At 43.8% G+C, this 135,241-nt stretch overlaps 2 protein-coding genes across 7 annotated transcripts in view; one reads left to right on the forward strand and one right to left on the reverse strand.

The window, feature by feature from the left end:
• Nucleotides 1-1,678, forward strand: part of mb (myoglobin) — a 14,737-nt gene extending 13,059 nt beyond the window's left edge. Inside the window, exon 3 of the mRNA XM_067974721.1 lies at nucleotides 1-1,678. This exon is cut by the window's left edge and continues 1,694 nt beyond it. The gene's annotated coding sequence lies outside the window, so the exon portion shown is untranslated.
• A 27,468-nt stretch (nucleotides 1,679-29,146) lies between these two features.
• LOC137305772 (putative RNA-binding protein Luc7-like 2) lies at nucleotides 29,147-118,932 on the reverse strand. Of its 6 annotated transcripts, XM_067974726.1 has the most exons (12): nucleotides 118,691-118,932; nucleotides 113,890-113,978; nucleotides 85,119-85,213; nucleotides 74,043-74,141; nucleotides 70,027-70,137; nucleotides 63,409-63,552; nucleotides 60,628-60,666; nucleotides 49,450-49,626; nucleotides 40,333-40,418; nucleotides 37,979-38,008; nucleotides 34,403-34,615; nucleotides 29,147-31,319 (listed from the first exon to the last, which is right to left on the reverse strand). In XM_067974726.1, exons 4-12 carry the CDS (start codon nucleotides 74,136-74,138, stop codon nucleotides 31,178-31,180), a joined length of 1,038 nt encoding a protein of 345 aa, XP_067830827.1. In that variant the 5' UTR covers nucleotides 74,139-74,141; nucleotides 85,119-85,213; nucleotides 113,890-113,978; nucleotides 118,691-118,932; the 3' UTR covers nucleotides 29,147-31,177. The 6 variants fall into 6 exon arrangements, with proteins under 6 accessions (XP_067830827.1, XP_067830823.1, XP_067830828.1 ...); XM_067974722.1 differs by lacking the exon at nucleotides 113,890-113,978; XM_067974727.1 differs by lacking the exons at nucleotides 113,890-113,978; nucleotides 118,691-118,932 and adding an exon at nucleotides 92,158-92,224.
• Between the last annotated feature and the right edge of the window lie 16,309 nt (nucleotides 118,933-135,241).

Raw genomic sequence — 135,241 nt, forward strand, 5'->3', positions numbered from 1 at the left:
CCAGGAAATGTAGGAATCCCTCCTAGTTGTTACTCAGGTTTTCAGGCCCGAGTGTAATACTTTGCTCTTGTGGCTGCCGGCCAGCAATTCGTTGTATTTAAAATAAAATCAAGGAACTAACAGAAGGAGATGCTCTGCTCAACCTTCGAAATACTTTCTCAGGCCCAACCATCGTCTTGAAAATACCCAAACTCCATTTAGAAGAGAATGAGGAAGAGCAGGTCACTAGTAAGTAACAGTGCTCCATTTACACACACCCGTGTCATTCCCAAAGTGTTAACTGTACGGGTTCACTAGGACTGAACACAATGAGTCCACCAGCATCTGCTTGAACTTTGCCAAATGAATCCATCCCCTAACGATCCAAATTCTTGTAAATCAGGAAATATTTGGGCCTTATTTCCCACAGCTGGGATGCTGCCAGCACATCTGCACAAAACTGTCCCTGTCTAGGAACAAAAGATCAAATGTAGCAAAATAAGCAGCTCAATTTTCCAGGTTTACAGAATAGACCTGAACTGCTGAGAGTGATTGCTGCTCACGCAGGTCTCCAGTGCTTAGCAAAGAAAGTGTTATATTGTGATATCACCAATGTTAAAGGTATTTTAGGCCCTGCTTTTTAAGTATTAATTACAGAAGGAGTTTTAATTACCTAAATCGTTGTAAGTCAGAAGCTGCCGATCTTTCAGCATTTTCAGAAGAAAGTTAATTTAAATCTTAAAACATGTTAGGAAAATGCACAAACTGGATGGACTGGACAATTTAAAAATTGGCAGCGTGTGTATTGCCTGAAGATAATAGTTCAGAGATTATGTAAAACGGCTCAGAGATTCACACTGCTGCTGTGATTACAGGGACGGTGATTTATATGCTACAAGTAAGCAGAATCAGTTCATCATAACCAAGGCCCTGGGCTACAGTGATTGAGAACAGTCACATTCTGATTTGATTACATGGGAGTCTTTAGCAGTGTTAGCAGTGTTTTGGGGTTTGAATTCTGTGATCCTGCTTGTTTTTTGCATGAAAACTGAGTTATGCACAACTGATTAGTGATAGGGCACCAGCCAGAGATGGAAATCCAAGGGTGATTCCCATTTTACATCCTGCATTTATGGAAATGCATATTCACTTTGCCTGGGCTGTGAAGGTAGTGTTTGTTCACTCCTGTCTAAAGCTTGTCGGTCACAGGGAAAAGAAGCCTCACCTTGTACAACAGCCAACAGTTAGTCTACTGCTTGCCCACTCACTGTTTACAGGGACTCCATCCCAGGTAAAAGTGCTCCAGGCAATAAATTTCAAATGGTGGGAAGAGTGGGGATTGCAGGCGGCCTCCGTGTGGGGCAATGTACTGGTTAAAGTGGAAATCAACAGGTGCACATTGTGTAGAAACTGGTGATGGAGGAGGAGAGAGGCACTGGAATAGTTTTGGTAAATTGCTAACTCGTGTGTTCTTTGATATATTGTGTCTTGCATAGAATTGTATAACGGAGTATCGCTACCCAGACAGAGTGGGAACAGGAAAGGTCGATTTGCCTCAGTGTCCGTGACTGACGGGAAATGAACCTTTGAGAGACTGGCCTGGCTCTGATTTGGAGAGTCGGGATCTCACTGCAGAAAAATAAATCATTGATCAATCTGCACATGAAACACTCAGAAATAAAGATTGCCTTCTGCTGCACTGTGTGATGTAGTTTATTTAAAGCCAGACACACCTCAAAATGCATCACTTTTATTGCAGACCTTTAATCTCAACATAGGTTTTAAATATTATTTCAGTTCGGCTAGTAACACATGACATTCTGTAGCCCACCCAATAGGTCAATATGAGTGAATTTGGTGACTTTTATTTTCCATGGCCCTTGTACCTCAACACTGCTCTCCAGGCCCTTGTATCTCCACCCTGCTCTCCACGGCCCTTGTATCTCTACCCTGCTCTCCACGGCCCTTGTAGCTCTACACTGCTCTCCACGGCCCTTGTACCTCGACACTGCTCTCCATGGCCCTTGTACCTCTACACTGCTCTCCATGGCCCTTGTATCTCTACCCTGCTCTCCATGGCCCTTGTACCTCTACCCTGCTCTCCATGGCCCTTGTACCTCTACACTGCTCTCCATGGCCCTTGTACCTCTACACTGCTCTCCATGGCCCTTGTACCTCTACACTGCTCTCCATGGCCCTTGTACCTCTACACTGCTCTCCATGGCCCTTGTATCTCTACCCTGCTCTCCATGGCCCTTGTACCTCTACACTGCTCTCCATGGCCCTTGTATCTCTACCCTGCTCTCCATGGTCCTTGTATCTCTACCCTGCTCTCCATGGTCCTTGTATCTCTAACCCTGCTCTCCAGGCCCTTGTATCTCTACCCTGCTCTCCATGGTCCTTGTACCTCCACCCTGCTCTCCAGGCCCTTGTATCTCTACCCTGCTCTCCAGGCCCTTGTATCTCTACCCTGCTCTCCATGGCCCTTGTACATCTACCCTGCTCTCCAGGCCCTTGTATCTCTACCCTGCTCTCCAGGCCCTTGTATCTCTACACTGCTCTCCATGGTCCTTGTACCTCTACACTGCTCTCCAGGCCCTTGTATCTCTACACTGCTCTCCATGGCCCTTGTATCTCTACACTGCTCTCCATGGCCCTTGTACCTCTACACTGCTCTCCATGGCCCTTGTATCTCTACCCTGCTCTCCATGGTCCTTGTATCTCTACGCTGCTCTCCATGGTCCTTGTATCTCTACCCTGCTCTCCAGGCCCTTGTATCTCTACCCTGCTCTCCATGGCCCTTGTACCTCTACACTGCTCTTCATGGCCCTTGTATCTCGACCCTGCTCTCCAGGCCCTTGTATCTCTACCCTGCTCTCCATGGCCCTTGTACCTCTACACTGCTCTTCATGGCCCTTGTATCTCGACCCTGCTCTCCAGGCGCTTGTATCTCTACACTGCTCTCCATGGCCCTTGTACATCTACCCTGCTCTCCAGGCCCTTGTACATCTACCCTGCTCTCCAGGCCCTTGTACATCTACCCTGCTCTCCAGGCCCTTGTATCTCTACCCTGCTCTCCATGGCCCTTGTATCTCTACCCTGCTCTCCAGGCCCTTGTATCTCTACCCTGCTCTCCATGGCGCTTGTACCTCTACACTGCTCTTCATGGCCCTTGTATCTCGACCCTGCTCTCCAGGCCCTTGTATCTCTACCCTGCTCTCCAGGCCCTTGTATCTCTACACTGCTCTCCACGGCCCTTGTATCTCGAACCTGCTCTCCAGGCCCTTGTATCTCTACCCTGCTCTCCATGGCCCTTGTACCTCTACACTGCTCTTCATGGCCCTTGTATCTCGACCCTGCTCTCCAGGCCCTTGTATCTCTACCCTGCTCTCCACGGCCCTTGTGGCTCTACACTGCTCTCCACGGCCCTTGTAGCTCTACACTGCTCTCCATGGCCCTTGTACGTCTGCACTGCTCTCCATGGCCCTTGTAGCTCTACACTGCTCTCCATGGCCCTTGTACATCTACCCTGCTCTCCATGGCCCTTGTATCTCTACCCTGCTCTCCATGGCCCGTGAACCTCTACCCTGCTCTCCACAGCCCTTGTAGCTCTACCCTGCTCTTCATGGCCCTTGTACCTCCACACTGCTCTCCATGGCCCTTGTACCTCCACCCCTGCTCTCCATGGCCCTTGTATCTCTACCCTGCTCTTCATGGCCCTTGTATCTCTACCCTGCTCTCCATGGCCCTTGTATCTCTACCCTGCTCTCCAGGCCCTTGTATCTCTACCCTGCTCTCCAGGCCCTTGTATCTCTACCCTGCTCTCCATGGCCCTTGTACATCCACCCTGCTCTCCAGGCCCTTGTATCTCTACACTGCTCTCCATGGTCCTTGTACCTCTACACTGCTCTCCAGGCCCTTGTATCTCTACACTGCTCTCCATGGCCCTTGTACCTCAACACTGCTCTCCATGGCCCTTGTACCTCTACCCTGCTCTCCATGGCCCTTGTACCTCTACACTGCTCTCCATGGCCCTTGTATCTCTACCCTGCTCTCCATGGTCCTTGTATCTCTACCCTGCTCTCCATGGTCCTTGTATCTCTACCCTGCTCTCCAGGCCCTTGTATCTCTACCCTGCTCTCCATGGCCCTTGTATCTCTACCCTGCTCTCCATGGCCCTTGTATCTCTACCCTGCTCTCCATGGCCCTTGTACCTCTACACTGCTCTTCATGGCCCTTGTATCTCGACCCTGCTCTCCAGGCCCTTGTATCTCTACCCTGCTCTCCAGGCCCTTGTATCTCTACACTGCTCTCCATGGCCCTTGTACATCTACCCTGCTCTCCAGGCCCTTGTACATCTACCCTGCTCTCCAGGCCCTTGTATCTCTACCCTGCTCTCCATGGCCCTTGTATCTCTACCCTGCTCTCCAGGCCCTTGTATCTCTACCCTGCTCTCCATGGCCCTTGTACCTCTACACTGCTCTTCATGGCCCTTGTATCTCGACCCTGCTCTCCAGGCCCTTGTATCTCTACCCTGCTCTCCAGGCCCTTGTATCTCTACACTGCTCTCCACGGCCCTTGTATCTCGACCCTGCTCTCCAGGCCCTTGTATCTCGACCCTGCTCTCCAGGCCCTTGTATCTCTACCCTGCTCTCCATGGCCCTTGTAGCTCTACACTGCTCTCCACGGCCCTTGCAGCTCTACACTGCTCTCCATGGCCCTTGTACGTCTGCACTGCTCTCCATGGCCCTTGTAGCTCTACACTGCTCTCCATGGCCCTTGTACCTCTACCCTGCTCTCCATGGCCCTTGTATCTCTACCCTGCTCTCCATGGCCCGTGAACCTCTACCCTGCTCTCCATGGCCCTTGTAGCTCTACCCTGCTCTTCATGGCCCTTGTACCTCCACACTGCTCTCCATGGCCCTTGTACCTCCACCCCTGCTCTCCATGGCCCTTGTATCTCTACCCAGCTCTTCATGGCCCTTGTACCTCTACCCTGCTCTTCATGGCCCTTGTACCTCTACCCTGCTCTCCATGGCCCTTGTACCTCCACCCCTGCTCTCCATGGCCCTTGTATCTCTACCCTGCTCTCCAGGCCCTTGTATCTCTACCCTGCTCTCCATGGCCCTTGTACCTCTACACTGCTCTTCATGGCCCTTGTATCTCGACCCTGCTCTCCAGGCCCTTGTATCTCTACCCTGCTCTGCATGGCCCTTGTACATCTACCCTGCTCTCCAGGCCCTTGTATCTCTACCCTGCTCTCCAGGCCCTTGTATCTCTACACTGCTCTCCATGGCCCTTGTACCTCTACACTGCTCTCCATGGCCCTTGTATCTCTACACTGCTCTCCATGGTCCTTGTACCTCTACACTGCTCTCCATGGTCCTTGTATCTCTACACTGCTCTCCATGGCCCTTGTATCTCTACCCTGCTCTCCAGGCCCTTGTATCTCTACCCTGCTCTCCAGGCCCTTGTATCTCTACCCTGCTCTCCATGGCCCTTGTATCTCTACCCTGCTCTCCAGGCCCTTGTATCTCTACCCTGCTCTCCATGTCCCTTGTACCTCTACACTGCTCTTCATGGCCCTTGTATCTCGACCCTGCTCTCCAGGCCCTTGTATCTCTACCCTGCTCTCCAGGCCCTTGTATCTCTACACTGCTCTCCACGGCCCTTGTATCTCGACCCTGCTCTCCAGGCCCTTGTATCTCGACCCTGTTCTCCAGGCCCTTGTATCTCTACCCTGCTCTCCACGGCCCTTGTAGCTCTACACTGCTCTCCATGGCCCTTGTACGTCTGCACTGCTCTCCATGGCCCTTGTAGCTCTACACTGCTCTCCATGGCCCTTGTACCTCTACCCTGCTCTCCATGGCCCTTGTATCTCTACCCTGCTCTCCATGGCCCGTGAACCTCTACCCTGCTCTCCACAGCCCTTGTAGCTCTACCCTGCTCTTCATGGCCCTTGTACCTCCACCCCTGCTCTCCACAGCCCTTGTAGCTCTACCCTGCTCTTCATGGCCCTTGTACCTCCACACTGCTCTCCATGGCCCTTGTACCTCCACCCCTGCTCTCCAGGCCCTTGTATCTCTACCCTGCTCTCCATGGCCCTTGTACCTCTACCCTGCTCTCCATGGCCCTTGTACCTCTACACTGCTCTTCATGGCCCTTGTATCTCTACCCTGCTCTCCATGGCCCTTGTACCTCTACACTGCTCTTCATGGCCCTTGTATCTCGACCCTGCTCTCCAGGCCCTTGTATCTCTACCCTGCTCTCCAGGCCCTTGTATCTCTACACTGCTCTCCATGGCCCTTGTACATCTACCCTGCTCTCCAGGCCCTTGTACATCTACCCTGCTCTCCAGGCCCTTGTATCTCTACCCTGCTCTCCATGGCCCTTGTATCTCTACCCTGCTCTCCAGGCCCTTGTATCTCTACCCTGCTCTCCATGGCCCTTGTACCTCTACACTGCTCTTCATGGCCCTTGTATCTCGACCCTGCTCTCCAGGCCCTTGTATCTCTACCCTGCTCTCCAGGCCCTTGTATCTCTACACTGCTCTCCATGGCCCTTGTATCTCGACCCTGCTCTCCAGGCCCTTGTATCTCGACCCTGCTCTCCAGGCCCTTGTATCTCTACCCTGCTCTCCACGGCTCTTGTAGCTCTACACTGCTCTCCACGGCCCTTGTAGCTCTACACTGCTCTCCATGGCCCTTGTACGTCTGCACTGCTCTCCATGGCCCTTGTAGCTCTACACTGCTCTCCATGGCCCTTGTACCTCTACCCTGCTCTCCATGGCCCTTGTATCTCTACCCTGCTCTCCATGGCCCGTGAACCTCTACCCTGCTCTCCATGGCCCTTGTAGCTCTACCCTGCTCTTCATGGCCCTTGTACCTCCACACTGCTCTCCATGGCCCTTGTACCTCCACCCCTGCTCTCCATGGCCCTTGTATCTCTACCCAGCTCTTCATGGCCCTTGTACCTCTACCCTGCTCTTCATGGCCCTTGTACCTCTACCCTGCTCTCCATGGCCCTTGTACCTCCACCCCTGCTCTCCATGGCCCTTGTATCTCTACCCTGCTCTCCAGGCCCTTGTATCTCTACCCTGCTCTCCATGGCCCTTGTACCTCTACACTGCTCTTCATGGCCCTTGTATCTCGACCCTGCTCTCCAGGCCCTTGTATCTCTACCCTGCTCTGCATGGCCCTTGTACATCTACCCTGCTCTCCAGGCCCTTGTATCTCTACCCTGCTCTCCAGGCCCTTGTATCTCTACACTGCTCTCCATGGTCCTTGTACCTCTACACTGCTCTCCAGGCCCTTGTATCTCTACACTGCTCTCCATGGTCCTTGTACCTCTACACTGCTCTCCAGGCCCTTGTATCTCTACACTGCTCTCCATGGCCCTTGTACCTCTACACTGCTCTCCATGGCCCTTGTATCTCTACACTGCTCTCCATGGTCCTTGTACCTCTACACTGCTCTCCATGGTCCTTGTATCTCTACACTGCACTCCATGGCCCTTGTATCTCTACACTGCTCTCCAGTCCCTTGTATCTCTACCCTGCTCTCCAGGCCCTTGTATCTCTACCCTGCTCTCCATGTCCCTTGTACCTCTACACTGCTCTTCATGGCCCTTGTATCTCGACCCTGCTCTCCAGGCCCTTGTATCTCTACCCTGCTCTCCAGGCCCTTGTATCTCTACACTGCTCTCCACGGCCCTTGTATCTCGACCCTGCTCTCCAGGCCCTTGTATCTCGACCCTGCTCTCCAGGCCCTTGTATCTCTACCCTGCTCTCCACGGCCCTTGTAGCTCTACACTGCTCTCCATGGCCCTTGTACATCTGCACTGCTCTCCATGGCCCTTGTAGCTCTACACTGCTCTCCATGGCCCTTGTACCTCTACCCTGCTCTCCATGGCCCTTGTATCTCTACCCTGCTCTCCATGGCCCGTGAACCTCTACCCTGCTCTCCACAGCCCTTGTAGCTCTACCCTGCTCTTCATGGCCCTTGTACCTCCACCCCTGCTCTCCACAGCCCTTGTAGCTCTACCCTGCTCTTCATGGCCCTTGTACCTCCACACTGCTCTCCATGGCCCTTGTACCTCCACCCCTGCTCTCCAGGCCCTTGTATCTCTACCCTGCTCTCCATGGCCCTTGTACCTCTACCCTGCTCTCCATGGCCCTTGTACCTCTACACTGCTCTTCATGGCCCTCGTACCTCTACCCTGCTCTTCATGGCCCTTGTACCTCTACCCTGCTCTCCATGGCCCTTGTATCTCTACCCTGCTCTTCATGGCCCTTGTACCTCCACACTGCTCTCCATGGCCCTTGTACCTCCACCCCTGCTCTCCATGGCCCTTGTACCTCCACACTGCTCTCCATGGCCCTTGTACCTCCACCCCTGCTCTCCATGGCCTTTGTATCTCTACCCTGCTCTTCATGGCCCTTGTACCTCTACCCTGCTCTCCATGGCCCTTGTATCTCTACCCTGCTCTCCATGGCCCTCGTACCTCTGCACTGCTCTCCATGGCCCTTGTATCTCTACACTGCTCTCCATGGCCCTTGTACCTCTGCACTGCTCTCCATGGCCCTTGTATCTCTACACTGCTCTCCATGGCCCTCGTACCTCTGCACTGCTCTCCATGGCCCTTGTATCTCTACACTGCTCTCCATGGCCCTTGTATCTCTATGTGCAATAACAGTAATAGAGAGTATTGAACCCAACACAGATTTAATCCCATTACCCCTCTTTCAATGACATTCAGTCACCATCCACCAACTGGTGCAGGAGAGCAGCCCGTGTTGACTGGCTGTATAATTTTTTCTCTCCAAAGAGCAACATCTGGTCACTGATTCCTGGAATCGATGTTCTTCAGCAGAACAGGCCAGTTTTGGTCGAATTTTTAAAAAAAATGAATGCCAGAAATAAAACAAACAGAAAATGCTGGAAATACACAATCGAGCCAGCAACATCTGGGAGAGAAGGCAGGGTTCCATTTGGGATGGAGGCGCTTTGTCAGTTTATGATGAAGCATCTCCACCTCGAAATTGAGCCTTTTCAGCCCTCCCTGCACCTGGGGCTCGGTTGATGAATTCTCGGTGTCAGTAAGTTATGTCAAGTGGAATGGCACCCGTTTGATTCCTGGTGTGTTCTGAATGAGCTTCCGTCAATTGCAGATTCAGGGTGGGAGTGACAATTGGCCCCAGCCTCCCTGCGATGGGGGTAAACATTAGTGAGGATTCCCACTCCTAATGACTATTCAGGGCCCTCTGTTGGTAAGTGTGTGTGTGCCTAGACATCAGTTGAAGCCCCCCCCCGACAACCTTAAATAGCCTGGTGACACTGCATGGGATCTGATATGAAGAATTGCTGCTTGGGCTGGGGTAGCAGAGAGTGCCCGAAACCCATGGGACTGGACCCCAACAAGAGTCAGCATGCTCAGCAGGAAATTGGGGGAGAAAAACCTTTGAGATGCTGATGGACCAGACCCGCTGCATATGTCCAACATTGTCTGTGTCTAATTTTGGTTGGCCAACAGCTCCATCTTCAGGCAGCCTAGGATTCATGACTAAACACTGACCCCAGTTATTTCAAAAGTGGGTGGATATCACAGGCTACCCAAGAAAAGGAGCCTTTAATGCAGAACCATTTGTTAAAGGCAAATCGTATTTAACTAACCTGATTGAGTTGTTTGATGAGGTAACAGAGAGGGTCGATGAGGGTAGTGTGGTGGATGTGGTGTATATGGACTTTCAAAAGGCGTTTGATAAAGTGCCACATAATGGGCTTGTCATCAAAGTTGAAGCCCATGGAATAAAAGGGGCAGTGGCAGCATGGATACAGAATTAGCGAAGTAACAGGAAACAGAGAGTAGTGGTGAACGGTTGTTTTTCGGACTGGAGGGAGGTGTACAGTAGTGTTCCCCAGGGGTCAGTGCTGGGACCACTGCTTTTCTTGATATATATTAATGACTTGGACTTGGGTGTACAGGGCACAATTTCAAAATTTGCAGACAACACAAAACTTGGAAATGTAGTGAACAGTGAGGAGGATAGTGATAGACTTCAAGAGGATATAGACAGGCTGGTGGAATGGGCGGACACGTGACAGATGAAATTTAACGCAGAAAAATGCAAAGTGATACATTTTGGCAGGAAGAATGAGGAGAGGCAATATAAACTAGAGGGCACAATTCTAAAAGGGGTACAGGAACTGGCAGGGAGCAGAACTGGGAGGAGCACCAGAGCAGCGGCAAGTTTAAAAGCGACAAGGCAGCGGCGAGGCCCACACTGAGACCCTCACTGAGACCAGCAGCGGAGAGGCCCACACTGAGACCCTCACTGAGACCCTCGGCGGAGAGGCCCACACTGAGACCCTCACTGAGACCAGCAGCGGAGAGGCCCACACTGAGACCCTCACTGAGACCAGCAGCGGAGAGGCCCACACTGAGACCCTCACTGAGACCCTCGGCGGAGAGGCCCACACTGAGACCCTGACTGAGACCCTCACTGAGACCCTCGGCGGAGAGGCCCACACTGAGACCCTGACTGAGACCCTCACTGAGACCCTCGGTGGAGAGGCCGACACTGAGGCCCTCACTGAGACCAGCAGCGGAGAGGCCCACACTGAGGCCCTCACTGAGACCAGCGGCGGAGAGGCCCACACTGAGACCCTGACTGAGACCCTCGGCGGAGAGGCCCACACTGAGACCCTGACTGAGACCAGCGGCGGAGAGGCCCACACTGAGACCCTCACTGAGACCCTCGGCGGAGAGGCCCACACTGAGACCCTGACTGAGACCCTTGGCGGAGAGGCCCACACTGAGACCCTGACTGAGACCCTCGGCGGAGAGGCCCACACTGAGACCCTGACTGAGACCCTCGGCGGAGAGGCCCACACTGAGACCCTGACTGAGACCCTCGGCGGAGAGGCCCACACTGAGACCCTGACTGAGACCCTCGGCGGAGAGGCCCACACTGAGACCCTGACTGAGACCCTCGGCGGAGAGGCCCACACTGAGACACTCACTGAGACCAGTGGCGGAATTCCAAAGGTGACGTCACCAGTGAAAAACTGGCGCGGAGCAGGGGAGGCAGCTGATTGGTGAGTAGGTTCAGGTGAGTATTTCTACTATTCTACAGTGCATCAACTAAAGTAAACAGAAAGGGAAGGTCTGCAGGTCTTATAGCAAGTAGTGTTTTTTAGTGAATCAAGGTCCATAGTGCAGTTAACAATCTCTCAATTAAGAGTAATTTAAAGGAATAAACTCCTTAAAGGGAGTAACTAATGAGCTTAATCTAAACTGTACGCAGTACTCAAGCTGTGGTCTAACCAATGTTTTATACAGTTCTAACATAACCTCCCTGCTCCAAGAGGTGAGCACAGTATAAAAGGAGAGACCAAGAGCGGGATGAGAGTCTGAGAGTCTAAGGCAAGTCATGGCAGCACAGCTCGCACCCGTGATATGCTCCTCCTGCACTATGCGGGAAGTCATGGACGCTACAGGTGTCCCTGGCGACCATGTGTGCAGGAAGTGTGTCCAGCTGCAGCTACTGGCTAACCGCATTTCGGAGCTGGAGCTGCGGGTGGATTCACTGTGGAGCATCCGCGATGCTGAGACTATCGTGGATAGCACGTTCAGTGAGGTGGTCACACCGCAGGTAAAGATTACGCAGGCAGAAAGGAAATGGGTGACCGCCAGGCAGAGTAAAAGGACTAGGCAGGTAGAGCAGGAGTCCCCTGGGGCCATCTCCCTCTCAAACAGATATACCGCTTTGGATACTGTTGGGGGAGATGGCTTATCAGGGGAAAGCAGCAAGAGCCAAGACCGTGGCACCACGAGTGACTCAGCTGCACAGGAGGGGAGGAAGAAGAATGGGAGAGAAATAGTGATAGGGGATTCCATTGTAAGGGGATCAGATAGGCATTTCTGCAGCCGCAGACGTGACTCCAGGATGGTATGTTGCCTCCCTGGTGCTAGGGTCAAGGATGTCACGGAGTGACTGCAGGACATTCTGAAGGGGCCAGAGGTCGTGGTCCAACGACATCGGTAAAAAAAGGGATGAGGTCCTGCAAGCAGAATATAGGGAGTTAGGAAATAAATTAAAAAGCAGGACATCTAAGGTAGTAATCTCAGGATTACTCCCAGTGCCACGTGCTAGCGAGAGCAGAAATAGGAGAATAGACCAGATGAATGCGTGGCTTGAGAGATGGTGTAGGAGGGAGGGGTTTAAATTCCTGAGGCATTGGGACCGATTCTGGGAAAGGCGGGACCTGTACAAGCTGGACGGGTTGCACCCAAGCAGAACTGGGACCAATATCCTCGCGGGGGCATTTGCTAGTTCTGTTGGGGGGGGGTTTAAACTAATATGGCAGGGGGATGGGAACCAAAGGGCAGGTACAGATAGGACAAATTCAGACCAGGAAACGGGAAGTAGAAAAGCAGTTAGTGACGTAGTTAGTGACTCAGAAAGGCTAAAAAAGCAAAGGTTAAATGGTGTTCAGCACAGGAATTTGATGGGGTTAAAGGGTATACACTTCAATGCAAGGAGAATTACAAACAAAGCAGATGAGCTAAGGGCACAGACAGACACATGGCAGCATGATATCATTGCTATAACGGAAACCTGGCTTAAAGAGGGGGATAATTGGCAGCTCAATATCCCTGGATATAGAGTTTTCAGGCAGGATAGAGTGGGTGATAAAAAAGGAGGGGGTTAGCATTATTGGCTAAAGAATCAATTCCAGTTGTGAGAAGGGATGATATGCTAAATGGATCATCAATCGAGGCCATATGGGTTGAGCTAAGAAATAAAAAAGGGGCAGTCACACTACTAGGAGTGAACTATAGACCCCCGAATAGCAAAAGGGAGATAGAAGAACAAATATGTAGGCAAATTTCTGAGTGCAAAAATAAGAGGGCAATAATAGTCGGGGACTTCAACTACCCGAACATCAACTGGGATTCAAACAGTGTGAGGGGCACAGAGGGCACAAAATTCTTGATCAGTGTCCAGGAGACCTTTTTTAACCAGTACGTGACAAGCCCAACAAGAGGGGAGGCAATTCTAGATTTAGTCCTGGGAAATGAAGATGGGCAAGTGGGTGAAGTGACAGTGGGTGACCATATTGGGGATAGTGACCACAATTCAGTTAGTTTTAGCATTATTATGGAAAAGGACGGAGTTAAATCAGGAGTAAACGTTTTAAATTGGGGGAAGGCAAATTTTACAGAATTAAGAGGTGATTTGGCAGAAGTGGACTGGACACAACTACTTGAGGAGAAATCAGTGGCAAGCCAGTGGGAGGCACTAAAAAGTGAAATTCTACGGGTACTGCTTCTGGAATGTTCCTTTGCAAAGAAGGTCTGGAGAGAGATGCAGTGGTATCTGTCCAGGTTCGTCCCGAGCAGTTCCGTAACACAGGATTCTGAGCTCTACGGGCTGTTCCCGGGGACACACACCGAGACAGACATCAACTGCTGCTGGAAGACCATCAACTCAGTGAAAGACGCCCTTTGGTCTGCCCGAAACTTGCTGGTCTTCCAGTGCAAGGAGCTGTCCTCGACCGAGTGTTGCAGACTGGCACATTCCAAGGTCCAGGACTACGTGCTGAGGGACGCACTGAGGACGGGTGCGGCCGCCGCAAAGGCCCTGTGGGGAAAGGAAACCGTTTAGAGCCTTCCCGCCATTGTATACCGAGGGGCTGGAATCAGGGAAAAAACCCCCTCGGGCAGAATGTAAAATTCAAATTGATGTAATGTACCTGTAATGAATCAGTAATGTACCTGTAATGAATCTGTAATCAATAATCTGTATTGACTGTAATGCAATGAGACACCCCAGAGTGTGGTGAACTGTAATTCTGTCCAATGTGTTCATTGAACTGTACTTGATGTAACCTGCAAATTGTATAATCTGTATTGTGTATGTTTGGAATGTGATATGACGACTGTATTGTATGTATTGCTGCAAATTTTATGAATAAAGTATATTTTTTGAAAAAAAATTCTACGGGTACAATGCAGACACATCCCCTCAAAGAAAAAGGGTGGCACTGCCAAATTTAGAGCCCTCTGGCTGTCTAGAAGTATACGGGGCAAGATAAAGCAGAAAAAGAAAGCTTATGACTGTCACAGAAAACTAAATACTGCAGAAAGCCTGAAGGAGTATAGAAAGTACAGGGATGACGTAAAAAAGGAAATAAGGAAAGCAAAGAGAGGGCATGAAAAAATATTAGCTAGTAAGAGATGTTTTATCAGTACATTAAGAACAAGAGGATAGCTAAGGAAAAGGTGGGACCTATCAGGGATGATAAGGGTAACTTGTGTGTAGAAGCAGAGGATGTGGGGAGGGTTTTAAATGAATATTTTGTCTCCGTATTCACAAAGGAAAGGGATGATCCGGACGTAGTAGTTAAAGAGGAGAGGTTTGAAATATTGGATAAGGTAAACATAATGAGAGAGGAAGTACGAGAGGGACTGGAATCCTTGAAAGTTGATAAGTCACCAGGGCCGGATGGATTGTTTCCTGGGCTATTGAAGGAAGCCAGGGAGGAAATAGCGGATGGTCTGAGGATCATTTTCCAATCCTCACTGGATACAGGGGAGGTACCGGAGGACTGGAAGACTGCAAACATAGTACCGTTGTTTAAAAAGGGTACGAGGGAAAGGCCGAACAATTATAGGCCGGTCAGTCTTACCTCGGTGGTGGGCAAACTATTAGAATCAATACTGAGAGATAGGATAAACTGTCACTTGGAAAGGCATGGTTTAATCAGGGATAGTCAGCATGGATTTGTTCAGGGAAGGTCATGCCTTACAAATCTGATTGAATTCTTTGAGGAAGTGACCAGGAGGATTGATGAGGATAGTGCAGTGGATGTTGTCTACATGGATTTTAGTAAGACATTTGACAAGGTCCCACATGGCAGACTGGTCAGAAAGGTAAAAGCCCATGGGATCCAGGGAAATGTGGTGAATTGGAACCAAAATTGGCTCAGTAACAGGAAACAAAGGGTAAAAGTCGATGGATGTCTTTGCGAATGGAAATCCGTTTCCAGTGGTGGGCCACAGGGCTCAGTGTTGGGTCCCTTGCTGTTTGTGGTATATATTAATGATTTGGACTTGAATGTAGGGGGCATGATTGGCAAATTTGCAAATGACACAAAAATTGGCCGTGTAGTTGATAGTGAAGAGGATAGGTGTAGACTCCAAGAAGATATCAATGGGTTGGTGGAGTGGGCAGAAAAGTGGCAAATGGAGTTCAACCCGGAGAAGTGTGAGGTAATGCACTTAGGGAGGACAAACAGTAAAAGGGAATACGCAGTAAATGGGAATATACTGAGAGGGGTAGAGGAAGTGAGAGACCTTGGAGTGCATGTGCACAGGTCCCTGAAGGTGGCAGTACAGGTAGATAAGGTTGTGAAGAAGGCAAACGGAATGCTCTCCGTTATTAGCCGAGGTATAGAATACAAAAGCAGGGATGTAATGATGGAACTGTATAAAACCCTGGTAAGGCCACAGCTGGAGTATTGTGCGCAGTTCTGGTCACCACATTACAGGAAGGATGTAATTGCTCTGGAGAGAGTGCAGAGAAGATTTACAAGAATGTTTCCAGGGCTTGAAAATTGCAGCTACGAGGAGAGATTGGATAGGCTGGGGTTGTTTTCCTTGGAGCAGAGGAGGCTGAGGAGAGACTTGATTGAGGTGTACAAAATTATGAGGGGCCCAGATAGAGCAGACAGGAAGTACCTGTTTCCCCTAGCGGAGAGTTCAAGAACGACAGGACAGAGATTTAAGCTGATTGGTGGAAGGATTAGAGGGGACATGAGGAAAAACTTTTTTACCCAGAGGGTGGTGGGTGTATGGAATTCACTGCCCGAATTGGTGGTAGAGGCAGGGACCCTCAACTCGCTTAAAAAGTACCTGGACCTGCACCTGAAGTGCTGTAAGCTGCTGGGCTACGGACCGGGTGCTGGAAGGTGGGATTAGAATGGGCACCTGGTTGTTCTTCGAGCCGGCGCGGACACGATGGGCCGAATGGCCCCCTTCTGTGCTGTATCTTTTCTACGGTTCTATAGGAACAGAGAAATCACAAATTGTTGAAAGTGGCAGGGCAGGTTGAGAAAGCAGTCAAAAAAGCATATGGGATCCTGGGCTTTATACATCACCATGTATTGTTCTGTGATTTATAAATGCTTGGCTTCGAGGAGTTCCTGACATTTACCTGAGGAAGGAGGAAGCCTCCGAAAGCTTGTAAATTTCAAATAAAATCGTTGGACTATAACTTGGTGTTGTAAAATTGTTTACAATTTATAAATAGAGGCACAGAGTACAAAAGTAAGGAAGTCATGATGAACCTTTATAAAACACTGGTTCGACCACAACTGGAGTATTGTGTCCAATTCTGGGCACCGCACTTTAGGAAGGATGTGAAGGCCTTAGAGAGGGTTCAGAAGAGATTTACTAGAATGGTTCCAGGGATAGAATCATAGAATCATAGAAGTTTACAACATGGAAATAGGCCCTTCAGCCCAACATGTCCGTGTCGCCCAGTTTATACCACTAAGCTCGTCCCAATTGCCTGCATTTGGCCCATATCCCTCTATACCCATCTTACCCATGTAACTGTCCAAATGCTTTTTAAAAGACAAAATTGTACCCGCCTCTACTACTGCCTCTGGCAGCTCGTTCCAGACACTCACCACCCTTTGAGTGAAAAAATTGCCCCTCTGTACCCTTTTGTATCTCTCCCCTCTCACCTTAAATCTATGCCCCCTCGTTATAGACTCCCCTACCTTTGGGAAAAGATTTTGACTATCTACCTTATCCATGCCCATCATTATTTTATAGACTTCTATAAGATCACCCCTTAACCTCCTACTCTCCAGGGAAAAAAGAAGGCATATGGGATACTTTCCTCTATTAGCCGAGGCATAGAATATAAGAGCAGGGAGGTTATGCTGGAACTGTATAAAACACTGGTTAGACCACAGCTTGAGTACTGTGTACAGTCCTGGTCACCACATTACAGGAAGGATGTGATTGCACTCGAGAGGGTACAGAGGAGATTTACGAGGATATTGCCAGGACTGGAGAATTTTAGCTATGAGGAAAGATTGGATTGGCTGGGGTTGTTTTCCTTGGAACAGAGGAGGCTGAGGGATGATTTGATTGAGGGATGAGGGACTTCAGTTATGTGGATAAACTGGAGAAGCTGGGGTTATTCTCCTTAGAGCAGATTGAGAGGAGATTTGATCGAGGTGTTCAAAATCATGACGGGTTTAGATAAAGTAAATGGAGAGAAACTTTCCATTGGCAGAAGGGTCGAGAACCAGGAGAACCAGAGGACACAGATTTAAAGTGATTGGCAAATGAACCAAAGGTGACATGAGGAGAAACATTTTAACGCAGCGAGTAGTTATGATCTGGAATGCACTGCCCGAGGGGGAGGTGGAAACAGATTAAATCAGAAAATCATAGAAAATCTACGGCACAGAAGGAGGCCATTCGGCCCATCGTGTCCGCGCCGGCTGAGAAACGAGCCCCCCAGCCTAATCCCACTTTCCAGCACTTGGTCCGTAGCCCTGCAGGTCACGGCTCTTCAGGTGCACATCCAGGTATTTTTTTAATGAGTTGAGGGTTTCTGCCTCTACCACCCTCTCAGGCGGTGAGTTCCAGACCCACACCACCCTCTGGGTGAAAAAAATTCTCCTCAGCTCCCCTCTAATCCTTCTACCAATTACTTTAAATCTATGCCCCCTGGTCACTGACCCCTCTGCTAAGGGAAATAGGTCCTCCCTATGCACTCTATCTTGGCCCCTCATAATTTTGTACACCTCAATCAAATCTCCCCTCAGCCTCCTCTGTTCCAAGGAAAACAACCCCAGCCTATCCAATCTTTCCTCATAGCTAAAATTCTCCAGCCCTGGCAACATCCTCGTAAATCTCCTCTGCACCCTCTCTAGTGCAATCACATCTTTCCTGTAATGTGGTGACCAGAACTGTACACAGTACTCAAGCTGTGGCCTAACTAGTGTTTTATACAGTTCCAGCATAACATTCCTGCTTTTATATTCTATGCCTCGGCTAATAAAGGAAAGTATCCCGTATGCCTCCTTAACCACCTTATCTACCTGTCCTGCTACCTTCAGGGATCTGTGGACATGCTCTCCAAGGTCCCTCACTTCCTCTACACCTCTCAGTATCCTCCCATTTATTGTGTATTCCCTTGCCTTGTTTGCTCTCCCCAAATGCATTACCTCACACTTTTCCGGATTGAATTCCATTTGCCACTTTTCTGCTCATCTGACCAGTCCATTGATATCTTCCTGCAGTCTACAACTTTCCTCCTCACTATCAACCACAAGGCCTATCTTTGTGTCATCCACAAATTTCTTAATTCTGCCCCCTACGTTTAAATTCAAATCGCTAATTTATGCCACATAAAGCAAGGGACCAAGTACCGAGCCCTGCGGAACCCCACTGGAAACAGCCTTCCAGTCACAAAAACACCCGTCGACCATTACCCTTTGCTTCCTGCCACTGAGCCAATTTTGGATCCAATTTGCCACATTCCCTTGGATCCCATGGGCCTTTACTTTTTTGACCAGTCTGCCATGTGGGACCTCATCAAAAGCCTTGCTAAAATCCATGTAGACTACATCAATTGCGCTACTCTCATCGATCCACCTTGTCACCTTCTCGAAAAATTCAATCAAGTTTATCAGACACGACCTCCCCTTTAGAAATCCATGCTGACTGTCCTTGATCAGTCTGTGCCTTTCTAAGTGACAGTTTATTTTGTCCCTCAGAATTGATTCCAATAATTTGCCCACCACCGAGGTTAGACTGACTGGCCTGTAATTACTCGGTCTATCCTTCACTCCCTTTTTAAACAACGGTACAACGTTAGCAGTCCTCCAATCCTCCGGCACCACGCCTGTATCCAGTGAGGATTGGAAAATGATGGTCAGCACCTCCGCTATTTCCTCCCTTGCTTCTTTTAACAGCCTGGGATACATTTCATCCGGTCCTGGTGATTTATCCACTTTCAAAGATGCTAATCCCCTTAATACTTCCTCTCTCACTATGTTTATGGGATTAGAGACAGGGCTGATGGCCGGCGCGGACACGATGGGCCGAAGGGCCTCTATCCTTGCTGTATAACTCTAACTCTATGTTTATCCCATCCAATATTTCACACTCCTCCTCCTTAACTACAATCTCTGCATCGTCCCCCCTCTCGTTTGTGAAGACAGACACAAAGTATTCATTAAGAACCAAACCCACATCTTCCACCTCCACACACAGGTTACCTTTTTGGTCTCTAATAGGCCCTACTCTTTCCTTAGTTACCCTCTTGCTCTTTAGGTATTTATAAAACATCTTTGGGTTTTCTTTGATTTTACTTGCTAATATTTTTTCATGCCCTCTCTTTGCTTTCTTAATTTCCTTTTTAATTTCACCCCTGCACTTTGTAAACTCCTCGAAGCTTTCCGTAGTATTGAGTTCCCGGTGTCTATCATCGGCTTTCTTCTTCTGCCTTATCTTACCCTGAATGCTTCTTGAAACCCAGAGGGTTCTAGATTTGGCAGCTCCTCCCTTTTTCTTTGTGGGAACATGTTTACTCTGAACCCCCTCAATCACCCCTTTGAATGTCTCCCACTGCTCTGACACTGATTTACCTTCAAGTAGCTGTTTCCAGTTTACTTTTGCTAAATCACTTCTCAGTTTAGTAAAATTGGCCTTTCCCCAATTCAAAACTTCAACTTCTTTCAATTGTGCCGTTCAAAAAGGAATTGGATAAATACTTGAAAGGAAAAGATTTGCAGGGCTACGGGGAAAGAGGAGGGAGTGGGACTAACTGGATTGCTCTTACAAAGAGCTGGCACAGGCTCAATGGGCTGAGTGGCCTCCTTCTGTGAGACCCCTACATCAAAATATGTTAATGCTTTCCATGGCTCTTGTATGATCTTTCTCAACAGAACAGTGCCAAGGTTAACCCTTTCTCTAGCAGTATGTGGAGGATGCAGAGAATGAGAACTATCTCCTTTTATTACAATATGGAAACAGGCTGCTCGACCCAACCAGCCCGTTGATGTTTATCCTCCACAGAAGCAGCAATGCCAAACCCTGTGACAACTTCCCTTTATTCCCATTTTCATTCAATCACCTATCTTATTCTTAATTACTGACGTGGTGTCTGCTTCAATCACTAACTCCGACTGTGCATTCCACAGCTTCACGACCTTCTGTAAAAAAGTTTCTCCCACTCTCTGTCCTAATCTTATATTTAATTTTATATCTATGTCCAATCATTTTAGACCCCTCTGTCTGTTTCTATTACTGTCCCATCCCTTCATGATTTTAAATTAGCTCCTAATCTCCTTTGTTCGACTGAAAGCAGCCCACTTTTGTAAGTCTTTCTCTATATTTATATTTCTTCATATCAGGCAACACCCTAGAGAAGCTGCTCCTTTTGACATGGATAAGGAATTGGTTCGGAGGTAGGAGACACAGAGTAGGGACAATGGGTATTTACTCCAATTGGCAGGGTGTGACCAGTGTCCCCCAGGGATCTGTACTGGGGCCTCAGCTTTTCACTATATTTATAAATGACTTGGAATAGGGAGCAATATAACCAAGTTTCCTGATGATATCAAGTTAGATGGAACAGTAAGTAGTGTAGATGAGAGCAGAAAGTTGCAAAGAGACATCGACAGATTAAGTGAGCGGGAAAAATCTGTGGTAGATGGAGTTCAATGTGGGGAAGTGTGAGGTCATCCACTTTGGATCCAAGAGAAATCAGAGTGTTTTCGAAATGGTGAGAAGTCAGGATCTGTGGAGCAGAGAGATTTAGGGGTCTATGTACAGAAATCACTAAAAACTAGTGGACAGGTACAAAAAATAATTTAAATGGCTATTTTGGGCCTTTAACTTGAGGGCTGGAATACAAAGGGGTGGAAGTGATGTACAGTTGTACAGAGCTCTGGTTAGACCCCATCTGGAGACTGGGTTCAGTTCTGGGCACCGCACCTCAGGAAGGAGATATTGGCTTTGGAGGGGGTGCAGTGCAGATTCACCAGAATCATCGGGGCTAAAAGGGTTAAATTATGAGGACAGGTTACACAGACTGGGCTTGTATTCCCTCGACTATGGAAGATTAACGGATGATCTAATTGAGGTGTTTAAAATGATTAAAGGATTTGATAGGGTAGATAGAGAGAAATTATTTCCTCTGGTGGGAGAGTCCAGAACAAGGGGGCATAACCTTAAAATTAGAGCCAGGCTGTTCAGGGGTGATGTCAGGAAGCACTTCTTGGGGAGTGAAAGTAATGAACTCTCTCCCCCAAAAAGAGTTAAGACTGGGGGTCAATTGAAAATGTCAAAACTGAGATTGATAGATTTTTGTTAGGTGAGGGGATTAAGGGACTTGGAACCAAGGCAGATAAATTGAGTTAAGATACAAATCAGCTATGATCTAACTGAATGGCAGAACAGGCTCAAGGGGCTGAATGGCCTTTTCCTGTACCCTCTCTATTGCCTCAACATCCTTCCTATACTGTGGAGACCAAAACTGCACACGGTACTCCAACTGTGGTTGACGGTACTCCAACTGTGGTTGTATGATTTACCATTATACCTTGACTTTTATACTGCATTCTATTCTTCTTGCCATAAAACCCAATATTGCATTAGCTTTTTTAAAAATAACCGTAAGCACTTATTGCTTCTAATGTCGTGAACCTCAACCACCCCCCCACACAAAACCCTCTGCTCTTCCACATCACCCAGCTTTCCCCTGAAGTATAATAACTTTTTAAAACTAAAATGTACCACCTCACATTTAGTGACATTGAATTCCAGTATTATCAATAGAGGCACAAAAAGTAACTACCTAAGTGATTCATGAAGGAATAACCAAGACTTGGGGATCTGCTAATATTGGGTCATTACTGGGGAAAGAGTACCAGATCATGTGAAAACTTAATAGGACATTACACCCAAGAATGACTTTATCCTTCAGGGTTGGAAGGAATTCCCAATCTGTATAGAGGTTGGATGAATGAAGAATGTGCTTGTTTCATCTGAAATCTTGTTTGGCGGGGTGAAATGTGGACTATCTGATATCCAATTATCAACAAGTTGTATGGACGTGTTTTGCAGTGGATTAGACATTTCAGCTCTGGGTCCTGCCCAGTTGAGATGGAAGTCTCCTCTAGCTCAGCAGGTCCTATGTGAAATGAGTATTGCGCAGTTCAATTGCCACTTGACATGGACCCACAGCAGAAAACTATCCCCAACTATGATTCTATTAAATACTTGAAGGGAAAAAATGGGACTAATTGGATTGCTCTTACAAAGAGCCGGCATGGGCTCGATGGGCCGAATGGCCTCCTCCTGTGCTGTAACCATTCTATGATTCTACTTCAGCACCATCAATCTGAATTAAGAGGTCTGTGAATTGGGAAAATCTCATACTGGTGCAGTACAGTCTAGTCTACAGAGCATAGCAGCTGAAGCTTTAACCCCATCCAAGATTGTCCGATGCCTACCCAGTACCCAAAATGGGAAATGTTTCATTCTCCAACATCCCTTAGCTTGAACACAAAGTTCAGTAAAAAAAAGTTTTGATGTTATTCTGGCACTGAAAAATCACCCAGGTGATCTGTCCTGTGTGCATAAGCCCCCGCCCCAGGCTTCATTTTGTTCTTCCCTGCATGAAAAATGTTCTGACCTTGCACTGTCCAATGCAGGACCTTATCATCAGGACAGGTGGAGCTCCTTATGATTTCAGTGAAACATGTCTGGAATCTTCAAGCACTGCATTAGGGTGCAGTAAGGTAGTTATGATCACAATCACAATTGCTGTTTTTTGTTACCTCTTCAACCAGAATGACTGCAAAACATGCCTGGGTTCTTCCCATAGGAATAGCCAGGACTGCTTGCAGACACTGGAGACCACATTCAGAACAATTCAAGCAGCAGCAAGGCACCATCCATGACCTCGAGCCAGCGTGCTATCTATCCTCACTAATAGCAAGGTTGGTATGAGGTATCCAGGGATATACTCGAACCCTCAAATCATTGGCTTTAATCAGGATAGATCAGGTGCAACCTTTGCTTCTCAAACTGGTACTGACAATTGCTGAAGTCTCATACAAGAAAAATAATTCCCTCTCAACTGGTGCCAAGTAGTGTGAACAGTCTTTCAAATTCCAAAGGCATGAGTTGAGCAACTCACATCCAGTAAGCAAGGCATGGACTGCAGCAGAATCTACATGATGCATCACAGGTTTGAATGTCAGGCATTACCGTTGGCCTTATTGGTAGTTGGCCCAAGTTTACTTTTAGGCTCCGATTCAGGGCAAGTGTATTGAAAAGACACAGTCGTCAGGTTTATCCAGGAAGGATGTAATTGCACTAGAGAGGGTGCAGAGGAGATTTATGAGGATGTTGCCAGGACTGGAGAACATAAGAACATAAGAACATAAGAAATTGGAGCAGGAGTAGGCCAATCGGCCCCTCGAGCCTGCTCCGCCATTCAATAAGATCATGGCTGATCTGATCCCAACCACAAATCTAAAGAACACAAGAAGTCGGAGCAGGACCCGGCCACATAGCCCCTGGGCCCTCTCCGCCACCCACAGGGCATCGACCGATCCGAACTCAGCTTCATGTCCAATTTCCTGCCCGCTCCCCATAACCCCTAATTCCCTTTACTTCTAGGAAACTGTCTATTTCTGTTTTAAATTTATCTAATGATGTAGCTTCCACAGCTTCCTGGGGCAGCAAATTCCACAGACCTACCACCCTCTGAGTGAAGAAGTTTCTCCTCATCTCAGTTTTGAAAGAGCAGCCCCTTATTCTAAGATTATGCCCCCTAGTTCTAGTTTCACCCATCTTTGGGAACATCCTTACTGCATCCACCCGATCAAGCCCCTTCACAATCTTATATGTTTCAATAAGATCGCCTCTCATTCTTCTGAACTCCAATGAGTAGAGTCCCAATCTACTCAACCTCTCCTCATATGTCCGCCCCCTCATCCCCGGGATTAACCGAGTGAACCTTCTTTGTACTGCCTCGAGAGCAAGTATGTCTTTTCTTAAGTATGGAGACCAAAACTGTATGCAGTATTCCAGGTGCGGTCTCACCAATACCTTATATAACTGCAGCAATACCTCCTTGTTTTTATATTCTATCCCCCTAGCAATAAAAGCCAACATTCCGTTGGCTTTCTTGATCACCTGCTGCACCTGCATACCAACTTTTTGATTTTCTTGCACTAGGACCCCCAGATCCCTTTGTACTGCAGTACTTTCCAGTCTCTCGCCATTAAGAAAATAACTTGCTCTCTGATTTTTCCTGCCAAAGTGCATAACCTCACATTTTCCAATATTATATTGCATCTGCCAAATCTCCGCCCACTCACCCAGCCTGTCTATATCCCCTTGCAGGTTTTTTATGTCCTCCTCACTCTCTACTTTCCCTCCCATCTTTGTATCATCTGCAAATTTTGATATGTTGCACTCGGTCCCCTCCTCCAAATCGTTAATATAGATTGTAAAGAGTTGGGGACCCAGCACCGACCCCTGTGGAACACCACTGGTTACTGGTTGCCAGTCCGAAAATGAACCATTTATCCCAACTCTCTGCTTCCTGTTCGATAACCAATCCTCCACCCATGCCAGAATATTACCCCCAATCCCGTGATTTTTTATCTTAAGTAATAATCTTTTATGTGGCACCTTGTCGAATGCCTTCTGGAAGTCTAAATACACTACGTCCACTGGTTCCCCTTTATCCACCCTATACGTTATATCCTCGAAGAACTCAAGCAAATTTGTCAGACATGACTTCCCCTTCATAAAGCCATGCTGACTTTGTCCTATTAAATTATGCTTATCTAAATGTTCCGTTACTGTCTCCTTAATAATAGACTCCAAAATTTTACCCACCACAGATGTTAAGCTAACTGGCCTATAATTTCCAGCCTTCTGCCTACTACCCTTTTTAAATAACGGTGTTACATTAGCAGTTTTCCAATCTGCCGGGACCTCTCCTGAGTCCAGGGAATTTTGGAAAACTATCACCAAAGCATCCACAATCCCTACAGCCACTTCCCTCAAGACCCTAGGATGGAAGCCATCAGGTCCAGGGGATTTATCCGCCTTGAGTCCCATTATTTTACTGAGTACCATCTCCTGAGTGATTTTAATCGTATTTAGCTCCTCCCCCCCGAGAGTCCCCTGTTTGTCCAGTGTTGGGATATTCTTAGTGTCCTCTACTGTAAAGACTGAAACAAAATATTTGTTCAGCATTTTTGCCATCTCCATGTTTCCCACCATTAATTTCCCGGTCTCATCCTCTAAGGGACCTATGTTTGCCTTAGCCACCCTTTTTCTTTTTATATAACTATAGAAACTCTTGCTATCTGTTTTTATATTTTTTGCTAATTTCTTTTCATAATCTAACTTCCCTTTCTTAATCAATCCTTTAGTTACTTTTTGCTGTCTTTTGAAGAATTCCCAATCTTCTATCTTCCCACTAAGTTTGGCTACCTTATATGTCCTTGTTTTTAGTCGGATACTATCCTTGATTTCTTTACTTAGCCACGGGTGGCTGTCATTTCTTTTACACCCTTTTTTCCTCAGTGGAATATATTTATTTTGAAAGTTGTAAAATAACTCCCTAAATGAACACCACTGCTCATGTACCGTCTTACCCTTTAATCTATTTTCCCAGTCCACTTTAATCAATTCCGCTCTCATACCATCATAGTCTCCTTTATTCAAGCTCAGTACGCTTGTTTGAGAATCAACCTTCTCACCCTCTAATTGGATATGGAATTCAACCATGTTGTGGTCGCTCGTTCCAAGGGGATCCTTAACTAGGACATTATTAATTAATCCTGACTCATTACACAGGACCAGGTCCAAGGTTGCCTGCCCCCTTGTGGGATCAGTTACATACTGCTCAAGAAATCCATCCCTGATGCACTCAATGAACTCGTCCTCAAGGCTGCTCTGCCCAATTTGATTTGTCCAGTTAATATGATAATTAAAATCCCCCATAATTATGGCTGTTCCCTTATTACATGCCCCGACTATCTCCTGATTAATACTTCTTCCAGCAGAGTTGCAACTATTAGGAGGCCTATATACTACGCCCACTAATGTTTTTTTCCCTTATTATTCCTTATCTCCACCCAAACTGTTTCATTATCTTGATGCTTTGTCCCAATATCATTTCTCTGTATTACAGTGATTCCTTCCTTTATTAACATAGCCACCCCACCTCCCCTTCCTTCCTGCCTGTCCTTCCTGATTGTTAAATACCCTGGCATATTTAATTCCCAGTCGTTGTCACCCTGCAGCCATGTTTCTGTAATGGCCACAAGATCATACCCATACGTAGTTATTTGTGCCGTTAACTCGTCCATTTTATTACGAATGCTACGTGCATTCAGATAAAGAACTTTCAAATCTGTTTTGTGACGCTTAGTTCCTGCTTTTTCCTTTTTTAACACTTTACCTATTACTCCATACCTTCTGTCCCTTCCTGTTACGCTTTCCTCTCCCTCCCTGCTCAGGTTCCCAACCCCCTGCCACTTTAGTTTAAACCCTCCCCAACAGCACTCGCAAGCACTCCTCCTAGGACAGCGGTCCCGGCCCTGCCCAGGTGCAGACCGTCTGGTTTGTACTGGTCCCACCTCCCCCAGAACCGTTTCCAGTGTCCCAGGAATTTGAATCCCTCCCCCTTGCACCATTCCTCTAGCCACGTATTCATTTGAAATATCCTCCTATTTCTACTCTGACTAGCACGTGGCACTGGCAGCAATCCTGAGATTACTACCTTTGAGGTCCTATTTTTTAATTTACCTCCTAACTCCCTATATTCTGCTTTTAGGACCTCATCCCTTTTTTTTAACCTATATCGTTGGTGCCTATGTGCACCACGACAGCTGGCTGTTCGCCCTCCCCCTCCAAAATGTTCTGTAGCCGCTCCGAGACATCCTTGATCCTTGCACCAGGGAGGCAACACACCATCCTGGAGTCTCGGTTGCGGCCGCAGAAACGCCTGTCTATTCCCCTTACAATTGAGTCCCCTATCACTATAGCTCTGCCACTCTTTTTCCTCCCAGCCTGTGCAGCAGAGCTACCCGTGGTGCCAGGAAGTTGGCTGCTGCTGCCTTCCCCTGATAAGTCATCCCCCCCAACAGCATCCAAAGTGGCATATCTGTTTGAGAGGGGGATGGCCACAGGGGACCCCTGCACTACCTGCCTGCATCTCTTACTCTTCCTGGTGGTCACCCATTCACTTCCTGCCTGTATACCCTTTACCTGCGGTGTGACCAACTCGCTAAACGTGCTATCCATGAGTTTCTCTGCATCGCGGATGCTCCACAGTGAGTCCACCCGCAGCTCCAGCTCCGAGATACGATCGGTCAGTAGCTGCAGGTGGACACACTTCCCGCACACATGGTCGGCAGGGACACTGGTAGTGTCCATGACTTCCCACATCTTGCAGGAGGAGCATATCACGGGTGCGAGGTCTGCTGCCATGACTTGCCTTAGCTGAGTTACCCCTTTTAAATTACGTTGAAATTAGAAAATGTTAACTATACTAGGGACCTAGGTTCACTAAAAAAAAAACACGACCTGCTATAAAACCTGCAGATCTTCCCTTTCTTATTACTTTACTTACAGTAAAATGGTAGAAATACTCACCTGAACCTACTCACCAATCAGCTGCCTCCCCTGTGCCGCGTCACTTTCTGACTGATGACGTCACCCCGAACTGCCGCTGGTCTCAGAGTCTCGCTCTCAGAGTTCGCTCTGGTCTCGCTCTCTCCCGCCGCTCACCGACTGAACTCTCGCTCTCTCCGCGCTGTTTTTATCCCCGCTCTGGTCTCACTCTCTCCCGCCGTTCACCGACTGAACTCTCGCTCTCTCCGCGCTGTTTTTATCCCCGCTCTGGTCTCACTCTCTCCCGCCGTTCACCGACTGAACTCTCGCTCTCTCCGCGCTGTTTTTATCCCCGCTCTGGTCTCACTCTCTCCCGCCGCTCACCGACTGGACTCTCGCTCTCTCCGCGCTGTTTTTATCCCCGCTCTGGTCTCACTCTCTCCCGCTGCTCACCGAGAGTTTTAGCTAAGATGACAGATTGGATAGGCTGGGGTTGTTTACCTTGGAACAGAGAAGGCTGAGGGGTGATTTGATTGAGTATAAAATTATGAGAGGCCTAGATAGAGTGGATAGGAAGGACCCATTTCCCTTAGCAGAGGGGTCAATAACCAGGGGGCATAGATTTAAAGTGATTGGTAGAAGGATTAGAGGGGAGCTGAGGAGAAAATTTTTCACCCAAAGGGTGGTGGGGGTCTGGAACTCACTGCCTGAAAGGGTGGTAGAAGCAGAAACCCTCAACTCATTTAAAAAAATACCTGGATGTGCACCTGAAGAGCCGTGACCTGCAGGGCTACGGATCAAATGCGGGAAAGTGGGATTAGGTTGGGTGGCTCGTTTCTCGGCCAGCGCGGACACAATGGGCCGAATGGCCTCCTTCTGTGCCGTAAATTTTCTACGATTCTATGAACAAAGGTGGCAGAAGCCACCCTTAGTATGTCTGTCAGATGTAATACCAACTGCCCATGGGGAGGAGCAGGAAGCATGAGGCAGGGAAGTTCTCTTTCCCAGAAAATCCTCAGCTTCAGCTAATTTGATGCACATTTCTTTCAAGGGCTACAGTGATTACATCATGACCCGATTTAATGATAAGCTGTGCTCACTGGTTGTAAGACAGCCAGTTTTAGTTTCCAGAACTGCGTTAATATGTTGGACCCTCACATAGTAAGCTGGTGTTAACAATGCAGCCTTTGTACCACATGGGTCCTGAGGTGGCCATTCTTCACTAATTAAAGTGGTCTACTTTGACCACAGTATGATAAATGTGAACCATTTCAAGTTGATTTTCAAACCGTATGGAAATCACAATAAAGCATCACTGTTGCAGTGCTGGGTGCACATCTTAATTCTGCAAGAAATGAGTCTACCACTTGTAAATGAGTGGAGGTGAACAGTGGAACCAGTGTGGCTCCTCTTTAGTGGAATGGGAACAAGGCACAAGTGGCCAAGGGTTCCAAGAGACACACAAAGCGAGCAGAGGAAGACATAATATTGGTTCATTTTAATTGCAAAGTAGCAAACAAGTATCCATCACAATTTCATACAACACAGGAAAACTTAAATTGTTTGTAAATCTTATTAAATGGTTTTCAGAAAATGTATTTCAATTGTTTTCAATTAACAGTACAAGTATAGACAAGAAGTCATGTAAGGAAAAAAAGATTTCAAGGGGGAATAAAATAAAACCTTGTTATCTGGGTCTTAAAAAAAATTGTAAACTCAGGAATTTGACTGACCAAATGACCATGAAGAACTGAGTGAATGATGGGGGCAAGCAGTGTAACATCTAGTAACCAAAGTATCTAGTGCACAAATATGATGCTACTGTGGCTACTAAGGAACATCACACTGGGATATTCTGATAGCACAAAAGTCAGTTTGTCAAGTAAAGCTGACCACTTAAAAAAAATAAAATCACAGCAATTGTGGGATTACCACAATTGGCCAACAAAAACGAGCGATATAACCATCATGGAATACATTGGTATATTTTAGAACTGTGCCACCCTGGTGCCCACCAGACACCACCCAGAGCTGCCTGGAGTGTGCCATGTATGCCACAAGCATGTGGAAAACCCAGGGATCCCTCAAATCCAACAAAACAGTTTCCGTAACTTATTTTTAATATGTGGAAAATCCTGTTCTGTTCCTTGGGTAAATAATGGATCAATTTTTGTGAATAATAAACACTAAACTTTATTTTATGGGCATGATTTCACTGTCAAAAAAATAAAAGTTCATGAGTAAAGATCCAAAATAATAGTGATGTGTATTGTGTTCCAGAAATATTCTGAAGACATGCTAAGGTTTTATGAGGATTACATGCACACAAAGCCAATAAGGTCTTTCCTTGGTGACTGTTTTTGGACAAACACATAGTCCTGAAAAGCTGCTGAAATCACATTAACTCATCACCTCCAGTATTGGACCATTTCTATCTGAACTTCTACTGCAATTGCAAGAATAAAACCAAGACCTCTTAATTATATTAAAAAGTACACGTACGGACAAAATATAAACTCGGCAATTTAGGATTCTGGTTTCCAAAAATGTCTCAGTGCATTTCCAGACTTGCACTCAGAGGAAACTCTTCCAAATCAAAGCTGTTTTTTTTAAATGGGGAGGGGGAATAAAGGTTTATTTGTAGCAGTTGCATTTTCTCCTGATGAATCCTATGTGGTGGTTTAGCAAGAAATGGGCAGTAAATTGTTCCACCATATAAGTTAATTAAAAATAACACTTTTTCTCAAACCAAACCAAGGGGGCTCCTGCAGGCATAACTGAATACAGCAGTCAAGGCTCTTCTGGAACGAACATTTAATAAAAACAAAACAAATGTCAACCTTGTGGGAAGAGGAGAGTTCCTTTCGATGTGAGAAGGGGAACTTATTCTACTGTGAGAAACAAACTCCAAGTTACCTTTGGAGTGTTTCTCTGATCTAGCTACAAAAAATTCTCAGCGATTTTGCCAAATGGTTGCTAGTCAAAAATAATGACACTATGACAAGGACAAACGTTACAATTTTAGGGCAACTTCTGCAGTAAACACTATCATTGACATGGGGGTCAAAGACTGCAAGCCAATGCAGCATACAAGTCGACATGAGACTGCCTGCTAACAAAGCCAGATCCACTTCCTTTTATTTAGGCTCCAGTAAAATTTACCATGGACTTCAGATTCCACATTTTTAAAAAATGCAACAAAACAAATAACTCAGTATTCAAAACAAAATAGTGCCCTTGTTTGAGTGGAAGGAGGAACCCTAATGTTAGTGGCATAACAGCACCAGTACATGCACACACAGTACATTCCAGGCACCTTCAGCTGCTTCCTTCAAAACCAGCTGGTTAAACTGACAAAATGTCCTCAACATCTTCAACTATCTAATATTTTTAAGTTATCGGTCACCTAGCCGCTGGAATTTTTTTCTAAGTCCAAAAACAAAACAAGAGCTTCCCTAGTCGAGTTAAACAATCAGAAAGACATCCTCTGCCCTGTTTCCAAGTGTTTTGTCCGTTAGATTTCTCCTGCTTCTCGTTCTTCAGAGCTGTGTTCCGATTTGCCATTAGCACTCTCATAGGAACGCTTTTTGTCCTTGCGATCTTTCTCCCTCGATTTTTCTCTGTCTCGATCTCTGGATCTGTCTCTGTCTCTAGACCTAGAAAAATGGGATAATTTTAGCTATGGCATATTATCAAAGCAACTGTACAAGAACAAATCCATTACCCATCAGCAGTACCTTAATTCCACAATCTGGGGGGTGAAAGCACTGGGCCTCCATAATCAATTCATTCGGTGCTTGTCCTGCAAACCTACTGATGGAGCCATCCCAGACTAAGTTTCACTTTACCAACAAACCTGGAACCCAAACGAGCCATGATTTGGTTCCTCTACCCTAGAATAACAGCTCCAAGACTTTCATTAACATAGCAATAAGCTGAAAACACAAATACTGTAAGACAAAGTAATCTGATAAGAAGAATGCATAATTGAGAAACTTACACAGAAAGGTGAGAAGGAGAAGCTCCTGCTCCTCTCCTAAATCTGTTCTTTGGAAAAGGAGCAGTTTACCATTTTACAATTGCCTATAACAGTTTATCCAACAAATTTCCAAATTAATGAAAAAGCAGATCAAAAAGCATTCCCCCCTCATACCTTAGAAGGTATGTGCCCGCCCACTATTTGTAATACCAGTGCTCAGAGTTACATAGCTTTTAATCTTGTTTGGGGGAGGGGTAGCCAATTCCCACCACTGGTGCACCACACTCCAGGACACTGTTGATGACTGACCAGCCAGGGTAGCTCATGAATGGAAGCTGGGGTGGGGGGGGGGGGGGGGGGGGAGGGCTAAACCTGTCAACAGGGGCTGAGATTCTTCCTAATCGATCCTGATGCGCCTGGAGGCCAATGTCCAACAATAGCTTGTCCCAGCTGGACAAATAGTGGGAAGCTTACCCTTGTTGCTAGGCTGCCCTGTTTTAGGCAATTAAATTCCAGCAGTACACTTGGGAGTCCCTAAGCTTTGGCTCTGCCAATCCGCACCTAAGCTCTCTGGACTTAAGCAAGTGGGGTACCCCATGGGGAGAGACTATGTACTTCATATCAGGCAAAAAGAAACAAAGTCTATGCATTTCTCAGTAGCTTGGTGTGTAGACCCTTAAACATTGTGACAGGTTTCAACTCGCCAGACACCCGGCTGACCAAAGTAAAAAAAAAATGAATAAAGTGGTGGCTGCACGCAGAAAGAACCAGCTACAAAGTTTCAGAACTTTGCTGAAGCCTTGGAAGAACATGTCTATCATTCAAAACAATCCAAAGATGCTCCACAATACCAGACACATTCTGACAGTGTGTGTATTGTGTTTATCTGTCAGCAGTTTCAACCAGAAATTTCTATTGAGCAATGTTTTGCAGAATGTAGACACATCATTACAAAATCATGATAGCCAATAAATTTAATCTTGGTATCAGGATGTCATCTAACTGTGTTTTTTACTGATTACATGCTGTCAGTGGCAGGTGCACGGTCCTGCCACCTCATCAATATAAAGGAGGGGACTTAGTGCCCTATGCAGCATCCAGGACCCAACTTGTGATCCCGACAGCTGCCAACGGAGGCAGCAAATAAGTGGCCCTCCAACAACCCAAGGACAGATGGCACACTGTAAAAATTGGGGGGGAACCAATCTCCACCCGGGTGTTGCTTTCCCAGTTCCCTCTCATCAAAATCAATACACCGTAGGTGGTCAGTTCGTCTGCTTATAAGAAAGGTGGAGTTTGGACCAGGAGAAATGAGGTTACAAATAAGCAGCTTGTGCTGAGATTTGGCTGTACTGTTCCCAGACCACATCACATGCTCCACAAAGATATGCTAGTTAAATGGAAACATACTGTGGGTTTACATTTCAGAATCCTTTCAATCAGCTGTAACAAGACAAAGATCCAATATATCAGTGTGGTTACTTTTACTTGGCACAAGAATTGAAAGTTTATGGTATGAAGGTTACCCAGTTGAGTATCAATATCAAGGACGATTCCACTGTTAAGCTGTTACTATAATAGATTTTACTCAAATTAAATTCTCATTCTGTTTTTTTGGTCTTTTAGACCAGGCTAACATTAGATTTATACTAGTAAATCTGCAGTGGCATTGCACATGGGTACAAAGAACAAGCTTGTAAATGCAGAAGGGTATAGAAATGTTTTCAAAAGATAAAGATAATTAAAAGCCAATATTTAATGGAAATGAACAAAAATGAAATAAGATGTAGAATTATTTGACCAATCCCCTATTTGTCCTTAACAGCTTACTGCATATCCAGTAGCAGCTCTGACTGTGAGTCATTCATTTCCATTTGGGATCACTGTCAGAACATTTTTCAGAAGGCTCTTAGCAGCTTGAAAAGAATCCTACAAGCCTGGTGCAGAGGCTTGAACAGTACAAGACTGGAATAATTGGGAGCACAATACAATAGCATACAAGGCTACGGACCAAATGCTGGAATATGGGATTAGAGTAGACAGGGCTGATGGCCGGCGCGGACACGATGGGCCGAAGGGCCTCTATCCGTGCTGTATAACTCTATGACTCTAATACTGGGGGATGGATGGGGAGGTGCACAAGCTCAGGAGCTTTAGAGAGGCTGGACCCAATAGTCCTGAAAACAACTGCACTTTGAATGGGCAGTTAGGGAAAGGAAATACAGACACTCTGAGTGGACAAGGAGTGAGAAGAATAGGGTTCTCGACAACACATGCACGATTTGGTGCACTGTCAGAGAAATAAAACGGGAAAGAGACCAAATGAAGAAATGAAGTAGAGGGAAGGTGAAAGAGTGAGTCTAAGACACAGGTAGGCCTCAGGAAAGAAATGCTTCTGTACCAACATGGAACACGATACAGGGAATTTGTGAGTCAATTCAATGATTTTAGGAGAATTATTTAATCCATTATGACTTACATTATGTTATTTAAATAAAAAACAGTAACTAGAACTGGTTTGAAAAAGTGAATTTGACAATGTGGCTGGTTTCTCTGAAGGCATTGCTTTTCTGTGGGATCGACATTCAGTATGGCTAAGTTGTTTATTTCAGCTAATGGAAAAGAATGGCATGATCTTTTCTGCTTCGGATGTTTAATTGCGACCCACATTCACATGCGAGACACTGATGCCAGATTTTTATTCTATTAATAGATGTCCATCACATTGACAGTGTAATCTGCAAACATTAAGCTACGTACTTTCTTTTGGAGCTTTTCTCTCTGCTCCGATCTCTCTCTCGCTCTCTGTCCTTTGAGCTATGCCTGCTGCGCTGATGACTGCGGCTCCTGCTTCTACTTCCGGATCGGGACTTGCGCCGGCGACGACGGTCCCGAGACCTGGAGCGGGAACGTTTGCGCCGGTCATGGGATGCAGATCTGGATCGATGTCGGCGGCGCTCCCTTGATCTTGATCTGTAAAAATTATTCCCAATTATTCTCTCTTTCATCAGTCCTTCTTCAGATAGTTTTTGATAAAGTACCACATAATAGACTTGTTAGCAAAATTAAAGCCCATGGGATTAAAAGGGACAGTGGCAGCATGGATACAAAATTGGCGAAGAGACAGAAAGCAGAGAGTAGTGGTGAACGGTTGTTTTTCAGACTGGAGGGAAGTATACAGTGGTGTTCCCCTGGAGTCAGTATTAGGACCACTGCTTTTTTTGATATATATTAATGACCTGGACTTGGGTATAAAGGGTATAATTTCAAAGTTTGCAGATGACACGAAACTCCGAAATGTAGTAAACAATGTGGAGGATAGTAACAAACTTCAGGAGGACAGAGACAGACTGGTGAAATGGGCAGACACATGGCAGGTAAAATTTAACAAGACAAGTGTGAAGTGATACATTTCGGTAGGAAGAACGAGGAGAAGCAATATAAACTAAATGGTACAATATTAAGGGGGATTCAGGAACCGAGACACCTGGGGGTGTGTGTACACAAATCTTTGAAGGCGGCAGAACAAGTTGAGAAGGCTGTTAAAAAAGCATATGGGATCCCGGGCTTTATTAGTAGAGGCATTGAGTACAAAAGCAAGGAAGTTATGCTAAACCTTTATAAATCACTGGTTAGGCTTCAGCTGGAATACTGTGTTCAATTCTGGGCACCACACTTTAGGAAGGATGTCAGTCTTAGAGAGGGTGCAGAAAAAAATTCGTAGAATGGTGCCAGGGATGAGGGATTTCAGTTATGTGGAGAGACTGGAGAAGCTGGGATTGTTCTCCTTAGAACAGAGAAGGTTAAGGGGAGATTTGATAGAGGTGTTCAAAATCATGAACGGTTTTGACATGAGTGAATAAGGAGAAACTGTTTCCAGTGGCAGAAGGGACAGTAACCAGAGGACACAGATTTAAGGCGATCAGCAAACGAGCCAGAAACAACATGAGGAAACGTTTTTTTAACGCAGCGAGTTGTTATGATCTGGAATGCGCTGCCTGAAAGGGCGGTGGAAGCAGATTCAATAGTAACTTTCAAAAGGGAATTGGATAAATACTTGAAGCCACCTGTGCTGTACCTACTATGATACTTCTGAGAGAATGGCCAACAGGAAGTAGCCTAATCTTCTCTCCCGCCCTATGCACTACAATGCTCATGAACTATGTCATCCTTTGACTGTCAGTGCCAGTCCATAGGCTATGTGTACATTGGGAGGAAAAAAAGGCTGAATCAGAACTCAGGAACCCAGTGCAGAAACCACCCATAAAACAAATGTGAACATTGGTTTACAGGTAAAAGCACTTCACTATTCTTCTATGGTTGAATAACTGTCCTAAGGATAGGCAAAAGCGTTGCACTTCTTGTGACAAGTTTGCAGTTAGACGAAATGGAATACCTTCAACAGGCATAGTAAGGAACACGCAGGACAAATGCATGGCCAAGATTAGCCAAAAAAAGGACCCTAAATGGATTATTAGGTAAAATAAAGAAATATGAGCTTTACAAAGGTTGCATTGAGAAGGCCAAGGGGACCCACTGGGAAGAACACACAGAATGCAAAAGCAAGAAAATCTGCCAGCACTATAATTGTGAGAAAAGAAGTGACATTTAAAAAAAACTCTACATGGATCAACTAAGATGGGCTCAATAGACTCCTTCATCTGTACTTATCTTGTGATCTGGTGTGACACATAGCTCGTTGCAGTGCAGAATGGAAATGCAATAAAAAGAAATGACAAAATAGCTTTCCTCACTCAATTTCTTTAAAACAGTACACAATTACAATATAAAGTATCCTACATTTGAGTATATTGATTTTTTTGTTAAAAAGGTGCAGCAGATCTGTCAAAGCTAGAAAATTTCATCTCCCTCCTCCTTTCCTTCTAGATTTGTACTTAACCCATCTTTATAATAAAGTGTGATATTCCCGCAAGCCAATGTTGTTAGCTCACTATTACCCATTAATGGTAAAAATGTCACTGTAAACCTACCCAGAACCCAGTTAAACAGCAGGAAAACAGTATCTTAAAGGGCAACCATTTTGTACAGATTAGACTTTTAAAAAATATATTTGCGCCCATTGTGAATGGAGCGGAACACTGTAGAATCAGCAGTGAGGTCGTCATTGATGAAGCAGCTAACGATGGTTGGGCCAAGGACCTGCAGACTCTAGACAGTGATGTCTTGAGATTGCAGTGATCGGACTCTAAGAAGCACAGCCACCTTCCCGTGTGTCAGGTTTGAGTCCAACGACTGCTCCCCATTGATCTCAGTTTTGTTCAGGCTCCTTGGTGCCAGACTCAGTTGAAAGCTGCCTTGATGTCGAGGGCAGATACTCTCACCTCTGACATTCAACCTGTGTCCATGTCTTGATCAAAATGTGATGAGGAGAATCTGAACAGAGTGTCGGCAAACAGGTTACTGGTGAGGAAGTGTTGCTTTGATGGCCCTACTGAATACCTCTTTCATCTTTTGATGCTGATTTTAATTCATCAGGTTAGAAATGTCCTGCTTTTGTGGATAGCTGAGCAGTCTTCCATATAGTCCAGTAGATACTAGTGTCATAGTCAAACTGAAATAGCTTGTCTAGGGGGCTGGTTAGTTCTGACGTGTTACAACTGAGCGGTTATACCCTTTGCTGTGTCAAATGTACTTAGTTGTTTGGATAATGTCACATGAAGTGAACCAAATTGGCTATGCAGCGGCATCTATGATTGAAGGTACCTTAGGAGGAGACAAAGTAGGATCATCCACTTGGCACTTTTGGCTGAAGGTGCTTACAAACATTTCAGCCTGCCTCTTGCATTCACATGCTGGGCTCCGCCATATACACACAGGAGTTCTTCATATGTTTAGGCACTGATTCGGGTCATACAGTACATTATTTCATTGTTCCAATTTGTGATGGGCAACTAGACATTCAATCTCACTAAGGATATCCTAACCTGATCACAATAGCACAAGGTTGTAATGATTGAACTCAGCAGTAGAGGACTGTATAAACATTGAAGAAAAGTCTAAAATGTAGAGAACTTTATGGTGTGACTAAATGGCAGTAATAGATCTTCAGGTGTAATGTGCTGAAGATGGATAGGTACTACCTTCACTTGTCCAGCCCAATCCACCCTGGTTAAACAGTGTCAGTTATAGCTAATGTGTACAGGACTGAAGATGATATTGGTGGATGCTTGTACATCATTGGCTGCAAAGTGTTTTGGAACATCTCAAGATTGTGAATGGTGCTATATAAATGCAAGTTCTTTCTTTTCTTCTCATTCCCTCAGCCCCAGTAGTTAGGAGTATAACTATACTAGCTAGGATATTAAACAAACCTACCTCTTGCGATCCCTGCTGCGAGACCTGGTCCTGCAATATTAAGGGAAGACTATTAACACTGAACACAAATGGAGCTAATGAACCTTGTTGCCTGTATCTAAGATTCAAATGCTGTATCATAAAATGTGTTCCACTTCCCATGTAGAGCATGGGAATTTTTCCTCAAATGTGCCCACTCAAGACACGGAACGTACTTAATTTTAGTATTTTACACAATATAACAAAGTCTATTAAATTGTTGTATGAATTAAAATGAGCGCGCAGACTGGTGATAAAACAGCAATGGTGAAAACTGCCTGTGTAAATTTGTAATAGTGCTTTCAGACATTTCATGGACATGTTTCAAGATGCAATAAATTCACATCTTTCTTTCATGACAAGGATATAATGTCAAACATTGGGATCGTTGGACCCTACAGCTCAAGTCTGCTATAAAAAAAAATTGTATGCAGCGCTTCCATTCTGATAAAAGTATCTCAGTGGTGGGTGCAGAGTGTTGCCTTGAATTTGGTTGGCATGTGAAGGAGACTGAAATGACTACCAGGTGGAATTTTATCTTTCAGATGAGACTTTAAACTGAGGCCCTTTCTGCCCTCTCAAATGGATATAAAAGATCCCATGGCAATATGAGCAGGGGAGTTCTCCCCTGTGTCCTGCCCAATATTTATCCCTCAACCAACATCACTAACACACAGAATGTCTGGTCACCTGGCTGATGTTTGTGTGATCTTGCTGTGAGTAAATTAGCTGCCACATTTCCTTACATTACAACAGTGACTACACTTCAAAAGTACTTCATTGGCTGTAAAGCGATTTGGGATGTCCTGAGGTTGTGAAAGGTGCTATATAAATGCAAATCTTTTCCTTTTTCTCTGTCTCATTCCCACATGATAATCAACACTATGTGTTTACACCAGTGTAAAAATTAGACATAAAAAGATATTTCTAACTGGAAAGCACCCCTAGGTGACAATAAGGGATATGAACTCTTTGTCTTGGGTGTTCGTAAATTTTGAATCCTTGGTTTAGCATTAGAGATTTAAATAAAGAGCATAATGTTTAGAAACTCAATTATCAAAAAGGCTAACGGAATGTTGGCCTTTATCACGAGGAAGTTTGAATACAAAAGTGAGGAAGTGATGCTTCAGTTGTATAGAGCCTTGGTCAGACCCTATCTGGAGTACTGCCTTTATGATTACTTTTTGTATCTGTGCATTAACATAGTGATTTTAGTGGACACCCAAATCCCATTGCTCCGCCACAGCTCCTAGTCTGTTGCCATTTAGAAAATATTCCGATTTGTCTTTCTTGGATCCACACCTCACTTTCCCACACTGAACTCCATCTGTCAGTTTTGTCCACACACCTAATCTTTCTATGCCCCTTTGCAACTTCCTGCTCCTTTCTACACAACTTATCGTGCTTCCCAACTTGGTGTCATCTGCAAACTTGGACCTACAACGCTCTATTACTTCATCCAAGTCATTGATATATATGATGAAAAGCTGAGGCCCCAGCAGAGATCCCTGGGAACACCACTTGTCATATTCCACCAATTAGAGTACATTCCCTTCATCCCTATTCCCGGTCTCCTACCTCCCAACCAATCACCAATCCATATCACAAGGTTATCTTCAATTCCTCCTACCTCCCAACCAATTACCAACTTGTGTGACAAGGTCACCTCCAATTGCGTGCACCTTCATTTTTTCTAATAATCTCCTGTGTGGAACCCTATCTAATGCCTTCCGGAAGTCCTAACAGACAACATCCATAGGCGCTCCCCTATAGACCATTAGTGGCCTCCTTAAAAAATTCAACTAGATTAGTCAGACATGACCTACTCATCACAAATCCACACTGACTGATAAAAAAAATGTAGACTGGGAGTAAAAGAGACTGAAGTGATGGTGTAAGACAGGAATTAAGTTAGGAGGCACACATCGAAAGAAGAACAGGAGGGATGCCATCAGGATCAAAGACCTTATTAGATTCTAAAGAGCAGGGAATTATCAGACATTGGAGGGATAAAATTTGTTAGTCATAAATATAGAACATAATGGTACTGGAAAATGAGAATCAGACTTGGATGAAAGACATTGCCACGAGAGAGGCAGAAAACAGTCGATCATCAGGAGGAAAGAGGAGGTAGCAGGGCTAAACTGACAGGTGGACAAGATACTATATAGCCATGTTGGCAATATAGTCCTCCAGTCATATTTTAATGCAGTCTAAAAAATAACAAAGGGATACCAACATTTTTGGAGCAAACTGAAGCGATGATTCTTCGCACAGAAATAGTCCACATCTATGTCGTTCATCTCTGAAGTATTTAAAAGACATGAGCCACTAACCTTTTCATTCGTTCCTCCTTTTCCCTCTCCTCCCTTCTTTTCAGACGTTCCTGAGTCCTTTTCTCCTGTTTCTCAGCAACAAGTTTCTGCAGCAAAAAAAAAATAGGATTACGCTTCAGTAACCAAGTTACTTAACAGGTGGACTAAATCAAGGAAATCCTTAAGGGATGTGCAGATGTGCCAAGGATATGCCTCTGTAACAGGACATCACCGATTCTCGAGTTAGCAAGCATCACTGCAAGTTTCAAACATTTAATTAAAAAGTGCATCAACTGATGGCATAACCTGGACAACATGCAAAGAAAAAAAATGATCATCCAAACGGACTCTTTGGATATTTGCCTAACCCAGCTTTGGTTGTAGCCATACAAGAAAGGACATTTTCAGATTTGGTAAATGAAAGTTTTACCTCGTATAGGTCTCCCACATTTGAAGGTGTCACACACGCAGAGCGTATATCACACTTACCCAACTTGCGCAAGTCTACTCAGAAAACACATTACAACTGAACAGGTATGGAACCTATCAATGTACAATTAGCATGATATGAAAATTACCTATCAAAAATCAATGACCAATCAGCAAATTTTTAAAAAAACTAGCAAGGAGTAAGGGAACCAATGGAATCACGATGTTTTTTTCTCAAAATCCTGTAAGCCCCCATGTGGTTTTCTCAGCCAGCCAACTATATACGCAGGTAAAAATTTATAGCTTATTGGAAAAAATATTTAGACTTACCCAATTGCTCAAGACATGTGGGAAATGCACCAAATGGGTTTTGCCCTCCCACCCCACAAGATCAAATCTTTCAGGGCATTGAATGTTGCTCCTTTCACAGACCTTGTACAGTTGCTCATGGAATGGCCGCTATCTATCATGCTATTGCACTTGCAATCCTTGTAAATGCTTCCTGAGATGCTATTGTTTGAGCTGCTCCACTGTGTTCTCCCCATGAGCTGTCCCTGAACCCCAGGGTTCCTTCCTCAGTGTTGACAACCCCTTCAAATGCTTCCAAACTTTGTGATGCCCCTCCCCTTTAAGCACAGCCAAACCGAGGATCTCGCCCTTCATTGTTTCTAAACCCCACAATGCACTGACTAGTGGAAATAGCTTTTCATGATTCACATCAGCAAAACCTCTCAATTTTGAAGACCTCGAGATCACCTCTTAATCTTCTTCTTTCCAACGAAAAGAGCACCAGTTTCACTCATCCTTGGTGTCATCTTAATGGATCTATTCTGCACTCCCCATGGCCTTCACAGCCTACGACCCCCAATATTCTAACTACGGCCCAGTCAATAATTTTTTGCTTTCATTACTCTATAACTCTATTTATAAAACCTAGGATCCATTGCATCATTTTCAGCTTTATCAACTTGCCCTCCTACTTTTAAGGATTTATTATTATGAAGCTTTATGTCTCTTTTTAGAGTTTTACCATTCAGTGAATATGGCCTCCTCTTGTTCTTCTTCCTAAAATCTATTACCTCACATTTCTCCACATTAAATTTCATTGACATCTATCTGCCCAATCCACTAACCTGTGGTCCTCTTCACAGTCCCTATTTTTGTGTGGACTGCAAATTTTGATACTGTGCCCCTGTACCCAAGTCCAGATTATTTACATTTATATATAAGCACTGACCCCCAGGGGAACACCACTGTTTACATCACTCCAGTTCAAAAACACATCCATTAACTACTACTCTACCTTTATTTTCTGTCCTTTAACCAATCCATGCTTGTACACGCCCTTAAATACTGTGTAACTTAATTTCATCAATAAGCTTCCTATGTGGCACCTCATTAAATGCCTTTTGCAAATCCATATACACAATGTCTACAGTATTTCCTTTAATAGTACTCTAATTGGTCAGTAATGACCAATCTCAGTATGTTGCACATGGTTTATTCCTTTCTCCCTTTTTGAACAAGATGTTATGTTGGCAACCTGCCAGCCCTCAGGCACAACTTCCATATTTAAGTATGTTTGAAAGACAGTGTCACAGCCAGAGATGACATGAGGAAACATTTTTAACGCAGCAAGTTGTAATGATCTGGAATGCGCTGCCTGAAAGGGTGGTGGAAGCAGATTCAATAGTAACTTTGAAAAGGGAATTGGATAAATACTTCAAGGGAAAAAATTTACAGGCCTATGGGAAGGAGCAGGGGAATGGGACTAATTGGATAGCTCTTTCAAAGAGCCGGCTCAGGCCCGATTGGCCTCCTCCTGTGCTGTACACTACTATGATCCACATGCTGCCCCTCAGCGACATCATCCGAAAGCACGATGTCAGGTTCCACGTGTGCTGACGACACCCAGCTCTACCTCACCACCCCTCCGATTTGTCAAACTGCTTGTCTAATTGGATGAGCAAAAATTTCCTCCAACTAAATATTGGGAAGACCGACGCCAATGTCTTCAGTCCCTCCGTTCCCTCACCACCGACTCCATCCCTCTCAGTCTACTGTCTGAGGCTGAACCAGACCGTTTGCAATCTCAGCGTCCTATTTGACCCTGAGCTGAGCTTCTGACCACGTATCTGATCCATCACCAAGATTGCCTACTTCCGCCTCCGTACATCGCCTGTCTCAGCTCATCTGCTGCTGAAACCTGTATCCATGGTTTTGTTACCTCTAGATTTGCCTATTCCAATGCCCTCCTGGCCAGCCTCCCATCTTCTACCCTCCATAGACTTGAACTTATCTAAAACTCTGCTGCCCGTATTCTAACTCACACCAAGTCCCATTCACCCATCACCCGTGCTTGCTGACCTACATCGGCTCCCTGTCCGGGAACGCCTGGATTTTAAAATTCTCATCTGTTTTCAAATCCCTCCATGGCTTCGTCCCTCCCTATCTCTGTAACCTTCTCTAGCCCTACAACCCTCCGAGATCTCTGCACTCCTCCAATTCTTGCCTCTTGTGTATTCCCAATTTTAATCGCTCCACCATTAATGGCTGTGCCTTCAGCTGCCTAAGCCCTAACACTGGAATTCCCTCCCTAAACCTCACCGCCTCTCTCTCCTCTTTGAAGACGCTCCTTAAAACCTCTCTCTTTGATCAAGCTTTTGGTCACCTGTCCTAATATATCCTTACACGGCTCAGAGTCAAATTTTGTTTGATAACGCTCCTGTGACTGCGCTATACAAATGCAAGTTGGTGTTGCTGTCAGTCTTCACAGTAGAAGACGAGGATAACATATCTGACATTCCAGGGAAACAAATAATGAACTACGGACCGGAACTCACTAAAATTTATGTAAGCAAGAAAACAGAATTTGAAAAAATAATAGCACTAAAGACTGACAAATCCCCAGGACCTGATGGTTTCCACCCCAGGGTTTTAGAGGAAGTAGGTGAGGAAATTGCAGATGTTTTAGCCATAATCTTCCAAAGCTCTCTCGATTCTGAAATTGTCCCTTTAGATTGGAAAATTGCAAATGTAACTTCATTATTTAAGAAAGGTGAGAGAGAGAAACCAGGAAATCATCAACCTGTCATCTGTTGTGGGGAAGTTATTGGACTCAATAATTAAGGACACAGAGTGACTGAGCACATAGAGAAATCTGAGCTGATTAGAGAAAGCCAACATGGATTTATAACGGGTAGGTCATGTCTAACGAACCTAATTGAATTTTTTGAGGAAGTAACTAAAGTAGTAGACAGGGGAATGTCTATGGATGTAGTTTATATGGACTTCCAGAAGGCATTCGATAAGATTCCACGTAAGAGACTGTTAGCTAAAATTAAAGCTCATGGAATTGAAGGCAAATTACTGACCTGGTTAGGAGATTGGTTAGACAGTAGAAGACAGGGAGTAGGGATAATTGGGTATGTACTCCAATTGGAAGGAAGTGATTAGTGGTGTCGCACAAGGATCTGTGCTGGGGCCTCAACTATTCACTATATTTCAACTATTCACTATGATTTAGATAACACAATAGGAGAGCCATATAGCCAAGCTTTCCGATGACACAAAGATTGGTGGCATAGTAAGTAGTGTCGATGGGAGCATCAAATTACAAAGAACCACTGATAGATTAAGTGAGTGGGCAAAACTGTGGCAGATGGATTTCAACGCAGGTGAGTGTGAAGTCATCCATTTTGGACCAAAAAAGGATCGATCCAAGTATTTTTTAAATGGTGAAAAGCTCAGAACAGTGGAGGTCCAAAGGGATTTAGGGGTCCATGTAAACAGATCACTAAAATGCAGTAGTCAGGTACAAAAAATAATCAAAAACATTTTATAAAGAGCAAGAGGGATAACTAAGGAAAGAATAGGGCCTATCAAAGATCAAAAAGGTAACCTACGTGTGGAGGTGGAAGATGTGGGTACAGTTCTTAAAGATTACTTGGTGTCTGTCTTCACAAAAGAGAGCGACGATGCAGACATTGTAGTTAAGGAGGAGGAGTGTGAAATATTGGATGGGACAAACACAGTGAGAGAGGAAGTATTAAAGGGACTGGCATCTTTGAAAGTAGATAAATCGCCAGGCCCTGATGAAATATATCCCAGGCTGTTAAGAGAAGCAAGGGAGGAAATAGCGGAGGCTCTGACCAACATTTTCCAATCATCTCTGGCTACAGGCATGGTGCCGGAGGATTGAAGGACTGGAGGACTGCTAACATCGTACCGCTGTTTAAAAAGGGAGAAAGAAATAGACCGAGTAGTTATAGGCCAGTCAGTTCAACTTTGGTGGTGGGCAAATTATTGGAATCGATTCTGAGGGACAGCATAAATCGTCATTTAGAAAGGCATGGGTTAATCAAGGACAGTCAGCATGGATTTGTTAAGGGAAGGTCGTGTCTGACTAACCTAACTGAATTTTTTGAGCAAGTAACAAGGAGGGTCGATGAGGGTAAGGCATTTGATGTAGTGTACATGGATTTTAGCAAGGCTTTTGACAAGGTCCCACATGGCAGGCTGGTCAAAAAAGTAAAAGCCCATGGGATCCAAGGGAAAGTGGCTCAGTGGCAGGAAGCAAAGAGTAATGGTTGACGGGTATTTTTGCGACTGGAAGGCTGTTTCCAGTGGGGTCCCGCAAGGCTCAGTACAAAGTCCCTTGCTTTTTGTGGTATATATTAATGATTTGGACTTGAATGTGGGGGGCTTGATCAAAAGTTTGCAGATGATACAAAAATTGGCCGTGTAGTTAATAATGAGGAGGGAAGCTGTAGACTGCAGGAAGGTATCAATGGACAGGTGAAGTGGGCAGAAAAGTGGCAAATGGAATTCAATCCAGAAAAGTGAGGAGTAATGCATTTGGGGAGGGCAAACAAGGCAAGAAAGTACTCAATAAATGGGAGGACACTGAGAGGTATGAGGAACAAAGGGGCCCTTGGAGTGCATGTCCACGGATCCCTGGAGGTAGCAGGACAGGTGGATAAGGTGGTTAAAAAGGCATACATGATACTTTCCTTTATTAGCCGAGGTATAGAATATAAGAGCAGGGAGGTTATGCTCGAACTGTATAAAACATTGGTTAGACCACAGCTTCAGTACTGCATACAGTTCTGGACGACATGATTGCACTAGAGGGTGTGCAGAGGAGATTTATGAGGATGTTGCCAGGGCTGGAGAATTTTAACTATGAGGAAAGATTGGATAGGCTGGGGTTGTTCTCTTTGGAACAGAGGAGACTGAGGGGTGATTTAATTGAGGTGTATAAAATTATGACAGGACTAGATAGGGTGGACCTATTTCTCTTAGCAGAGTATTCAGTAACCAGGGGGCATAGATTTAAAGTAATTGGTAAAAAGATTAGAGGGGAGCTGAGGAGAAATTTTTTTCACCCAGAGGGTGGTGGGGGTCTGGAACTCTCTGCCTGAGAGGGTGGTGGAGGCAGATACCCTCAACTCATTTAAAAAGTGCTTGGATGTGCACTTGAAGTGCCGTAACCTACAGGGCTACAGACCAAGTGGGATTAAGCTGGATGGCTCTTGTTCGGCTGGCACGGACACGATGGGCCGAATGGCCTTCCTTCTGTTCCGTAACTTTCTATGATTCTATGAAAAAGGCTAATGGAATGTTAGCCTTTATAACTAGAGGGCTAGAATATAAAGGGGAGGAAATTTTGTTACAGCTATACAAAGCCCTGGTTAGACCACATCTGGAGTACTGCATACAGTTCTGGGCACCGCATCTTAGAAAGGATATAATGGCTTTGGAAGGAGTGCAGCGCAGATTCAACAGAGCCAAGGGTTAGATTATGAGACGACACAAAACTAGGTGGGATCGTGAGTTGTGAGGAGGATGCAAAGAGGCTTCAAGGCAATTTAGACAAGTTGAGTGAGTGGGCAAATACATGGCAGATGCTGTATAATGTGGATAAATGTGAAGTTATCCACTTCGGAAGGAAAAACAGAAAGGCAGTTTTATTTAAATGGCGATAGATTGCGGAATGTTGATGTACAAAGGGACCTGATTGTCCTTGTACACCAGTCACTGAAAGCAAACGTGCAGGTGCAGCAAGCATTAGGAAGGCAAATGGTATGTTGGCCTTCATTGCAAGAGGATTTGAGTATAGGAGCAAGGATATCTTACTGCAGTTATACAGGGCCTTGGTGAGACCACACCTGGAGTATTGTGTGCAGTTTTGGTCTCCTTGTCTAAGAAAAGATATACTTGCCATAGAGGGAGTGCAGTGAAGACTGATTCCTGGGATGGCAGGACTGTCGTATGAGGAGAGATTGGGTCGACTCGGCCTGTATTCACTCAAATTTAGAAGAAAGAGAGGGGATCTCAATTGAAACATATAAAATTCTGACAGGGCTAGACAGACTGGATGCAGGGAGAATGTTTCCCCTGGCTGGGGGGGTTCAGAACGAGGGGTCACAGTTTCAGGATATGGGGTCGGACATTTAGGACTTAGATGAACATAGGAACAGGAGTAGGCCATTCAGTCCCTCGTGCCTGCTCCGCCGTTTGATAAGATCATGGCTGATCTGTGATCTAACTCCATATACCTACCTTTGGTTGCCAAAAAGTTATGTATCTCAGATTTAAATTTAGCAATTGAGCTAGTATCAATTGCTGTTTGCGGAAGAGAGTTCCAAACTTCCCTTTTTGTGTAGAAATGTTTTCTAATCTCGCTCCTGAAAGGTCTGGCTCTAATTTTTAGACTGTGCCCCCTACTCCTAAAATCCCCAACCAGCGGAAATAGTTTCTCTCTATCCACCCTATCTGTTCCCCTTAATATCTTATAAACTTCGATCAGATCACCCCATTACCTTCTAAACTCTAGAGAATACAACCCCAATTTGTGTAATCTCTCCTCGTAACTTAACCCTTGAAGTCCGGGTATCATTCTAGTAAACCTACGCTGCACTCCCTCCAAGGCCAATATGTCCTTCCGAAGGTGCGGTGCCCAGAACTGCTCACAGTACTCCAGGTGCAGTCTAACCAGGGTTTTGTATAGCTGCAGCATAACTTCTGCCCCCTTGTACTCTAGTCCTCTAGATATAAAGGCCAGCATTCCGTTAGCCTTATTGATTATTTTCTGCACCTATTCATGACACTTCAATGATCTATGTACCTGAACCCCTAAGTCCCTTTGGACATCTACTGTTTTTAAACTTTTTACCATTTAGAAAGTACCCTGTTCTATCCTTTTTTGATCCAAAGTGGATGACCTCACATTTATCTACAATGAATTCCATTTGCCACAGTTTTGCCCATTCACCTAATCTATGAATATCGCTTTGTAATTTTATGTTTTCATCTACACTGCTTACAATGCCACCAATCTTTGTGACATCGGCAAACTTAGATATGAGACTTTCTATGCCTTCATCTAAGGATGAGGAGAAATTTCTTCATTCAGAGGGTGGTGAACCTGTGAAGGCTATGAAGGCCAAGTCACTGAATATATTTAAGAAGGAGCTAGATAGATTTTTAGACACAAAAGGCATCAAGGGGTATGGGGAAAGAGCAGGAATAGGATCAGCCATGATCATATTGAATGGCGAAAGGCCGAATGGCCTCCTCCTGTTCCTATGTTCCCATCACCTACTTGCCCCACTTCATTCCACCGAACTAAATCCAGTACTTACCTCTATGTATAACATAGGCTCAACTTATATTCTCTCACATATATCTATATCTTTAGACTATTAAAATCCTGAGTGTTTTTTTTGTTGAGTTGTCACGATTGTAGCACCATGGAATGTACAGCACAGAATCAGGCCATTCGGCTCCACATGACCTCCCTACTTCATCTCACCCTTCTATTCCTTTCTCCCTCATGTGTTTATCTAGTCTCCCTGTAGCGATTTCCTACCCATTATGCAGCGAATACCGGAGGTATTCACTCTCCTCTGCTGTCTGAAGGAGGATAGTGGAAAGGAAAAAGATTTGAAAAGGGGAGGTGGGGAAATAAAGAGAGTAGAAAATTAGCAAAAACTGGCAGCTTCAATAAAGCAAACAGTCCCTAACAAGCTGACAACTCAAAAAACAGTCCTAAATATAAGTGCTTATGACATATTAAAACAAGTAATTACATTGAAAGTGCAATGGGATACAGGCTTGTAACTTAAACTGTAGGTATACCCAACATTCCTTCACGAGAAAGCCTGAAAGGGAATACAAGTGTTGAAGGCACAAGATTTATTTTCTAGGAAGACATGCCTCTTACTGAAAATTTTGATTTTTGACAACTTCATTTGGAGAATTTTCCAGTATCTTGGAATCTACAGTGAACATGAGCATTGCATTTTTTCCATCTAAAATGGGATATTTACTCAATTTTATTGAAAACTACTATATTTTTTTATTTGGGAATTAATTATGTTTCTTTATATTTTAAAACTTTTTTCCATTCAAGCAGCAGCAGATAATCTTAACTGAGAGAAACAACATTTTTAATTATTGCGCTGATTTTTGCCACGAACTGACTGCAGGCGTCACAAGCGGGCAGTTGGCTGTATGAGAAATATTGCTCCAAGTTTGCCTCCATATAATCCTATTGTGATGGACCAATTACAGACCAAGTCTCTGGCTCAATTATCTATATGTTTTTGAATTATATCCTACAGTGACCATTAAAGTAGGCTGGAGTGAACTTACAAAAAGGTCTGACTAGCTTCCCACGGTTTTGCAAATGGTAAAATTCCTCACCTGTAACTCTTCCAGTTTCTCTCTAATTTCGATGAATCCAAGGTGAAGTTTGCCACCAAAGTGGTCTGCAAGGCGTCGATCATTGTCATGAAGACCCAAGTATGCTGAGCACACCTCACAGACTCGCAGCTTCTGCTGCTGGAAGCTGGAGGCTGGCATGGAATTCCGATAAACTTCCTGAGAACGGGAACAGAAACAAGCCATGTAACATTCTCTACTTCAGTTGATTTGCTGTCAGTATAAAAGACTGGTCCTGACAAAGCAAAATTGCCTAGCCTGATTTAAGTTTCCTTTCAAAAGCGAGCATTTTTAGTCATGCTGCTTTAAAAATATTCTTTTAAATCTCCGCAAGTGAAAAATTGCTCACAAAGATATGCAGAAATGCAACAACACTGAACATCTGAGCACCATGCTGGAGTCTATTTACCTACAGCAGTACTACCATCATGGCAGCAGAATTGTAGAATAGTTTATCTCACCGCATGCTCAATTTTCTTTACCCTTTTTGATCAAATAGCTAATGACATCCTAAAAATATAAACTTCTGGCATAAAAAAAACTGAAGACACAGAGTGCGCCAGCCAGGTTAAAAGAATTATAAAGTGGCAACCATGTCACTGCTTTGATCACCAGCTACCTTGGTTTAGCAATGGTCTGATGGACACTGCCAAGTTTTCCAGTCGGTTAGTGGGGAATGTGCTAATAGTCAACAGATATTGCATGTCAATACAGAAGGCTCAAATTTCCGAATAATAACTGTCCTAATCATAAAACATGACAAAGTCTGAAAGGAAAAGCAAAATACTGCGGATGCTGGAGATCTGAAATAAAAACAGAAAATGCTGGAGAAGCTCAGCAAATGAGGCAGCATCCTCACGATGGGTCGATGACCCTTTGTCAGAACTGACGAAAGTTCTTCGACCTGAAATGTTAACTCTGTTTCTTTCTCCTCAGATGCTGCCTGACTTGCTGAGCTTCTCCAGCATTTTCTGTTTTTATCACAAAGTATGAAAGGGTTCAGTGGTATTTTTCTGCATATTTTGATTAACATTTCTACAGTAGAGAATAAAAAGATTGCTGCAGCACGGATGCTCTATTGTAACCCTCTCCCATTCAGAACGGCCCAAACATTTCCCAAAGTGGCCAACACATACATTTTCTTGTTATAACAATTAAGCAATTTAAACCTTACATTACATAATCCAGTTTATTAAATAAACATTTACCTTGTATCAAGTCTATTTATTTTTGCATTTCCTAGCTCAAGCAACACAGTAAGACTAGATAGGGCCTTGGGAAAAAAAATAGCTAGTCTCAATCGATTATTGTTGTGCAAATACTGTCTGCAACAAGAGAATTTTTTTCCTACTAAAAACAGTATTCCCCCAATTCAGTTGCAGGCATGTATTGTTTTACTGAAAACTGCGACTTGTAAACATTGCATCCTACTTTTTACAAAGTTTGTGCGGTATAGCAAATCAAGCTGCCACAAGAACAAAAACGTACGTCATCTGGTACAGAACCTATACCGTAGGAAAAATATTATTAATCTTGAGAGGCAACACCTTACGGCAAGAAAATGAAACCAAGTTTCAGGCTCAAGTTATGAGAAAAGGTTACGGTTAGGTTTGTTCTCTTTGGGGATAAAATGACAAGTTCTGAATACTGATGAGGGAGAGGGTTCCTCTGGGGAGTGCAGCCAGAGCCAAGTCCACAGCATCATGGATGGCTCAGCTATACGGGGCAGGGGGGGGGGGGGGGGGTGGGGAGAAGGTCAGGAAAGCAAAGGGGAACAGACAGGGGCTTCTGCAGTTGCAGGCGTGACTCCAGGATGGTATGTTGCCTCCCTGGTGCCAGGCTCAAGGATGTCACTGAGCGGCTGCAGAACATTCTGAAGGGGGAGGGTGATCAGCCAGAGGTCGTGGTCCATATTGGTATCTACGACATAGGTAGGAAGAGGGATGAGGTCCTGCAGGCAGATTTTAAGGAGTTAAGAAAGAAATTAATAAGCAGGACCTTAAAAGGTGGTAATCTCCAGATTACTCCCAGTGCCACACGCTAGTGAGTACAGAAATAGGAGGATAGAGCAGATGAATGTGTGACTGGAGAGATGGTGCAGGAGGGAGGGCTTTAGATTCCTGGGGCATTGGGACCGGTTCTGGGGGAGGTGGGACCTGTACAGGACGGACGGGTTGCACCTCAACAGGGCCGGGATCAATATTCTCATGGGGAGGTTTGCTACTGCTATTGGGGAGGGTTTAAACTAGCTTGGCAGGGGATGGGAACCTGAGGGTAGAGTCAGAAGGGAGAAGCAGAGCTGGAAAATGGAAGACAAAAAGTTATTAAGCGAGTTTGGAAGGCAGAGGAAACAAAGGCTAAAAAATAGATGAGTGTTTGGCAGTGCTTAATGGTATATACCTCAATGCAACGAGTATAGTGAAAAAGGCAGATGAGCTGAGGGCACAGATAGACACGTGGAAGTATGATATCGTAGCTATTACTGAAACATAGTAAAGCGAAAGGACTTTGACCTGAAACATTAACTCTGTTTCTTTCTCCACAAATGCTGCCTCACTTGCTGAGCTTCTCCAGCATCTTCTGTTTTTATGTCGTGTCTCACTAACGTGATTGAATTTTTTGAGGAGATAGCAAGGAGGGTTTGATGTAGTCTACATGGATTTTAGCAAGGCTTTTGACAAGGTCCCACATGGCAAACTGGTCAAAAAAGTAAAAGCCCATGGGACCCAAGGGACAGTGACAAGCTGGATCCAAAATTGGCTCAGTGGCAGGAAGCAAAGGGTAATGGTTGACGGGTGTTTTTGTGACTGGAAGGCTGTTTCCAGTGGGGTCCTCAAGGCTCAGTACTTGGTCCCTTGCTTTTTGTAGTATATATTAATGATTTGGATTTGTGGGGGGCTTGATCAAGAAGTTTGCAGGTGATACAAAAATTGGCCGTATGGTTGATAGTGAGGAGGAAAGCTGTAGACTGCAGGAAGATATCAATGGACTGGTCAGGTGGGCAGAAAAGTGGCAAATGGAATTCAATCCAGAGAAGTGAGATAATGCATTTGGGGAGGGCAAACAAGGCAAGGGAATACACAATAAATGGTAGGATACTGAGAGGTGTAGAGGAAGTGAGGGATCTTGGAGTGCATGTCCACAGATCCCTGAAGATAGCAGGACAGGTAGATAAGGTGGTTAAGGAGGCATATGGGATACTTTCCTTTATTAGCCGAGGCATAGAATAGAAGAGCAAGGAGGTTATGCTAGAACTGTCTAAAACATTGGTTAGGCCACAGCTTGAGTACTGTGTACAGTTCTGGTCATCACATTACAGGAAGGATGTGATTGCACTAGAGAGGATACAGAGGAGATTTACAAGGATGTTGCCAGGGATGGAGAATTTTAGCTATGAGAAAAGATTAGAAAGGCTGGGGGGGTTGTTTTCTTTGAAACAAAGGAGGCTGAGGGGAGATTTAATTTAGGTGTATAAAATTTTGAAGGGACTAGATAAAATGGATAGGGAGGACCTATATCCCTTAGCAGAGGGGTCAGTGACCAGGGGGCATAGATTTAAAGTAATTGATAGAAGGATTAGAGGGGAGCTGAAATGTTTTCACCCAGAGGGTGGTGGGGGTCTGGAACTCACTGCCTGAAAGGGTGGTCGAGGCAGAAACCCTCAACTCATTTAAAAAGTACTTGGATGTGCACTTGAAGTGCCGTGACCCTCAGGGCTACGGATCAAGTGCTGGAAAGTGGGATTAAGCTGGATAGCTCTTTACCGGCTGGCACAGACACGAAGGGTTGAATGGCCTCCTTTCTGTGCTGTAACCTTTTATGATTCTAAGTGATCCAGTTTTTAAAAAAAAATCAAAAGGTAATTAATAAAATTGGTGCAGACAAACACAGTGATGAAGGGCTCAAAAACTAGGTGAGAATTATTCCACACTCAACAATTTCATGCAAAGGGTATTAAAATATGGACTATGTTATCAGGGAATGCAATTGAAGAAAATAGCACCAGGAGTTCAAGACCGGCTCCTGGATAAAAAAGTGATTGAGGAACATGGCGAGAAGGTAGAGATGAGATCAACCAAAAATGGCCTTTTCAGTTTTTAAAATTTGCAACGGTGATGATGTAGCAATGTTAGCTTCCCAGAGTTCAAGTAGAACCTGGTCTTTCCCAGGAGTTTTGCACGGTATCGATCAGGGAGGGGAGTAGGGAAGGAGGAAAGGACAGTTTACATATTGCTCAAGTATACCTCCAGGCAGGAAAACCAAGAAGCACCAGCGATTCAGTCTGCAGAGATGTTTCACAGGCAAAACAAATACTGAAATTGATAGTCTGTTAAACCACCTATAATTAGTATAACCACTGCTACCAGTCTGCAGTTTAAAACAATAAAAAGCATTTTTGTTGAGATCATTAGCAATGACTGATTTCACTTTGAGGGCATTGCAATTAAGTAGTATGATCCTGGGCTAAAAAGAATGAATTGCATAACAACTGAATAGAAATTCAACTGTAGATTGAATTAAACTTATGTTAGGAAGTCAGTGGATAATAGTTAGGAACACGTACAAATGCTGAGTGTCCACAAAGACCATGATTTATGAAGTTTACCTTGTTTAGATAGGAGTTAAGCTCATGCAGTTTCTTACAAGCAAACTTAAAATTGCTTTGACAGCACATGAAATAATACAATAGTGCAGCGTGTTTATAATATACTACTTTGAAAATGTTTAATTGAACTGAACTGGACTGTATTCAGTGGAATGCAAACCTCCTGACCTCATGCCTCTGCTTGCTGCTGTTTGCATAAAGGAGTTAATAAAAGCAGAAAGCTGAAATAGGACACCCTGATAACAGGTGGTTTAGAGATACTTGACCTTTTAGTAGCTTTCACTGTGCTAAATTAAACAAACTTGTTATTTATGTTAAAAATAACCAGTTAACTAGTTAAAATAGTACACCGTGTAATTACTTTACAACTCATTTACCAATTTGCTCATCTCTCACCCAACTATCAACAAGGATTTCTAACAGAGTTTAGGAGCTTTTGCTTCATCAAGACTTCTGCAGGTTTTCATCCAGCAGCTTGTTCTTCCATTCCAGCTCAACTGCTTTTGTATAGAACCAGTGAAACTGAAAGATGGAAATGCAGAGACCACATACTGGATCCCAAGTGACTCACTAGCACTTAATCATCAGGACTCATGAATTGCACGTCTTAGGCAATAACAGAATTGTAGCAAATTGACAAAGTCCTGTCTTCATACTGAGGACACCGTGTTGTGTGGCACTACCACTGTGCTAAATGGGATATTTGTAAACAATTTTACAACACCAAGTTATAGTCCAGCAATTTTATTTTAAATTCACAAGCTTTCGGAGATTTCCTCCTTCCTCAGGCAAATGTTTCAAGAGCTCCTTGAAGCCTACGCATTTATACATAAAGAACAATACATGGTGTTTACAGACTGCCCCTGCAACTGCCCGTTGCCAAGGCAATCACCGTGTTCAGACAGAGAGGTGTCACCTGCAGAACCCCCGAATACACATTCAACAAAAAACAAACAGGGAAAAAAAACAGAGAAAAAAAACAGAGAAAAAAAACAGAGAAAAAAAACAGAGAGAGGCAGAAACATCCGGAAGGCAGAGAGAGCCAGCAAATGACCCATTATATTAAAAACAGATAACATTTGTTCGCTGGTGGGGTAACGTGTAGCGTGACATGAACCCAAGATCCCGGTTGAGGCCGTCCTCATGGGTGCGGAACTTGGCTATCAATTTCTGCTCGACGATTTTGCGTTGTCGTGTGTCTCGAAGGCCGCCTTGGAGTACGCTTACCCGAAGGTCGGTGGATGAATGTCCATGACTGCTGAAGTGTTCCCCGACTGGGAGGGAACCCTCCTGTTTGGCGATTGTTGCGCGGTGTCCGTTCATCCGTTGTCGCAGCGTCTGCATGGTCTCGCCAATGTACCATGCTCTGGGGCATCCTTTCCTGCAACGTATGAGGTAGACAACGTTGGCCGAGTCACAGGAGTATGAACCATGCACCTGGTGGGTGGTGTCCTCTCGTGTGATGGTGGTATCTGTGTCGATGATCTGGCATGTCTTGCAGAGGTTACCGTGGCAGGGTTGTGTGGCGTCGTGGACGCTGTTCTCTTGAAAGCTAGGTAGTTTGCTGCGAACGATGGTCTGTTTGAGGTTGGGTGGCTGTTTAAAGGCGAGTAGTGGAGGTGTGGGGATGGCCATAGCGAGGTGTTTGTCCTCATTGATGACATGTTGAAGGCTGCGGAGAACATGGCGTAGTTTCTCCGCTCCGGGGAAGTACTGGACGACAAAGGGTACTCTGTTGGTTGCGTCCCGTGTTAGTCTCCTGAGGAGGTCTATGCGATTTTTTGCTGTGGCCCGTCGGAACTGTCGATCGATGAGTCGAGCGTCATATCCCGTTCTTACTAGGGCGTCTTTCAGCGTCTGTAGGTGTCCATCGCGTTCCTCCTCGTCTGAGCAGACCCTGTGTATTCGCAGGGCCTGTCCATAGGGGATGGCCTCTTTGACGTGGTTAGGGTGGAAGCTGGAAAAGTGGAGCATCGTGAGGTTGTCCGTGGGCTTGCGGTAGAGTGAGGTGCTGAGGTGCCCGTCTTTGATGGAGATTCGTGTGTCCAAGAAAGAAACTGATTCTGAGGAGTAGTCCATGGTGAGCTTGATGGTGGGATGGAACTTGTTGATGTTATCGTGTAGTCTCTTTAGTGATTCCTTGCCGTGGGTCCATAGAAAGAAAATGTCGTCGATGTATCTGGTGTATAGTGTTGGTTGGAGGTCTTGTGCAGTGAAGAAGTCCTGCTCGAACTTGTGCATGAAAATGTTGGCGTATTGGGGTGCGAATTTGGTCCCCATGGCTGTTCCGTGTGTTTGGGTAAAGAACTGGTTATCGAAGGTGAAGACATTGTGATCCAGGATGAAGCGGATGAGTTGTAGGATGGCTTCCGGAGATTGGCTGTTGTTGGTGTTGAGTATTGATGCTGTCGCAGCGATGCCGTCATCGTGGGGGATACTGGTGTATAGTGCCGAGACGTCCATCGTGGTGAGAAGTGTTCCTGGTTCAACTGGTCCGTGGGTACTGAGTTTTTGTAGGAAGTCTGTAGTGTCGCGACAGAAGCTGGGGGTTCCCTGTACGATGGGTTTCAGGATGCCCTCGATGTATCCAGAGAGGTTCTCACACAGGGTTCCGTTGCCTGATACGATGGGACGTCCGGGTGTGTTGGCTTTGTGTATCTTTGGGAGGCAGTAGAAGTCTCCCACGCGGGGATTACGTGGGATGAGAATGCGTAGGATGCTTTGAAGGTCTGGATCGAAGGTCTTGATCAGTTTGTTGAGCTGGTGGGTGTGTTCTTTGGTCGGATCTGCGGGTAACCGTCTGTAGTGTTCCTTGTTGTCCAGTTGTCGGTATGCTTCTTTGCAATAGTCTGTTCTGTTCTGTATGACTATGGCTCCTCCTTTGTCCGCTGGTTTGATGACGATGTTGCGGTTGGTCTTGAGAGCGTTGATGGCGTTGCGTTGTGCTCGGGTGACATTCTGGACTGTCTTCTGAGTGCGGCTGATGAATCTGGCATTGACGCATTTCCTGACAGCTTGAGCATACATGTCCAGCTGAGGGCAGCGACCACACCTCTCTGTCTGAACACGGTGATTGCCTTGGCAACGGGCAGTTGCAGGGGCAGTCTGTAAACACCATGTATTGTTCTATATGTATAAATGCGTAGGCTTCAAGGAGCTCTTGAAACATTTGCCTGAGGAAGGAGGAAATCTCCGAAAGCTTGTGAATTTAAAATAAAATTGCTGGACTATAACTTGGTGTTGTAAAATTGTTTACAATTGTCAACCCCAGTCCATCACCGGCATCTCCACTAAATGGGATAGATTTGGAACAGATCTAGCAGCTCAAAACTAGGCATCCATGAGGCGCTGTGGGCCATCAGCAGCAGCAGAATTGTATTCCACCATAATCTGTAACCTCATGGCCTGGCATATCCCTCGATCACCCCTGGTTCAATGAGGAGTGTAGAAGAGCATGTCAGGAGCAGCACCTAAAAATGAGGTGCCAACCTGGTGATGCTACAACACAAGACTACATGCATGCTAAACAGCGGAAGCAGCATGCTATATACACAGCTATGCGATCCCACAACCAATGGATCAGATCAAAGTTCTGCAGTCCGACCACATTCAGTTGTGAATGGCAGTGGACAATTAAACAACTAAAGGGAGGAGGAGGCTCCGTGAACATCCCCATCCTCAATGATGGCAGAGCCCAGTACGTGAATGCAAAAGACAAGGCTGAAGTGTTTGCAACCATCTTCAGCCAGAAATGCCAAGTGGATGATCCATCTCGGCCTCCTCCCGATATCCCCACCATCACAGAAGCCAGTCTTCAGCCAATTCAATTCACTCCACGTGATATCAAAAAATGACTGAGTGCACTGGATACAGCAAAGGCTATGGGCCCTGACAACATCCCAGCTGTAGTGCTGAAGACTTGTGCTCCAGAACTAGCTGCGCCTCTAGCCAAGCTGTTCCTGTACAGCTACAACACTGGCATCCACCCGACATACCTAGCAAAAAGAAAAATGGTAGTGGTTGATGGAGGACAATCGCCTCAGCCCCAGGACATTGCTGCAGGAGTTCCTCAGGGCAGTGTCTTAGGCCCAACCATCTTCAGCTGCTTCATCAATGACCTTCCCTCCATCATAAGGTCAGAAATGGGGATGTTCGCTGATGATTGCACAGTGTTCAGTTCCATTCACAATCCCTCAGATAATGAAGCAGTCCGTGCCCGCATGCAGCAAGTCCTGGATAACATCCAGGCTTGGGCTGATAAGTGGCAAGTAACATTCATGCCAGACAAGTGCCAGGCAATGACCATCTCCAACAAGAGAGAATCTAACCACCTCCACATGACAGTTAACGGCATTACCATCACCGAATCCCCCACCATCAACATCCGGGGGGGTCACCATTGACCAGAAACTAAACTGGACCAACCACATAAATACTGTGGCTACAAGAGCAGGTCAGAGGCTGGGTATTCTATCACACTCCTACTTGTGCCTTGTAGATGGTGGAAAGGCTTTGGCGAGTGACTCACCTCTTGACTCCCCAAAGCCTTTCCACCATCTACAAGGCACAAGTAGGAGTGTGTTAGAATAAGCTCCACTTGCCTGCATGAGTGCAGCTCCAACAACGCTCAAGAAGCTCAACACCATCCAGGACAAAGCAGCCCGCTTGATTGGCGCCCCATCCACCACCTTAAACATTCACTCCCTCCACCAACGGCGCACCATGGCTGCAGTGTGTACCATCCACAGGATGCACTGCAGCAACTCGCCAAGGCTTCTTCGACAGCACCTCCCAAACCTGCGACCTCTACCAGCTAGAAGGAGAAGGGCAGCAGGCGCATGGGAACAACACCTCCTGCACGTTCCCCTCCAAGTCACGCACCATCCCGACTTGGAAATATATCGCCATTCCTTCATTGTCGCTGGGTCCAAATCCTGGAATTCCCTTCCTAACAGCACTGAGAGAGAACCTTCACCACACGAACTGCAGCAGTTCAAGAAGGCAGCTCACCACCACCTTCTCAAGGGCAATTAAGGATGAGCAATAAATGCTGGCCTTGCCAGCGATGCCCACATCCCACGAATGAATAAAAAAAAAATTTCATCCAACCATTGTAACAGTAATAAATGCAAGCTTTCCGTCTCTTGGGATCAACAGGACGCAAACATTTGTGTGGCAAGTCAATCATTACACACTGTGCAGTGTTCAGGCCAAAACATTTAAATAAGGTGTTGTAGTCTGCTTGTGCCCACTCAAGATATAGTAGCGGTTCCCCTCTCCTATTACTGGTGAAGTGGCTTGGGGGTTGGAAAGGGAGAGACAGCATCTAATAAAGCCCCTCCCCACAAAAGAAAACATTTCTGGTTTGTCTTTCAAACATTTGTTTCCAGCCTCTTCTCAATTGTATTTCTGTTTCACTATTTTTCCATTTGGGCTTGCTCTCTTCCTTATTGTACCCATATGATGTTTTCTTCATTTTCTTCCCTTTCTCTTACTATCCCTAAGATGTTATGAGCTTCTTCACCCAATTTGATCTGATTGGTATTGCAGTGAGGCCTGTGTATTTTAAAATGTTATTAAATTACTTTGAGCAAACATTTAGGAAGTGTGGGAGTCATTTATCTGAAATAAAATCAACTCCAGATTAATGACCAAGAAATTGTGCTAGAAAGAAAGGAAGAACTTACATTTCTGTAACACTGTTCACATTTTTAGGGCTTCCCAGCCAATGAAATACTTTTGAAGTGCGGTCACTATTGTGACATGGGGTAATTTGGCTGTCAATTTGTGTGCAACCAGGTCCCACAAACAGCAATGAGATAAATGGTGTTGGTTGAGGGATATATATAGGCCAGGATACCGAGAGACGTTCTTACTCTTCTTCAAATGGTGCTGCGGGCTATTTTACGTCCACCTGAGGGAGTGGACAAGGCCTCGGTTTAACATCTCATCTGAAAGATGGCACTTCTGACAGTGCAGCACTCCCTCAGTACTGCACTGAAGTGTCAGCCTAGATTATGTTCAAGTCTCTGGAGGGGGCTTGAACCCACAACCGTCTGATTGTGGAGTTTACTTTGTGTCTGCCTGATGTTATCACTTCAAGAAAAGCCCAAGACTAAATCTTTCCTACAATCTCAATAATCAACTACAAGGTAAAAATTAAAATGCCAGATTAGGGCCAAGTCAAAATGCCTCAGTAATATATAGATTTTAAGCTATGAACTGCAGACTGAACTGGAAATTTGTTTCACACACACCACATGCACACAGACACACACATATAGACAACGCCTTGACTACATTATTTTTCTTGTAGTATCTACTTATGCACGTGTCTGATTGAAGCTTCTGATCAGTGGTGGCAAAAAACTCACTAACATTGGGTATATTTCTATTGAATAAAAAACATCCCCTTATCTAGGGCTATTGGATATAACTTATAAAGCATTTTATCTGTAATTTTACACCAATGTTATGTTATATTAATAAGCTAAAATTCTGTGGAAGTTATATAACAGTTAGAGCACAAGTTAGCCACAGTGATGTCATCCTACCCAGAATGCACTGGAGGAAGGCGAAGCAATGGTGTCCCCCTGGTGGTGGAAAAAGGCAATGTTACAAGCTGGATTTCTCCATCACACAGTAGCACATTGTTAACAACACTTGACAGAGGGCTGTGATTTAACTACTGAGATTTATCATTTTTTAAAAACAGGGCAGAGTTCAATTACAATTTTTACCAGCGATGTTGGGTAAGCCAGGGAGTTACATGATTGACAACTTTAGAAACATAGAAAATTTATGGCACAGAAGGAGGCCATTCAGCCCATCATGTCCATGCCAGTTGAAAAAGAGCTACTCAGCCTAATCCCACTTTCCAGCACTTGGTTTGCAACCTTGTAGGTTATGGCACTTCAAGTGCATATCCAAGTACTTTTGAAATGTGATGAAGGTTTCTGCCTCTACTTTCTCTAATTTTCATACATAAAGTTTAACAGGTATTAAAATATATTAAAAAGCATTTTTCCAGAACATAATTCAATTAGGATTCTCTCCATTTTACCTAAAGTTGGTATTCACTCACTTTGAATTCTTTTGTGCCCAACCTCTCAAAAATTATGATGGTGGGTACAGGCAGCACCCATTTCAAAAACAATTCCTCCAAGTCTGGGAGCAATCACTTTCTAAAGATAATTGATAGGGCTGGAACTTGGTTCAAGCTTCTGAAGTGATTTAAGTTGCTCTGATTTCTTATTGGCTGAGTGATCAGTTACTTCGAGAACTTCTAAGTTAGCCATTGTTAAACTTTCTTGTAAAGCAGGAAGTTTGACAACAATAAAATGGTGCATTTTGTTTCTGGCTAGGTTGTAAGCTCTTCTTCTAATGGTCTGATGACTCTTAATGACCCAGTGGATCTGCGTGTTAAAAATAAAGAACCATATTACTAAGCTACGTTTACGCAATATCTCAGAAAACATCTGCTGTCAGGGATGCTTTCCTCCCCTTCACATTTTCTGATCATGGGACTGATATCTGAGAATGTAAAGCTGATTCAATGGAACTGCTCACCAACAGTCTGTTGTCAACAGAGTGTCAGTATTGAAACCTAAAATTGTCAAGATTTCTATAGAGCTGCAGGAAGGAGAGTACACATCAGATCTCTCTTACTAAGTTGGGGTGCTTTAGATTGATAATAGGCTAAGAACATAAGAGACAGGAGCAGGAATAGGCCACACAACCCCTCGAGCCTGCTCAGTCATTCAATCAGATCATGGCTGATCTTCAACCTCAACTCCACTTTCCCGCCCAATCCCCATATCCCTTGGTTCCCCTAGAGTCCAAAATCCTGTATCTAACTAATGCATGTACAAGATACTTTACACTGAAAGTGCATCTCCTCCCCCTTTCTCTTCCCAAAAGGCTAACATTCTCTTGTTTTTGGCAGTGACAATTTTCTGGGATCCTTGATCTCCAAAGCATTTGATTATTCGTTAAATAATTGAAAAATACAACTGGACAGTGATCTATGTAACCCGCATTTCATTACAGCATTGTTACTTTAGCTATGTTCTGATTTGCAATGTAACAAAATAAGTTTGCTTCCCAATTTAAACACCGAAAAGGTGCAAGTTTGATGTTCCATGCATTTGCAGGTTTGTAACAGGGATGACTTAAGTTTCCTTTTTGATATAATTTCTTCCCCTATACTGCGTACAAGACTGTAGTACAATTGGGAGAGGGGTGCCTGATACTAACAGTGTTACAGGGTTCTCCTCAGGATTGCTCTGGTTAGAAATATGGGAGCTGCTTGTACCTGTGCTCAAATGTTATTAAATACAATGCCAGACACCGTTCTGACTACTGGCAAATGTCTCCGAACAAGGTTCACAAACTGATCAATTGCCATCCAATTTTAATTTGGAAAATGGGCCTTTAGGTCTAAAATAATACATAAATATCGATCTTTTTTTAAAAAAAAAGTTTGGTGTTACATTACAGCTAAACAGTGCTCCACATAGAATCATAGAAAGGCTACAGCACGGAAGGAGGCCATTCGGCCCATCGAGTCCATGTCGGCTCTAAGCAAGAGCAATCCAACTAGTCCCACTCCCTCGCTCCATCAACGTAGCCCTGCAAATTTTTTTCCTTTCAAGTACTTATCTAGTTCCCTTTTGAAAGCCACAATTGAATCTGCCTCAATCACCGCCTCGGGCAGTGCATTCCAGATCCTAACCACTCCGTGTGTAAAAAAGTTTTTCCACATGTCATCTTTGGTTCTTTTGCCAATCACCTTAAATCTATGTCCTCTGGTTCTTGATCCTTCCGCCAATGGGAACAGTTTCTCTCTATCTACTCTGTCTAGAACCTTCATGATTTTAAATATCTCTATCAAATCTCCTCTCAACCTTCTCTGTTCCAAGAAGAATAGCCCCAGCTTCTCCAGTCTATTCATGTTACTAAAGTTCCTCAAGCCTGGAATCGTTCTAGTAAATTTTCTTTTTCTTTGATATGGACTGCAGATTCTAGTAAAGCTCAGACACTGGTTTGGAGAATTCTAAAATGGTAACAAGTCATACCATATATTTGTTGCACAATCTGCATTTCAAATTGTGCTGCTAATAATTGTAACCACTAGGAGAAAAGAGACAATCTATCGAAAAGTGTTAAAATTCCATTCTTACCTATGTCTACCATTAACAAATTAAAGTTTATTTTGGGGGAAAAAGAGCAAAGAATTCAAAGTGGGTGAGTTGCACACATTCACACAATACAAAAAGCCTTATTGAACTGAACTAAAGGGGACAGTAACGATCAACGATAAGCCGCATTCTTACCTCGGCTTCCCTCTTCTTGGCTCGTGCCTTCTCAACTTCCTCCATGACTTTTTGGGATTCTTCAACATTTCCTTCTGCCCCCAACTGTTCTGCTTTGGCGAGCAGCTTCCCAATCTCCTCATTTAGTTCATGAACCCGCTCAGCCTGAGAGATGAGACAAATAGCCTGGTATCAATATAATCCTGGCATTTAAAAAAAATGAAATGCCTGTTTGACTTAGATTTATCAACAAAAGACTGTTTCTGAAATAAGCAGTGTGACAGATGCCTTAATACCACACACAAAAATGCTTCACTAATAATTCTAAAAATCAAAAATCTCAATTTTTCTGGCATATAGTGAGGGCAACACAACGTAATTTTGTTTTTTTGACCCAGAAACATAATTCTGCTCACCCGGTTTTGTTTCTTCCCCTGAAAAGCTCCTCCTTGGTCACTGCTTATTCAGCACCTCAGGTGAGGATCTCTCTCCCCTGGAATCTCTGTCTAGATACAATGCAGTTTTGCTTTTGAAATATTCCAGCAGTACTGAAACATCCCCAACTATTTCTGACATCCACTATGTAATGCTGGAGCTATTATCATAGAATGGTTACACAGGAGGCCGTTCGGCCCATCGAGCTCGTGCTGGCTCTTTGTAATGCCGGCTCATTCCCCCGTAGCCCTGCAAATTTTTTCCCTTCAAATATTTATCCAATTCCTTTTTGAAAGCCTCGATTGAATCTGCTTCCACCGCCCTTTCAGGCAGCGCATTCCAGATCATAACAACTCGCTGCGTAAAAAATGTTTTTCCTCATGTCGCCTTTGGTTCTTTTGCCAATCACCTTAAATCTGTCCCCTCTGGTTCTTGACCCTTCCGCCAATGGGAACAGCTTCTCTTTATTCACTTTATCTAAACACTTCATGATTTTGAACACTTCTATCAAATCTCCTCTTAACCTTCTCTGCTCTCAGGAGAACAATCCCAGCTTCTCCAGTCTGTCCACGTAACTGAAGTCCCTCATAGAATCATAGAAGTTACAACATGGAAACAGGCCCTTCGGCCCAACATGTCCATGTCGCCCAGTTTATACCACTAAGCTAGTCCCAATTGCCTGCACTTGGCCCATATCCCTCGATACCCATCTTCCCCATGTAACTGTCCAAATGCTTTTTAAAAGACAAAATTGTACCCGCCTCTACTACTGCCTCTGGCAGCTCGTTCCAGACACTCACCACCCTTTGAGTGAAAAAATTGCCCCTCTGGATCCTTTTGTATCTCTCCCCTCTCACCTTAAATCTGTGCCCCCTCGTTATAGACTCCCCTACCTTTGGGAAAAGATTTTGACTATCGACCTTATCTATGCCCCTCATTATTTTATAGACTTCTATAAGATCACCCCTTAACCTCCTACTCTCCAGGGAATAAAGTCCCAGTCTGTCTAACCTCTCCCTGTAAGTCAAACCATCAAGTCCCGGTAGCATCCTCGTAAATCTTTTCTGCACTCTTTCTAGTTTAATAATATCCTTTCTATAATAGGGTGACCAGAACTGTACACAGTACTCCAAGTGTGGCCTCACCAATGCCCTGTACAACTTCAACAAGACATCCCAACTCCTGCATTCAATGTTCTGACCAATGAAACCAAGCATGCTGAATACCTTCTTCACCACCCTATCCACCTGTGACTCCACTTTCAAGGAGCTATGAATCTGTACTCCTAGATCTCTTTGTTCTATAACTCTCCCCAACGCCCTACCATTAACGGAGTAGGTCCTGGCCCGATTCGATCTACCAAAATGCATCACCTCACATTTATCTAAATTAAACTCCATCTGCCATTCATCGGCCCACTGGCCCAATTTATCAAGATCCCGTTGCAATCCTAGATAACCTTCTTCACTGTCCACAATGCCACCAATCTTGGTTTCATCTGCAAACTTACTAACCATGCCTCCTAAATTCTCATCCAAATCATTAATATAAATAACAAATAACAGCGGACCCAGCACCGATCCCTGAGGCACACCGCTGGACACAGGCATCCAGTTTGAAAAACAACCCTCGACAACCACCCTCTGTCTTCTGTCGTCAAGCCAATTTTGTATCCAATTGGCTACCTCACCTTGGATCCCATGAGATTTAACCTTATGTAACAACCTACCATGCGGTACCTTGTCAAATGCTTTGCTGAAGTCCATGTAGACCACGTCTACTGCACAGCCCTCATCTATCTTCTTGGTTACCCCTTCAAAAAACTCAATCAAATTCGTGAGACATGATTTTCCTCTCACAAAACCATGCTGACTGTTCCTAATTAGTCCCTGCCTCTCCAAATGCCTGTAGATTCTGTCCCTCAGAATACCCTCTAACAACTTACCCACTACAGATGTCAGGCTCACTGGTCTGTAGTTCCCAGGCTTTTCCCTGCCGCCCTTCTTAAACAAAGGCACAACATTTGCTACCCTCCAATCTTCAGGCACCTCACCTGTAGCGGTGGATGATTCAAATATCTCTGCTAGGGGACCCGCAATTTCCTCCCTAACCTCCCATAACGTCCTGGGATACATTTCATCAGGTCCCGGAGATTTATCTACCTTGATGCGCGTTAAGACTTCCAGCACCTCCCTCTCTGTAATATGTACACTCCTCAAGACATCACTATTTATTTCCCCAAGTTCCCTAACATCCATGCCTTTCTCAACCGTAAATACCGATGTGAAATATTCATTCAGGATCTCACCCATCTCTTGTGGTTCCGCACTTAGATGACCTTGTTGATCCTTAAGAGGCCCTACTCTCTCCCTAGTTACCCTTTTGCCCTTTATGTATTTGTAGAAGCTCTTTGGATTCACCTTTGCCTGATCTGCCAAAGCAATCTCATATCCCCTTTTTGCCCTCCTGATTTCTCTCTTAACTCTACTCCGGCAATCTCTATACTCATCTCTGGAACCATTCTAGTAAATCTTTTCTGCACCCTCTCTAAGGCCTTCACATCCTTCCTAAAGTGCGGTACCCAGAATTAGACACAATACTCCAGTTGTGGCCGAACCAATGTTTTATAAAGGTTCAACATAACTTCCTTGATGCTTTTTTAAAAAAAAATTGCTTTCTCAACATGTCCTGCCACCTTCAAAGACTTGTGCACATATACCACCCCCAGATCTCTCTGTTCCTGCACCCCCTATAAAATTGTACATTTAGTTTATATTGCCTCTCCTCATTCTTCCTGCCAAAATGTATCACTTCGCACTTCACTGCGTTAAATTTCATCTGCCACGTGTCCACACATTCCACCAGTCTATGTCCTCTTGAAGTCTACTACTATCCTCCTCACTGTTTACTACCCTTCCAAGTTTTGTGTCATCTGCAAATTTTGAAATTGTGCCCTGTGCACCCAAGTCCAAGTCATTAATATATTATCAAAAAAAGCAGCAGTCCTAGTACTGACCCCTGGGGAAATCCATTTTATACCTTCCTCCAGTCTGAAAAACAACCGTTCACCATTACTCTGTTTCCTGTCACTTAGCCAATTTTGTACCCATGCTGCGACTGCCCCTTTTATTCCATGGGCTTCAATTTTGCTGGCAAGCCTATTATGTGGCACTTTATCAAATGCCTTTTGAAAGTCCATTTAAAAATCAACCACATTACCCTCATCAGAAAACTCTTTCAAGTAAGTTAAACATGATTTGCCTTTAAGAAATCTGTGCTGGCTTTCGTTTGTTAATCCACATTTATCCAAGTGACTATTAATTTTGTCCTGGATTATCGTTTCTAAAAGCTTCCCTATCAGAGGTTAAACTGACTGGCCTGTAGTTGCTGGGCTTATCCTTACATTCTTTTTTGAACAAGGGTCTAACATTTGCAATTCTCCAGTCCCCTGGCACCATCCACATATCTAAGGATATTTGGAAGATTATGGCCAGTACCTCCGCAATTCCACCCTTACTTCCCTCAGCAACCTAAGATGTATCCCATCCTGACGGGGTGACTTATCTATTTTAAGTATAGCCAGCCTTTCTAGTGCCTCCTCTATCAATTTTTAGCCCATCCAGTATCGCAACTACCCTCTCTTTTACTGTGACTTAGGCACCATCTTCTTCCTTGGTAAAGACAGATGCAAAGTACTCATTTAGTACCTCAGCCATGCCCTCTGCCTCCATGCACAGAATTCCTTTTTGTTCCCTTATCAGCCCCGCCCCTCCTCTTACTACCCGTTTACTATTTACATGCCTATAGAAGTTTTTTGGATTCCCTTTTATGTTAGCCGCCAGTTTATTCTCCTACTCTCTCTCTGCCCCTTATTCACTTCTCCTCTGTACTTTCTATATTCAGCCTGGTTCTCACTTGTGTTATCAGCCCGACATCTGTCGCCCTGACACCTTTTTCAGCTTCATCTTACTCTCTAATGTTTTGTTATCCAGGGAACTCTGGCTTTGGTTGCCTTACCTTTCCCACTCGGGGGAACGTACCTAGACTGTACCCGAACCATCTCCTCTTTACAGGCCGCCCATTGCTCGATTGCAGTTTTGCCTGCCAATTTTTGACTCCAATTTACCCGGGCCAGATCTGTTCTCAACCCACTGAAATTGGCCCTCCTCCAATTAAGTATTTCTACTCTAGATTGCTCCTTGTGCTTTTCCATAACTAATCTAAACTTTGTGCTACTATGATCACTGTTCCCTCAATGTTCCCCTACGGACACTTGCTCCACCTCATTCCCCAGAACCAGATCCAGTAATGCCTCCTCCCTCGTTGGGCCGGAAACATACAGATCAAGAAAGTTCTTCTGAACACACTTCAGAAATTCCTCCCCCTCTTTGCCCTTTACATTATTACTATCCCAGTCTATATTAGGATACTTGAAATCCCCCATTATCACTCCTCTATAGTTCTTGCACCGCTCTATAATTTCCCTGCAAATTTGCTCCTCTATATCCCTCCACTAGTTGGTGGCCTATAAAATACACCCAGTAGTGTAATGGCACCTCTATTGTTCCTTAACTCTAACCAAATAGATTCTATCCTTGACCCCTCCAGGACATCCTCTCTCTCCAGCACTGCAATATTCTCCTTAATCAATACCCACACCCCCACCACTCCTTTTTTCCTTCCCTATCTTTCCTGAACACCTTGTATCCATGAATATTTAGTATCCAATCCTGTCCTTTTTTGACCCAGGTCTCCGTTATTGCCACGACATTGTATTCCCATGTGGCTATTTGCACCTGCAGCTCACCAACCTTGTTTACCACGCTGCATGTGTTTACACACGTGCACGCTAAACCTGTCTTACACCAGCTCGTATTCTCTCTTAGCCTGATCCCACCTAATACCGTACTATTTCTTACTCCAGTGTTATTTGTCTCTCCCATTACATTGTGCACCTTGTTTCTCCTTTCTATTGCTACATCCTGGTGCCCATCTCCCTGCCAAATTCATTTATACGCTCCCTCACAGCACTAGTGAAACTCCCCACAAGGACATTGGTCCCAGCTCTGTTTAGGTGCAACCCGTTCATCTTTAACAGATCTCTCCTTCCCCACAACTGGTCCCAATACCCTACAGAAGTGATTTTGCTGTGTGGTAAATAAGAGGCTCCATGGCAATCAGTGCAATCAAGATGCAGCGACTGGTCAGGACTGAGGACTGTTTAAGCCTTTTCTTTTAAAGGTGGCATCTCAGACAAACAACTTTCACACCACTATTTAATAAAGACAGAGGAAATGCATTTGTTATTTTCATTGGCTTCATATGAAACATCAATGACACAGTTTATGCGATTTATCTTTATATATAAAGAAAATGCTGCATTGCATCAGTGGAAATGGCAGCGGATCCCAAATGTTTATCCATATCTTCAGCACTGGTTGACATTCTGGATACTATTCCTCTTCAATTCTGCTGCCCTAAGTAATTGCAATTGCCAAACTCCCGCATGCAGGCAGCGATTTAAGCACACGTGATCCTCTTGGATTCTTTTATAAAATTCTGATGAAATCAAACTTACAGGGAAATTTGGCAGGTCTATTAAACAAAGTCAACATTTTTAATAAGCAGACTACTTGGGAACACATCACTGTCGGTTACAAAAATCACAGGATATGATGACATACCACTAGCCTTAGGAATAAATATCTGGAAGAGAAAAACTCAGACGAGAGGTGGTGATAAGGGGGAAAAAAGGTGCATTTCAGAGTGAGCCTATGTTAATGAAGTGAGGAAATTGAAGGTCACCTGATCTGAGGAAATCTCCTCCTTTACAGGCGATTATGGAGGATAACAAATTATACTGTTGCACTCTTGTATCACATTTTAACCATACAAATAATTACAAAAGCATGAAATCAAGTTGTGATCAGCATGTTGCATACATACATGTATGCACTAAATTTGTGCCCTTTTGAACTTCAATATTCAACTTTATTTAAAAGGTATGAAGGAAAAACACAAGAAACTGTAATCAATACAAGAAAAGTTGGCAGAAATTCTACATTTTTCATTTCAAACCAGCCAGGTATCTTTTCAAAGGCAAAAGCAGCTATACACATTCTGCTTATTCTATTCCTACACAGCCAACCTATTTTGTAGCTAAATCCCTGGGTCCATTAGATTAATTATTAATATTGATTATACCTTTGCTGCCACCTCTGCACTGATCTCTTCTTGGGTTTCCGCCAACCGTTTCTTTGCAATTTCTGTTCTTCTGTCACAGTCTGTGATGAATGACTGCAAGTGATCCATGGCCTACAAAAAAAATTAAAGAGCACAGTGATTATTCTTGGAAATCCAATTCAGTTGGGTTTAGGAAAATCGGATGTCAATGGTGATTCAGTTTAGAATAAACACTGTTTAACACTGCAATACAGATAGCATTGTTTACTATGCGTCAGGTAAGGACTCACACCAAACTCCAACCCATGAATTATACTTACAAACCATATAGAGAATGGGCAGCATTTTAGCACCCGCCAGCGGGTGCGTTCCTGGCGGGGGGCCCCGAAAATCCCGGAGCCCGCCTCGAACCCGCACACTTCCGGGTTCCCCACTGACGCGCCGGCGTGCGCGCGCAGCCCCCGCTGGTGGGAATCCCGCAGGCAATTAAAGCCAGCGGGGTTCCACTTGACAGTATTTATTTTGCTTGTTCAGGTCATTAACTGACTTGATCAAGGGATTATGTGCGGAGGGGTGGGATTTTAGAGCAAACTGGGACTGTTTCCCACACTGGGGGAAACACTCCCACTTCAAATGGACCTGTTGCAGCTATCAGCCTGTGGCAGCTGCAAAGGTCCATTTGACAGGTGGTGGCGGGGGGGGGAGAGACCCTCACCCATTGCAGGAGGCCACTCTGTCACTTGGGACAAAGTTTGGCCTCCACCACCCTCCTCCTGACAGTCAAAGTCACCAACCTGCACACTTACCCCGGGGTCCAGAGACATGTACCTACCTTGCGGACCCCCTCAGATGTACATCTTCTGGATGGGGGCCGCCGTAGCTGCAGTCATGACCTCCTCGGAGGGCGAACAGCATCACCAGCCTCGCCATCCACGCCGTCCACCTCTGACACGTGGAGCTCCACAACAGAGTGCTGTGACACATCCACCTGCACAGCAGGAGGGAGGGCTACCGCAGAGAGAGATGCGTCGCAGAGGGCACTACCCTCGCCACAGGGTCCACAGACCAAGGCTCAGCTTCCTGGACCTCTCTGAGCAGCAGTGCACACGGAGGCTCAGAGTCACTCGACATGTAGTCATGGACATCTGCAGCCTCCTTCATGCCGAGCTGCTCCTGGCTGGCCCGAGCACCATCTTCTTACCTGTCGCTGTCAAAGTCACCACTGCCCTCAACAACTTCTCCTCCGCATCCTTCCAGGGTGCAACCGGGGACATCGCCGATGTCTCTCAGTCGTCTGCGCAAAAAAGCCCTGCAAATACACCTACACCCACTCTGCAGTGACACAATGGGTGGCATCAGTTGTGGGTCTTCATAGTGATCCTCAGGAGGGCATTATTGCACAAACCAGACAGGATTCGCGAAGACATGGCAGTAGTGGTGCCAATATAATGTGTGATGTGAGTTGGTCAGAAATTCAATATAAGTAACAACCATGACAAACCCTCAAACACCCTTGTGCATCCCCTTCATGCTCACGACACGTTTGCCTTACGCTGCCTACTGCACATATGTGATGCATGCCCTGTGGCTGCAGCACAGGTAGTGGCAGGTTGAGTGAGGCTGGCCGTGAAACAGATGCATGAGAGGGTGAGTATGAGATAGAGCCATGAGATTGTATGAGGATTGGGTTGAGTGGTAGTAGCGGGATGAGTACTGGCGAGGTGAGCAGATGCAGGTAAGATGAGGATGAGGTTTGAGTGGGTATGAGAGGTGATGTGACAGAGTACTGTTGGCAGTGCTGAAGGAGATGTGGGGTGGGGGCGGTGATGTGGCAGACGGAGTGTAGGGGAAAGAGTAAGTGTACTCACTTTAGCTGACCTACTGAGGTCATTGGAGCACCTCCTGCACTGTATGCAGGTGGGCGATATGTTGGTGGTGCAGGTGACCTCCTCTGCCACCTCGAGCCAGGCCTTCCTGGTGGCAGAGGCAGGCCGCTTCCTCCCGCCCGCCGGGAAGATCTCTGTCCTCCCCCTCCTCCTCACCCCGTCTATTGATACCTGGAGTGAGGCATCATTAAACTGGGAGCAGCCTTCCCCCTGGGCTGTTCCATGCTGTAATTTTTTTCTATTTGTTGCAGCATCTGTCAGTGGAGGACTGCCCCTTTAAATAGAGTTCCTCCAGCTGACAGATCTTACTGCGCATGCGCAGACCGCCCAACAAGCAGACCAGCAGTGGGGAACCCGGAAGAACAGGTAAGTGGATCCAATTATGCTACGATCGCGCGGGTGGCTGACTCATTTCGCTGGGCGCATTACCCACGCGCCCGATAGCCCCCCCCGCCGAGAACCCGCAGCCCTGGTAACATCGGGCCCAACGTCTCTTGAAAAAATAGAATTTTCAATTTACAAACAGATCACACGTGCTCCCTTCCCAGTGGTTATGATATTGTGGTTGTACAAACTTCAAAAACTCCAGGTTTGATCCCTGGTCTGTCGAGGTTGGATAGCTCGACGGAGTTGGGATGTGTCAGAATTGGGAAGATTATCTTGGGCATGTAGCCTTTATCTTTGAGGTGAATAAAATGGAGAATGCATGTTCTGAGCACTGGCTGTTTGGCAATGAAAGAGTATATCAACACCCGTGGTTAATGGGTTCTGCTGAAAGCGCGACCTGAAGTGTTAGCTTTACGTTTCTCTCTCCACAGATGCTGCCTGACCTGCTGAGTGATGGTTTCTGCCTCTACCACCCTTTCAGGCAGTGAGTTCCAGACCCCCACCATCCTCTGGGTGAAAACATTTCTCCTCAGCTCCCCTCTAATCCTTCTACCAATTACTTTAAATCTATGCCCCCTGGTCACTGACCCCTCTGCTAAGGGAAATAGGTCCTCCCTATCCACTCCATTTAGTCCCATCATAATTTTAGATACCTCAATTAAATCTCCCCTCAGCCTCCTTTGTTCCAAAGAAAACAACCCCAGCCTATCCAATCTTTCCTCATAGCTAAAATTCTCCAGCCCTGGCAATATCCTCGTAAATCTCCTCTGTACCCTCTCTAGGGCAATCACATCCTTCCTGTAATGTGGTGACCAGAACTGTACGCAGTACTCTAGCTGCGGCCTAACCAATGTTTTATGCAGATTTAGCATAACCTCCCTGCTCTTATATTCTATGCCTCGACTAATAAAGGAAAGCATTCCCCATGCCTTTTTAAACCACCTAATCTACCTGTCCTACTTCCTTCAGGGATCTGTGGACATGCACTCCAAGGTCCCTCTGTTCCTCTACACCTCTCAGTATCCTCCCATTTATTGTGTATTCCCTTGCCTTGTTTGCCCTCCCCAAATGGATTACCTCACACTTCCAGATTGAATTCCATTTGCCACTTTTCTGCCCACCTGACCAGTCCAGTCCTGCAGTCGAAAGCTTTCAGCTTTCCTCCTCACTATCAACGACATGGCCAATTTTTGTATCATCTGCAAACTTCTTGAACAAGCCCCCCACATTCAAGTCCAGCTCATTGATATATACCATAAAAAGCAAGGGACCTAGTACTGAACCTTGCGGGACCCCACTGGAAACAGCCTTCCAGTCGCAAAAATACCCGTCAACCATTACCCTTTGCTTCCTGCCACTAAGCCAATTTTGGATCCAACTTGCCACTTTCCCTTGGATCCCATGGGTTTTTACTTTTTTGACCAATTGGCCATGTGGGACCTTGTCAAAAGCCTTGCTAAAATCACTACATCAAACGAGTTACCCTCATTGACCCTCCTTGTTACCTGCTCAAAAAATTCAGTCAGACACTATCTTCCCTTAATAAATCCAGGCTAACTGTTCTTGATTAACCCGTGCCTTTCTAAATTATGATTTATGCTTGGTGAACTTGTTTTCAATTAAACCCATTTTGCACTTTTAAATGATCAGTTGTTCAAATAGTATGCAATTAAATACCCACATCCCAGATTGAAAATGTGTTGTCATTTTTAGACTCCACCATATTTTGCAACTCTACATACCAGTAATTACACCATCACTTACATCCATTTCAAAAAAGTGGTCCTTTAACTTGGAGGCAATTTCATAGTCTGCTCTCAGTGCAAGGTCATGAACTTTCGTGCACTCCCCAAGGTCCATTCGCTGTAGAAAATTGAGAAACAATCAAATGATTAACTAATAATGATACATGAAATAGCAAAACAAAAATACCAAACCGTTACTTCAACCTACAAATAACATGACATTGGATGGGTGCTCTAGAATGAATGCTCTAATATCAAACATCAGGATCTCTACGCAGCAATTTTTAAATCAGCACGATCCAATCCAAAGAAACTTCCAAAGCAAAACAAGGTCGTAAATAATCAATGCATATCAATTCTAAACAAAATGAAATCAACTGAAGAAAAAACACATATTTCCATTTATAGAATGCCGTATCACATCAAAACATTACAAAAACGCTTTACATAATGAACTTATATTTAGACATTGGAACTTAAGCACAGGATGGTTAAGATCCCACGATGCAAGCCTCTTGCTCCTAACAAGCTAACAATAAAGTGAAGAAAACAATGTAAAAGTTTCAGTCACCTGAAAAACACTGGCCAAGTTTTTGTCTCCCTCCCCAATCTACAAGATTCACCAATGGCTTGAAGGCACTAAGCAACTAAAGTTGTACTTTAACTTCCTGAAGCAGACAGGTCAATTATACATTTATTATAGTTGAGTGACCTTTGAACTAGGTTGCAGCTGCTTATTCTTAGACCTAATCTTCTAGCAGCAAAACATAATGGCAGCAGCCATGGGAGCCTGAAGATCACTCCCTCTTCTTGACAGAGGACCTAAAATTCTACTGGAGGATGTTCAGCAATTAGGTTCTCAACATCCAAGGGTGGTTTTAAGGTTTGGGCTCCAAGAAAGGAAGAAAAAAACTTGCATTTCTATAGCGCCTTTCACAACCTCAGCAAATCCCAAAGTGCTTTACAGCCAATGAAGTTAACTTTTGAAGTGTAGTCACTGTTGTAATGTAGGGAAATGCGACTGACAATTTGCACACAGCAAGATCCCAAGAGCAGCAATAAGATACATAACCAGATAATCTGCTTTTTTAAGTAATGTTGGTTGAGTAAACAATATTGGCCAAGAAAGCATGAGAACTCCCCGCCTCCTCTTCGAATAGTGCCATGGGATCTTTTATATCCACCTGAGGGGACAGATGGGACCTCGGTTTAATGTCTCATCCGAAGACGACATCTCCAATACTGCAGCACTCCCTCTGCACTGTACTGCAGTGTCAATCTGGATAAATGTGCTCAAGTCTCTGCAGTGGGACTTGAACCCACAACCTTCTGACTCAGAGGTGAGTGTGCTACCATTGAGCCAAAACTTACACTTTCAGACTCACTTTAGTATAATATTAACTAAGGAAAGAAGCCCAGAGCAGGACACAGTACTACTGTATCCTCTAAGTGAGTGCACACTCCTCTCTAACCTTAAGGAACTTGAAGTCTGGCAGAATCCTCTTCCCCAATCACAATATGCCTGATTCAGAAGGAGGGCCCATAAGGACACTGAACCAGATAGCATCTCATTGAAGACCTAGTCAAGTAAACAACTGCAAAAGGCTTAAAAATATGAAATACACTGGAAATACATCAAACCCTCCTGTTCACCCCACCTAGCAAAGAGGTTCTGAACCCAATGATGTGAATGACGGAGGCAGACTAATGAGACAGGAAAAGAAGCTAGATGCCCTCTGAAGAAATAAGTAACCTTGTGAGCTCATCAGCTGACGTTTGGATATCTATCCAAGCAGGGTGGACAATGGATTCTGGCTGCTTCATTATTTACAGAAGCTACTGCTGTTCAATCTCATCAGTACTTCTTCAAATCTTCTACTAGAAAGCAAGCAATGTCTCTGGCACTGGTAGAAGGTAGATACTGCCTTGCGCTGCACAATCTATGTGCCTTCCTCACCCTTCAGGCTGGTAAGCAGTGCAATCCATATTTTCCAGCTTCTGCACAGGCGGATTGCATCAGCTCCTGAAGTTAAACCTGAATGCTCTATTACATCATCTAACTGAGCTGTTCTTCACCTTCCTTTTGATCTATTACCATAACATGTTTTAGACCATTAACAACCCCAGCAACTTTCCTTGTGACTCCCGAACAATGATGCAAAACAGCTTTAAGCAAAGAATGAAGATACAATCTCCCATCAGGAGATTGGAACAGGAGTAGGCCATTCAGCCCCTCGAGTCCATTTCAATCAGATCATGGTTGATCAGTACCTCAAATCCATTTACCTGTCTTTGATTCATATCCTGTGATACACTTAACTAATAAAAATCTGCTGATCTCAGTCTTGAAAATTTCAATTGACCCAGCATCCAAAGCCTTTTGGGGGAGGGAATTCCAGATTTCCACTACCCTGTGTGGAAAAAGTGCTTCCTTATTTCACTCCTAAATGGCCTAGCTCTAATTAAAATTTGCCCCTTTGTTCTAGATTCCACCACCAGAGGAAATAGTTTCGCTATCTACTCTATTGAATCAGTTTATCATTTAAAACACTCATCCTCTTACTATATTTAGAAAAACATTTCTGTTAGCTTTGATATCCCTTGCAAGTTATTTTTTCATACTCCCTTTTTGCACCACATTGCTTTCTTTGTATCCCTTTGTTGCTTTTTATAGCTCTCCCAGTTTGTTGGATTTCTGCTTTTCCTTGCATTTGTGTAACTTTTTTTTGCTTGATACCGTCTCTTACCTCATTTGTTGACCATGGTTGCTTAACTACACAAGTGGAGCTTTAGCCTCTCAGGTGTATGTACTGGTTTTGCATTGTACCATAAACTTTTGAATACTTCCCACTGTTTGTAGGTTTACCCATTAACAGCTCAGCCCAGTTTACAGTGATCAATTTATTTCTCATCCCCTCAAAGTTCGCCTTACTTAAATTTAAAACCTTAGTTTGTGACTCTCGCTTCTCCCTCTCAAACCTAATATCAATTCATCCATATTATGATCACTATTCGTAAGATATTCCCTTACAGTTACTTTGTTAACTAATTCTGGTTTGTTACTCATCACTAAATCTAGTATGATCTTACCTCTTGTTAGTTCTAAAACATATGTCCCGAAAACTGTCCCGAATACAATCTAGAAATTCATTGCCTTTACTACTTGAGCTATTCTGCTTCTCCCAGTCTATGTGAAAATTAAAATCTCCCATTAAAACTACTGTTTCGGCTACATTTTACCCTCATCTCTGTATTTACACATCCCTCCCCCTACTATTGTCAGGAGGTCTATAGATAACTCCCACCAGAGTCTTGCATCCTTTACTGTTCCTTAGTTCTATCCATACTGTTTCCACTGCCTGATCACCTTTACTGATATCCCTTCTTTCCACTGCTGTGTCTTGGGCCAGGACCAATATCCTTGCAGGGAGGTTTGTTGGTGCTGTTGGGGAGGGTTTAAACTAACTTGGCAGGGGGAATGGGAACCTGATTCAGGAAAGGAGATTCAGAAGGGAGAGGAGCAAAGCTGGAAGTGGAAGGCAGAAAAGTAGTAAGTGAAATTGGAAGGCAGCAGAAACAAACGCCAGCAGCAAATAAGGTCAAAATAGGAAAAAATGTTAAAAAGGCAAAATTAAAGGCACTTTATCTGAATGCACACAGCATTCGCAACAAGGTAGATGAGTTGACTGCACAAACAGAAGTAAATGGGTGTGATCTAATTGCCACTACAGAGACGTGACTGCAGGGTGACCAAGGCTAGGAATTGAATATTCAAGGATATTCGACATTTAGGAAGGATAGGCAAAAATGAAAAGGAGGAGGGTTGGCGTTATTAATAAAGGATGAGATCAATACAATAGTGAGAAAGGATCTTGGCTCAGAAGATCAAGCTATAGAATCAGTTTGGGTGGAGCTGAGAAACAGCAAGGGGCAGAAAACATCGGTGGGAGTTGTTTATAGGCCACCAAACAGTAGTGGTAATGTAGGGCAGGGTATAAAGCAGGACATTAGAAGAGCATGTAACAAGGGTAATATGTAATCATGGGGGATGTTAATCTACACACAGATTGGGTAGACCAAATTAGCATTAATACTGTGGAGGACAAATTTCTGGAATGTATATGAGATGGTTTTCTATATCAGTATGTTGAGGAACCAAATTTGGGAACAGGCTATTTTAGATCTAGTATTGTGCAATGAGAAAGGGTTAATTAATAATCTTGTTGTAACGGAGCCCTTAGGTAAGAGTGACCATAATATGATAGAATTCTTCATTAAGTTTGAAAGTGATGTAGTTCAATCCGAAACTAGGATCTTCAATTTAAACAAAGGAAACTACGAAGGTACAAGGCGCAAGTTGGCTGTGGTTGATTGGGTAACTACATTAAAAAGGAATGACGGTAGACAGGCAATGGCTAGCATTTAAAGAATTAATACATAATTTGCAACAAATATATATTCTTTTAAGGCACAAAAACCCAACAGGAAAAGTAGTCCAAGAGAAATTAAAGATAGTATTAAATCAAAAGGAAGAGGCATATGAAGTTGCCAGAAAAAGCAGTAAGCCCGAGGATTGGGATCATTTTAGAATTCAGCGAAGGAGGACCAAGAAATTAATAAAGAAAGGGAAAATAGAATACGAGAGTAAACTAGTAAGAAACATAAAAACGGACTGTAAAAGCTTCTATAGGTATGTAAAAAGGAAAAGACTGGCGAAGGCAAATGTTGGTCCCTTACAGACAGAGATGGGAGAATTTATAATGGGGAATAAGGAAATGGCAGAGAAATTAAACAAATACTTTGTGTTTGTCTTCACGGAAGAAGACACAAAAAACCTCCCAGAAATACTAGAGAACCAAGGATCTGGCGAGAATGAGGAACTGAATTAAATTAGTATTAGTAAAAAAAAAATAGTACTAGAGAAAGTAATGGGACTGAAAGTCAAAAAATCCCGAGGACCTGATGATCTACATCCCAGGGTTTTGAAAGAGGTGGCTATAGAGATAGTGGATGCATTGGTTGTCATCTTTCAAAATTCTGTAGATTCTGGAATGGCTCCTGCAGATTGGAGGGTAGCAAATGTAACCCCACTATTTAAGAAAGGAGGGAAAGAGAAAGCAGGGAACTACAGGCCTGTTAGCCTGACATCAGTAGTAGGGAAAATGCTAGAATCTATTATGAAGGACGTGATAACAGGACACTTAGAAAATAATAACAGGATTTGGCAGAGTCAATATGGATTTATGAAAGGGAAATCATGTTTGACAAACCTATTGGAGTTCTTTGAGGATGTAATTAATAGAATAGATAAGGGGGAACCAGTGGATGTGGTATATTTGGATTTTCAGAAGGCTTTCGATAAGGTCCCATACACGAGCAAAGTTAGAGCACGTGGAATCGGGGGTAATATACTGGCATGGATTGAGAATTGGTTAACAGACAGAAAACAGAGAGTAGGAATAAACAGATCTTCTTCAGGTTGGCAGACTGTGACTAGTGGGGTGCCCCAGGGATTGGTGCTTGGGCCCCAGCAATCTATATCAATGATTTAGATGAGGGGACCAAATGTAATATTTCCAAGTTTGCTGATGACACAAAACTAGAATGCGAGTTGAGGAGGATGCAAAGAGGCTTCAAGGGGATAGACAGGCTCAGTGAGTGGGCAAGAACATGGCAGATGGAATATAATGTGGAAAATTGTGAAGTTATCCACTTCGGAAGGAAAAACAGAAATGCAGAGTATTTTTTTAAATGGTGAGAGATTGGGAAATGTTGATGTTCAAAGGGACCTAGGTGTCCTTGTACATGAGTCACTGAAAGCTAACATGTAGGTGCAGCAAGCAATTAGGAAGGCAAATGGTATGTTGGCCATTATTACATAAGGATTTGAGTACAGGAGTAAAGATGTCTTACTGCAATTATATAGGGCCTTGGTGAGACTGCACCTGGAGTATTGTGTACAATTCTGGTCTCCTTACCCAAGAAAGGATATACTTGCCATAGAGGGAGTGCAACGAAGGTTCACCAGACTGATTCCTGGGATGGCAGGATTGTCGTACGAGGAGAGATTGAGTAGACTATGCCTGTATTCACTTGAGTTTAGAAGAATGAGAGGTGATCTCATTGAAACATACAAAATTCTTACAGGGCTTGAAAGGGTAGATGCAGGGAGGATGTTTCTCCTGGCTGGGGTGTCTAGAACCAGGGGTCACAGTCTCAGATTAAGGGGTTGGCCATTTAGGACTGAGATGAGAAGAAATTTCTTCACTCAGAGGGTGGTGAATCTTTGGAATTCTCTACCCCAGAGGGCTGTGGAGGCTCAGTCATTGAGTACATTCAAAACAGAGATCCATAGATTTCTAGATATTAAAGGCATCGAGGGATTATGGGGATGGTGCAGGAAAATGGCGTTGAGGTAGAAGATCAGCCATGATCTTGTTGAATGGCGGAGTAGGCTCGAGGGGCCGGATGGCCTACTCCTGCTCCTATTTCTTATGTTCTTATCAATATTGCTCCTCCTTCTCCTTTCCCAATTTCCCAGTCCTTTCTAAAGTTCCTATAGCCTGGAATATTTAGCTCCTAATCATGCCCCTCTTATAGCCAGGTCTCTAACAGCAATGGCATCATACCCTTTAAAGGGAATTTGTGCTTCTAACTCATTTATTTTATTTTTTATGCCAAATTCATTCGTGTACATAACCCTTATTTGGGTAACTGTCTCCATCCTGCCCATATGCCCCGATGGTGTATTTCTCACACAGAAAGAACAGGACTGGTAGATACGCTCCTTGGCCCCCTCAAGATTGCTAATGGTTGGCATGTATGGATCTTGGTGAGAAACTGAATACGTGGAATCACATGCAGAAAACCTGTAAACCAGGGTAAAATTCTGGTTCAATTTCAATTTATCTGGATATTGTTTCACCTGACTTAACAAGTTGAGAGTTAGTCAAACTAGCTATCAGAAAATCACTACTTTGATGTACCCAGTCTTTCTTGTATTCTTTTCAACCTTGCTGGTATCCTGCAATATGGGCTCAGCTCAGGAGATAGGAAACATTTAAATGGGGCACTGTTTTTAGAAGTGACACAAATAATAGTGGGAGTGAACTGTAATTTTCAAATATATTTTTATTTCAAATTAGGTCAAACTTACACATCATCTGATTTTACAACCCTTGCCCCCTTATGGTATATATGCACAAGTGTGTGAACTGAGAAGCATAATATCCATTTGAGCAAATACAGTACAACCAACCCGTGGCCAAAAGACCATTTATTTTAAAATAATTGCTCATGTAGACAGCAAACATTGCTGCTGGGAAACAAAACATTTTCCCACTTTTTGGACCCAGCACAATGCAATTTCAGATTAGGCATAGCAAGCATTAAATGCAAATTAAAAAGCTCCTTCTACTTTGCTAACCACGTGCTTTAACCCCAAACTAAGGGGTAAATCTCTACTCCAACAATGCGACATTTCCCCTTGCTATAACAGATGTTTTCAAGGCCTCACCAAGTGGCACGGCATGGTATTGGACTAAGAAAGAAGCTTTGTGCTGTGGACTTCCCCCCACTACTAAAAACTAGAATTACACAACTCAAAATTCATTTCACTTGGGATCCTTAAAATTAGCATAATGGGGATATTGTCAGTCAATTCTGAACCTAGAATCAAATGATAAATTGGATGAATGGAACACATATATTCAGTTCATGAGACACTGCAGTCTCTGAACAAGATTGTTACGTGTGCTGGATCACACTGAAAATGTATTACGGTACAGGATTAGTACGGGTGCTAAAACAAAATGGCATCCACATCAACATTTCCATAAGTGAAAAGGGGTCCCAAATGCACCATGTGATGAAATATTGAACCCAGGGATTGATCCGTGCTCTGTGATGGGCTAGCTGATTGCAGCCAGAGGACAATAGGTATTACAATTGAACTTGGCAACCTTGGGCTAGGCAGAGGGAGAAAAAAAACAATCACACAATTCGGTGCCCACCCTCCCCACTGGAAAGTGTTTGTGAGCATTTCAATAAAGGCCGGATTGGAGTTGATTGTGATTATGATCTTTTGCGGTTAAACACCCTGATGCGACTGTCTGAGTTCACACAGAAAGAGTGGCCACATGTTCAGTGTACCAGAGGGGCACTAGCACTAGTTGAACCATACCCAGCACAAGTCACTGTCTTGAGTGAGAGGGAAGGAGAGAAAATTAGGCATTGCCGGAGGTGGGGGTGGGGGGCGGGCACAAGTTGGTGTTAACAGGATGTTAACAGAAAGATAAGTTTAAATTGTTACTAGTGGGCCTCCAGCAACAGGGCTCCTGGTAATCCAGATGATAGGCTACTGTGGAATGACAGCAGTAGAATATTCGTAGTGTATCACAGGGTATGGTGCTTCTAAAATGAAGCTATGTCCTTTTGAGGTCAAAAGGTCCAGCTGCTAATTAAGTAATTACAGTGTGAAGTCAGAGTTTAATAGCTCTTTGTTGAAAACAGTTGTACATCAGAAGATGGTCACAAATTTCAGGTTGTAGGTCAGAATCGAGGATGAAAAGCCAAGCTTTTTTATTTTTGAAAAAATGTTTGTTTGTTAATCAGATGCTATAGTCCTTCCGACTCCTGTGTCAATAAGATATTTTTGTTGTTGGAGGAATTTTTCCTGCAAATAGTTGACTTTCTTTCTCTAATCTACTTTTGTGTACAAATGTAAGGAGTCGCACAACACCAGGTTATAGTCCAACAGCTTTATTTGAAATCACAAGCTTTCGGGGCTTTGCTCCTTCATTAGGTGAGTGAAGGGTTCCATAAAGGCACAGCATATATAGTCAGAGAAGAATGCCTGGTGATTACAGATAATCTTTCCAACTGCCCTTTATCACACCTCAGCAGAGAGATAATCACAGCAATCAAAGGAGTGGATGGTGTTCAGACAGGTTAGTCAGGGAAACATTACATCCAAGAATACTGAATCACAGAGAGAGAGAGAGAGAGAGAGAGAGAGAGAGAGAGAGAGAGAGAATGACCAGTTGTATTAAAAACAGATAACTTTTTTTCACTGGTGGGGTTACACGTAGCGTGACATGAACCCAAGATCCCGGTTGAGGCCGTCCTCATGGGTGCGGAACTTGGCTGTCAATTTCTGCTCGACGATTTTGCGTTGTCGTGTGTCTCGAAGGCCGCCTTGGAGAACGCTTACCCGAAGATCAGCCTCCGATCTTCGGGTAAGCGTTCTCCAAGGCGGCCTTCGAGACACACGACAACGCAAAATCGTCGAGCAGAAATTGATAGCCAAGTTCCGCACCCATGAGGACGGCCTCAACCGGGATCTTGGGTTCATGTCATGCTACGTGTAACCCCACCAGCAAAAAAAGTTATCTGTTTTTAATACAACTGGTCATTCTCGCTCTCTCTCTCTGCCTTTCTGGTCTCTCTCTCTCTGTCTTTGTGATCTGACCCCTTGTGTATTCAGTATTCTTGGATGTAATGTTTCCCTGACTAACCTGTCTGAACACCATCCACTCCTTTGATTGCTGTGAATATCTCTCTGCCGAGGTGTGATAAAGGGCAGTTAGAAAGATTATCTGTAATCACCAGGCATTGTTCTCTGACTATATATGCTGTGCCTTTATGGAACCCTTCACTCACCTGACGAAGGAGCCAAGCTCCGAAAGCTTGTGATTTCGAATAAAGCTGTTGGACTATAACCTGGTGTTGTGCGACTCCTTACATTTGTCCACCGCAGTCCATCACCGGCATCTCCACATCATGGCTACTTTTGTGTGTAATACAGCAAGTTTGCCTAGGGACTTGTGTGACTGACAATATATGTGCTACTTGTATATGTGGCATGCATTTTCTGTCCATCATGCTAAATTTCCCTATTACACTTAAAAAATAGATTAAAAAAATAAAAACATTTGCTACAACATCTGGCAGAAACAAGGGCCTTATTTGACAAGAGTCAGAATGTGTCACCTCATTGACCTACCAATCACATTTACTATGCAGGGATGCGAGCTGCAGACTCAACAGCAATTACAACTGGGCCCCACCTCGTGTTTAGATAATAGAAATTAAACTTTGTGACCTTAAAGGGATACAATTGCACTTAACAGTAGAGTACTACATCTACATTTCATAATATAACACTGTTCTTATAAAACAAGGTACAATCCTACTTGCCATGAGCAACTTCACTGGAAACATGCACTAACAAGATACATCTATTGCACATTTCCTGTCCATAATGCTTTAAAAAAGTATTAAAAAACAAAGGTGGTCATTTGGAATGTACGCAAAACTCTCCGAGCAGAAAATACCAGAGTTCTTACCATTTACACTTAAAATGACATAGCTTCACCATAGCAATTGGATAATATTCTGCATTGCATGCCATAATTTTCCAGTCCTTATAAAATCACGACTTATCATGAGCAAGTGCATCAGTACGCACTGACAAGCGTCACACTTTGTTCTACATATGCAAAAAAATCTTGAAATGTTAGGTGTCTGGTGAGCATATTCCAAGATGCAGATCCCTGACAAAATAGCAATAAACTGAGCAAGTTCAGGATACATTTATTTAAACCGCAATTAGCCTTTCTGGCTTTAAATGGATAAACCAGCTAATAGCTCCACCTTAGCAGTAAAATAATACTGTGTACAACATGATATAATATTCCTGTCATTATAAAACTAAGCATCATACAATTTACTGTGAGCAATGCCATGGGAGATCCATTAAAATACTGTGTAAGAGAGCAGCAAACTGGACAGTGGATTACAATTTGAGTCTAAATGGTTTGCCTTAAAGGCAGAATGACTGAATTTACAGAATTGATCCTGTGCTTATTAGACACCGAAGTGACAGGAAAGGTTGTACTTGAGTAACCTGATCTAACCAGGAGCTGCATAAGTGGACTCCAACTTTATTACAAAGTGCTCCTATTTTAGCAAAAAGCACAGTAACAGAAATGCAAGTGCCAGGCATGAAACTGTTCAGTATCGGGTTTGACCAATTTCCAAGCAAAAGATTATGAAATGAAATAGGCATGTATTTTCATTTAACAAAATACATTACCGTTCCAGAAAGAATATCGTGCGGGCAGCAGCTCAGGAGGTGACTCTTGCAGACTCGATCGTCAGTAAATCTGATTCGCTGCCGACTGGCATCTCCTGTAATACAGAGGTCATAGTACAAAGCAGGGTTAGACAGAAAACTATGATCCATACACACACATGAAACAAGAAATCCCAGCCTCCATCCCTCTGACAAAGTATGTTTCCAATACCTTGTGCCTTTCCTACACTAGACACAATTAAAAATGCACACACAGTAGTGTCTGTAAAATGGCTCAGTAATAATAGCTTGAAGGTTTTAGCAAAAAAAAATTTAAAATTTAATTAAAACAGATCAGTCTGGAGATATTTGCAGTAAAATTACCAAAACTAAAAAGGCCATTGAAAATCAAGTTACTTTTATGAGCTTTCAAAAAGTCGATAGGAAGCACAATGCTGTATCCAGATACATATGAACAGTTTAACTACAACCCAACAGGTCCTCACAACTAAAGATGTGGAATATTAACTAAAGCATAAAATTCTGAATATTGAGTTTAAGCCCCTTGTTCAGTTTAGCCCCCAACTTCCTCCTACCTGATTGTTTATTTGACATGGCCTGTCTCCAAGTAGTTATGGAAATCAAGATAGTTGTTTTTTGCACATCCAGTAGCTGCTTGTTATTAAGTTATTCACTACTATAGGACTCTACAAAAGCAAAATAATTTTGTATAAATGTGCACTAGTGTAAAAATTTGATCAAATATTAGAACTGTTCTAAATAGAAAGGGAAAGATAAGTAATTTTTGTTATGTTTTAAAAGGTTGGCAAATTCTCCTGTGCGACTACATCTGAAACAATGAGTTAATGTTTAGGCATTTGGAAAATATCACTGCTATCTCAGACTAAAATGGCACTTCTCAAAAACAAACTTACGTGTACATACTAATACAGCAGGTTTCCACCAGAATGAATGCATTATATGCAGTACTATGGTGCACAAGGTGGATTAATTGTTGTAGAATCACAACATTCCAGAGACTACTGGCATCAAACACATGACCTTTCACTCTGTAGATATTGCAACATGAACAGGTCTGTAGCCAGTACCTCAATCCTGCCAGACTGTCCATTACCTGTAAAAACCAGCCTTAGTGGGGACTAGTACACCACTCATGCGTCACACCTCAGTCCGAGAATTCCCCCTTCCCTTCCCATTACGGGTTACTAGAAATTTCTTCAACGCCTGGACAGGCTTTCATGGTTTCACCCAAGGTACAAAATAAATGTGACAGTAGTCATGTGACATTCCTTTCGGGGCCTGGACTTGCAGGGCAAGAAGGCAATCGGAAACATACTTTTTCACCCAAGTACGTTTACTATAGGTTAATATTACAAATCACACAGATGATTTCACGTTTGTTTAGGGCAACTTGTATTTTAAGAGGTCATCAATCAGCCATGTGAAGAAGGTTCCAGGTAAGTACCATGTCTTGGAAATAAAACCTGTAGGAAAATCAACTTTGTGATAACTACAAAGCTGGATACAGTTACGCCGGCTGCTTGGAAAGAAGTTCACCAACAAAATTGCCAGTCTATCTGGACTGTGCACGCTCAGAGAGCGATGTGTGTCACATTGTACTACAGTCAAATTTCAAACTTACAAACTTACTGGAACGGGCAAAGTGGTCCATATCAACAGATTTATTTAAAGGAGGTCTGAGCTCCTTGTCCTACCTTAAGAGAAACCAAATGAGGCTCCTACTAAAGATTTAAAGAGGTTGCACTATCACTTGAAGCAACTAAAATGACTATCTGAACTCCATTTTTGACAGCAATCATGCCAAAACAACCAAATTAAAATTAGGATTCCAATTTAGGTAAGGGTATTCAGATGCGGTCACTTACAGTATTCTCCATACTGACCTGATTCGAACCCACTTTATACACCTGCCCACGTACTTCTTTCATCTAGCTGCATTGGAGCCATTACATATGTGAGCGATAACGGACAGGAGAAAAACACATTGAAATCACATAAAACTAAAAAAAAAATTAAAAAAAGATGAAAACACCACTCAGAAGACGAGTTATAAATACATTAAAAAGCACCGTCCAGAATTTTATAACCTCAATTATGTCACAGAAGTGCAGCGCGTTCACTTGGTCTAAACTACTCCAAGCAGTTAACTTGTTAATTATAAACCCATGTGCGCAAGTGGCAAAATTTAGGATGCTGTTACAAAAAAAACACATGGGAAATAATGTAAGCTCCATTAAGATCACACGCCAAACAATATGCAAATCTTCACAAATATAATTTTGGTAGTTGCATCACCCTACCCTACAGATGCTGTGTTGCAGTGGTCCAAACATAGACCGTGTGTCAGGTGAACTCCTGTGAGGGTAAAGCATTGTTTAATGGATATAAACTGCTCAGAGTACGAAAACATGAAAAAAAGACAATTAATTTAAAAAAATTATTTTATAGACTAATAACCCCCAAACTGCACAGTTGGCTCAGTCGACATGGTGTTTATTAATTCCACATCTACTTTTCAGGATTCTGTACACAGTTCTTTTCCAAGACATGATACTATATGGAATTCTTTCAGCCCAGTAAAATTATGTCATTTGAAATCAACTGCAAAGCATCCTTGTTTAAAAAGAACTGAGGGAAAAACAAAAATATAGATTGAAAAAGCTTGCAAATATGAGAATACACACTGCGAGTGCCCCCAGGACACCAGCTTCCATCTCTTCCACTATTAGTGCCTCAGCTGCACAATGTTTTACACCCTGGATGTTGGGAAGTTAAAAAGGGGAGAGTGTTCAGTGTTATACACCTGCAAGAAGGGACTTACACCAATCACACATCAAGCAGTTCTACAAAATGGAACTAAATTACCTTTTTTTTTGGTTTTAAACAGCGTGTTCAAAATAGTAACAGTAAACACTTGGTTGACAGCAGTTTACTTCTCTGAAGGCCATTCCAAATTAAAATGTAGGTTTAAAACTTTTGCACTGCACAACTGTGAGAAGGATCATCTCTCATACACTTCAGGCACTATTTCAACTCAAGGCTGTTAAAATTAAATAATTTATGTTTCACATACTATCTAACTAGAATAGTTTTGACTTTTCATCATTGAAGCCACAACTAAAAAAAATGCAAGATGAACTAGACATTGTCCTTTTCCTAATGAGTGATTAAACCACAAACTAGCATAAGATAAGGAAATGGAACCTTAGGGGAAAAACTAGAGGGATTTGGGTTTGAATAGAATGAACTTTAGCCCCTGACTGCTTCTACTTAAATCTTTTACTGAATCTTGTTGCTGATTTGATCTTACATAGAATGCCATATCCAATAGATTGATACCTTTCTGAACAAGCCTTGACATATTTATTTGCAAAAACATTATTTAGCAGTCTAATACTCTACAGTTTATTTAATTTCATGATTGAAGTGAATGATCGATCAATGGTCACAATTTTGAATATGTGGCCAATGACTTCTGGAATGATTATGCAATGCATGATTGGGACTGCAATCAATTGTCCTAAGCCTCGAGCAAATACACAACCCATTTGCTTGCGAAGAGGTATATTTTGTATCAATTATTTGGCAAACAAGTGCCAGAAGTATTAAATTCTATACTGAGCTCAGAGCTTACCTCAAATTTAGAAATTTACTGCTCCTTAGTAGAAAGCTGGCAACAAGAACTGGATGCAAGATAGCATAGACATTTTTGCAGACAGCAAATGCATCAGGGCCATACTTGAGCCTAAACAAAGTCTACCTTTCCAATAAGCAGAGTTACTCAAATGACAATGGCTCAGCTCAGAGTAATTACCCCTAAGGCACAGTTTAAATTGAAGCCTGGATTTGTAGTGCATTTTTAAGTCTTTAATGTTCTAATTCCTAACAGAATGTTATTGGGTATATTTGCTACTTGCAAGGAGGTAACGGAATAAAGCCCCTAAAGAAAACTGAGTGAAATGCCCCTGCTAATGAAGTGAGATTGCCATCACGTGATTTTGATAGTATTTATTTAAAAATACTTGATAATGCCATTGAGTCCAATACCTTTCTGGAAATGTACTTTTTAAAAGTAAGAAGGCTTGTGAGGGGAAAAGGGGAGAAAGTGGGTTTGACTGTTTTTGTGAACATTCAGAAACTGATGGTCAAATATTCAGGTCTGTTCGATATTATACTGCAGGAGTACATAAGTTCTGCCAATAGGTACTGCAACAATATAGTGTCCATATTTTCCATTCTTGGCAGACATTTTATGGTTATCCAGATTGCCTCTTGACTATCCATGTCCCAAAATCCATTATCCTTCAGAAGCTGTATCAAATTGGTAAACCTAAGCTATGCAACACTACTTTCATCTTCAAACAGCACTGCAAAAACTGCCAAATCAAACAGGCAGGCTTGCACCACAACACTAAGAAAGTCAACTCAATTTAAATTCACCATCATACATATTATGAAGCAATAACATACTTCAAAGTGAATGGACAGTAAAATCACATTTCAGGATTCAGATAATGTTGATCAACTTAATTATCATTGTTTAGGCCATCAGAGTTCCTCTATTGAGAGAACTGCATTGGAACGCACTTACACACATCCATTATCGATAAACAACCATGTGCACCCCCAACATTACATACAAAGGCCACTGTGCTGAGTCTGGGGAAGAAATAGGGGCAAATAATCTTCTAGTTATACTTAACCAACAAATGTACCCAATAACCTTGCAGTGTAACAGATGGATCAAAGTAGCACAATGTCAAGCCTTGTTTGATGCCTATGTACCAAGCTATTGTATATAACAGTTCTACATGCTCGTCCTTCGAATGAAATTTGGGTATACATGCCCTTGTCACTTATGACACTACTCAATTAGTTTTGTTAATGTTTTAATAAATGATCTTGTGGACTATTACCATAAGACCATTAACTGTAGAAGGAAATCTACTGCTAAGTTAATACACTGTAGCAATTAAGGCCACTTGATTTAAAGCTGGGGCTATTGTGATACATTTTTATGATTAAAAAAGGAGCATCGTTACTGATTCTGGTCATTAGAGAAAGTACAGCAGATGGGCAGCAACTTACAAAAAAATTCTGGAGAATGTCAGGCATCACAATGAATGATTTCCCCACCCCACCATCATAATACCCTAGAGTCAATTTTACTGCTCATAATACAAAAGGCTTTTTGAGTGCTAGTCTATATGCACTAGATGTGCAGTTTTATAATACACATGGAATTGAGATACTGTTTTTAAGATGGACAGAATATTCTCACATGTAAGTTGTGTGTCTTTAAAAACAGTAAACTGCTCCTCTCCCCAGCTTACTCTCTCTCCAGAGACAGCTGAGGTTCACATTCCTGATTGTGGAGTCTTAGAAAAGGACAGCTCCTGCTGGGTTTAGGAGAGAATAAGGCACCACAAAAGACCTGAATACTTTCAACTCCTCAGAGTGAAAAATGCTGGTCAAGAGTGATACGATTATTTTCAGCTGTACAGACAATGCTTCAATTCTCCATGCAGAAGTAACTAGTAACACTCCAGCACTGTGATGAGAAAGCACAGGCCAATATAAACTTCGATGAACCACCATGCTGTAGTTGCAATTCACTTCATTACTCAAACAAACTGATCAAAGCACTTATTGTGAAGTTTTCTAAACTGGCTTGCATTCACAATACACCATAAAAAAAAACTGAACCAGAACAACAATTCCAGGATCAGAGTGCCAGATCCAAGTAGGGTAGGTGAAGCATATATTAAAAAAAAACTAAACAAAGTACAGCATGGAGGAAATTCCCTCATGGATCAGGAGAATGAGCAAGAACATCAGTACAGTTTAATGGGAGGGATGGATGTTCCAAGCTTTGCTTCTGCAACAGGGACCAAGTTCGCATTTATATTTTGATGATCCCATGCAGCTCTGCCCACCAGCAATTTTCAAATAGATGTTTACAGAAACAAAACTGATCACTGATCCTTAGCACATATGAAACCTTCTCCCACATTCTGGGGAGAAATAACATTATGTTTGGATACTTAAGACTAAAATAAGATTGAACTGGCAACACAAAAGATCTCCTCTCCCTTCCCTCTGCAAACAAAAAAGCATGCCAGTAGGAAGGATAGATGAGTAGAGCTGATCAGTCTGTAAATCTTTCCCTGTCCTATATGGCTGCACTCACAGGGAGGGAGAGAAGAAACAGTTTCTGTGTTCCCACAACATGGTGTAACGTCATAATTTCTTGGATAGTCCTCTTTTCATGTGCATCTGATGAAGTATGGATATTTCACGCTCCAGGATATGACATGGCAGGATTATTTAGGTGTGTATCATCAGGTTCTAAGGTTTTACCTTCATTACAACAGTTTGTGGCTCTGCCTGTAAATTCAGCCTTTTGCCCCAATCACCTGTCATCCTTGATATTAATCACAAGTGTAACGTTCATTACTTGTAAAGTGCAACCCTGAGTCGAGAGGATTGCTCTTTTTAGATTAAGCAACTATGTGGCCCTTTAGTGCTAGATCTGGATATATAGCCGCACTGTACAGCCAAGCCAATTCTTGTTTGGCACCACCATCACCCTGAAAAAAAACATCTTCAGTGAGTGAAAAAACAATTTTGATGACCCACAGTTTTTAAAATGGGAAATTTGCATTTAGGCCCAGGGCAATAAAACGTGGCAACCCCAACTGCTCCAGAATTTGTTTCTTGATGTGAGCAAACAATGCAATTAAATCACTGCATGTGTGCAGTAAATACTGGTCCCAGTTTCAATCTAGTGGTCTCAAATTGCTGCTTATAGTTTAGCAGTAGTATCCTTTCTAATGATTCCCCCAAAGCTGAAGTAAACCTACATATCAAATTGGTCTGGCCAGAGTTGCTACTGCATTGCAGTCTACTCATTTTCCATTGTTGTGTACACCGTATCTTTGTATATTGCAGCTATTAAAATTGACCGTTTCCTTGTCCACATTTATTAACACAGCTGGAAAAATTAGTCATGACTCACGGCTCGATGAACGCGGGGTGTTTCTGTAACTCCCTTGCAGATTGAAGTAGGCAGGCAAAGATACACTGAACCTTTATAAATAAAACAAGGGGCCAAATTGTTCAGTTTGTATAGGAAAAAAAGAGTAACGGCCAGCAAATTCAACAAAGCATCTAACTGCAATATTACATGTCCTGGAAGGGAGGAAAAAAATAACTTTGTAGTTATATGCAACCCATATGCTTTAAATATAAAGGAGTCCTTTCTTTCCAGTTTAGATAATCATATTTTGATTTTGACTAACCGCAACTGTCAGTTTACAGAGCCTTACACAAACAGTTCCATTTTTTCCCCCAGTTATTTGAACTATTAAGTATCTCTAAATAAATTCTGATACCCCTCCACCCAAAAATGCCCACCGGGAATGCACTGGACTTTTGAAATGCTTCAACTTTTCAAAAATAAACTGAAAAGTTTGCACTGTCTATACAAATTCAGTTCCAGCACCAAATCAGAAAAACAATATTAGATGTTACACATGATCAGAAATACAAGTTATTGACCAGCAACTTAAATCCAGTCTTTTAGATTTTCTTTTTAAATCATCATTAAGAATGGCCATTGTTGAATCATGCATTAACAAATTTTCAGCTTGTATTCAGTATTTTCAGACATGTCTTTTTCAACATTAAGCTAGGAATCAACTGAGTTGCAAATAAACGATTGTTTCCAGTTTGGTCAACTGCAGATTGCATAAGATGTCTGTAATTTGAAAATGTAGCATTTTGTTTTTTTTGAGGGAGGTGAAGAGAAGGAGGGAATAAGAAGAGAACCTATGAGCTTGACAATTGGTTAGTCCTCATTTTGCCGACTGACAGGGATCGTTCCAATGTGACTCCAATACAGATGTAGATGACAAATGGAGATAATCAAGTGCAGATGCAACACTAGGTCACTGCAGATGCAGAAGTTCAACTGACCAGGACTCAAAAGTTTAAGTTTTCAAATAGTTGATCCGAAATCAAAAGCTCAGTAGTTTTACCTACATTTTTAGTGGGCTGAATTGAATCAATCGTACTCATATCACGGCCTATCACTCCCTTGGTAAACCCCCTACTCCATATGTCACCATTCAATCTGCACCAAGATTCAGCACTGTTCCTTTTTTGTACTCCTATGAGCAGGTCAGGCTATCTCAGCATCCATAATGCAAGAGATCCATTAAGATTATAGTTTAAACAGAACCCTTCCATTGTGCTATTTGTCGGATAAGCTCCCCCAATAGCATGCTTTTCCTTTTTCTTTATTGGGGAGAGCAAAAAAAAGTGGTGGATCCCACAACCAAAGACAACAGGCATGAGACTACAAAATGTAGAAAAACTATAGAAAGTGTAAAGCAAAGTTACCTAGTAATTGAACAGAGAAACAAAAAACAAATGCTCACATCCAGTAGTTGTTGTTCTTCCTCTAATCCCTCTCCTGCATCAACTTCCCTTATCTAAAAGGCCTGTTCCATGGCTCCTACTAATGGTCCTCTCCCCTGCCAATCAGCCACTAGAAGGTGCTTCTGATTTTTAGTGCCCATCCTCCACTTGGCAAATCCCTGGGCAGCATGGTTGGAGATACAGAGATCAACACATGTGAACTCTGAATGCTGACCATGTCCCATTACTCTGTAGTATACCTGGTTGTAGCATTCATGAAACTGCCCTTTAAGTAAGATATTGCTTGGAATTATGGCTGGCAAAATGTTATTATGCAAATATCATATTTTGGACTGTCAACAATTTTAAATTGTAATTGGCTGCAAAACATAGATTTGGTCAAAATATCAAAACCTTTCACCTACAATTCTAAGGTCCAGCAAAATTTTAATGCTAATACCAAGACAAAAGAGAATGCAGTTACTGTGAGACAAGAAACCAACGGCAACTGCATGAAAACTTCTAGATATTAAGAATAGTGCTAAACTGAGTCTTTTTGGTTCAATACAAATTGCTACTTTATTCGATTAAGCTAAAGTACAATTTAAAAAATGCATTGCATACAACCTGATTTATCCATAGCATGAAGCCATGACTTTAGGATTAAAATCTAGTTTATTGGCAGTGATACAGCGATTTAAATGTGTAAGCATCTGTATATGATTGTCACCGTAACAAAATTCTGGAGAAAGTCTGATAGAGACCAGAACTGTTCCACAACAGTTGATTAAAGAATTACAACCACGAAGCATACAAAGCATTTAAAGCAGTGCTGACAAAAGGTGGGAAGTGGTGTTCCACAAGGATCGGTGCCAGGACCACTGTTGTTCACCATTTACATAAACGATTTGGACTCGGGAATCGGAAGGACAATTTCAAACTCTGCGGATGACACCAAATTGGGGGATATAATTAATACTGAGGAGGACCGCGACAAAATACAGGAAGACATTAATAAACTTGCAGAATGGGCGTGTAATTGGCAAATGAATTTCAATATAGATAAATGTGAGCTATTACATTTTGGTAGGAAGAATAAGGGTGCCACATACTGCTTGGCTAATAAGTCTAAATGGGGTAGAGGAGCAGAGGGATGATCTGGGGGTACAGATATTCAAATCACTAAAAACAGGTTGATAAAGCCATATATAAAAAAAAAATCAAACAAAGCACTGGGGTTCATTTCTAGAGGGACAGAACTGAAAAGCAGAGAAGTTATGTTAAACTTGTATAGAACCTTGGTTAGACCACACTTGGAGTACTGTGAACAGTTCTGGTCTCCATATTATAAAAAGGATATAGAGGCACTGGAGAAGGTGCAAAAAAGATTTACTAGGATGAGACCAGAACTGAGAGGTTGTACCTATCAGGAAAGACTGAGCAGGCTGGGGCTCTTTTCTCTAGAAAAGAGAAGTCTGACGGGTGACCTGATTAAGATTATGAAAGGGTTTAATAGGGTAGACGTAGAGATGTTTCAACTTGTGGGTGAGACCAGAACTAGGGGCCATAAATATAAGATAGTCACTAATAAATCCAATAGGGAATTCAGGAGAAACTTCTGTACCCAAAGAATGGTGAGAATGTGGAACTCGCTACCACAAGGAGCAGTTGAGGCGACTAGCATAGATGCATTCAAGGGGAAGCTGGATAAACACATGAGGGAGAAAGTAATAGAAGGATATGCTGATAGGGTTAGATGAAGTAGGATGGGAGGAGGCTTGTGTCGAGCATAAACACCGGCATGGACCCATTGGACCGAATGGCCTGTTTCTGTGCTGTACATTTGATGTATACATTAGCCACTAGCCACATGTAGCTAAGTGGGAATCCAGAAGAGGATTTCTGGTATGTAAATTTAAAAATGAGCAATAAACAACCTTGGGAATGTGATTTCTATACTCATTTGCATGTGTACTTTAACATTTTTATGTCTTTGTTGGCAAAATAGTGATGAAAAGCAGAGTGTGTTTTTTGATCATTTTGAGTGCTTTATTTCGTTGGTTACTGAACAGTGGTAGGTGTTTGTTAAATAAATATTTTGTCTGTGTTAAGGTGTTTTCTACTAAAATTAATGCATGTGGCTAAAACAGTGTCAGCATCGCCAAACCTGTGGCTAGAACAATTGAGCAATTTTTATTGGACAACACTGGTTTAAAGAAAAAAATCTTACCACTGTTTGTGTGGAGACTTGGTTTAATCCTACTCAGGAGGGTGACTAAACAGATGCAAGACTATGAATACTTTGGAAAGTTATCCATTTCTCATATTCACTCTCGTTGCAAATGTAAAAACTAAAAATTCTAGACACTGGAATTTGCCATTTTTAATTGTTCAGACCAGCATAGCTTATCAAAAGGCCAACAGACCAGTTTCAATACTTGACTTTTGCCACTGGATGACATTAGTACATTAAAATAGCTCAATAAAATCCCAATGAAAAAAAGCTTCCCAGATTACCAATTGGTTCAATCTGCATAGAATGTTGATGCTCCTTAAAAGCCACAATATTTGTTTAATGGGAAAAGACATTTGATTTGCATGGGAGGGAGCAGGGTGGGGGGGGGGGGGGGAAAAGAGATGGGAAAGACAAATTTGCATAGTTACTTTCAGGGATAAAAGAAACTCCACACAATTTTAGGCAAGTATCACAGATTCATACTGCCCTATATATCTCAAACAAAATAAATTTGATTCCCTGCTCACTTAAATGAACCCGTGTACTTACCAATTAAATCTCCTACCAGAAGAAATGACAGGCTTGAATGAAGTTCGGTGAACCCTTGAAAAAGGTAAGTACTAACTCTGAGCAGATAGTAAGGGTTAATAAAACACAAATGGCAAAAATATCACACCCCAGCAGTCACCATTGCACATGGCACTTCCATTTAGCACTGAAGGTTTTTAACGTTGAAGCATTCTGTAAGCCAAAGTGTCTATTACTGATGGAATAAACACCTGTTTGGTCAGGTTGGCTCATTCAAGGATCAAGTCATCCAGTGGATGCTCTGAACAAAACGACCAAATGTGACCTCCAACTATAACTGTTCCTTTAGTCAGTTCGGGGTTAATGAATATCTTCTCTGCTTAGATCTTACAAATGACTTTACAAAGATATACCTCTCAGTAACCTAATCTGTTGTTCAGGGAATCTGCTCCCATATTCTGCATTCCCATAAGGTGCCAAATAGGCCCCTGTTGCCAATGAAGACACTTCAGCAATTGGGGTGGATATTATGGTACAAATTCTCCCAGTATACTACAGTTAACATCCCAGGTAATGTAGGCACACTTGCAATCCAAGGTACACTGCTTCACACTTCCCTGGAAATCTACAATAAAACTTTTGATAATCTCATTCACAGGCAACACCCTTTTTGGAAAGCAAGGTAAGACCGAGAAAATTAGGAATGTCTTAGTTTTAGATTGCTTCAAGCTGCAAGGGTTTAAAAATGGAGGTTGTTCCCTTTGCTAGATTCAAAAATTGAAGATAGGAGGCAGCTGGACTGCAGATATGAATTAATATAAAGCTGGCATAATGGCAGGCAGCAGGTTTCAAATTTAATTGATACATAAGAACATAAGAAACAGGAGCAGGAGTAGGCCAATCGGCCCCTCGAGCCTGCTCCGCCATTCAATAAGATCATGGCTGATCTGATCCTAACCTCAAATCTAATTTTTTTTTTGTTTTAATCAGACAGCTTCGGAGGCCATTCAGCCCATCGTGCCTGTGCCGGCTCTTTGAAAGAGCTATCCAATTAGTCCCACTCCCCTGGTCTTTCCCCATAGTCCTGCAAATTTTTCCCCTTCAACTATTTATCCAATTCCATTTTGAAAGTTATTAAATCTGCTTCCACCACCCTTTCAGGCAGTGCATTCCAGTGCATCTCACTGCATTCTGATACAGATACAGATTTGAAAGAGCTATGTAATTTATAGCTGTGGTCATGTGTAAAAATAGTTATAGAGGTGGGGGATGCAAAACAAAATTGTTGCAGGGCATAATCTCACTATCTACCAAAGCATGAAGACGTAATATATTGTTTGCTTGACTGCTTCAAAAGAAATGGCTTTACATAAAAGAATGAACCAAACTGTATTTATAGAGTGCCGTCGGGACATTCCAAAATGCTTTATAAGCAACTGGTGACTTTTGAAGCGCAGTCACTGTTGTTATGTAGGCAAACATTGCAGCCAATTTGCACCAAAGGCCCACAAACAACAAATGAATAAATAACTAGATCATCTGTTTATGGTGGTATTAGTTGAGGAAGAAATATTGGCCCGGACACCTGGAGAACTCACTGCTTTTCTTTGAATCATCTTCAGATCCTTTATAAACTTGAACTCATCCAAAACTCTGTTGCTCGTATCCTAACTCACACCAAGTCCCATTCTCCCATCATCCCTGTGCTCGCTGACCTACATCGGCTCCCGGTCCGGCTCTCATCCCTGCTTTCAAATCCCTCCATGGCCTTGCCCCTCCCTACCTCCTCCAGCCCTACAACCCACCGAGATCTCTGCGCTCCTCCAATTCTTGCCTCTTGCACATCCCCGATTTAATCGCTCCACCATTGGCTGCCTAGGCCCTAACCTCTGGAATTCCCGCCCTAAACCTCTCCACCTCCTTTAAGACGCTCCTTTTTGACCAGGTTTCTGGTCACTTGTCCTAATGCCTCCTTATGTAGCTCGGTGTCAAATTTTGTTTGATAACGCTCCTGTGAAACACCTTGGGACATTTTACGATGTTAAAGGCGCTATATAAATGCAAGTAGTTGTTGTTTATGAGGCCTCAGTTTAACATTTCATCCAAAAGACAATGGTGCAGTCCTGCAAATGCTGCAAAGTGTCAGCCAAGATTATATGATTACACCTGTATTGGGACTTGAACCCAAAAGTTTCTGACAAGTACGACCAATTAAACCAAAAGGTTCCATGCTAACCTTTAGTTCTAACAAGGGTGCACCAGGCTGCATAGATACAAGAAGTTCTCATATTCTATGTGTAATATCTTATCCCAAAAGATACATTGCAAGACTGAGGACTGCATACCAAAAAAGAGAAGGCTCAGCGGTTTGTCGAAAAGAACTCCTCCAATTCAAAAATCTATATAAAAGCAATCATCTAAAGAGGAATATTAACTCCTTGTGGACAGATTCTGGTTCTCATGTAGGTATTAGGCTAAACCGGTTAACTTAAAAACGGCAGAACATTTAAGAGGCAGTTTCCAGTTTGCCGGGAGACCTCGATCCGCATACAAAAACCATCTACTTTAACCACAACACTTGAGACTTCTTCCAACAAAATGACGTAGAATCATAGAAATTTACAGCATAGAAGGAGACCATTCAGCTTGTCTGTGCCGGCCGAAAAAAGCTATCCCGCTTTCCAGCACTTGGTCCGTAGCCTTGTAGGTTATGGCACTTCAAGTGCATATGCAAGCACTTTTTAAATGCGATGAGGGTTTCTGCCTCTACCACTCTTTCAGGCAGTGAGTTCCAGACCCCCACCACCCTCTGGATGAAAATTTTCTCCTCAGCTCCCCTCTAATCCTCCTACCAATTACTTTAAATCTATGCCCCCTGGTTATTGGCCTCTCTGCTAAGGGAAATAGGTCCTTCCTATCCACTCTATCTAGGCCTCTCAATTTTATACACCTCAATTAAATCTCTCCTCAGCCTCCTCTGTTCGAAAGAAAACAACCCCAGCCTATCCAATCTTTCCTCATAGCTAAAATTCTCCAGTCCTGGCAATATCCTCGTAAATCTCCTCTGCACCCTCTCTCGTGCAATTACATCTTTCCTGTAATGTGGTGACCAGGACTGTACATGGTACTCAAGCTGTGGCTTAACTAGTGTTTTATACAGTTCTAGCATAACCTCCCTGCTCTTATATTCTGTGTCTCGGCTAATAAAGGAAAGTATCCCGTATGCCTCCTTAACCACCTGTCCTGCTACCTTGAGGGATCTGTGGACATGCACTCCAAGGTCCCTCTCTTCCTCTACACCTCTCAGAATCCTCCCATTTATTGTGTATTCCCTTGCCTTGTTTGCCCTCCCCAAATGCATTACCTCACACTTTTCCGGATTGAATTCCATTTGCCATTTTTCTGCCCACCTGACCAGTCCATTGATATCTTCCTGCAGTCTACAGCTTTCCTCCTCACTATCAACCACACGGCCAATTTTTGCATAATTTGCAAACTTCTTAATCATGCCCCCTACATTTAAGTCTAAATCATTAATATATACCACAAAAAGCAAAACATATTAATCCGACATAATCTATCATTTGCTGGCAACCTAAACAAAAGAGGGAAGGGGTGGAGGGGGAAGGGGGGGAAGAGGCGTGATTGGGAAGCACAGGAGGGATAGGGCGAAAGTATATTGAAGAAAAGGGTCTTAAGGATGCTTTTCAAGGCAGGGGGAGATGGCAAAGTGAAGATGGCAGGGAACAGAGTTCCAGAAAGTGGCTGAAGGAAAAGCCATCAATGGCAGAGCGAAGAACAAGGAGTAGCCCGGTGCTGGAGGAGAGGGGCTATGTGCAAGGACACACAGCTGAATATTATGGAGTGAAGGATTTGAAGGCGAGGACAAGGAACATTAAGGTCAATTGGCTGGGCAATGGGGACATCGGTCCTGGTGCAGATGAGGTTACAAGCAGTGGCATTTTGGATGAGCTGTAGTTGTAGTGGTGAAGAGAATTGGCAAGGAGAGCGCTGGAGAAATCAAGTCTCAAGGTACTAAAGTTATAGATAAGGGTTTCTGCATGAGGAAGGCGGGTTGGCATAGAGGTTGCAATGTTACATAGCAGAAAGAACCAGTGCTGATGGTGGATCAGATGTGGGGGAGGAGGCTGAATTTGGGGTTGAGAAGTACATCGAGAATCAGCACTTGTGGGCTTAGGATGAAGTTATAATCAGAGAAATTTTTGGGGTAAAGGCCAGTGGTACATAGGTGCTTGCAGGAGAAAAATTTTACCAAGATTTGGCTGGAACAACTTTTGGCTTATTCAGGTCAAGGAAGCAAAAAATAACTTGCATTTATAAAGCACCTTGGAACACCCACGGCACTTCAAATATTAATTAATTCCTTTTGAAGTGCAGTCACTGTAGTTATACAGGCAAACGCAGCAGCCAATCTTTACAAAACCTCATCCTATAAATAGCAAAAGAGATGAATGATCAGATAATCTGATTTTGCTGCTGGTGGTTGCGGGAAGAATGTTGTCCAGGAAATTAGGAGAACGCTCTGCTCTTCTTCAAAAAGTGCATGGTAACTCTTATGCCCACTGGAGCAGATAGATGAGAGCAAAGGAGACAGAGAGGTAGAGCTATGCGTCATCTGTACACATTGAAAAACCGACACCACGAATCTGGGTGATCTCACCAAGTAATATATAAATGAAGAGCAGTGGACTAAGAATGGATCCTAGTATATATCAGAGGTGATCATGCAGGCAAAGAAGGAGAAACCACTGGAGGCAAAAAATGCTGATGATGTGAGAAGTAAGAATGGAAGAATGAGACAGACCATTGAGTGGTCTGTAAATGAGAGCTGCTCAAAGAGGATGGTGTGATTGACTGTGTCGAAGGCAGCGGAGAGGTAGAGTGACTGGAGGCCATGGTCATAGTCACACAGGATGTTGTCTGCGATCTTAACCAGTTCAGTCTTAACGCTGTGGGCAGAGTAGGAGCCTGGCTGGAGGATCATGAACAGGAAATGGTAGAACATAAGAAATAGGAGGAGTAGGTCATACGGCACCTCAAGCCTGCTCCGTCATGGTTCATCTTCGACCTCGGCTCCACAATATACTTTCCTGCCCTATCCCCATATCCCTTGATTCCCTTAGTGTCCAAAAATCTATCGATCTCAATCTTGAATATACTGTATGACTGAGCATCCACAGCCCTCTGGGATAGAGAATTCTGAAGGTTCATATCCTTCTGAGTGAAGAAATTTCTCCTCATCTCGGTCCTAAATGGCTGACCCCTTATCCTGAGACTATGATCCCTAGTTCTAGACTCTCCAGCCAGAGAAAACAGCCTCTCAGCAGCTAACCTGTTAAGCCCTCTATGAATTTTATACATTTCAATGAGATCACTTCTCATTCTTCTAAACTTCAGAGAATATAGGCCTATTTTACTCAATCCCTCCTCATAGGACAACCCTCTCATACTAGGAATCAATCTAGTGAACCTTCGTTGCACCCTATCTAAGGCAAATATATCTTTCCTTAGGTAAGGAGGCCAAAACAGTGCACAGTATTCCAGGTGTGGCCTCACCAGAGCCCTATATAATTGCAAGACCTCCTTAGTCTTATACTCTATCCCCCTTGCAAAAAAAGGCTAACATACCATTTGCCTTCCTAATTGTTTGCTGTACCTGCATGTTAACTTTCTCTATTCGTGTAAAAGAACACCCACATCTCTCTGAATAACATTTGTTAGTGTCTCACCTTTTAAAATATTCTGCTTTTCTATTCATCCTACCAAAGTGGATAATTTCACATTTCCTCACAATTTTCTTCATCTGCCACCTTCTCACCCACTCACTTAACCTGCCTATATCCCTTTGCAGACTCTTTGTGTCCTCCTCACAGCTTACTTTCCTGCCTAGCTTTGTATCATCAGCAAACTTGGATACGTTATACTTGGTCCCCTCATCTAAGTCATTAATATAGATTGTAAACAGCTGAGGCCCAAGCACCGATCCTTGCGGCACCCCACTAGTTACAGCCTGTCAACCTGAAAACGGCCCGTTTATCCCTACTCTCTGTTTTCTGACCGTTAACCAATCCTCAATCCATGCAAATATATTACTCCCAATCCCATGAGCCCTTACCTTGTGTAACAATCTCTTATGTGGCACCTTATCAAATGCCTTTTGAAAATCCAAATATATTACATCCACTGGTTCCCCTTTATCTACCCTGCTAGTTACACCCTCAAAAAACTAATAGATTTATCGAACACGATTTCCCTTTCATAAAACTGTTGACTCTGCTTAATCATATTGTGAGTTTCTAAGTGCCATATTAATACGTCCTTAATAATAGATTCTAGCATTTTCCCTGCTACTGATGTCAGGCTAACTGGTCTTTAGTTCCCTGTTTTCTCTCTCCCTCCTTTCTTGAATAGTGACGTTACATTTGCTACCTTCCAATCCACAGAGACCGTTCTAGAATCTAGGGACTTCTGGAAGAACCAAACCAATGCATCCACTATCTCTGCAGCCACCGCTTTTAAAATCCTAGTATGTAGACCATCAGGTCCAGGGGATTTGTTGGCTTTTAGTCCCATTAATTTCTCTAGTACTTTTTCTCCTCACTCTCATTAGACCCTTGGTTCCCTCTACTGTGAAGACAGATACAAAATATTTGTTTAATGTCTCTGCCATTTCCTTATTCCCCATTATATAATTTCTCTAGTCTGAGGGACCCACGTTTACTTTCTCTCATCTCTTTCTTTTTACATACTTGCAGAAGCTCTTACAATCTGTTCTTATATTTCCTGCTAGTTTACTCTCAGATTCAATTTTCTCCATCAATTTCTTGATCGTCCTTTGCTGATTTCTAAAACCCTCCCAATCCTCAAGCTTACTACTCTTTTTAGCAACATTGTAAGCCGCCTCTTCTAATCTAATACTATCCTTAACTTCTCTAGTTAGCCACAGTTGGATGACTTTTTCTGTGGAGGTTTTATTCCTCATGGGAATATGTTGAAAATTATGAATTATTTATTTAAATCTTCGCCATTGCTTATCTGCCATATCATTTAATCTAATTTCCCAACCTACCTTGGCCAACTCGCCATTCATACCTACATAATTGGCTTTGTTTAAATTTAAGACCCTCATTTTGGATTTAACTACATCACTCTCAAACTCAATATGAAATTCTATCATATGATAACTCTATTCCAGAGGATCCTTAACTATAAGATTACTAATTAACCCTGTCTCATTACACAACACTAGATCCAAATAGCCTGTTCCCCAGTTGGTTCCTTGACATAGAAAACTATCTCAAATGCATTCCATGAACTCGACCTCCAAACTACTTTTGTCAATTTGGTTTGCCCAGTCTATAAGAAGATTAAAGATCCCCCATGATTATTGCATTACCCTTGTTACATGCTCCTTTAATTTCCTGATTTATACTCTGTCCAACAGTATAACTACTGTTAGGGGGCCTATAAACCATTCCCACCAGTTTTTCTGTCCCTTGTTATTCCTTAGCTCCACCCAGACTGATTCTACATCCTGATTTTCTGAGATAAGATCCTTTCTCATTTTATCTCATCCTTTATTATTGGGGCTACCCGCCACCCCCCCCCCCCCACTCCTCCTTAACTCCAAAGAAACATGTTCCAGGATATGAGAGAAAAATGGGAAGAGTGGATGCAGTAGTTGAATGGAGGGATGGATTTTTTTTTTGAGGAGGGAATGATGGGGTCAGTTTTGAAAGGATGTGGGGTTTTTTTTGTTAAAAAAAGACGGTGGGGACAGGTTGATGATGTTAGTAAAAATGGGCTAAAGAGAGGAAGCTAGATGATAAGGAGCCAAGATGAGTATGGGGCGGTGGGTCAAGAAGCAGGATGAGATACGTTTCGAGAAAGATGATGGGGAGAGGAGGGAAAACTATGGAGTAAGAGAGGTGGGGGCTCAGTTGGGAGCCGATTGAAAAAGGGGTAGTGTCATAAGAGCCAGCAGAATGGATAACTTTAATTTTGGACACAAAGCTCCTTACATTTGGTGTCCAAGGTGAGAATGGGGGATCAGTGGGAGGAGGTCAGAGAAGACTGTTAGTTGTGGAAGAGGTGGTCTTGGAGTTGTTCCTACTATCCAGGGTGATCTTAAATGACTATGGTGGTCTACAGTTCAAGGGTACAGCTTGTCATAGTTAATGACAATGTTCTATATTGCTGACCTGCTTGTTTTCCCATTTTCTAAGCCATGACAATGGGTCAAGGTCCATAATGTAGGAACCACCAAGACTGAAATAAGTAAATGATGTAAGACAATGTAAATCAGGAAATAATGATTAGGTGATGCCAAGCTTGGTTTTGAAAGCTTGAAGGAAAGATTGAGAAGTGTTGGGGTCCTGAGAAACAATGAGACTGCAATGAACCAAAAACTCAATTTCAATATAGTGAAGTCGCGTGTAGGAGGGAGAAGAGTTTTAAATCCGATCATGAAACTAGAGGCCGATTCACGGTCTACAATTCACTGTTGGAATACAATGAGATGCCCTATGGATTTATTTTATAACAGTTGGGCAGAAATTATCCTCTATTACCATGCCATCTCACAAATATGATAATGGCTACAGTGACGTATAAAACAATTTTTAATTGCAAATATAAGAAACTCAGTAGCACAAACTGACAGCAATATGGGCACAAGAATTTTTCTCGAAGTTTATAGTGCAGCTAGACACCAATCTTTAAAACTTACAACTTTGCTGCATCTAAAGTATATCTGTGCACGATTTCAGGAATCCAGAACACCTGTGGCAATATTTGAAATATCCTCATATTAACATGCTAAATAACAGTTAGGTTTTAAAATGATTCCGGCAGTCACTCTTTACAGCTTGAGGGGGTTCTAGGCTTGCAGTTCCAATTTTCACCAGTTAATACTGGTACATACCAGTGTAACAAACTCAGAAAAATTATAACACAGGTTGAACTATCCATTGAACACAAACATTAACGGCTAGAGATCACACAAATAGCATCAGCTTTAACTACTCCCCTTATTTTCTCGATAGCCATTTTCTCTTCCTTGAGAAATATGAATGCAAAATACCAATTGGCAGAGATTCAAGTCTGGCCTCTCAGTCAAAGTCTGATCATCTGATATTTCACTGAAGGGGGGAGGAGAGAAAGAGTGGAGACACATGGCACCTAATTCAACTGCAATTTTTCACTGTTTTAAATTTGGATAATTCAGAATATGGACATATGAAAAGAAGGACAAGAAAAGACAATTAGGTCCATGAAGCCGGCCTCATTCAGTCAACAATGCAACCTCATACTGTTCACCTATCCTCCACTTTATCTTCCGAGAAAGGCAAGGTAGAAAAAAAAGCAGCAAATTCATGAAACACTCTGGGAAACTCCTCTCCAATTCCTAAAGAAAGGCTCCAGAAGACCATGTTTGTCAATGACTCATTGCAACTAGCAACTTATTCCCTATAAATGGAAATGCTCTCTTCTCTTATGAACCTGTCAAGTTCTTTTAATGGACTGCAGCAATTCTGTACCCACCACAGGTTCTTGGCAGTTTTTTTTCCCCAAAGAATGGTGACTCTGTGAAAAGAAAACTTGCTGGCCTCTAAGCAAGCTCTTTGTGTATGGATTTTATTGGCATGACCTCTTGCCTTATCACCCCTATCCATTTCAAGTAACCTATCCAGCTAGACCATCATTCCCACTGAGCCTGCATTTTGTAAAATAAATGCAAAATTTTCAAGCCTATCCTTATAGCACTAAAAACTGGCATCATCCTGTTTGACTCCACTCCTATGACTTGTCCATCAACAAGTGAGGGAAACAAAACTGGGCACAATAAGTCTTATACGGTTTAAGTAGCATAGCCTTGGTTTATAATCAATGGCCCTAGCAATACAACTTAAAACTGTATTTGCTAATCAACTATTAGTCCCAGACCTCTTTCTTACCAGTTACCTTTAACCCTGCATGATATGAACAAATGAAGGAGGACAAGAATTGATCGAGTTCCATCTCCCCAGATGTGGTGCACCCACTTGCAACATCAAACCAACCCACAATCATACAGTCTTCTGGCAAAGGCAAAAATGAGGAAACAACCCTAGACCAATTTAGGGGGGGGGGGGGGGACACTGAGAAATTCCTCTCCGATCATCCTTCCCCACCCCAAACAGAATCAACCAAACTCCAGGAGATTGTAGTAACTAATAACACTAGTCACTATTGGTCTCTTCTAATTCTATAACTCAAAATGTCTACCAGATCAAATTCCATTAATAACAACCTTCTGCTTATGTGATTTCAACTAGTTACTTATCCGAAGCAATTGTTTACATAAGAAATAGAAGCAGGAGTAGGCCAATCGGCCCCTCGAGCCTGCTCCGCCATTCAATAAGATCATGGCTGATCTGATCCCAACCACAAATCTAAAGAACACAAGAGGTAGGAGCAGGACCCGGCCACTCAGCCCCTGGGCCCTCTCCGCCACCCACAGGGCATTGACCGATCCGAACTCAGCTTCATGTCCAATTTCCTGCCCGCTCCCCATAACCCCTAATTCCCTTTACTTCTAGGAAACTGTCTATTTCTGTTTTAAATTTATCTAATGATGTAGCTTCCACAGCTTCCTGGGGCAGCAAATTCCACAGACCTACTACCCTCTGAGTGAAGAAGTTTCTCCTCATCTCAGTTTTGAAAGAGCAGCCCCTTATTCTAAGATTATGCCCCCTAGTTCTAGTTTCACCCATCTTTGGGAACATCCTTACCGCATCCACCCGATCAAGCCCCTTCACAATCTTATATGTTTCAATAAGATCGCCTCTCATTCTTCTGAACTCCAATGAGTGGAGTCCCAATCTACTCAACCTCTCCTCATATGTCCACCCCCTCATCCCCGGGATTAACCGAGTGAACCTTCTTTGTACTGCCTCGAGAGCAAGTATGTCTTTTCTTAAGTGTGGACACCAAAACTGTATGCAGTATTCCAGGTGCGGTCTAACCAATACCTTATATAACTGCAGCAATACCTCCCTGTTTTTATATTCTATCCCCCTAGCAATAAAAGCCAACATTCCGTTGGCCTTCTTGATCACCTGCTGCACCTGCATACCAACTTTTTGATTTTCTTGCACTAAGACTCCCAGATCCCTTTTAATCCCACATCATCTAACTTCTCCCCCAATATTTTTCCCATCTATGCAGTACTTTAGAGGAACATAAGAAATAGGAGCAGGAATAGGCCATATGGCCCCTTGGGCCTGCTCTGCCATTCAATAAGATCACGTCTGATCTTCTACCACAACTCAGCCTGGTGGACTGGGCGGACACGTGGCAGATGAAATTTAACACAGAGAAGTGTGATAGGAAGAACAAGGAGAGGCAATATAAACTAAAGGGCACAATTCTAAAAGGGGTACAGGAACAGAGATCTGGGGGTATATATGCATAAATCGTTGAAGATGGCAGGGCAGGTTGAGAAAGCGGTTAAGAAAGCATACAGGATCCTGGGCTTTATAAATAGAGCCAGAGTACAAAAGCAAGGAGGTGGTGATGAACCCTTATAAAACACTGTTTCGGCCACAATTGGAATATTGTGTCCAGTTCTGGGCACCGCACTTTAGGAAGGATGTCAAGGCCTTAGAGAGGGTGTAGAAGAGATTTACTAGAATGATTCCAGGGATGAGGGACTTCAGTTACATGGATAGATTGGAGAAGCTGGGGTTGTTCACCTTAGCGTAGAGAAGGTTGAAAGGAGATTTGATAGAGGTTTTCAAAATCATGAAGGGTCTCGAAAGAGTGGATGGAGAAACTGTTCCCATTGGTGGAAGGGACAATAGGACAAAGATTTAAGGTGATTGGCAAAAGAACCAAATGCAACATAAGAAAAACTTTTTTTTACACAGCGAGTGGTTATGATCTGGAATGCACTGCCTGAGGGGGTGATGGAGGCAGGTTCAATCATGGCTTCAAAAGGGAATTGGATAAGTACTTGAAGGGAAAAAATTTGCAGGGCTACGGGGAAAGGGTGGGGGAGTGGGACTAGCTGGATTGCTCTTGCAGAGAGCCAGCACAGACTTGATGGGCCGAAAGGCCTCCTTCCGTGCTGTTTCCATTCTATGAGTCTATGGACTCCAGTTTCCTGCCCTATCCCCATATCACTCGATTCCCTTGGTGTCCATAAATCTATCGATCTCAGCCTTGAATGTACTCAACGACTGAGCATCCACAGCCCTCTGGGGTAGAGAATTCCAAAGATTCACAACCCTCTGAATGAAGAAATTCTTCCTCCTCTCTGTCCTAAATGGCCAACCTCTTATCTTGAGACATCTACCATATCAAGCCCTCTAAGAATTTTATACATTTCAATGAGATCACCTCTCACTGTTCTAAACTCCAGAGAATATAGACACAGTCTACTCAATCTCTCCTCATAGGACAACCCTCTCATCCCAGTAATCAATCTAATGAACCTCGCTGCACCCTCTCTAAGGCAAGTATATTCTTCCTTAGGTAAGGTGATCAAAACTGTACAGAGTACTCCAGGTGTGGTCTCACCAAAGCCCTAATTAATTGCAGCAAGACCTCCTTACTCTTGTACTCCAACCCCCTTGCAATAAAGGCTAATGTACCATTTGTCTTCCTATAAGACATAAGAGATAAGATCAGGAATAGGCCATTCGGCCCTCGAGCCTGCTCCGCCATTTAATGAGATCATGGCTGATCTGATTTTTACCTCAACTCCACTTTCCTGCCCTTTCCTCATATCCTTTGACTCCCTTGCTGATCAAAAATTTGTCTAACTCAGCCTTGAATGTATTCAATGACTCAACCTCCACAGCTTTTTGGTGTAAAGAATTCCAAAGATTAACGACCCTCTGGGAGAAGAAATTCCTCCTCATTTCCGTCTTAAACGGGCAACCCCTTATTCTGAGACTATGCCCCCTAGTTTTAGATTCCCCCATGAGGGGTAACATCCTCTCAGCATCTACCCTATCATGTCCCCTCAGAATCTTGTATGTTTCAGTAAGATCTCCTCTCATTCTTCTAAACGCCAATGAGTAGAGACCCAACCTGTTCAATCTTTCCTCATAAGACAATCCTTCCATACCCGGAATCAACCTAGTGAACTTTCTATGAACTGCCTCCAATGCAAGTATGTCCTTCCTTAAATAAGGGCTCCTTATTTGCTTACTGTACCTGCAAGGACACCCAGATCCCTCTGAAAAACAATTGTCTCTCACCTTTTAAAAAATATTCTGCTTTTCTACTCTTCCTACCAAAGTGGATAATTTCACATTTCCCCACATTATACTCCTTCTGCCACCTTCTCGCCCACTCACTTAACCTGTCTATATCCCTGTGCAGCTTCTTTGCGTCCTCCTCACAGCTTATTTTCCCACCCAGCTTTGTATCGTCAGCAAACCTGAATACATTACACTCGGACCCCTCATCTAAGTCATTGGTATATATTGTAAATAGCTGAGGCCCAAGCACTGATCTTTGCGGCACCCCACTAGTTATAACCTGCCAACCCGAAAATGGCCCGTTTATTCCTACTCTCTTTTCTGTCCGTTAACCAATCCTTAATCCATAGTAATATATTACCCCCAATCCCATGAGCCCTAATCTTGTGTAACAACCTCTTGTGTGGCACCTTATCTAATGACTTTTGAAAATCCAAATATACTACATCCACTGGTTCCCCCTTATCTGCCCTGCTAGTTACACCCTCAAAAAACACGATTTCACTTTCAGGGCTGGAGCGCTTCAGCTATGAAGAGAGACTGGGAAGATTGGGTTTGTTTTCCTTGGAGCAGAGGAGGCTGAGGGGGGACATGATTGAGGTGTACAAAATTATGAGGGGCACAGATAGGATGGATACTAAGGAGCTTTTTCCCTTCGTTGAGGGTTCTATAACAAGGGGACATCGATTCAAGGTAAAAGGCGGGAGGTTTAGAGGGGATTTTAGAAAGAACTTTTTCACCCAGAGGGTGGTTGGAGTCTGGAACTCACTGTCTGAAAGGGTTGTGGAGGCAGGAACCCTCACAACATTCAAGAAGCATTTGGATGAGCACTTGAAATGCCATAGCATACAAGGCTACGGACCAAATGCTGGAATATGGGATTAGAGTAGACAGGGCTGATGGCCGGCGCGGACACGATGGGCCGAAGGGCCTCTATCCGTGCTGTATAACTCTATGACTCTATGACTCTAAAACCGTACTAACTCTGCCCAATCATATTATGATATTCTAAGTGCCCTGTTGCTATGCTTTTAGGAAGTCAAGGTATACATCATCAGCCACCATTCTGGTGACTTCCTCAAATCAATCAAGTTAGTGATGCAGTTCCTAGGTTGCCCAATGCCAAGCTCAGTGTCCCTAACCTCCAAACTCTTCAAGTGACCATACATCACACTCCATGTAATGCTTTCCAACAGAATCTCTACTCCTGAAGTCAAACTCACAGACCCCAAATTTCCAGGGTTTGATATCTTCCCTTTTTTAAAATAACAGGAACACGAGCCACTGTCCAATCCCACAAAACCAACGGAACAGGCTCGAGAGGCTATATAGCCTACTCCTGTTCCTATGCTAACCCGGATTGCAATAAGCAATATAACCTGCACCCTGTTCACTTTTGTCATTGTAGTTTTGTCAGGAACAAATTCATATTTGATTCCTCACAGTTTCAAAAATAAATTGAAGCAATGAACAAACCACACAAGTATATGCAATGTTTTTCAACTCTACTTCACTCCTTTTTCAAATGCTAAGGTGCAACATACAATGCAAGTCCCATTGAAAGCACCAGAATGAAAGCAGACTGCTAAACCTCTTCACTTCTCTTAAAAGTAAGTACTTAATCCCAGCACCTTCAATAGTTTGGCATTTTTATTGGGCAAGTAGCTGAACCATGCAATCTATAAAGGTCCCAGGCTTATTCCCCATCTGCGCCAAATTAACTGATCTCAATAAGGAGTTGGTGAGGTCTTCAACTAACCTCAGTACTCCTAGACTGGAGGAGGGGAAAAGAAAGGCACTGTGATTGGAGAGTCTATGTTCTTACAGTATAAATTTGGGGGGTTGGGGGGGGGCCCGTGGTCTGGCAGAACTGGAGGGAAGCAGGCCAAAAACTTCTTCTCCTTAGAGCTCTCTGAAAGTAGTCCCGTTCACCTTGCTATTCCAACCCCATTCTGGTGCCCTTGCATACTTAAAAGCCAGATTTTGTGCTAAATGCAGTTATACTGTGTTTACCAGCTGTATATAGGTTGCAACATCAACATAGAATCAGGTCAATCAAATTTAATTGTTGGTTGGTGAGGAAACTTTGTAAATTAGAATGTGCTCATCAATTTTAGGGTACAGCTCAGAAGTATCAAGCATTTTAAGATTGTTTTTAATCTGTAAGAAGTGTGATGACTGCATGCTCTAAACATGTCCTTTTAATCTGTATCTACAAAAAGTTAAAAAATCTTATGTCTACACATATTATAAATTCCTATGTTGACATTTTTAATTGAAACTGTAATTACATCCTCCTGCCAGTAGTGGTGCTGCAGCACCTCAGTTTTGCATCTCCCAGTTCTTCAGCTTGTGGAGCAGAGAAACTCCTAAGCACCAACCAAATGTACTTCTTTGCTTCCCAAACTGCCCTAAATTATGCTATTTAACTGTAAAAATTATAAAATCAAAGTATTATATAAAAAAAGGACAGAATGTATGGCTTTAAAATGGAGACTGTATTACATCAGTGTGGCTAATATCAACCCACGATTTGAAGACTACATTTGGTTTAAACTCTCCACGCTCAACACCACCGGAAATTGATTAGTGAATTATATACTTTAAAAAAAATTATATATAGATGTCAAAAATTTCAGTCAAAATTCTGCATTTGGCAGGCTCACCTGTCTTTTAACTCAATTTTTCTAGCACTAAACTCTCACTTTACTGTGTTATTTATGTTTCCGAATGCAGTTTTTTTTAAGAGCGAAAAATGACAATTATATATTTGTTATTCTTCAGGGCACACAAAATTCTGGTAACAGAAACTAAGAATTGACACGCACTTGCCAATACTAATCCAAATTCTCCATCACTAATTGTGGACAGTTCAATCAGTGCTCCTCACAAGCCAATTTACTGGCATTAATGACTTCATTATTTTTTCCTCAATCCGCTATTTCAACTAAGTGTTCATGCTGGATTCAAAAAATTAGTCCGAAGTAAACAAATAAAATTACTGTAGTAAGTTCACAATATGCCACATTAGCTCACACTCAACAGAACCACAATGAAAACAGTAGGACTCCTGTAGATATTATGTCCATCATGTTTAGAATATATTTTGGTGTAAATTTTATCTCAGTAAAATGCAAAAATCTGTGGCATGCAAATATAGGTTGAAAGTCTGTTTTTCCCCATCCCCTGAAATACAAACCTAATGGCGGAAGGGAGGAAGGAGGAGAGAAAAAGGTTATAAATCCCATTTGCTTTGTGAATTCAACACCTGTGACCGAAGACAGTTTCCTCATCACCCACTTCATTGGTGAAGATCACTTCAAGGTGAGCAGTGACAAAATAGTAAGCCAGTAATGTTCACCGGTGAAATTTCATATGATGTGCAGATTCATTGCCAACATATAAAAAATAGACTGCAGATCTGAGGTTCTGAACCTGCTAATACAGTGCACCATATTATGCAAGAGTCAATCCAATATTAAGACAGTCACATGCAATTATCTATTAAGCCATGACAATTTAACAAGTCGTTGCTTGGATTTAACCCAAGAAAGGCCAGGACATTTTTGGCCAAAGTTACCTTGAATCTTTAGTCCTGAATGACTTAATCCTTGACCTGCCAATCATTAAATGTATTTTGTCAAACATTTTTATACACTAGTGATGGCTTAAGGAATATATATCCAAATAAACCAAAGTTTCAAAATAGATTTTGGATCCAAGCAGCAAGTTCTAAGGTTGCCGTGACCTTGCTTTTTCAATAAACTTTCAGCATTATAGGCTTGAGCCAATTAGTTGAGTGGTAAAACAGGACAGGATTTGTTTTGATATCTTCATTCAGACTAACTTGGATTTCAAGGTTTAGACGGTGGCTTTCAGGATCACTCCCATCATTAGGTGAGTAATGGAAATCCCTATAATTAGGAGCTTATACAAATGGGAATTTCATTACTTACCAGACAAACAGACCTAATGATCCCGAAACCTGGTATCCACATCTTGTAATCTAAGTTGATTTTAATGAAGTTTTCAAAGAAAACTTTATATTTATTTTGAAATTTGTATGCACTTTGATAGACAAATGTACCTTCAGAATATCTCCATGTTCCCACTGTGAATTGGGTCAAAGTGATTACAGGACACAATTGTCCCTGGTCAAGTACCACTCCTATAGTCATGGTGTACCATTTACTTATCTCATTAAACCTCAAGTAATGTTACTTGGGAATTATTAGGTTGTCTTCATAGTGACAGACAGATGGAGTTATGGTGACTTTAAAAGAGGGACTCTCACCACTTCAGCTGTGTGTGTGTTAATTTAGTTCCCTCATACCGTTGGTAACTCCTCTCCAAGCCATTTCCCCCCGATGTCTTCAGCACTCACTGTTTAAACAAAGATTTAAAAAGACAAAAGAAATACAGAAAAAAATCAAAGGGATGTCAAAATTGATCCTAATCCTTGTTAACTGGCTGATTTTTTTTTTAAAAAAGGGTCCCGATGATGAGATATGCTCTTTATGTTTGGTCAAACACTGAGTGGGACACACTGCAGAAAGTGTAAGATTAACATCACAGAAAAAAAACCCATAGTATATCCTGCATATGGATTACATATTTGACAGGTGTATGGAATTTGATAGACTAACAGTCACCTAGGAATGATTACAAAGACGCAATGGTGACAATTGTACCAGTTGAACTTGAGCTGTTATTACAGATTGTGTATACAAAGTTCAAGCAGAACATAATTATCGTATGAATCCTGGGACCAATTCGATCCATGAAATCACTCCAGGGTACTTAAGACACAATGCAGGTGTTTTTATGCATCTTTACATTCTTTTTCCTGCCAGAGTGGCTCTCAGCACAGACACCAATGGCCAGTGTGTCCTGCGTCACAGATGCAGGATGAAGTTCATATGAAATCACAAGACATAAGCAGTACAGCTTAATTATAAACGGAATCACTGGGAAACATGAATGTATGAAGTAAAACAGGAAAAGCACAGACAAGTATTAACTTATCTTTCATAGTATCATAGTAGGAACAGCAAAGGAGGCCATTCAGCCCATCGTGCCTGCTCTTTGAAAGAGCTATCCAATTAGTCCCATTCCCCTGCTCTTCCCCATAGCCCTGTAAATGTTTTCCCTTCAAGTATTTATCCAATTCCCTTTTGAAAGTTACTACTGATTCTGCTTCCACCGCCCTTTCAAGCAGCACATTCCAGATCATAACAACTCCTTGCGTAAAAAAAAATGTTTCCTCATGTCACCTCTGGCACTTTTGCCGGTCACCTTAAATCCGTGTCTTCTGGTTACCGACCCCTCTGCCACTGGATCAGTTTTTCCTTATTTACTCTATCAAAACTGTTCATGATTTTGAACACCCCTTTCAAATCTCCCCTTAACCTTCTCTATTCTAAGGAGAACAATCCCAGTTTCTCCACATAACTGAAGTCCCTCATCCTTGGTACCATTCTAGTGAATCTCTCTGCACCCTCTTGAAGGCCTTGACATCCTTCTAAAGTGCCCAGAATTGATCAAAATACTCCAGCTGGAGCCTAACCAGTGTTTTATAAAGGTTTAGCAAACCTTCCTTGCTTTGTATTCAATGCCTCTTCAAAGCCCAGGATCCCATATGCTTCTTTAACAGCGTTCTCAACTTGTCCTGCCACCTTCAAAGATTTGTGGACGTACACCCCCAGGTCTCTCTGTTCCTGCACACCCATTAAAATTGTACCATTTAGTTTATGTTGCCTCATCTCACTCTCCCTAAAAAGAATGCATCACTTCACACTTCTCTGCGTTAAACACATCTGCCGTGTGTCTGCCCATTTCACCAGTCTGTCTATGTCCTCCTTAAGTCTCTTACTATTCTCCACATTGTTTACTACATTTCGGAGTTGCATGTCATCTGCAAACTTTGAAATTCTACCCTCTATACCCAAGTCCAGAGCAGTGGTCCTAATACTGACCCCTGGGGAACACCACTGTATACATCCCTCCAGTCAGAAAAACAACTGTTCACCACTACTCTCTGCTTTCTGTCCCTTAGCCAATTTTGTATCAACCCTGCCACTGTCCCTTTAATCCCATGGGCTTTAACTTTGCTAACAAGTCTATTACGTGGTACTTTATCAAATGTCTTTTGAAAGTCCACATAAGCAACATCAACCGCACTACCCTCATCAACCCTCTCCGTTACTTCATCAAAGAACTCAATCAAGTTAGTCAAACATGACTTTCCTTTAACAAATCTGTGCCCATATTTTTCCAAGTGCCAATTAATTTTGTCCCGGATTATTGTTTCTAAAAGTTTTCCCAACACCGACGTTCGGCTGACTGGCCTGTAAATGCCGGGTTTATCACTCTTTCCCTTTTTTGAATAAGTGTATAACATGGAATGATAGAAAGTTACAGCACAGAAGGAGGCTATTTGGCCCATTGTGTCTGTGCCGGCCGAAAAAGAGCTATCCAGCTTAATCCTACTTTCCAGCACTTGGTCCGTAGCCCTGCAGGTTACGGCACTTCAGGTGCACATCCAGGTACTTTTTAAATGAGTTGAGGGTTTCTGCCTCTACCACCCTCTCAGGCAGTGAGTTCCAGACCCCCACCATCCTCTGGGTGAAAAAAATTCTCCTCATCTCCCCTCCTAATCCTTCTACCAATTACTTTAAATGTATGCCCCCTGGTCACTGACCCCTCTGCTAAGGGAAATAGGTCCTCCCTATCCACTCTATCTAGGCCCCTCATAATTTTATACACCTCAATTAAATCACCCCTCAGCCTCCTTTGTTCCAAAGAAAACAACACCAGCCTATCCAATCTTTCCTCATAGCTAAAATTCTCTAGCCCTGGCAACATCCCCGTAAATCTTCTCTGTAGCCTCTCTAGTGCAATCACATCTTTCCTGTAACGTGGTGACCAGAACTGTACTCAAGCTGTGGCCTAACTAGTGTTTCATACAGTTCGAGCATAACCTCCTGCTCTTATATTCTAAGCCTCGGCTAATAAAGGAAACGCCGCCTTCTTAACCACCTTATCTACCTGTCCTGCTACCTTCAGGGATCTGTGGACATGCACTCCAAGGTCCCTCTGTTCCTCCCAGAATCCTCCCATTTATTGTGTATTCCCTTACCTTGTTTGCCCTCCCCAAATGCATTACCCTGCATTCCTCCGGATTGAATTCCATTTACCATTTTTCTGCCCACCTGACCAGTCCATTGATAACATTTGCAATCCTCCAGTTATTTGGCGTTGTCCCCATATCTAAGGAGGTTTGGAAGATTGTGGCCAGAGCCTCTGCAATTTCTACCCTTACTGCCCTCAGGATACATCCCATCTGGATCAGGTGGCTTTTCTACTTTGAGTATTGCCAATCTTAAGTATCTCCTCTTTTATCTATTTTTATCCTATCCAACATCACCACTATCTCCGCCATTATTGCTACAATGGCAGCATCCTCTTCTCTAGTGAAGGCGGGATGCTAAGTATTCATTTAGTACCTTAACCATACCCCTCTGCCTCCACAAGATTTCCTTTTTTGTCCTTAATCAGTCTCACCCTTCCGTTGACTACCCTTTTACTATTGATATGCTTAAGACTTTTGGGTTCTCTTTTATGAAAACCGCTAATCTATTCTCATACTCTCCCTTTGCCCCTCTTGTTCCCGTTTTTAGATCTCCTCTGTACTTTCTGTATTCCGCCTGGTTCTCTACTGTATTATGAACCTTACATTTGTCATAAGCCTCCTTTTTCTGTTACATTTTAATCTCCATATCTTTAGTCATCCAGGGCGCTCTAGCTTTGGGTGCCCTTCTTTAACCCCTCACGGGAATGTGTCTACTGTGCACCTGAACCATCTCCTCCTTGAAGGCCAGAGCCTCCACAATTTCTACAATTACAGTTTTGCCTACCAATTTTTGACTACAATCCACCTGGGCAAGATTTTTAACTCATTGAAATCAGCTCTCCTCCAGTTAAAAATTTTCACATTGGACTATTCCTTGTCCTTTTCCATAACTATTCTAAACCTAATATATTATGATCACTGTTCCCCAAATGCTCCCCCACTGAAACAAGCTCTGCACTTCATTCCCCAGAATTAGATCCAGCATTGGTTGGGCTGGAAACACACTGTTCCGGAAAGTTCTCCTGTACTCATTTCAGGAATTCCTCCCCCTCTTTGCCCGTTACACTATTACTGCCCCAGTCAATATTGGGATAATTGAAGTCCCCCATTATCACTACTCTATAGTTCTTGCATCTTTCAGTAATTTGCCTGAAAATTTCCTCTATCTGCTTCCCACTATTGGGCGGCCTATAGTCTACACCCAGTAGCATAATAGCTCCTCTATTGTTCCTTAATTCTAACCAAATAAATTCTGTCTTTGACCCCTCAACTACATCATGCCTTCCCACTGCTATAATAATTTTCTTGATCAATACTGCCACCAACACTCCCTACTGTTTTTCCTTCCTCATTCATGTGCTAACTACCCTACTACGCATTTCCAACAATTATTTCACATTTCCAGTGTTCTCAGATTTTCTTTATAATCTTTACTGTCTAATAAACTCGAGTTTTCTAATGCATAGCCTGGTGAACCATGTCGCTAGAAACTGCTGCCCTTATGTGAGGCTCTCTCGCCAACACACGCACAGGACTGGTCCACCAACCCCAGGAACATCACCTCTGAGGCTGTCCATTGGCTGAGCAATCGCCAGAAAGTCCCACCCACTCCAATAACCGCACCAATTGGTTCACTGCCGCCGCGGCAATGACCAATAAAAAGCCTAATGATGACCCAAGTCCCGCCTTCTTACGCACTATCAGTGACGTCCACTTCACCGGTTGGTCGGTCCCCTGGTCAATCCCCGTACGGTCTCTCTCATTGGCCAAACCCACCATCACTCCGGGAAGCCCCGGTTCTGATTGGTTTAAAGGTCCGTCAATCATGCGAAGCGAGGCGGGACGTCAGCTCCTGCCACCATATTGCCCGGATTCTCACAGCAGACATGTTACTTCAATTCATATGGAAATACTGAGAAGCTTTAAACAAAGTAAGGACAAGGTTCACCAATGTCGCGCTTACCGTCCCTGGATGTGCCCATTAGCTGGTCAAGCATGGCTCGCATTTGGGCCTGTGCCGACATCTTTCTCCCTTTACAGGATCCGACACACAATTAAAACAGATACTGTTATTAGATATTAAAGTGATCTAATTCGCCACCGAATGATTAGTTTTTAAAACATTAAAAGCCGCCGGCCCGCTTTCCGCCGCTTGTTTTGCTCGAGCTCAGCTCCCTCGCCTCGAGCTGCTCCACCGGAACTGACGTCACGGCCAACGGCGGCGGCTCGTGACGCGGAGTCAACCAAGTTCAAAAATTGCGGGGGGGGGAAACAAACGGCCTCCCGCAGCAAGGCCGTGTAATGGATGGTCAAAATACAGTCTCCGACAGTCAAACAGTCTCCACATCACAGTCAAACAGGGCCAAGAAATAAACTCTTCACGGAGCATTGGCCAAAATGTCCTTTCCCCGGAAAGAGCGAATGTCTGAAGTGGCACGTCCTGGTGTCGGAGATTTAAAGGGGCGAGCACAGTGGGATTTGTGATCGGTAAACAAGAAATTCCTCAAACTATTAAATTATTGAGATTTACAAGTTCGCTGCGAAGTTTATGTTAAACTTGTCTGGAACGGTGGTTAAAGCAAAGCTGGGGTACTGTGCACGGTACCGGTCTCCATATTATAAACAGCACACTGGAGAAGGTGCAGAAAAGAGGGTCAAGGATGATGGGGGACTGAGGGAGAGACTGAGGCTGGACTGAGGGAGAGACTGAGGGGAGAGACTGAGGCTGGACTGAGGGGACTGACTGAGGCTGGACTGAGGGAGAGACTGAGGCTGGACTGAGCGGACTGACTGAGGCTGGACTGAGGGGACTGACTGAGGCTGGACTGAGGGAGAGACTGAGGCTGGACTGAGGGGACTGACTGAGGCTGGACTGAGGGGACTGACTGAGGCTGGACTGAGGGGACTGACTGAGGCTGGACTGAGGGGACTGACTGAGGCTGGACTGAGGGAGAGACTGACTGAGGCTGGACTGAGGGGACTGACTGAGGCTGGACTGAGGGGACTGACTGAGGCTGGACTGAGGGGACTGACTGAGGCTGGACTGAGGGGACTGACTGAGGCTGGACTGAGGGAGAGACTGACTGAGGCTGGACTGAGGGAGAGACTGAGGCTGGACTGAGGGGACTGACTGAGGCTGGACTGAGGGGACTGACTGAGGCTGGACTGAGGGGACTGACTGAGGCTGGACTGAGGGGACTGACTGAGGCTGGACTGAGGGAGAGACTGACTGAGGCTGGACTGAGGGAGAGACTGAGGCTGGACTGAGGGAGAGACTGAGGCTGGACTGAGGGAGAGACTGAGGCTGGACTGAGGGAGAGACTGAGGCTGGACTGAGGGGACTGACTGAGGCTGGACTGAGGGAGAGACTGAGGCTGGACTGAGGGAGAGACTGACTGAGGCTGGACTGAGGGAGAGACTGAGGCTGGACTGAGGGGACTGACTGAGGCTGGACTGAGGGGACTGACTGAGGCTGGACTGAGGGAGAGACTGACTGAGGCTGGACTGAGGGAGAGACTGAGGCTGGACTGAGGGAGAGACTGAGGCTGGACTGAGGGAGAGACTGAGGCTGGACTGAGGGGACTGACTGAGGCTGGACTGAGGGAGAGACTGAGGCTGGACTGAGGGGACTGACTGAGGCTGGACTGAGGGAGAGACTGAGACTGGACTGAGGGAGAGACTGAGGCTGGACTGAGGGAGAGACTGAGGGAGAGACTGAGGGGACAGGCTGAGAGACTGAGGCCGGACTGAGGGGACAGACTGAGGGGAGAGACTGAGGCTGGGCTGAGGGGAGAGACTGAGGCTGGGCTGAGGGGAGAGACTGAGGCCGGGCTGAGGGGAGAGACTGAGACTGAGGCCGGGCTGAGGGGAGAGACTGAGGCCGGGCTGAGGGGAGAGACTGAGGCCGGGCTGAGGGGAGAGACTGAGGCCGGGCTGAGGGGAGAGACTGAGGCCGGGCTGAGGGGAGAGACTGAGGCCGGGCTGAGGGGAGAGACTGAGGCCGGGCTGAGGGGACTGACTGAGGCCAGGCTGAGGGGACAGACTGAGGGGAGAGACTGAGGCCGGGCTGAGGGGAGAGACTGAGGCCGGGCTGAGGGGAGAGACTGAGGCCGGGCTGAGGGGACAGACTGAGACCGGGCTGAGGGGACAGACTGAGGCCGGGCTGAGGGGAGAGACTGAGGCCGGGCTGAGGGGACAGACTGAGGCCGGGCTGAGGGGAGAGACTGAGGCCGGGCTGAGGGGAGAGACTGAGGCCGGGCTGAGGGGAGAGACTGAGGCCGGGCTGAGGGGAGAGACTGAGGCCGGGCTGAGGGGAGAGACTGAGGCCGGGCTGAGGGGAGAGACTGAGGCCGGGCTGAGGGGAGAGACTGAGGCCGGGCTGAGGGGAGAGACTGAGGCCGGGCTGAGGGGAGAGACTGAGGCCGGGCTGAGGGGAGAGACTGAGGCCGGGCTGAGGGGAGAGACTGAGGCCGGGCTGAGGGGAGAGACTGAGGCCGGGCTGAGGGGAGAGACTGAGGCCGGGCTGAGGGGAGAGACTGAGGCCGGGCTGAGGGGAGAGACTGAGGCCGGGCTGAGGGGAGAGACTGAGGCCGGGCTGAGGGGAGAGACTGAGGCCGGGCTGAGGGGACAGACTGAGGGGAGAGACTGAGGCCGGACTGAGGGGAGAGACTGAGGCCGGACTGAGGGGAGAGACTGAGGCCGGGCTGAGGGGAGAGACTGAGGCCAGGCTGAGCAGACTGGGGCTCCTGATCGAGGTCTTTAGAATCATGAAAGGGGTTTGATAAACCTGTTGGACTGAATGGCCTGTTCCCGTGTTACAGTTTTGATGTAACTTGATGTAAGTGCACCTTTGCAATAAATGCAATATACTTGTTCACAAGCAATCCTCTTAATAGAATAACATTAATCAGACATTGCTTTATGGACACGGCTAGTGACAGCAGCATTGTCCATATACTAACTACTAACCATAACACCAACAGAGAGGGGAGGGGAGGAGCAGAGTAAGGGGAGGGAGACACTGAGAGGAGGGGGAAGAGAGGAGGGGGAAGAGAGAGGGGGGAAGGGAAGGACCTAGGGAGGAGAGGGGAAAGAGATAGAAAGGGGGTGAGGAAGGCGAGACAGGAGGAATGGGAGTAGGGGGGAGATATGGAAGAAGGTGGGGTGGAATGATATGGTGAGACGATGGGTAGATGGGATTGAGGGATATGGTGAGACGATGGGTAGGTGGGATTGAGGGATATGGTGAGACGATGGGGTTGATGGATATTGGGAGATGCTGGGTAGGTGGGGTTTATCTAATTTATTTTCCCTGTTCTTATCACTGTTTCTCCTGGATAAACCCTTTTCCAGGTAGTCTGTAAGTGCTGATAAAATGAACCCTTCAGTTACCTGGTCTTGTTTGCAGGTCTGAGAATTCTATTTCTCTTACCATATCCATGCCTCGTGTCATGTGGTTATGTTGGTCATTTGGCTGCAGGGAACCATGAGCCACCAGTAATTGGAAGTTATTTGCCACTTGACCAGAGTTTATTGAGGTGTAGAGTGTACCCACATTGAATTAGTCCAGTGTTTGCTGGGGTGGATATATCGCTGGCTTGTTTCACTTGGTAGAATAAGGGCAGGGAAGTGAGTACTGATGTAGTTGCTGTCATTTAAACTAAACTGCAGCCTCCTTTACAGTCTATGGCTCTGCACTACAGCAGCATTTCATTTGTTAAAGGAAATTTTGCAGTCTGATATAATTGTGCTGCTTCACAGAGAAAGATATTGACTGCAGCCTGTGACAAGTCATCTGAAGATATAATAAACAGCAAGGCCAGAAATCTAATACCCAGCCAATAACCATCAAGCTGCATCTCCAGATCAGGGAAAGGAATAACCTGTAACAATGTGGCCCATCGATGGCCGCGGCCAGGAATTGTCTAATTAATAGGAAGTCACTGTTGTCAACTTTGTGGCTAAGGGATTGTCAATAAAACTGTCAAACATTTTAATAACAGAATACAGAAACAGCATATTCTGTTTTAGGTTTGCTCAACATCACCTCTGTCTCCTTGTTTTTACCATTTTCTAGAATATTGTCTAAATCAGAATAAGATTTGAGAACCTGCAGAAAGGAATCTCTTACCCCTGTTCGCACAGAACTTTGCTCCTTGAGAGTTTCCATCACCCAAACCATCTTTCCCCACATAGAGGCAATGGCAGATACTCCTTTAAAAGCCTCACCTGGGACAAAGGGGTCTCATGGTAACTCCCTCATCACTGGAGGATTTAAAGAAAGAAAGAGTTGTATTGTTCTAGCACCTTTCACAGCAAGGTCCCAGAAATGGCAATGTGATAATGATCACATCATCTGTTTTAGTGATGTTGGTTGAGGAATAAATATTGGCCAGGACACCGGGGAGAACTCCCCAGTTCTTCTTCGAATGGTGCTATGGGATCTTTTATGTCCACCTGACATTTCAGTACTCCCTCAGGGCTACATTGGGAGTATCAGCTTGGATTTTATGCTCAAATCTCTGGAGTGGGACTTGAAACCTTCTGACTCGGAGCCAAGAGTGCTACCACTGAGTCATGGTTGGATGCCCATTTGAGACAAATATTTTACTCATTCAATATGCTTGTGCAGTGATTGATGGAAGAGAAAGCACAGGAGGCCAGAGAGGATCTGATGCAAATCTCTCCCATGTTCTCACTTTAAATATTCCCATGCTGTATGAATTGGTTTGACTGAACACTGAGTGGAGGGGGCTCCACTGACCATGATGTAGGGGGATGGGATCGCCTGGCAGTGCACTCCCCAAAGTGGGTGGTCAATGTTTACAATCTCTTTTGAGAACAAATTGGTCTGGCTTTGGTTTTCCAGTTTCTGGTGTGTAAATAGTAGCATCATTATCAACAAACCAGCCTTTACACCCACAGACAGGACATTTTACTGCTAGCAGATCTCCCATTGCAGTACTCAAGATGAGTCAGAGGATGTGCCATTTGATAAAAAATAAGGCTGCTTTCAAGGCAGTGTGATGGGAAGAGTATAAGACTTTTATTATATTAGTAGCAAACCTTCCATGGCATTGCTTGCAGTCTCACATTTGTCTTTGTGTTGGTACATCTGTCTCCCTCTGTCTCTTCTACATCTCTCTTTCTCTTCTGCCTCTCTTTTCACATGTCCTTTTGGGTGAGAGCTGGTGGGTGGGGTAGGGTGGTATCACATGATATGGGGGGCATGGGGAAAGAGAGGTGCGCAGGCCACAGGCCACAGTTTCTGCTAGTCGTGTCAGGTGCTGGTCAGGTTGGGAACAAAGCTGCTGAGGGTTGAAGTCTGGTGGCAGCTGCAGGACGTCAGTCAGGAGAAATCCAACTAGGGTTCTACCAAAACACCAGGAATGTAGAGGGCAGAGGAACATTTGGAGCAAGTCTACGCAGGGGAAGGAATTGAGTGTGGAGAGCTGAGGAGCAAGAGTGGTACAGAGGCTGTCTGAGAGTGGAGAAAAGGGAGGCAGGAATGAGGCAAAAAGGGTTCTGAGTACAGGAGATGGTGAGGAGCACTGGAGTAGGCCTAAAATGGTCCAGCGGTGGCTCAGGAGTGGAGATCGAAGTGAAAGCAGGGCTGAAAAGCCTCAAGTGGAGAGAGGTAAAGGGTCACAAGTCTGTGAGAAGTTTAAGTGGGACCTCCTAGACCATGGACAAACATGATAGTAGGGTATATAAAGCAGATAAGAGCAGTAGCCACAGGCACAACAGCAACGGGCCAAAGGGAATGGAGAGCAGGCCCATGGGGAGGAGCAATAATGTCACCTGCTGGTAGGAGGCTATTCATATAAATGTTGACATAGAAGAGTTCATCAAAATGAGACAGGAAATAAAAGCAACGTGGACAGGAAATGCATTTGCAAAATATTTAATGTATTATTAGATAAAAGAGATGATCTCCACTGTAAGCTGGTTATTTTTGATTGGAGCAGCATTCGTAACCAGGATTGTCCTGCTGGGCGAGAAGCAGGCTCCGAGGAGCCTCTGGAATCGGTGGCTTGGTGGCACTTAATTTAGGTGCCTTTTCATGGTAATTGGGCCTTGCATGTGTGCTCATCAGCTGGAGCTCGGCGTCTGGCCATCAAATTAAAAATATATCTTCAAAAACTAGTTTGAAAAAACATGCCTTTCTGGTGATTGGTTGGGAGGTAGGAGACAGAGAGTGGGAATAAAGGGTATGTTCCCTGATTGACTAGTGATCCCCCAGTGATCTGTACTGGGGCCTCAACTTTTCACTATATTTATCAATGACTTGGATGAAAGAATAAAGAGCCTTATATCTAAGTTTGCAGATGACACTAAGTTAGGAGGCACAGTAAGTTGTGTAGATGGGAGCAGAAAGTTACAAAGGGACATTGATAGATTGAGTGAGTGGGCAAAACTGTGGCAGATGGAGTTCAATGTGGGGAAGTGTGAGGTCATCCACTTTGGATCCAAAAAAGATAGATCAGAGTATTTTTTAAATGGTAAGAAACTAGAAACTGTGGAGGAGCAGAGAGATTTAGGGGTCCAAGTACAGAAATCACTAAATGCTGGTGGGCAGGTGCAAAGAATAATTTCAAAAGCTAATGGAATGTTGGCCTTTATCTCAAGGGGGCTGGAATACAAAGGGGAGGAAGTTATGCTTAAGTTGTACAGAGCCTTGGTCAGACCCCATCTGGACTTTTGCATTCAGTTCAGGAGGAATATTCTGGCCTTGGAGCGTAGATTCACCAGAATGATTCCAGGGCTTAAAGGGTTAAATTATGAGGGCGGGTGCATAAACTTGGCTTGTGTTCCCTTGAGTATTAAGATTGAGGGGTGATAAAACCAGGTTGTTTAAAATGATAAAAGGATTGGACGGGGAAATAAAGAGAATCTATTTCCTCTGGTGGAGGGCGTTTTGCTAAAATTAGAGCCAGGCCATTCAGGAATAAAATCAGGAAGCATTACTTCACATAAAGGGCACTATTTTGAAGAAGAGCAGGGGAGTTTTCCCTGAAGTCCTGGCCAATATTTATCCCTCAACCGACATCAATAAAGGAGATCATATGGTTATCTACTGTTTGTGGGATCTTGCTGTGCGCAAATTGGCTGCTACGTTTCCTACTTTACAACAGTGATTACTCTTCAAAAGTACTTTATTGGCTGTAAAACGCTTTGGGATGTCCTGAGATTATGAAAGGCGCCATAAAATGTAAGTCTTTCTTTCCAGTCTCAAAAGACACGTTATTGCTTTAAAACAACATATCTCAATACCAACAATCCCAGAGATATTAATGTATCTCGTTCCTCAATGGGTCCTGTCTTTGTCCCTGCACCCCCTGTATGGATTTTTTTTTAATATATCTCTTGTTTCACCCCCTACTCTTGGAAGATTGGAGAAGGCGGTTGGTGGGGGGGGAGGTGGAGAATGCTCCTGGTATTCATACTCCCCGTACCCCCGACGGGAGGTACATACAGACCTCGCCACAGTCAGGCCCCACTGCCGAGACTGCAAACCCTGCCCACAGGGCTCAGTGCACAGCTCTTGCTGCAACTTCAACTCTTTCTCCTCCTGGCCATGGGTGACACTCTGGGACTGAGGCGGAGATAAACTGAGCCTCGATCCCAGCCTCAAGCTTCATGGATACCCCATGGGGTGCACACACTCGACCCCCAAATACCCAATCCCATTCTGTACCAGCTGCATGCTGTGGCACCACTCTCCTCTCTCTGACATGGTGGATTTGAAGGAAAATTACATTGACACCCCCAACAGCAGAGCCTCTCTCTCCCCCCTCATCCCAGGGTCTCTCTCTTTCCAACTCCCCCATATGTCCTTATATGGAGAATCTGCTGGAACCCCTTGCTCAGGTTGGTACCAGCTGGCACTAGAACCCCTTAAGAAGTCAAGAACCTGAGGCAGAAAACTCGGGTGTCCCTTTCCGTAAAATGAATGGACCTCACAATTGCTGCAGAGAATGTACGTAGAAGGCAGCTGTAACAACAACAAGTTGCATTGATATAGTGCCTTTAACTTAGTAAAACATCCCAAGGTGCTTCACAGGAGCATTATCAAACAAAATTTGACACTGAACCACTTGAGATATTAGGACTGGTGATCAAAAGCTTGGTCAAAGAGCGTCTTAAAGGAGGAGAGGTTTAGGGATGGAATTCCAGAGCTTTGGGCCTAGGCAGCTGAAGGCACGGCCGTCTGGTTGAATGAAGGCGGCTCACCACCACCTTCTCAAGGGCAATTAGGGATGGGCAATAAATGCCGGCCTCGCCAGCGACGCCCACATCCCATAAACGAATTTTAAAAAATGATGAAAATCGGGGATACACAAGAGGCCAGAATTGGAGGAGCGCAGAGATCTCGGAGGGTTGTAGGGCTGGAGGAGGTTACAGAGATAGGGAGGGGCGAGGCCATCAAGGGATTTGAAAGCAAGGATGAGAATTTTGCCCAACCGAGAGCCAATGTAGGTCAGCGAGCACAGGGGGTGATGGGTGAAGGAACTTGGTGTGAGTTAGGATACGGGCAGCAGAGCTTTGGATGAATTAAAGTTTACAGAGTGCTGAAGATACGACTGAACTCCAGACTTTATTTCGTTATTTTTGAAGCATTTCTGGGGCCCGTTCTGGGCACCGCACTTTAGGAAGGATGTGAAGACCTTAGAGAGGGTGCAGAAAAGATTTACTAGAATCGTTCCAGGGATGAGTCTGCATCCCTGCAAAGGAATATAGACAGGTTAAGTGAGTGGTCAAGAACATAAGAACATAAAAAATAGGAGCAGGAGTAGGCCAATCGGCCCCTCGAGCCTGCTCCGCCATTCAATAAGATCATGGCTGATCTGATCCTAACCTCAAATCTAAAGAACACAAGTAGGAGCAGGACCCGGCCACTCAGCCCCTGAGCCCTCTCCGCCACCCACACGGCACTGACCGATCTAAACTCAGCTTCATGTCCAATTTCCTGCTCGCTCCCCGTAATCCCTAATTCCCTTTACTTCTAGGAAACTGTCCATTTCTGTTTTAAATTTATTTAATGATGTAGCTTCCACAGCTTCCTGGGGCAGCAAATTCCACAGACCTACTACCCTCTGAGTGAAGAAGTTTCTCCTCATCTCAGTTTTGAAAGAGCAGCCCCTTATTCTAAGATTATGCCCCCTAGTTCTAGTTTCACCCATCTTTGGGAACATCCTTACCGCATCCACCCGATCAAGCCCCTTCACAATCTTATATGTTTCAATAAGATCGCCTCTCATTCTTCTGAACTCCAATGAGTAGAGTCCCAATCTACTCAACCTCTCCTCATATGTCCACCCCCTCATCCCCGGGATTAACCGAGTGAACCTTCTTTGTACTGCCTCGAGAGCAAGTATGTCTTTTCTTAAGTGTGGACACCAAAACTGTATGCAGTATTCCAGGTGCGGTCTAACCAATACCTTATATAACTGCAGCAATACCTCCCTGTTTTTATATTCTATCCACCTAGCAATAAAAGCCAACATTCCGTTGGCCTTCTTGATCACCTGCTCCACCTGCATACTAACTTTTTGATTTTCTTGCACTAGGACCCCCAGATCCCTTTGTACTGCAGTACTTTCCAGTTTCTCGCCATTAAGATAATAACTTGCTCTCTGATTTTTCCTGCCAAAGTGCATAACCTCACATTTTCCAATATTGTATTGCATCTGCCAAATCTCCGCCCACTCACCCAGCCTGTCTATATCCCCTTGTAGGTTTTTTATGTCCTCCTCACTCTCTACTTTCCCTCTCATCTTTGTATCATCTGCAAACTTTGATATGTTACACTCGGTCCCCTCCTCCAAATCGTTAATATAGATTGTAAAGAGTTGGGGACCCAGCACCGACCCCTGCGGAACACCACTGGCTACTGGTTGCCAGTCCGAGAATGAACCATTTATCCCAACTCTCTGCTTCCTGTTAGATAACCAATCCTCCACCCATGCCAGAATATTACCCCCAATCCAGTGATTCTTTATCTTGAGCAATAATCTTTTATGTGGCATCTTGTCGAATGCCTTCTGGAAATCTAAATACACTACGTCCACTGGTTCCCCTTTATCTACCCTGTACGTTATGTCCTCAAAGAACTCAAGAAAATTTGTCAGACATGACTTCCCCTTCATAAAGCTATGCTGACTTTGTCCCATTAAATTATGTTTATCTAAATGTTCCGTTACTGTCTCCTTAATAATAGAAGGTGGCAGATGGAGTATAATGTGGGGAAATGTGAGGTTATTCACTTTGGTAGGAAGAATAGAAAAACAGAATATTTTTTAAATGGTGAGAAACTATTAAATGTTGGCGTTCAGACAGATTTGGGTGTCTTCGTACAAGAAACACAAAAAGTTAACATGCAGGTACAGCAAGTAATTAGGAAGGCAAATGGCATGTTGGCCTTTATTGCAAGGGGGTTGAAGTACAAGAGTAAAAATGTCTTACTACAATTGTACAGGGCTTTGGTGAGACCTCACTTGGAATACTGTGTACAGTTTTGGTCTCCTTATCTAAGGAAGGATATACTTGCCTTAGAGGCGATGCAACAAAGGTTCACCAGATTAATTCCTGGGATGAGAGGGTTGTCCTATGAGGAGAGATTGAGTAGAATGGGCCTATACTCTCTGGAGTTTAGAAGAATGAGAGGTGATCTCATTGAAACATACAAGATTCTGAGGGGGCTTGACAGGGTAGATGCTGAGAGGTTGTTTCCCCTGGCTGGAGAGTCTAGAACTAGGGGGCACAGTCACAGGATAAGGGGTCAGCCATTTAAGACTGAGATGAGGAGGAATTTCTTCACACAGAGGGTTGTGAGTCTTTGGAATTCTCTACCCCAGAGGCTGTAGATGCTTAGTCGTTGAATATGTTCAAGGCTGAGATAGACAGATTTCTGGACTCTAGGGGAATCAAAGGATATGGGGATCGGGCAGGAAAGTAGAGATGAGGTCGAAGATCAGCCATGATCTTAATAAATGGCGGAGCAGGCTCAAGGGGCCACATGGCCTATTCCTGCTCCTATTTCTTATGTTCTTATGAGGGACTTCAGTTACGCGGAGAAACTGGAGAAGCTGGGGTTGTTCTCCGTAGAGCAGAGAAGGAGGGGGGGAAGGGTTCAGGTGGGGCGGAGTTTAGATTGATAAAAAGAAAAGACAATGAAGTAGTACAGGAAAGTGATGGGGGTAATGACAAACAGATCCTGTCAGGAAGGGACGGAGCGTACATACATAAGAGTGCACTAGCAAATGGGGCTGGGGTAGGAAAGAATGGTAAAAAGACAAAATTAAAGGTTCTTTATCTGAATGCGCGCAGCATTCGTAATAAGATAGATGGATTGACGGCACAAATAGAAACAAATGGGTATGATCTCCTGGCCATTACAGAGACGTGGTTGCAAGGTGACCAAGGTTGGGAGCTAAATATTCAGGGTTATTTAACATTTCGGAAAGATAGGAAAAAAGGTAAAGGTGGTGGGGTAGCTCTGTTAATAAAGGATGAAATTGGTATAATAGTGAGAAATGATCTTGGCTCAGAAGAGCAAGATGTCCAATCAATTTGGGTTGAGATAAGAAATAGCAAGGGAAAGAAATCATTGGTGGGAGTAGTATATAGGCCCCCTAACAGTAGGACAAAATATTAATCAGGAAATAACGGGGGCTTATAAAAAAGGTAATGCAATAATCATGGGCGATTTTAAGTTTCACATAGATTGGACAAATCAAATTGGCAAAAATAGCCCTGAGGAGGAGTTCATAGAGTGTATTAGGGACTGTTTCTTAGACCAATACATCAGGGAACCAACCTGGGAACAGGCCATTTTGGATCTGGTAATGGGTAACGAAACAGGATTAATTAATGATCTCAAAGTAAAGGATCCCTTGGAAAGCAGTGATCATAACATGATAGAATTTCACATCCAGTTTGAGAGTGAGGATCTTGGGTCTGAAACTACTGTATGAAACTTAAATAAGGGCAATTATAAAGGAATGAAGGTGGAATTGGCTAAAGTGGACTGGGTAAACAGATTAGATGGTATGATGGTGGATAAGCAGTGGCAAACATTTAAAAAGATATTTTATGACTCGCAACAAAAATATATCCCTGTGAGGAGGAAAGACTCCACAAAAAAGGTGAATCAATCATGGCTAACTAAGGAAGTCAAGGATGGTATCAGGTTAAAAGAAAAAGCATACAACATGGCAAAGGTTACTGGTAAGCCCGAAGATTGGGAAAACTTTAAAAACCAGCAAAGGATGACTAAAAGAATAATAAAGAGGGAGAAAATAAATTATGAGAGTAAACTAGCAAGAAATATAAAAACTGACAGTAAAAGCTTCAACAAGTATATAAAAAGGAAGAGGGTAGCTAAAGTAAACATCGGCCCCTTAGAGGATGAGACTGGGGAAATAATAATGGAAAACAAGGACATGGCAGGGGAATTGAACAGATATTTTGTATCTGTCTTCGCAGTAGAAGACATTAATAACATACCAATAATAGTAGAAAATCAAGGGGCAAAGGGGAGGGAGGAACGAAAAACAATCACTATCACTAGAGAAAAAGTACTTGGTAAACTAATGGGTCAAAAGGCTGACAAGTCCCCTGGACCTGATAGCTTGCATCCGAGGGTCTTAAAGGAAGTGGCTACAGAGATAGCGGATGCATTGGTTGTAATCTTCCAGAATTCACTAGATTCTGGAAAGGTCCCAGTGGATTGGAAAACCGCAAACGTAACACCCCTATTCAAGAAGGGAGTGAGACAGAAAGCAGGTAGCTATAGACCAGTTAGCCTAACATCTGTCATTAGAAAAATGCTAGAATTTCCATTATTGTGGAAGTAGCAACAGGACATTTGGAGACTCATAATACAATCAAGGAGAGTCAACATGGTTTTATGAAGGGGAAATCATGTCTGACAAATTTGTTAGAGTTCTTTGAGGAAGTAACAGGCAGGGTAGATAAAGGGGAACCAATGGATGCAGTATATTTGGATTTCCAAAAGGCATTCGATAAGGTGCCACATAAAAGATTACTGCACAAGATAAGAGCTCATGGTGTTGGGGGTAATATACTGGCATGGATAGAGGACTGGCTAACTAACAGAAAATAAAGAGTCGGGATAAAGGGGTCATTTTCAAAATGGCAATCTGTAACTAGTGGGGTGCCGCAGGGCTCAGTGCTGGGGCCTCAACTATTTACAATAATATCAATGACTTGGATGAAGGAACAGAGTGTCTTGTGGCCAAATTTGCTGATGATACAAAGATGGGTGGAAAAGCAAGTTGTGATGAGGACACAAAGTGTCTGCAAAGGGATATTGACAGGTTAAGCGAATGGGCAAAAATTTGGCAGATGGAATATAATGTGGAAAAATGTGAAGTCATCCACTTTGGGAGGAAAAATAAAAAAGCAAAATATTATTTGAATGGAGAAATACTACAAAATGCTGCGGTACAGAGGGATCTGGGTGTCCTCATACATGAAACACAAAAAGTCAACATACAGGTGCAGCAGGTAATCCGGAAGGCAAACGGAATATTGGCCTTTATTTCTAGGGAAGTTATGCTCCAACTGTACAGGGTGCTGATGAGACCACACCTGGAGTACTGCGTACAGTTCTGGTGCCCATATATAAGGAAGAATATACTTGCATTGGAGGCAGTTCAGAGAAGGTTCACTAGGTTGATTCCAGGTATGGAAGGGTTGTCTTATGAGGAAAGATTGAACAGGTTGGGTCAATACTCATTGGAGTTTAGAAGAATGAGAGGAGATCTTATTGAAACATATAAGATTCTGGGGGGCTCAATATGGTCGATGCTGAGAGGATGTTACCCCTCATGTGGGAATCTAAAACTAGGGGGCATAGTCTCAGAATAAGACAGAAATGAGGAGGAATTTCTTCTCCCAGAGGGTTGTGAATCTTTGGAATTCTTTACCCCAAAAAGCTGTGGAGGCTGAGTCATTGAATGCATTCAAGGCTGAGTTAGACAAATTTTTGATCAGCAAGGGAGTCAAAGGATATGGGGAAAAGGCGGGAAAGTGGAGTTGAGGTAAAAATCAGATCAGCCATGATCTCATGAAATGGCGGAGCAGGCTCGAGGGGCCGAATGGCCGACTCCAGCTTCTATTTTTTTCATTTGTTCATGGGATGTGGGCGTCGCTGGCGAGGCCAGCATTTATTGCCCATCCCTAATTGCCCTTGAGAAGGTGGTGGTGAGCCGCCTTCTTGAACCGCTGCAGTCCGTGTGGTGAAGGTTCTCCCACAGTGCTGTTAGGGAGTTCCAGGATTTTGACCCAGTGACGATGAAGGAACGGCGATATATTTCCAAGTCGGGATGGTGTGTGACTTGGAGGGGAACGTGCAGGTGGTGTTGTTCCCATGTGCCTGCTGCCCTAGTCCTTCTAGGTGGTAGAGGTCGCGGGTTTGGGAGGTGCTGTCGAAGAAGCCTTGACGAGTTGCTGCAGTGCATCCTGTGGATGGTACACACTGCAGCCACAGTGCACAGGGTGGTGGATGGGGTGCCAATCAAGCGGGCTGCTTTGTCCTGGATGGTGTTGAGCTTCTTGAATGTTGTTGGAGCTGCACTCATCCAGGCAAGTGGAGAGTATTCCATCACACTCTTGACTTGTGCCTTGTAGATGGTGGAAAGGCTTTGGGGAGTCAGGAGGTGAGTCACTCACCGCAGAATACCCAGCCTCTGACCTGCTATTGTAGCCACAGTATTCATGTGGCTGGTCCAGTTAAGTTTCTGGTCAATGGTGACCCCCAGGGTGTTGATGGTGGGGGATTCGGCGATGGTAATGCCGTTGAATGTCAAGGGGAGGTGGTTAGATTCTCTCTTGTTGGAGATGGTCATTGCCTGGCACTTGTCTGGCGCAAATGTTACTTGCCACTTATCAGCCCAAACCTGGATGTTGTCCAGGTCTTGCTGCATGCGGGCTCGGACTGCTTCATTATTTGAGGGGTTGCGAATGGAACTGAACACTGTGCAATCATCAACGAACATCCCCATTTCTGACCTTATGATGGGAGGGAAGGTCATTGATGAAGCAGCTGAAGATGGTTGGGCCTAGGACACTGCCCTGAGGAACTCCTGCAGCAATGTCCTGGGGCTGAGATGATTGGCCTCCAACAACCACTACCATCTTCCTTTGTGCTAGGTCTTATGGTTAAGGCGAGATTTGATAAAGTAAATAAGGAGAAGCTGTTTCCAATGGCAGAAAGGTCAGTAACCAGAGGACACAGATTGAAGGTAAATGACAAAAGAGGACAATTTTTTTTAACGCAGAGTTGTTATTATCTGGAAAGCGCTGCCTGAAAGGGCGGTGGAAGCAGATTCAATCGTAACTTTCAAAGGGGAATTGGATAAATACTTGAAAGGGAAAAATTTGCAGGGCTATGGGGAAAGAGCAGGGGAATGGGATTAATTGGTAACACTTTCAAGGAGCTGGCACAGGCACAATGGGCTGAATGGCCTCCTCCTTTGCTGTACAATTCTATGATTCTAAATAGAAAGTATCCAATTCTGTACCTTCACGAGCACAAAAAATGCTTGGAAAAAAACCAGCAACCACACAGGGTGTCAGTGAAACACAAGAACGTTAGCGGAGCAGGCTGTTTCTTCTTAATCTGCTGCGCTTACCCACAAGCTACCGTCCCCTGCACAGCCCTGGAGCCCGTTACATATCCATCAGGCAGGATTAAGACTATTGGTAGTGGATGTGTGCTGCACTCAGGAGCTGGTCCAGTGTCGGACCCCTACAACAAGCCCGCCACTGAAATCAAAGGATGTCTGTGTGTATTTAGGTGTTTGTCTACAACTCTGTTCAGATCAGGCTCCATCATGCAACGCAGCCCTCCACTGTGACTTGTTATTAAACACACACGCGCACACACACACAGACAAACATATAGACGCGCACACGCACAGACAAACATTAGACGCGCACGCACACACACAGACAAACAAACATATAGACACACATACACGCACACAAACATATAGACACACATACACACAGACAAACATATAGACACACACAGACAAACATACAGACACACACAGACAAACATACAGACAGGCGCACACACAAACACAGACACACGCACACACAAACATACAGACACGCACACACAAACATACAGACACGCACACACAAACATACAGACACGCACACACACAAACATACAGACACGCACAAACATAGACACGCACACACACAAACATACAGACACGCACACACAGACGCGCACACACAAACACAGACACGCACACAAACATACAGACACGCACACAAACATACAGACACGCACACAAACATACAGACACGCACACAAACATACAGACACGCACACAAACATACAGACACGCACACAAACATACAGACACGCACACAAACATACAGACACGCACACAAACATACAGACACGCACACACACAAACAGACACGCACACACACACAAACATACAGACACGCACACACACACAAACATACA

The sequence above is a fragment of the Heptranchias perlo genome, chromosome 40, assembly GCF_035084215.1.
Source record: "Heptranchias perlo isolate sHepPer1 chromosome 40, sHepPer1.hap1, whole genome shotgun sequence".
NCBI lineage: Eukaryota > Metazoa > Chordata > Chondrichthyes > Hexanchiformes > Hexanchidae > Heptranchias > Heptranchias perlo.

What these genes read in the sequence shown, in the direction of transcription:
- LOC137305772 (XM_067974722.1), bottom strand. Translation starts at nt 118,751, where the DNA reads ATGTCGGCACAGGCCCAAATGCGAGCCATGCTTGACCAGCTAATGGGC. An exon ending in CCAAGAAGAGGGAAGCCGAG is followed by an intron (nt 60,667 to 63,408) that starts GTAAGAATGCGG and finishes TTCCACCACCAG; the next exon opens with GGGGACACCATTGCTTCGCC. An exon ending in GAGAAAAGCTCCAAAAGAAA is followed by an intron (nt 31,320 to 34,402) that starts GTACGTAGCTTA and finishes CCATTTTTCTAG; the next exon opens with GTCTAGAGACAGAGACAGAT.